At 43.7% G+C, this 121,905-nt stretch overlaps 1 protein-coding gene across 1 annotated transcript; it reads right to left on the bottom strand.

Annotated features, from left to right (window-relative positions):
• Nucleotides 1–7,070: 7,070 nt before the first annotated feature.
• On the bottom strand, nucleotides 7,071–53,847 carry SNRK (SNF related kinase). The gene is made up of 6 exons (XM_072651080.1): nucleotides 53,710–53,847; nucleotides 34,762–35,461; nucleotides 19,800–19,941; nucleotides 16,739–16,951; nucleotides 15,896–16,030; nucleotides 7,071–10,971 (listed from the first exon to the last, which is right to left on the bottom strand). Exons 2-6 carry the CDS (start codon nucleotides 35,348–35,350, stop codon nucleotides 9,792–9,794), a joined length of 2,259 nt encoding a protein of 752 aa, XP_072507181.1. The 5' UTR covers nucleotides 35,351–35,461; nucleotides 53,710–53,847; the 3' UTR covers nucleotides 7,071–9,791.
• Between the last annotated feature and the right edge of the window lie 68,058 nt (nucleotides 53,848–121,905).

Below are 121,905 nucleotides of genomic sequence, written 5' to 3'. Positions count from 1 at the left end.
ATTGGAAAGCCTAAGCAACCAAGATTAAGAGGAAAGAATTTTTGCAACTAGAGTCTGTGATAAAGGCCTCATTTCTAAAATATAGAGAGAACTGAGTCACATTTATAAGAATACAAGTCATTCCCCAATGGATAAATGGTCAAAGGATATGAACAGGCAGTTTTCAGAGGAAGAAATTAAAGCCATCTATAGTCATATAAAAAATGCTCTATATCATTATTGATTAGAGATGCAAATCAAAACAGCTCCGAGGTACCATCGATCAGATTGGCTACATTACAAAACAGGAAGATGATAAATGTTGGAGATGTGGAAGATGTGGGAGAGTTGGAACTCTAATTCATTGTTGGTAGAGCTCTGAGCTGATCCAACCATTCTGGAGAGCAATTTGGAACTATGACCAAAGGGCTACAAAAATATGCATACCCTTTGACCCAGCAGTATTGCTTCTAGGACTGTATCCTAAAGAGATCGTAAAAATGGGAAAGGGTCCCACATGTACAAAAATATTTACAGCAGCTCTCTGTGGTGGCCAAAAACTGGAAATCAAGGGGATGCCCATCAATTGGGGAATGGCTGAACAAGTTGTGATATATGAATGTAATGGAATACTATTGTGCTATAAGAAATGATGAACAGGAAGACTTCAGAGAGGCCTGGAAGGACTTATATGAACTGATGCTGAGTGAAAGGAGCAGAACCAGAAGAGCTTTGTGACATAGCAACAACCACAGTGTGTGAGGAATTTTACTGGTAGACTTAGTCCTTCACAACAATGCAAGGACCTAAAAAATTCCCAATGAACCCTTGAGGCAAAAATGTCACATCCAGGGAAGGAACTATGGAATTGGATCACAGAATGAAGCAGACCATTTTCTCTTGTGTTATGTTTTGTTTTGTGTTATGGTTTCTCCCATTCATTTTAATTCTTCTATGCAATATGACTAAGGTGAAAATATATATTAATAGGAATGTGTAGAACCTTATAAGATTACATGCCATCTCAGGAGGGAGAGGGGAAAAATCTAAGATATATGGAAGTCATTATAGAAAACTGAAAACAAAATAATTTTAAAAAAATAAAAAATAAAAATTCATCTATACTTTTTGCACACAAAAACCATATTTGTGTCATAGAAGGAATTCAGTAGGATTCCTTTATTTTTTCAAATTGTTTATACGATAATAAGATTATTCCTTAAATGTTTGGTAGAATTCAATTTTAAAACTATCTAGTCCTGGGAATTTTTTTTTCAGGGACATTTATAGCTTGTTCATTTTCTTTTTTGTAAGGGTTAAGTATTCTGTTTCTTTTCTGTTAATCTGAGTAGTAAATAATTTTTGTAAATATTTTCCCATTTCACCTAGGTTGTCAGTTTTACTGACATGTAATTGGGTAAAGATAACTCCTAATAATTGCTTCCATTTCAACTTCACTGGTGGTGCATTCATTTTTTAATTTTTTATATTGGTAATTTGGTTTTCTTCTTTTTAAAATAAAATTAACCAATAGTTTATCTGTGTTGTTGTTTCATCCCCCATAAAACCAGCCGCTAGTTTTATTTCTTAGTTCAATGCTTTTTTTTTTTTTTTTACTTTCAGTTTTATTAATCTTTCTTTAGATTTTTCAGGATTTCCATTTTGGTGTTTAATTGGGAATCTTTAATTTGTTCTTTTTCAGTTTTTTAGTTGCATGTCCACTAGGGATCTGATCCCTATTTTATTGCTGTAAATACTTAGAGATATAAAATTTTCTCTAAGTACTACTTTGGTTGCATCTCTCCAATTTTGGTATGTTGTTTCATTGTTGTCATTCTCTTTAATGAAATTATGTTTCTATGATCCACTCATTCTTTAACATAAGATTTAGTTTCCAAATAATTTTTAATCCGTGCTTCCATGACTTTTTTTGTTATTTATTTTTAACACAGTTTATAACAGATAAAGCAATTCAAACTTTTGGTCAGGTGATACTTCTTTTTAAAGCATGTACAATATGGACCACAAAAGAATTTTTTTTTAAAACATTAACCAACTGAGACACAAATAATATTTATGTTGCTAACTTCACAAGCTCTTGACCTAATTGTCGCCACAGTATTACTAAAAATTAAAGGACCCTAACTTAATGTTGTTGGTCTAAAGTCTTGTGCCTGATAGCTTAATTTTAGACAACCTTGGATGTTCCCCTACCAATAATCTATAATTGAATAGATCTGGTATTAAGCTTACAAACCTTTTCACTATAGGAAATTACCACCAAGAGTAAGGACATTGCAGGGATACACTATCTCCCCAACCTCATGTCAGTTCCAGGCAGGATTAGATTATCCACTTGCATTCAGTCAGGCTTAAAGTCTGCCAGGTGTTAGTGGGGAAATTGAGTCAGGAGAATCCCACCTCAGTCCATACTGAACAGCTGCTCTCCCACCCTTCCCTTGAGATCACCTATGCAGTTCATACCAGCATCTCATCAGCTTACTGGCATTCCATGACCTTTTATTGAATGTAATCTTTATTGCATTATGGCCTGAAAGGGTGCATTTCATACTTTTGCTTTCCTGCATTTGGGTGTCAGGTTTCTATGCCCTAATGCATGGTCACTTTTTTATGAAGTTGCTTTGTATAGCTGAGAAAAAGCCACACCCCTTTCTATTCCTGTTCTGTTTTCTCCAGAGGTTTATCATATATAACTTTCCTAAGATTCTATTCATCTCTAGCTTCTTTCTTATTTTATAATTAGATTTATCTAACTCCAAGAGGGGAAAGTTGAGGTTCCCCACAGTATAGTTTTACTGCCTGTTTCCTCTTATAATTAACTTTTCCTTTAAGAATCTGGATGCCATGCCATTTGGTGTATACCTGTTTAGTATTGATATTCATTGTCTATGGAACCTTTTAGCAAAATGTAATTTCCTTGTTTATGTCTCTTAATTAGGTCTGTTTTTGATTTTGCTTTGAGATCATGATTGCCACCCTGGCCTTTTTTACTTCAGCAAAAGCGTTAATAGATTCTGCTCCAGCCCTTTATTTTAACTCTGTGTGTATCTGTTTCTAGTGTGTTTCTTATAAACAACTTATTGTTGGATTCTGCTTTTTTTGTAAATTAAAAGCCAATTAAAAGAATTCTGAGGTACCACCTCACATCTATCAGACTGGCTACTATGACAGAAAAGGGAAATGATAAATGTTGGAGATGTGGAAAATTAGAACACTAATTATTGTTGGTGGAGCCGTGAACAGATTCAGTCATTCTGGAGAGCAGTGCCCAAAGGGCTATAAAACTGTGCATACCCTTGGACCCAGCAGTACCACTACCTGGTCTGTATCCCAAAGAGATCATAAAAAAGTGAAAAGGACTCACATGTACAAAAATATTTATAGCAGCTCTTTTTGTGGTGGCAGAGAACTGGAAATTGAAGGAATCAGTTGGGGAATGGCTGAGCAAGTTGTGATATATGAATGTAATGGAATACTATTGTGCTATAAGAAATGATGAACAGGAAGACTTCAGAGAGACCTGGAAGGACTAATATGAACTGATGCTGAGTGAAAGGAGCAGAACCAGGAGAACATTGTGCAATCATTAGCTATGATAGACTTAGCTCTTCTCAGCAATGCAATGATTCAAGACATCTGAAGACTCGTGATGAAAAATGATGACCACATCCAGAGAAAGAACTGTGCAGTCTGAATGCAGATTGAAGCGGACTATTTTCATTTTTTATAGTTCTTTCTTTCTCATGCTTTTTGCTTTTGCTGAGTCTTTTTTCTTAACATAACTAATGTGGAAATATGTTTAATATGGTTGTACATGTATAACCTGTATCAGATTGTTTGCTTCTTGGGGAGGAGGGAAGGAGAAAAATTTGAAGTGCAAAATCTTACAAAGATGGATATTAAGAACTATCTTTACACTAAATTAGACAAAAAAAATAAAATGCTATTAAATTTTTAAAAAAATTTAAACCTAAATGCAAAATGAGAAAAAAACCCAGCACTGCCATGTACACAGCAGACCATAAGAGAGGATTCAATATAAAACAAATTTCTATTTCATGAAAACCTATGCAATAAATATTATACAGTTACCCAGGTTTTTTTTTGCTTCCTTGTTAGTTTTCTTTTGTTCTCTGCTATGCGCTTTTAACTCCACCCACCCACCCCCAATCTAAAGAAGGCTATAATTGTGGATAGATTTTGATTTCTAATCAATTCTGCTATCTTCTTCCTTTTTATAGCTGGGTCCATCCCATTCATATGTATTACTAACTGCACATTTCCCTCCATCCTGGGTTGTTTTTTCCCATTTTATCCTTTAGTCTGTTTTTATTCTGACCCTCCTCTACGGTCCGTTTTACTTCTGACCGCTGTCTTCCTTTGTCTATCCTCTATCACCATGACCACATTCTTTTCTCAACTTCCTCCCCTCTTCCTCCCCTGATGGGTAAAATAGATGTCTATTTCCAATTGAGTGTGTATATATGTATATTTTCCCCTTTTTGAACCAGTTTAGACAATAAGGTTCAAGCATTGCCCACCCCTTCATCACTGCCCCATCCACTTGAAAAAGCTCTTTTTTGTATACTTCCTTCATGTGAGATAATTTTCCCCATTCTTCCTCTCCCTTCCCCCTTCTGCCAGGGCATCCCTCTTTCTCAGTTATCCATTATTTTTTTACATCATCTCAAGATAACTGACTCACTGCTACACCCTCTGTTTATGTGGAATCCTTTTAACTGCCCTAATAATGATAAAGTTCTTCGGAGTTACATGTATTATCTTTGTAAAGAGGAATGTAAACCGTTTAACTTTGAGACCCTTATGATTTTTCTTTCATGTTTACATTTTCATGCTTTTCTTGAGTCTTGTTTTTGAAAGTAAAATTTTCCATTCATCTCTGGTCTTTTCATTAGGAATGTTTTAATGTTCTCTGTTTCATTAAATATCCATTTTTCCCCTTTGAAGGATTATACTTGGTTTTGCTGGGTAAGGGATTCTTGGTTGTACTCTTAGCTCTTCTGCCTTCCAGAATATCATATTCCAAGCCCTCTCCTCCTTGTGTGATCCTGACTATGGCTCCAGGATATTTGAATGGTTTTTTTTTTTTTTCTGGCTGCTTGAAGTATTTCCTCCTTGACTTTGGAGTTCTGGAATTTAGCTGTAATATTCCTGGGAGTTTTCATTTTGGGATCTTTTTCAGGCAATAAGTCATGGATTCTTTCTATTTTTGGATTACCCTCTGATTTTAGGATATGGAGACAGCTTTCCTTTATACTTTCTTGTACTATGATATCTAAGTTCTTTCTTTGATCATGGCTTTCAGGTAGTCCAGTAATTCATAAATTATCTCTCCTCAATCTATTTTTGAAGTCAATTGTTTTTCCAATGAGATATTTCCTATTTTCTTCTATTTTTTTCCATTCTTTCGACTTTGGTTGTTTCTTAAGTTCTCATGAAGTCATTAGCTTCCACTTGCCCAATTATTTTTAAGGAATTTTTTTCTTCTGTGAACTTTTCTTTCTTTTCCATTTTGCCAATTACATTTTTAACTGTTGTCCTTTCATTATTTTCTTCCTTTACCCTCACTTCCTTACCTAGTTTTTCCTCTACCACTCTTGATTTTGAAAATTGTTTTTTAGCTCTTCCAGGAATTTTGTGGGGCTTCTGTGCAATGTTTTTTCTTTGAGGTTGCTTGTAGCCACTTTGACTTCACTGTCTTCTGAATGTACCTTGATCTTTCCTGTCACTATAGTAGTTTAAGGTTAGGTTCTTTGTTGTTCGCTCATCTTTCCATTCTATTTCTTGAGTTTGAATTAAAGTTCAGCTCTATTCCTGACATGGGATAGAGGGAGGGGCATTATCCCCAGCCTACTTTTTCTGCAATTTTCAGAGAAAGTTCTGGGGTTTGGAAGGATTTTGTTCTTCCAAGGTGGTGCGATCTGAGGAGATTTGTGTTCATTGCTCTCTTCATCTTTGAGGTCCCTGATCCCTTGGGATTGCTTCTCAGGGCTCCTACTCCCTCTTGACTAGAATCTTTTTCGCTGCCCTTGAACTATGACCCAGAGGTGGGTATAGGCAATGAAGTTACCCAACAGTGTTTGGTCCCACATCCAGTGCAAGCACAGGGGTCCCCTGTAATCTCTTTTTGACCAGCTGCCAGGTTCCCTTACCACTTTGGTTTGAGAACTCCCAAAGCTGTTGATGCTTCTGTTACAACCACCTAGTCTCACCATGGCTGTTGGTCCCCATGTACGCTTCTCATAAGCCCACACCTCCATCACAGATCTCTCTTCTCAACCTCCTATGTCATCTTGGGCTGAAGGAATATCATGCACTGACTTTTTGGCTCTGCTGCTCCAAAATTTAAGGCGTTGTTTTAAAGTTGTTTGGAGGGGAATCTTGGGAGTGTTTGGCTGAGTGCTTCTTCTATTCTGCCATCTTGACTTTGCCCCCTGAACCAATGACTTCTTCATGGTCAAATCCAATAGGCTTTTCTCAGTTGTTATCCTTTACTTTTTCAGATAACTTTTTACCACCTCCTCTCTGGGATTTCAAGACATTGTTCTCATTTCTCCTCCCTGTCACATTCTCCCCCCAACCCCACCCCAAAGTCTCCACACCTTGACTGCATCTTGACTTTTTACTCCCCTCTCTGCACCCTTGCTGCACACTGGGATTCCACTCAAGCCCCATCTTCGGGAGCAAAGTCTCTGTTTGGGTCCCTCTCCACTTGTACTCTCCCTATACAGTACAATAAACATACAGGGGGTCTCCCTTGTTAGAATGTGCTCCCTGAGGGCAGAACTTCTTTATACAAATATTAGAACCTAGAATTTTGGAGTAAGATGAGCCCCACCATGATGAGTCACAACTCTGCAGAACCCCAGTGTCCTAGTGTCTGTGCACACTCAGTCAAGTCAGCCTCCCCCCTAAATACAAAGGTACAGAGAGGCACTGCCTGTTTCCTAAGCAAAGACCAATTTGCCTAAGATAGGATGGCAGTGGCAGTTTCAACACAGTGTGGAATACTGTTCTACAAACGGCAGAAATCTGACAAGAGAACACCATTCATGTGCCAAACATCAAGATGTTACTTTATTAGTTGGATTTTTTTCCCATTACTGTCACACATCTGTGAATGTTTACACAATGAAAAAATTCAGACAGCTGGAAGCAACTGACCAGATCAGCTGGTATTCCTGTACCCTCTTAACACATTGCAATTCTTACTTGGTGGGGATATCCTGAATCTGTTCATTTTCAAGGCTCTCTTAAAATTCGGTGTCAAGATTGTCACATCTTTAAATACAGATAGAATTGTTAGAGGTACATAATTATATATACACACATACAGAAAAATACAAGACTAATTGTTTTCACACAATATTTAATTTATACACTACTGTAACTCTTATGCAACTTTTAAAGACGGCTTAAGGGGTACAAGAAACTGTTTAGAGCAAGTACATAGTTTGGTCCAATATTATCTTAATGTAATGGTTATTCTCTCCCTCCCTTTCATGGAACAACATATCAGGACAGACGACAGACACATGCACAGTCATTCACTTGTGAACAAATGGATAAAAGACAACACTCAGACTAACATCTGAACACCCAGAGGTTCCACCAACCATCCACAACTAAGAAGGCTGTCACACAGCTCTGCAGCATAAATGGTCAACACTGCTGTTTCTAAAGTGAGCACCATATATATATATATTCATATATATTTATATACACATCTATATATATATACATCTGAATATAAAAACCATTGGAAACCAAATACATAGGGGTTAGTTAAAAGGTGCCATTCCAAGGCTGTACATAATCACAGGAAAAAAGTATTTACAATACTTGGAAAAGACAGCTGCAACCAAGAGTTTATTGCCAATGCCCTTTTTGAGTAAGCGTCTCTTGCACTCACGCCTCGGTGAGCCCCACAGCTTTATTTCTGGCCCTTGAGAAGATCCCTGCTCAAAAGTTTCAAACACACACGTTCTCTGGCTTCACCCACACATCTATTCTCACAGTTTTGCAATGTAGAAACATCATACTGAATGAGCGCTGCTGCTCTAAGAGCTAGTCTAGGTTTCTAGAAAGGAGAGTAGATGTTTTCAGCCTTGTCTACTTGACTGACTAGAGAGACTGGGAGTTGAGGAACAGAGTCAAATACATGAATCCACAACTAGGAGAGTCGGGGGAAGCCACAGCAACCAGGACCTAACGTGACAATCCCTTCTGCTCTTTGGGGCTCTGCCCACCCCTGCCCCCAAAGCCACAATCTCTGCTTCCAAGACCCCATGCACTGCACACAAAGAGAAGATTCCTGCCCTTTCCAAAGAGGAGAACTGGGAACACGCCAGACCCTACAGAACAAAACCACCACCCAAAGTGGTCTCCATGAGAAAAGTCAAAAGGAAGAACCTTACTATCATTACATCAAGGAGACGGGACTGAAATAGGAAAGTTTCCTGAAATAAAAATATGAAAAGGGATGTTCCCTCTTCTCTTTGTCTTGGTGTGTGTGTCTGTATCTGTATGTGAGTGTGTGTCTATGTGTGTATACATATATATGTGTGTCTATGTGTGTGTGCATGTATGTATACATACATATGTGTGTACACGTGCGCGCACACACACCCCATGTTGGTTTATATGTTCCAACCAGTCAATTTTTATGGCGGACTAAACTCAAGAATATGGAAGATATAAGAAATAGAGAAGACTATACTATTTTCAAACTCCTGCAAAGAGCCAAAGAGGGATCTAAAAAAGTACAATTCTGTCCTAATGCTCCAACCTAAACGTGCGCCCCCAATGAAATCTTTCATTTCTTGCTGAGCTGGCACTTTACGGGCCTATTGACCAAAAATATCTACATTATCTTAGGGAAAACCCTGGGAGAGGCTCAAATTCACCCAATTTATGGGTTTCTGTTCTGTCAGGGACAAATCTAAGACTTCATCGATTATCATCATCATATTAAAAAATGAGATTGTCTGCCTATAACAGTAATGCACGCCTAGGGGCAAGGGGGGGGGAGCTCCCTTGCCAGTCTGGGAGCTCCGTCTCAGCTTTCCAGCTCCAGAGTCCTGACTGGACACAGGCTAGAACTTCAGACACCAGGTGTGCGTAGGTTTCTCTCTGTGACCCAGGAAGGCCAGCACCAGCCTCTGGAGCTCATGTCCCTCAAGGTTCTCAGCATCCTAACATTATTGCTTTGGTTCTAGTTCAGACACAAAGGAGTGCAGGCTACACAGCCCATAGTTCTGATATCACAGAAGGTCACAACAGGAAGGAACATTTTCACGAAGAAACAAAAGCATTTTTCCCTCTAGATTATAAGTGCAGAACAGGAAATTTCTAAGTGCTCCATTTACATGTAAGCTCCAGATACACATTGTAATTTAATCTGGACCTTCCATATTAAAATTATAAATGTAGGAATTACACCATGAAATAAGACTACTCAGCGGGGAAAAAAAAAAGTGTAGCGGCTAGCAGCATGCACAAAGACCATGCATTGTCATCTCACCGAGCACACAAACAAAAATGGGATAGATAACAGCTGCTCAAAAGCCCATGGCAAAGGACTGAGACAACCACAGGAGTACAGTGAGAGAACATGGGGTCGTTCACAGCTCTGAACAGCAAGGAAGGAAGGAAGGAAGGAAGGAGAAAAAAGAGAAGAGAAAGGAAAAAGGAGGGAAAGGGAAAGAAAGGAAGGAGGGAAGGAGAGAGGGAATGGTCGTGGAGCCAGCGCAGAGTGGGAGGAGCCCCCTTCAGATGACATGGCAACAGCTGGCAGGACTCGAGGCGCACAGTAGGCCCTCCTTGGGGCCACGCTGGATGTTAACTGAGATGGTTTTTTCACACAGAGGTAGTTGTAATACACTGTTTTTCAAGTTCTTGCTCTTTACCCGGTCCAGCCCCTCAGCTGGGCCCACCATGCGGTCAGAGAACAATTTGACACGGGGTCCAGTTGGAGCTGGGCCGGCTGAGCCCACGCACATTCTCCAGGCAGATTTCTCCTGGACTCTCACACTGGAAAAGGCCCAGGCACTCTGGGGGTCGAGGATGCAGCCAGCGCTGCCGCGAATCTGCGCACCTAGGCACAGGCTCATGAGCTTGAGGCTCTCTACCAGCTCCCCAGGGCCCGCACACCTCCGTGTGGTGCCCGAGGGGCTGGTGCCACCACCCCCTGCACTGCCCGAGGGGCTGCCCCCACCCTGGCCGCCCCCATCGGGGCTGGCCTTGTCCAGGCCACGGCTGCCGTTGGCCGGCCTGCTCTGGCCGCCACCATCACCCTGGTTGCCCGGCGGCCCTTCACTGCTGTCCCGGCGGTGCCACGAGTAGGTGAAGCCACTGTCCTTGTCCAGCCGCCGTCGGCTCTCGGAGTCATCATCACTTGTCTCTGAGCTGCTGCAGCTTGAGCCACGGCCCTGGCTCTTCCTGCGATGGTAGCGTTTGTGCACGGTGCCTGGGGAGGCAATGTTCATCTTAAGCCTGCTCAGCTTGGGTGGCAGGTTCTCGTCCATGTCAAATTCATCATCCGACTCTCCCTCCTCAAAGATCTGGTTCAGCACCGGTGCGCTCTTGCGGGATGTGAGGCGGTTGGTGACAGATGGCTTTCGACGCAGGACCACCTGGGTGGAGAGGGACGCGGGCTTCTTCTCCTCTTCGTCTTCTTCCTCATCTTCCTCCACGCGGAACAGACACTTGCGCCCACTCGTGGTGGGCTTGAGGCTCACAGACGGAACCACAGACAACGTGGGCCCTGCCAGCTCTGGGAGGTCATCCTTCTTGGCCACTGCATCCCCAAGGGCTTTGTTCCTGTGGCCATTGAGGACATTCTCTGCCGTGCGTGCGGGGGATTGAGGGACAGGCGCATGCGACAGGGGAGATGCTGTGAGGTCGTCTTCCAGGTCCTGGGGGACATCAATTTTCGTGGGCCATGACTGCCTATATTAGAAATGAGAAAGAAAATATTTAGTTAAGTGAAGATGTCCACAAAGTACAGAAACCACTGAGAGCAGCTGACACTTCCGTGGCTCTGGGATCACCCAGCAGCAGGAAGACGGCTCTCAGGGGCAGCACGCTGGCTCAGACTCAGTCATTTTTCATGCTGCCTTTGGAGCCATGGGGAAAGACAAAGATTCTGACCTGATCCAGAATGCCCCATGGAACTGAGCTCCTCCACACAAATGTCTCACACATGTGGCCCTCAAACACTGTCCACAGGACTGGCCCCACTGGCTTTGGTTGTTGCACCTGGTCCATCTATCAGCTCTGGCTGAGAAGGGCCAGGAGGCCCTTAAATATCTGGGTTGGGCCCTGCAGGGTCAGGGGCATGGAGGGTGGGCATGACATGTAGATGCCAAGCCCTTCCCAAATGGGCATGCTATAAGCACCAAGGCCAGAGTGTGGTGGCACAAGCATTAGATTTCAGAGTCAGGAAGATCTGAGTTCAAATCCTGCCTCAGATGCTCATACCCATGTGGCCCTGGCCAAGTTGCTTAACCTTTCTCAGCCTCCTTTTCCTCACCTGTAAAATGGGCATAATGGCCCAAAGGTTAAATCAAAGGAGAGAACATATGCCAAGTGTTTTATAAACCTTGAATCTCTATATGTGTCAACTGTTGTTATCAGCAGACACTAAGACTAAAAAAAGAAGTTCATTTTGAAAGAGGTTCCACTCGAGATAGGCACCAACCAGACACAAGAAATCAAAGACAGAAAAGGCACAAACTTAAGTCCCTCGGTTTGAGCCTTGAGTCCAGCAGGGACCAGTATCATGGGCAAAGCTCGATGCACTCGTCCCCTGCTGCAAGGTTGGTGGGCAGGAGCCTCACCAATACTGGCAACTCCAGCTCTCTAGCACTTAAGGACTAACTGTCATTTTTAATGGCACAGGTGATCTCATATTTAAAACCAGAGAAAGAAATATATTTCTATTTGCATGTGGAAAAGCCTGTTTTCCTAATAATGAAAAACATAACAACCTGTAGTGGTTCAGTCTTAAAATTGGGTTTTGGATTCCCCAGTGAGCATGGAAGGCACTGTACCCCCCCTCCTGGAACCCTTCTGGGTAGATGCTGGATCCTGGCTGTGTTGGGCACATTCAAACTGTGGGCACTTGTAGCAGGAGAATAAGTGAATCTTTGCAAAAAAAGCTGTGCAAAAACAGGTGCTGAAAGTGGTGCAAGTCCCAGGGGGCTTCCCACGCCCCTGGCCAGCCTGGCCTAACATCATCAGAAAGGCCTCCAAACATCCCCATCTGGAAGAACTCAATGACTCCAGCTGTTGCATCTCCTCCTACCTCCAGACCACAGAAACTGGGGTGGGGTGGGGTTTATCAGAGAGAGGGCCTCCCCTCCCTGGGCCCTGCACCCAGTCAGCACTCTTGATGCCTGTTCAATCTAATTCTCCATCCGTTAGGAGACCTAACTCAAAGACTTCATTAAACACCTATGTGTGTGTGTGTCATGCTCACAATACAGGCACACGTGTGTGCATTCATACTCACCGTACACATACACTCAGACGTGCTCACAACAGAGCACACCCACACTCACACACTCCAGGAAGCAGTGTTTGAAGCACGTGATTCTGGTGTTACATAAAAGGAACTTTTTAATAATTCCGAGGACATTCTTTTTCAAATATCTTTCCTGCTCCTCTACTAATGTCCTTTCTTACGATGCCCCTCAACATGGTGCCCACTCAGGCCAGCTCAGCTGGAACAAGGATGACCCTCACCAAGTCACTGCTGATCTCCTCATCTGTAAAATGGGGATAATAATAGCACCTACCTAAAGTGCTCCACCACTTCTGGCTCTGACCTGAAATTAGAAGCTCATCATGGCGAGCTTTATGGTCACTTCATTATAGTCACTGGCCGATGGGTAATGGATGGCTTGGGCACAGCAACAGACAAGCAACACCTTTAAGCCATTTTAGGTCTGCAGAGATTTGAGAAAACACCTACTTTAATGAAATCACAGACCTTGGGACAGAAATAATTGTATATAATGACAATATGGGTAATTCCAAGCCACAAGTATGGTCCCTGACAAGGCTAAGGAGAAGATATGCAGGCAAGCGTAAGGAGAGGAGATGGAGGATATCTGCGAGGAGCTGTAGGCTCCTGTTCTGACTCGGACTCACCCTTCTCTAGCATCCTCTTCTCTGCTTGTTAATATGTAAGAGTTCTGGCCTTGGAAAGTTTCTCTAAAACGATCATCAGTCTAGGGATAAGGACCATCGTGAGCCCAAAAAAGAGAGAACAGCAGTGACTGTGTTAGGACAAAGTATACAGCTGCAGGGTCCTGATCTCGAGAAGAGAAAGATGCCTCCAAGGAGAACATTTAAACACATACAGGCTGCTGTAGCTCCTGTGGGCTCCTAAGCAAAACACAGAAGTCACTGCTGTGACTGACTGGATAAAAACACTGTGATTCATTTACCTCTCTGGTCAGTGGGAAGAACTCCCAAAGAATTTGTATTTAAATTGTTTTGCTAAAGAAGTCTCTGAGGCATCCAAATTCTACCCAAGCACCTTCACCATATGACCTGATTCAATGTATGACCTGATTTAATTTTCTTTTTTTGTCAATGAAATGATGAGACTCTGAATTAGACAAGTTTGACCCTGACCTCTCCAACAGATTCTCATGACGGATGGCTACCTGACTTAAAAGAATGCTAAGCATTCTTCTGAACAGAGAAGAGAAATGGGCCTTAATTTTTCACCCCACAAAATTTCTCTAATATATGAACAAGATCTCTGAAATCACCTCTCCACTCGACTTAAGAATAACTTCTGACCTCAAGAGGCAGCAGAAGCTGTTTTAAACCCTCCTCAATGCTTGCCCAAGAAATGAACTACCAATGGCTCTGGAACATTCATTTTCTCTAGTCCAACACAGACCTCTTTATCACACATCTCTAAACCCTCTGGGCTCGTACCTTTCCCTATTAAGGTAGAGAACACCACCATCTTCCCAGCCCCCCAGGTTCATAAGGCAGGGGTCATTCTGGAATCCTCCCTCTCTCTCACACCCCTTCCCCCACTTCATATCTAGGCTGTTGCCAAAGCCTGCCAATTTCACCTCCGCGGGCCCCCTGGTCAGTCTCACCTCCGGGGCCCCCCCTCCTCAGTCTCACCTCCGCGGCCCCCCTCCTCAGTCTCACCTCCGCGGCCCCCCTCCTCAGTCTCACCTCCGCGACACCCCTCCTCAGTCTCACCTCCGCGGCCCCCCTCCTCAGTCTCACCTCCGCGGCACCCCTCCTCAGTCTCACCTCCGCGGCCCCCCTCCTCAGTCTCACCTCCGCGGCACCCCTCCTCAGTCTCACCTCCGTGGCCCCTCTCAAACATGCCCCCTTCTCTCCTCTGACGTGGTTCCCCCTCACACTTGGATTATTGCAGTAGTCTATAGGTGGGTCTACCTGCCTAAAGTCTCTTCCCACTCCAGCCCATTCTCCTTTCAGCCACTAAAGTGATTTGTTTCCCTGTCTTCCTTTAAGTCATGATTAAAATCCCACCTTCTACAGAAAGCCTTCCCCAATCTCTTAATTCCAGTGACTTCCCTCTCCCAACGATGTCCTTTTATCCTGTATATAGCTTTCTTTGTCTATATTTGCTTGCATGTGGTCACCTCCATTAGAAGGTGAATTCCTTGGCACCTGGCACATAGTAGGTGCTTAACAAATGTTGATAGATTAGGTTGATTTCAATAGCAACCGCAGGTTATGTTGTTTCTTCCTCACTTTCATACCTGGATCACAATCTAGCAGAGCATGTTCTTAATATGATGTTTTTCATTCATTTAGTACACGCTCTATAGTTATAACCTAAAAAAACTAAACACTTCCACAGACCATAGAGCCTTGATTTTTTTCCATTTAAAAAAACATTCTGAACTATACAGATATCAAAAGAAACGAGCATTTAATGTACATTGTGGAACTTCAGAAATGAAAAACTGGAAAAGCACAAAACTGGAAATCCAGATTACTTCAAGCTTGCTTTTCTTCTAAAGTACACATGTATTGATCGCATCCAACACGGAACTTTCCAAACTGCCTTGTTCGTGTGGCCTTCTCACTGAGGGAGAAAGGGAACTTTCCCCTCCTTCTCCTTCTCCCCCACCCCCAAAGCCTTGATCAAATATGAAGCCAGAAAGTGAGGCCTCTTAACTAACAAATCTCACTGAGCAGAGATGGAAATAAAGCCTGCATGTACCCAAGGCAAGGTCTGGAAAATGCTGCCCCTGGAAGCTTGAAGCTTCCACACTACTGCCTGTAACTTGACTAATCACAAAACAAATACTTCTGTGCCACGGAAAGCATGATTTGGTGCGTACATGTGAAAGATCAATGTCTGAAAGAGGCCCTCTGCTTGGAGGCAGTCCCCCGCCTCCACCTCTCTTCTGGGGCCTCCTCGCTATTCTGGTCACCTCCTCAGGGGCTCTGCCACCGAGCCCTTGGAAATATAAAGTATGTGGAAAATGTAGCTAGTGCTCACAGCCTCCCCGACTGGCTGAGGAAACCGTGATGGAATCACTTTCCTGGGTCACAGGGCTGGACCGAAGAAAAGGTGAGAGTGATCTGAGACAGAGGATCCCCCAGTGAGGATCTGCCTCAGTTTCCACATCTATAAAACAGGAATGATAAAAACAGCTCCTTCCCAGGGATCATATACATAAAGTACTTAGCTCAGATCAGTCTGGCACTGGGGTCAGGGTGGGGAGCCTCACTGGGCTTGCCCCACCCCTGCCCAGCAGCGCCAAGAGGGCCCTGCATGGCCGGGGCTGGACCCCAGGTCTCGCTCTGTCCTGACCAGCGGGTGGCAGCAGGCACAGGCCCTCCTTCCCCACCCCGTTACCTGAATTGTGCTTTGATGTTGCTGGGGCTCGCTGACCGCGTCTGTGTCTCCTTCTCCTGTCTCTCTCTCAGGATCCTCTCGGCCAGGAGGAAGTAGGTGGCTGTGATGTGGTTGTACTTATTGGTCTCCAGGGCCCTGCAAGGGGAGGATCAAGAAGCACGGGGTCAGGCGGGGTGTTTGTGAAGAGGAGGCCAGAAGCTGCAGGGGGCAGGGTCATCAAGGAAGATGACCTCCCAAGGGAGGAAGGCAGCCACCCAGCGCCGGGGAAGGCTGGGGTGGCCCCCAAGACCACAGCACTCAGATGAGCCTGCTGCCTAGGGTGCAGCAGAATGAACACTCTTCTTCATTCTAATCCTAGATGTGCAAAAGCAATGAACGCTGCAAATGGAAACAGGCTTTAAGGTCCCAAGAAGCGGCTTGTGAGCTGCTCCTTCAGGGACAGACACAGCTCCGGGAAGGTCAACACGAGGTGTTTGTCCATGCCCGATCATTCGCTCTTTGGAGATCTTTCTTCCTATGCCCCTGCCCACAAAAGGAATCAGAAATTTGCAGCCAAATTTCTACCTGTAATCAGAAGGCGTCACTGCAGACTGATAATTAGTGAATAGGACTCTACCATGAATGTGTGCAGAAAGTAAGAAAGAGAATTATCTAGTACTGTTTTCTATAAAGGAAAACTACTGTACTGTCTAAAAATGAGGCAGATTCCAGTGGACAAGAAGAGCCTAAACCATGACCCATTCAGACCAACACAAAGACCACCATTTTCTCAGCTTTGCTAAAGGGCTAGAGGACTCAGCAGGGAGACCCCCCCCACCCCTGTGTGTGCCCCATTTCACTCACTCAACGATGCTCTCTCGGTCGGCTATGTCACCAAGAACCATGCGCTGAATAATGCCGTTGTGCTCCTCCTCGGAAAGGTTTTTGTACGAAACCAGGGGGATGTTGTACTTTGTGGCTGGGGACGGGTCAACCCCCTGGAGCCAGGGGTGCGTCTCAATCTCCTCCAAGGAAGCTCTTCGCTTTGGGTCCCTCTGCAGCATTCGTGTAATCAGGCTAGAAAAGGACAGGATCACTTAGACTAGATGCCAGCAGGGGGAGGCAGAGGGGACTGGTCTATCAATTCTACCTCGTCCCCAACACAAAGCAGGGGGGGAGTGAGCGGAAGCAGAAACAGAAAGCTAGAACTTATCTGGCACACCCAAACACACCCACACAACAGTCTCTGAAAACCAGCAATTAACTCAACATATCAAAATAATACTAGACTATTTTTTAAAAAATTCTTTCTGGCCACAGTTCCGTTGTGGCTCATTGGCTCATTAAATCCAGTTGGGGCCATCAGCTGAGGAGGATGGACGCATGGGGAACTTGGGCAGCTCCCATTTTAATTTTTGGTTTTACTTCAGAATCGAGTACAAAGCTAAATCTGTACACTGTGCCAAAGATCTGAGATTTCATACTTCCTCTCTGCCAAAGCAGAAAGCCATGGCTCCACATGCCTTCCTGTGGTGGTCTCCTAGGCCAGGCCAGCCCTTGGACAAGGAGCACAGGGTCCCTCCCTGCACCTGTGATCTGAGTGAACCACTTTGATGGTCCACACCTGCTTGAGTCACAAGGAGGGCCCACGATAAAGCTTTTCAGAGCACACAGACTCATGAACAAGGACCCAAAAAGCATCATGGTAAACTTCCCATGGTTTCATAGCAAGAAGAACCTGTTGTGAGATGCTCACAGTATGATAAACACCCAAACTGCAAGGCATGATGGACAAATGGATACAGGCAGGCTGTGCTGTCCTCACCTCAACCCTCTGGACAGACAGTGGGGTGAAAGCAGAGATGTAGGAGAGGTTTCTCCACACTAGCTCAGCCCAGAAGCAGTGCTCTTGATGGCAGCCAGGCCCCAGATCAGCCCACAATAGCCACATTAGAGTACTACTGCACAGGTTCCCAAAGTGGGAGAGATTGCCCCCTGGGGGGCACTGGAATGATCCAGGGGGTGGTAGGAGCCTCAGGTTCCATTGGGGGGTGTTGAATAAAAATAAGGGAACAGTGGAAGCATGAGGAAAGAGAAGATAAGAACATTTTGAAAAACCATTTGTGCATGTTTCATCTGTTGTATAACAGCTAAAGTCATAACGATTACATTATTTTCCAAATAAACACACAAAACGCCAGCTATAACCCAGCAGTGGGCAAGTCCACCACTAGGTCTCAACAAACATGTGCTGGCAGGGAAGTCCAGCATGCACCAGCAGGAAGGTGTGCCTCTAATGACTTGTTTACAATATGATACTACACGGTTACATGAGGCAAAACTGCATCATCAAAATTTCAAGGCAGGAAAAACCCCACAAATTTACAATAAATTATTAAAACTAAGGTGAGTCATTAAAAAAAATTTTATTTTTTGACACAAATTTTAAAAACCATTAAAAGGTTAAAGAAAGTAGATTTCTGGGGGGCAGGGGGGTGCTAAGTAATTTTTTTCTGAAAAGGGGGCAGTAGGCTAAATAAAGTTTAGGAGCATCTGATTTAGAGCCTGTAGGCACAGCCCGCTCGGGCAGAGGGAAGAAAGCAGGGCCTAAAGGACTAGACAGAGCGAAGGCCACTCTGCACGGTCAGAAAATTCCTTCCATTGGGATTCATTTGGCCATGTGGGCATGCCCTCCTTCCCTTCCTAACTTCTGCCTCTTTCCGTATCCCCAGTGCCCAGCACAGGGTCTGGCATACAAGGCTTGGCTTAGTAGAGGTTAACTGATTTGAATGATTTCATTTAGTTGGGGGTGCAGTAGGGAGTTAATCTGCAGTGTGTTGGGGATGCATAGCACATAATCAAAAAAAAAAAGGATCCCACCATTCAACTCCCCTGGTTTTACAGATGAGGAAGTCAGGCTTATGAGGCTCAAGGACGTGTCTGTGGTCACACAGGGAGGAAGAAGGAGCCAGGATTACGACCAGAATTCCAAATCTGATGCTAACTGGAATAATTTACTTCCAAGGACACAGTTTTATAAGACCGTTTCCCCCTCAATGTACAAGATTTTAAGTTCCAAGATGCCCACTAAAAGGAACTTTTAGAACACAACTCATGTTTACCTGGGGGGGTTCCCTGTCACTCCAGTAGGAAGAGAATGAAATATGGAGGTGGACAACAAGCAACCAAGACTACAAGAATAGTTGCACCCTTGGACCTTTGAACTCCTTTGTTGGGAACAAACACAGAAAGTGGCATTAGACCCAAACGCAAGGCTCCTAGCCCATGCTGGCCAGAAAGCCTTCTTTTAAATGCCAGAAATGGAAACAACAGGGAAGGTCTGACGCCCGTGCAGGGGTGACGGTCATTGAATGTTACAGGAGGTGTATGGAGCGATCTGGGGTGGCCCTGAGGGCACGATGCAGGAGTGACCACGTCACATGCCAACCATGGCCTAGAGAGAGGACCCAAGAGGATCCTGGGAGAGGGCGGGCCTGAAGGGATGAACTTTTATGCACTGGAATTCATGTGTTAGATAAGAAGAGTGAAAAGGCCAGGCCCATTACACATAATCATGTTCAATATTTAGTTTGTAATAACCCATTTACATTTTTAAATGAGGCTTCAGTGAGGTTCTCCAAGTCCCAACATTAAGGCTTTGATGAATCATCCAAGAAAAGAAACCTGCCTCAAGAGTTTCCCTAGAATGTGAAGCCCTGGCTGGGCTGGTCCTCTGAACGCCAAGGGCAAAGCTAAGTTTAAGACCCGAACTTAAAATCAAACAGTCACTGCTGGCGGATGCTCTGGCCACACGGGGGACTCCATCCCCCAAGTGCCCACATTGGCCCAGGAGCCCATGATACCCACAGCTGCTGCCCAGCAGTGCATGACTGGCATGTTCACCAACCCCTCTCTTTGCACTTACTCTTTGCACTCTTTGGACACATGGGAAGGCACCGTGTATCTGCAGTCCATGATCATGGTCAAGGTTTCACTGTCATTTGCTTCTTGAAAGGGTGGCTGTCCACACACCAACATGAAAAGGATCACTCCCAAGCTCCACACATCTAGAAATGACAAAGATAGGGTTAAATGGTGAAAACAGGAAAAAGCGATTCATTTGGGGAACTTCTGAAAAGAAATGGAAAACATTTAACATTCCTTTTCAAATATATTAATCAATTTTAAAAACTGAGAGAGGAGAACATAAAATTTAGTAACAATTGCTAAAAACAAATAAAAAACACATTATGATCCAGCCAGAGGTGGAGCAGTGAGGCAGTGGGACTGCTTACATTCACACGGCTGATTTCTATTTCTTTTTACCTAATTCTAATCTGAACAGTGCCAATGTGATATAGGTGACCCTAGGGCACTAATCAGCAGGTGGGGCCTGTAGACCTACCCCAGGTATCCAAGGTCCTCCACACCCATCCTCAAAGCCACACAGTACCCTTTCTCAATCTTCCGGACTCTCCTCTCAACTGGTTGTTTATTAAATACCTACCAGGTGCCAAGCGCTGTGCAAGGCCTAAACACTAAAGGTAGCTGGGAATTTCAAAGGCAAAGGGTGAGAATGGAGGACATCACAGGAGCTAGGGTCAGCCTGTGCAAGAGCTTGGAGATAGGAGATCGCTAGAAAGGACAAGAAAGAAGGCCAGGAAGTTCAGTTGGGGCTACGTGTGCCCCCAAGGCACCAGGTGCCAAAAAGAGGGATTTATACTTTACACCACAAATAACAGAAGTTGGGGAGTGGGAAGTCTCCTCATCCCCTGTGGCCTCTGCCAGCTGCATGTGTCAGGAGAACCAGAGCTGAGAGAAGAAGTAAGGATGGGGAATGGAAGTGAGGAAGAGCAGGGAGCCCTGACCTGGGGAGGTTGGGAGTGGGGCGCTGCAGGAGGAATCTCTGGCCAAGCTCAGGGCAATGTCTGCAGTCTGCGGAGATCCCCTTCATGGAGGAGCCCATGGGCACGCAGAAGGAGGGGCTAAGCCCCATCTTCCTCCTGTCAAGGTCACCCTCTAAAGGCTAAGTAAGGCCACACTAAGTAAGGCCTTTAATGAGCACATGAAGGCTTCTTTCTCAATTCTCTCACTGTCTTGTTTCCTACAATTTAGGACTTTACTGTATTAGAGATGTGTACAAGCCACTGATACTTTTTAATCAGCCAGGATGTCACAGACTTTCCAGCTAGACAGGCCTTCACAAGGTCATCTAGTTTAGCGCTCCCACTTCTCCAGCACCACACAAGGAAGGAAGGAGCAAAGCTAGGATTTGATCTCAGGTCCTTAGACTCCAAATCTAGCACAGTAAATTTACCCCAGACCATGACGCTACAAGGAGCTCCCTGAGCATGGAGGCCTCAGATTCCTTCTGCAACCCACAGTCCCTAGCAAAGGGTCAAGCACACAGGCATTCATCACAAAGAGGCAGATCCAGTCAAGGATGAATCCCTCATCCTGAGGGAGACTGAGGACGGTGGTCACTTGAATAAAAGCTGTCAGCAACTTGCTGATGGCGTCTATACGGCAAGCCCTTGGGTGCACGGGGGTGAGGGGGTGAGGGAGTGGGGGAGGCGTGGCACCAGGCTGCCTAAGGAGGAGTCAACCAAGTGAGAAATAGCACATCAAAGCTTCTGTGACACATGGCTGTGGAGTCAGGCCTGAGTGATCGCAACAACAACTAGGTCCCCAAAAGGAGGGGGGGTGACCTATAGACAAAAAAGAAAAAAGTAAAAAAAAGAAAAAGTTCTAGAAAGAAGGAGAGTGAACATTTGCTCCAGAGAATAAGGAACTGAAAAGCATTTGGGATGAAACTTCCACGTGGTGTTACCTCCTGCCCTTTAAAATTCCATATAAAAGACGCAAATCCCTGGCCGGGCTTTGAGGCTGACCTGGCGCTGGACGGGAGATCGACCTGAGGAGGTCAAATTCAAAAGCAAAGCCCAGGGTGGCCAAGAGAAGTGATCCTGGAGAGAGCAGGGAGCTGAAGGGATGGCAGCTATGACAAGGGAGAAAGTCATCCTGGTAGGACACTGTCCTTTTTGGTCCTTTCCCATTCCTGCCAAATCCAGACCTGCTGGCTCCTGCCTGAAGTGGAGAATTTGGGCAGATGGTCTCAGAGTGAGGACAGAAGCACAGCATGCCAGCAGGAAAGGCTTCTTCATCCCACTGAGGCACTGAGGATCTCAGTGACTTGACTGCTGCTCCTGTGGTTGGGTGGCCAGAGGAACTGCAGCGATTCTTCTGCATGTGAGGGGTGGCAGAGAAGGCGCCTGGGCCTGTGACAGTGATTTCCGAGTTATTTCCCAAAAGTATCACATGAGCTATTCTGATGACAGCTGGTCCACAAGAGGAAATCCTCAGGAGGCTTTGAACTCAGAGCTGGGGTATGATCAGCGTAGCCCACAAGGGGAGGGGCTGCTCTCTCTGTTACAGGGGCAGGACCACAGCATAGTCCCCACTACCCCCAGGGGGTCGGGCCTCTCCTGGGCCCAATTCAATCTTTCCCATCTTGGATCTGGCCTTGTAGGATATGTGAATTCTCCCCCTTCCTCCTCCTCCTTCTTCTCCTCTCCTCCCTCTCTCTCTCTCTCTCTCTCTCCTCTCTCTCTCTCTCCCTCCCTCCCTCCCTCTCCCTCCCTCTCTCTCTCTCCTCTCTCTCTCTCTTTCTCTCCTCTCTCTCTCTCTCCTCTCTCTCTCCTCTCTCTCTCCTCTCTCTCTCTCTCCCTCCCTCCCTCCCTCTCCCTCCCTCTCTCTCTCTCCTCTCTCTCTCTCTTTCTCTCCTCTCTCTCTCTCTCCTCTCTCTCTCCTCTCTCTCTCCTCTCTCTCTCTCTCTCTCTCTCTCTCTCTCCCTCCCTCTCCCTCCCTCTCCCTCTCCCTCTCCCTCTCTCTCTCTCTCTCTCTCTCTCACACACACACACACACACACACACACACACACACACACACACCCTTTTAAGTAAGCAGTCAAGTACAAAGTACTAAGGATTAACGATTTCTACTTAGAGCTTTCAGAAACTACATCTACTCCAGTGAATCCAAATGGAAGCTGGGTCTTTGGAACTTCAGAGTCTACATGGACACTGCAAGCTGTACTTTTCTGAGTTTCTCCTTCTGAAGGAGTTCTCTGACACCTCCTTTAAGAGCAGCCATAACAGCTCTTGGGAACGTGTTTTCTTTTAACTCCAAGATGCCCCAGCACTCACCCAGCAATTGATGCTTGTTCCACGATAAGCCAAAAACGCTTCCACACTCTGTAATGACAGGTGGAGACAGGGTGCTCATTCTCATTTGATGAATTTTAATAAACGTACTTTACTAGGTCAGCGCAGTGTCCTGAGAGCAGAGAATACTCTCCTTTTTATTTTTTGTACTCACAGCATCCATCATAGGAACTTACACACAGCAGGTGCTCACTAAATGCTGGCTGACAGCTGACCTGCAGGAGGCAGCAGGGTAGGGAGTCAGAGATGGTTTCATTCCATCAACAAACACGTATGAGACACCTACTACGGGCCCCACACTGTGGTAAGTGCTAAGGCATGCCAAAAAGAGGCAAAGACAACCCTTCTCATCAAGAAATTTACATTCTGATGCAAGTGACTTCATAGATTCCCATGATCTCATGGAGAGAAAGCTAACAGTAGCTGTGGAGACAGAAGGGAAGAAGTGGGAAAAGGTATGGAGGCCACCCAGGGACAAGGGGCAGAGGCAGAGGCACATCCTGTGGCAGCTGGAGGACTAGAGTGCTGGAAAGGGGCTTCAAACACCAGACAGAGGACTTGGCATTTGATCCCAGGGGTGTGGGACCTGCAGTCTTGAGGTCACATGTGGCCCTCTAGGTCCTCAGGTGAGGCCTTTTGACTGAGTCCATGTTTTTACAAAACCAGTCTATTTATTAAAGGGATTTGTTCTGTGAAGTTTGGGCTCAGTCTAAGGGCCACACTTGAGGACTTAGAGGGCTACATGTGGCCCCTGTGGTCTGCTCAGATGGTACCCGGGTAGTCTGACCCCTCACCTGTAAAACAGCATGTGCTGTAGACTAGGAATTGCCTGAGTCTGTCACTAAACCCTAGAGCTCATAGGGTAAAGCACAGAAATGTTGTAATAGCACTTTCAACCTCCTCTTCTCTCCGGGCTGTCCCCTGCTTCCTCAATTCTCACCATTCCACACTTTCGCCCAGTTACAAGCATTTCTCCATCCACCCACCTTGATGCTCAGCTCTAATAACTGAGCTTCTCTCATTGGTGGAAACAGTGACCACATCCCATAACATCACCTTTCCCCAGGAGCACAAACGATCTTCCCCAACAATGTACCCCCCACTCAGCACATCCTATCAGTCTGAGGTTTCAGGTAAAACAATCTACGGAGGACCCATGGATCTTTCATGTTCTGCTTCTCCCTCATCCTATGAATGCCAAGGGAAGAGGCCACCTTCTAGGTCATTGCATAAAATGAATCAAATTGGTAATGTCTATAATAAAAAAGATAATGCTCTCCCTAAAACTTCTATGGAGACAACAAAACACAGATTGATTTGCACTTGCACACACACACACACAACGAGGTCCGTTTCTACGTCTTCTTCAAGCTCTCAGAGCAGTTTAAACATGCCCACAATAAGTTTGCCACTAGTAATAAGAAATCAAGAGAGAACTGTACAGAAAGGGGAAGAAAAGCAGCCCAAACCACAGCCCATTCAGTCGCCGCTGTTTCCAGCTGATTCAAATAATCTCTGAAAACAGAAAAGTCTGAAAAAATTAAAAATCTTGTAGTTCTACAATTAGTTTGGGAGACACTGCAAACTTCAGCGCCTGATCCAGGGTAGACAAATGGCCCCTGTCTTTGTCATTTGGTGGTTGTCCACCTCACAGGCCTCTGGATTTCCTGCTGGGATGCTTCACCCTTCTACATCAGGGCCCTCTCCCATGGAGTCCAAGAAAAGAAAGAGCCAGCACTGCTGACACAGGGGCCTGGTCCAGGCTGCACGACCTTCTCTCAAGTTAGATGAAGGAGCTGTTAACTGACAATGCTGGTGTTCTCCCAGCACAAGTGATGTTGTTCCCTCCTGGCCAGGATGGCACCAAGGTTGAAAGCATAGGCTAACAGGAAATTCAAAATATTTTCCAAGTAGAGTTTTTAAGCTAATGTTCCAAGTAATGATTACTTCTTGTAATTCCAAGTTGAAAGAATAAGGATCTCATGATAGCCTGGAGGTGACCTGTATTTTTGAAAACTATGCAGCAAAGTACACACTTTGATATAAAACTCAATGTTTCTAACCAAGATGCAAAAGTTCAAGGAACCAACCAAGCAGGTGAGGGGCTATCTGCAGGTCAGTTTGTCCAGGAACTAGACTGGCTTGATTCAAAGAGGTTCAGGCATCAGAGGTAAGGTGGGGAGAGGATGGAGTCTACTTATGGGAAAGGAGGACCCAGCCAACAAAAGAGAGAAGCTTGAATTTAGCTCCTCTAAGTCCTGATGTGCTAACATGAGAGAAATGCTGACCTCCAGAAGAAGAGGTGGCCTTGGCACAGAGGACAGTGCAATGACCCCAAGCTGGGAAACCTCCTAGTCTGGTCCCTTCCCCTCAGGATACCAGGAAACATGGCAGAGAAGGTCCTCCCTTGGCATGAGATATCATAGGTCCTTGTCCTACCCAAAATAGCGTACTATGAACTCATTTAAAGTTAAGATCCAGCCCATGAAAAGCTACTTGGAAGAGGAGATGAAGTTCTGGTGCCAGGTTCAGAAAGTCAGATTTTGAAGACAGGCTACTTGGCCCTTTATCCCTCCAGGTCTCGTTCTATCTTCACAGGATGTATTCACCATGGGAGAAGTGATGCACAGACGTACTTAATAAAAGACACACTGTATTAGAACATAAGTTGATTGTCATCCAATATATAGGGACCACTGTCTCTCTGGAAGATTTCGTAGAATTAGCTCCTACTTCCATCTATGATCACCAGCTGCTAATAGGTGGTCCTCTGCTACTTGAAGAGGACACTCAATCCTTGGATCCCTCAAACATAACTATGATTATATCCAATCACAGACGATCCTGGCTCTGCAGTGTCCATGGGGCAGTCTTCCACAATGCCATAAAAACATAATTTATTTTTCAAACCTAGTATAAGTTGGTTTATTTGCATTAGAGACAGAAATCCAAGCGTCTATGAGCCAACCATGTGTCTTCCCATTAGTCACATTGTCTGGGGGTCTGTCCTGAGCCTCTCATCCACTCCTATTCTCATCAGCAGCTCCCCCGGATTCAGTGACTCCCCAGTCAACAGGTGCAGCTTCCCCTCCTGAGGGGCAGCCACGCCTCCAGCTGAGTGCTGGATATCTCTACTGGACACTCCCCAGGAATCTCCAATTCAAACTCATGCCTCCTTCTTTCTGTGTGAGGCAGCCCCCTTCTAGATACTCGGTTCTCCTCCTCAGTGGAATCATCTTCCCCTCTTCCCTCACCCTCAGGGCCACAGCTTATTAGCTGTACCTCTTTGAAGTGTCTGCATTGGCCCCTTCCTCTCCACTCGGAGGAAGTTGGTGGTACAGTGGATAGAGCGCTGGGCCCAGAGTCAGGAAGACTGAGTTCAAATCCAACTTCGGACACTCCCTAGCTGTGTGACTCTGGGCAAGTCACTTCACTGCTGTCTACCTCAATTTCCTCATCTGTGAGATGGGGATGATAGCACCTCTGTCCCAGGGTTTTAGGGGGGATCCAATGAGAAAATAATTATAAGGCACTCAGCATAGTGCCTGGTGCTTAATAAAGACTTATTTCCTAGCTCCTCCCTCTGCACTCCCCAATCCCTTCTCCACAGAGCAGCCAGTGACATTCCTAGGATGCTGGTCTGGTCACATCCCTGCCCACTCAGAAAGCCTCCGTAGCTCACTGCTGCCTTCAGAAAAGAGTACAGCCATCTCTCTGTTTGGCACACAGAGGCTGCCTTAACCATTCAAAATTATTTGATTAATTTTAACATTCTTTTCTTCTTAAATTTTGAGTTCTAAATTCTCTCCTGTTCTCCTGCCCCTCCTCCATTCACTGAAAAAGCAAACAAAATGATGTCACTTCATTCCACATGTAAAATCATGCAAGACGTTTTTCCATGTTAGCCATTTCACACCCCCTCCCCCAAAATAACCCTTTAACAGCAAGACGAGCTGCGCATCAGTTCTCTCTCATTTTTCATCATGAGTCATCTGGAATTGTTTTGGATCACTGTATTGATCAGAGCAGCTGAGTCTTTCACAGCTGATCATCACAACCACACTGCTCTTACTGAGCTAGGATTAAAACCAGAAATGCGTGTAATCCTTCAGGGGAAAAAATGGACATTCAATGAAACAGAAGACTCTCAACATCCTGGATGAAAAGATCAGAGCTGAAGAGAAAATCTAGAGACTCAAGAGAAGCGTACAAAGGTGAACAGGAAAGGGCAATCCTAAGAGACTTGGTAAATTTAAACTGTTGACATGCCTACACAGAAGATGATTCTTGTAACTCATAAGAACTTTCTCATTATTAGGCAATTAGAAGGGGTATATATAGACAGAGGGCACAGGTATGAGTTGAATATGAAGAGACATTATCTAAAAAGATAAAATTAAGAGATGAGAGAGGAATGTACTGGAAGAAAGGGAAAAGGAGAGGTAGAATGGGGTAAATTATCTCACATAAAAGAGGCATGAAAAAGCTTTTACAGTGGAGGGGAAGGGGAGGGGGTGTGAGTGAACCTAACTCATCAGAATTGGCTCACAGAGGGACTCAGCTGGGTATAAAAATCCATCTTACAGGAAAGTAGGAGGGGCAGGTGATGACAGAAGGGAGGCCAGACTGGGGGAGAGGGTAGTCAGAGGAGGGACAAGGTGAAAGGAGAGAGAGAGCAGAATGGACGGGGGGAGGGGCAGATAGGATGGAGGGAAATTCAGTTAGCAACACTAACTATGAAAACAATTTTGAAGCAAGTTTCTCTGATAAAGGCCTCTTTCCTCAAACATACAGAAAACTGAGTCAAATTTATAAAAATAAGAGCCATTCCCCAATCGATAAATGATCAAAAGATATGAACAGTTTTCACAGTTATCAAGTAATCAAAGCTATCTATAGCCATATCAAAAAAAGCTCTAACTCACTGTAGATTAGAGAAATGCAAATTAAAACAGTTCTGAGGGAATGCCTCATACCTCTTAGATTGGCTAGCAGGACAGAGTATGTGTGTCCTCTAGGAGATGTGTTAGAGGGTACATGGGAAAGATGAGACATGAATGCAACGAATGCACTGCTGGTGGAGTTGTGAACTAGAGCCCAAAGGGCGATAAGACCATGCAGGCCCCTCTGACTTAGCAACCCCACTGCTAGTCTGTATCCCAAAAGGAAAAGAACCTGGTGTTCAAAGACATTTGTATCAAGTCTTTTTTGATAAAAAGAATCGGAAATTGAGGATGCCCATCAGCTGGGGAATGGCTGAACAAACCGCTATGTGCTTATGAGGGAATACTGCGGTGTTATCAGAAATGATGAGCAGGCTTCTCTCACAAAGACTTCCACGAGCTGATGCAAAGGGAAACGTCCTGTGGACAAAGTCACAGCAATGATGCAAGAGGACTTGGCTACTCTCAGCAATGCAAAAATCTAAGACAATTCTGAAGCACTTCGGATCGGAACGCTCTCCATCCCCAGACAAAGAACTGGCGGTGTCTGGATGCAGACAGAAGCAGACATTTTCTTACTTTGTTTTTCTGGAGGATTTTTTTGGTCTGTGTTTCTTTCACAACACGACTAATAAGGAAATGTTTTGCACGACTACACATGTATAACCTATATCGAACTGCTTGCCATCTTAATAGGGGGGTGGGGATGGAGTGGGGAGGGAGGAAGGGAGAGAGTTTAGAATTCAGAGTTTTAAAAACAAATGTTACAAAATTGTTTTCACATGTAACTAAAATAGTAAATAAATTTTAAAAAGGAAAGAAAGAAATGAGGTTGTGAAAGGGCTGCTGGAGATGTTTCCGGAGCCATGACAACCCCAAAGTTACACATGCAACTTCCTTACGTAACCACAGTTTGGTTTCCTTGGCAACCAGGCTCGGTCCCTACATGCCCTGCCCTGAGCCAGTTGGGTGCATGGCTTGTGCCCTCGCACTCATATTTCTGAAAGAGGCCCTGATAGTACCCCCCCACACACACCCCAGGAGCAGAAAGCTTCACTGTTTTAACACTCAGCTGCATGGAGAATGCAAAATATTATAGACGGCTCATTCTGCGGGTCTCCCAGCCAAGGAAGAAGAAGCATCAAACAGCACCAAGGCCAAGTGCAAAAAGAACTGGCTTTTCCTGTTCCATCACTGAAGCGGTGAGCCGATCTGCTGTCAGCTTACAGACCAATTCTGGAATAAACAACCAACCGTAAAATCATTTTGTTTCTTAGCTGTTTAAGGTAATTAAAGTTTTCATTTGGTGAATCTCCTTCCTTTGTTTTCTGCATAACATTGCACAAAATCTGAAAATGTTCCATCCCTGGTCCAGTGATCTGACCTGATACAGGCTGATGCCCCCATGTGTGAGTGAGACTCAGAAGCAGAGTCCTGGAGTATAGAAACACCCGGAGGACAGCTCTCCCAAAGGAAGGCTGCCTCTGGCTGTGCTTCCTACCCAGGATGAGCATGGTGCGGTCATGTTCACTTTCTAACTCTGCTGGGGACACGCAGGGCATGGGGACAGCATCTTTTAAAATAAAGGAGACATGGAAGGAGACTTCTGCAAGAAAGGGGAGAAAGGCTGACTGCCCTCCTGTCTCCAGAGCACACTGGGAGTCAAACAGAATCCCTCAGAAATGGGAGAAACGAATTAAGGACATGAAGGAGCCTGCCAGCTATGCTCATTCACAGGTCATGACTCAGGGCTGTGGTGCAGGCCCTGCCTGGCCCTCCAAATGGTGGCTGGACAGTCACCTGCTGAGGATGCAGCCCACTGACTTCTCCCTGGGCATGGGCAGTGCCAATGGATAAGGCCCTTTCTCTACATCTCAGAGGGGCCTCCCATGGGGAAGGTGTTATTCCCCATGGTGCTGGGATTTCATCAGCGTCGGTATTCCCTACCCTGACACAGACCCAGTCCCTGGGCAACGGCAGAAGGCCTCAGAACTATCCGTAAAAATGTGTTGTCTCCTATATTTCAACAGAATTGACTTCCTTTGTCATCCAAGGCACTGAACAGCAGGATTCTGAGAAGGCTCCATCAGCTACCCCAGAGTGACGTCCCCAGGGGTCCCAGATACGACCCCTGAGACTGAGATTCCTGAAAAATTCTACACCGTGCAGCCAAATGGTAGGTGAACCTCTGAAGCTGGTTGCATCACTCTCACAAGGAGAAGCCCACATTCAGGCTAGACGTGGGCATCAAACGACCTCAGGATCTGGGTACCAACGGTCCCCTGAACAAACCAAGCAGTGGGTACCTGGTAATCTTCAAAGACACATTAGGAAACCCTGAAACACAATGCACACCTATGTGTGAAACGTTTTAAATCCCTAGTTTGCAACTTAAAACCTTTTTAAAAAACATTACAAGACACTGACAACATTAAGACCATTTCAATTCATTGAACTTCAGATATCTGTGAAAAACTGACACCAATACGTTCGTAATTCTTGAGGTCGAAGCAGTTTATAATTTTCAAAATGCTTTCACACACATTATTGCACTTGGTCCAAGTCCCATAAAATTTTTGCCAGTTACAATGAGGCAAATCAAGCAGGGACGTAATGTTATAAATTAATCTATATTCACGTATATGAGATCATAAACATATACAAAATGTGTGCAATTTAGCATGAGCATACTGAAAGTCTTCTTGAAAGATTTACATACTCCCTTATTATGAAATTCCATGATCTCTACTCTTACCTCCCATGAACCCAGATGAACGAAAACTTCAAGCTCCCGTGCTCAAACAAGGGCCGACAACTTTAAAAATGCCCATCAGTCTATTATAACAAACACACACGCAGGCAGTTAGGGGGCATCATAGTGCACAGAGCATTGGGCCTGCAATCAAAAGACTCATCTTCCTGAGTTCAAATCCAGCTTCAGACACTTACCAGCTGTGTGACTCTGGACAAGTCACTTCACCCTGTTTGCCTCAGTTTCCTCATCTGAAAAAATGAGCTGGAGAAGAAAATGACAAACTGCTCCACAAGAAAACCCAAAATGGGGCCATGAAGAGTCAGCCACAACAAAACGTACACGCACGCCCACTTCAAATCTAAAAGCAGCCCATCACATATCTTCCGCAGACCCACCAACAACAGGTTCTGCTCCAGGTCCATCCCTCTTCCCCAAGTGGGCTGGCTGGGTTACAGTTAGGTCACTAGAGTAAGTTCCTTCCTAAAACCGTTTTGTTAACAAGGCAGACTCTCTGGTTCTATCCAGGTCCTTGTTCTATCAAACTACAACGTGCATGACAAGGTCCCTGCCCACAACAGCTGTGCCTGGGATGACAGCACCTGGGAGACAAAGGGCTAAGGATGATTCCACTGGTAGAGGGAGCTCTGGGAGGAGGAAAGTCCCTCCACCAATGCAGCTGTTGCCCCTTCTACAGTTAAGGGTCAGAAAGGTACCCAAGAGCCAGGGACAGGAGAAGCAGGACTTAAACCCAGGATTTCCTGACTCCAAGGATGCAAAGAGAAAACAGTCTCCTGGGAGAGGGAGAGGGAGAGGAAGTGACGAGTTCAAAGATAAGCTTCTCATCTAGTTACAAGAGGGCTAAAGAAGACATGGAGGGTGTGAGATCACAAAGGACAAAGGCCGGGGAGCCAGGCCATGGCATCCCTGAAGTCCTGGCTGGCACAAGAAGGCTCTGTCTTGTCCCAGAGCTCACAGAGAGTAAAGTCATGAACAGAGGTTTTCTTCATTGCTGGAAGAGGGCTGGCCTGCTGGGGAAGGGGAAAAGGGGGCCCAGCAGAAACCCTCCACCACAGGGACCCTGGGAGGCAGAGGGGATGACCTCAGACATACGGCAGAGAGAACAAGCTGCCCCAACTTTGGCGGGGATGGCTGGGGCAAAGCTCTGCTCACCCAGGGCTAGTTGTGACTGAGAAGGCCTCCCAGGTGGGATCAGGATCTGGATCCAGATCCATCCTAGGCCACCCAGGTGAAGGATGTCCTCATCAGGTGAAACCAATAAGGAGGCTGAGAATGATCCAGACCAGAGGAAAGAAGGGCCTGGCATGGGAGTGGGGGTAGCTGGGTGAGGGAAGAGAAGGAGCCCACCACTGGACACAGGGTGGAGGCAGGATTACCTAGACTGGCTAATGATGGGATCTGAGGGCATGGGGCAAAGGTGGGCAGAGAGCCCAGCCCAGGATGGAGAAGAACCCAGAGGTGCCCATGAAAACAGCCAAGTTTGGAGCTCTCAGCGGATCTTCATGTGGAATAAATGAGATTGGGGTGGGGTGTCTACACTAGTGTTCTGCTTTCTTGAGTTGCTTTATTAAAAATTTAATTTATAGGCTTACTTAATTTGCAGGAAGAAGCATAAATAGCCTCTCGCAAATGTCAGATGAGATTGAAGCCTCCTCCCTTCCCCAAGCCCTATCAGCCACAACTTTTCAAGCAGGTGGAACCATGTTCAAAACAAGTCTGGGGTGGGCAAAGGGGGAGTCTGAGCCAGAACCAAAGGATCATTAGTCACTTCTAAAGTCCCTGGGTCTAAGCTGAGCAAGCACCTTCCTCACAGCCATCCTGTGATGGAATGGACCATCATTCTTTCACAGATTTGCACACTCAGAGGCTCAGAGAGGGCCAGAGCCCTGCTCACCATCACACAGCAAGGCTCCAACTCGAGGGACTCCCCTTCATGACCCTATCCCAGGCATTTGCAGGGGGAGGGGTACTCAGGTGGACTTTACCCACTTGCTCCCATGTCCCAAGATGGGGGGAAGTCTTATGGGGCCTACATTTTCATATTTCCCCATTGTTCAAAATAAGCCTATGGCTCTCAGATTCCGTCATGTGGACACTCCCTCCAGTTGAGCAGGTCACACTACACCCCTAAAGTGGACCACTTCCTCCTGATCGTGGCAGTGGAGAAGCCAGACCATCTGCCTCTATCTCTCCCCTGCTCCCAGATCATGCTGCCTGCCTTTCACCTCCCCTGACAATCCTCTGGTCCTGGCTTCCAATCACTCACAATCTGCTTGACCTCAGGCAGATCACTGAATTGCCTTGGGCCTCAGTTTCCTCATCCTGTATGATGAGGAGCTGGGGAGGGCCCAGAGGCAGCCTTGCGCTGCTTGCCATTAGCCTCTGGAAAACAGGGAGAAGCAGAATTCTGGTTGGTTTTTTAGTGAGTCAGTGACATGACGCACACAAAGTTCTTTGTGTGAATTTCCCATAGATTTGTGGGTAGGCATGTTGCCATCATCTTCACTCCCCCAGGAAGCTAAGAGCCCTGAGGACAGGGGCTGTTTGACTCCCTGGCACCAGGCAGGATTTGGCAGACAGCAGGCACTCTGACTTGAAAGATGACAAAGGGGGAAGTGTCCGGCCTTGAGGCCCTTCCACTCTATAAGGGTGTCCATCCATCAGTCTGGAGGAGGCACCTACAGCCAGTGGTCAGAGAGGCCTGGGATCGAGTCTGTATGTCCCTGAATCCAAGACACAGCTCAGATGCATTAGGATCACCAATGTGCATTGCAAGAGGAGAAAGAACAGCTCTGGGGGAAGGGGTCGCCTATTTTATAGTTGAGGAAACTGATGTTGCAGTTCTGTGGCCACAGCCAGGAAGTATGTATAGTGGCTGGATTTGAACCCAGGTCCTCATGCCTCTAGGTGCTATGGCACCCCCCCCCCCCACCTGTCTGAGGAGCTTCCTAAGCCTGTCCCCCATCTGTAAAGCTGACTTCTAGTAGGGGAGGTTGGGGGAAGGGAAATCTCCTGGGAAAGGGGACTGGAGCCTGCCAGATGGCAGTGGGGGCTGTGGGGGGGGGAGGGGTGGGCTTTGAGTACAAGGGATGGGAGAGGGAATGAGCCCCTGGGCAGTAGATAGGTCACCCTTTACCTCTGAGAAGAGCCTCCATTTCTGAAGTCTAGATGACCATTACTAAGGATACTAGGAGAGGTGCATGACCCGACAAGGAGGCTACCGCTGGCGCCACCTCACAGGCCTGGGCAGACTGTGATTGATGGTATTAAAGCAAACAACCCAATACCCCCACCTTCCCAATGAGAAGAATCCAAATGGAGAAGCTTTGTCTGGGCCACTGAAAACAGAGTCAGTGCTTTTCCTGTGGTCTTTTCTGACAAGAGGAACAGGGACCCAAAGCACCCTGGCAGCCCGGCCTCTTCAGGCCGCCTCGATCCCCCCAGTGCCACTGTCACAGGAGAAATGTCCAAGAAGCCAAATGCTCACTGGACCTGCCCTCGAGAAGAGCTGCAGAGCCCCCCACCCCTCGGCCAGGCCTCACATATGTGTGACGGACGCCTCTCACTGAAGGAGGCCCTCAGAAGAGAGCTGAAGCTCCCTCAGACAATAGGGTCAAGGCCAGGGCGACCCCAGCGATGGCTCACGGAATATCTGGAGCCTCTCCCTAATGTGTATCTCAGAAAGACTCATCAACTGAGAGTGAGAGTCTCCTGATACTGACCCTGAGCCACGGTGGCCACCAAACATGGACGTTCAGGTCTGAGGAAACCAGGAATGGTGACACAGGCTTCCTTGGCATAGTCAGGCCAAGCAGGCCTCTTCACCAGTCACCTCCCTCATCTCCCCTTGGGTGACCAGCCTCCCCACACAGCATCCCCTGTCCCATCTCCACACCTGGGCACATGGTACACATGGCAGTGACGGGCAGTGCACAGACCAGGACCTACCTACGGCAGGAGCATCATATTCATCCCCGAGCAGAATTTCAGGAGCGGAGTACGCAAGAGACCCACAACTTGTGGTGAGCTTCTTTCCAGGCTGAAATTTGTTGCTAAAGCCAAAGTCTGTGAGCTTCACAAGTCCTTGTTTTTCAAAAAAGACCACATTCTCAGGCTTCAAGTCTCTGTGGACGACATGGAGCTTGTGGCAGTAAGATATAGCATGAACTATCTGAGCAAAGTACTTCTTGGCGAGGTCTTCATTAAGACCCTCCTCATGTTTCATGATGTAGTCAAACATGTCTCCCCCATCTCCGAGCTCGAGGATAAGGTAAAGCTTGGTCTGAGTGTCAATGACCTCGTACAGGCGCACGATGTTGGGGTGCTGCACCAGTTTCATGCAGCGGACTTCTTGGAAGAGGTGCCCAGTGGCCAGAGTGTCCAGCTTGGTCTTGTCAATGACTTTCACGGCCACTTTTTCACCCGTAAAAACGTGCCTGGCAAGTTTGACCACAGCAAAGTGGCCTCTGCCCAGGGTTTTATCCAGGTCATACAAGCCAGCGATTTTTCCATCATACCCTCTCTTAAAACCAGCCATGCTGTTCCAGGGGAGGAAAGGACGCTCAGAGCGCCTGCTGCTGCCAGGTTTTTCTCATAGAAGACTCTCTGATGAAAAGAAATCGCCCATGTTTGCTGTCCCCAAACACATCTGCAAGACAAGGAGAGAGAAAAATGACTACTGGTAATCCTGTCTGTACTGGGCCATTTGGGACTGGCACTTCTGGACCAACAAGAACCATGCATTCTCATTCTCTACGAATAAAAGCCTTTTAAGACATGAAACAGGAGCATGTTACAAGAATCAATGGCTCAGCTTGACAATACCCTAAATAACCTTGACATACTTCCATCTGCACTGACTCATGAGAATTCAAAAGCCATAGAAAAATTAGACTTTCACTAAGTATTACTTTTTACTATAATTAAAACAAAATGAAGATTAGCAAATTTCAGTGGGCTTTTAAAAGCTAATGTTTTTACAAAGTATACCCTACCCTCTACTATAAATTAAGCCAGGTTTGGCGAAATGATCACTATGTGGCTGGCAACCAAAAACACTGGGTTAGCTTTCCCTCTCACACGCACAGAAGGTATTTTGGGGGAGTTAAGGCAAAATAGTTTTGAAATCTAAGCACAAGCAATATCCTAGGACTTTTACTATAGTCACTTAATTTAGTCAAGAGGACTTTGCAATTGACTTACAGTCATTATACTCATAAATCCAACACGTGGTTTGACTTCATGCCCACATTTCAATACTTCAAAAGACTTAATTGGTGCGGGTTAACAGCTTCACCAATGCTGACTATAACTATCCCACACCTTCCTAGACCACTTCATTCTTTACTGCGGTCAACACAATAATTCATCAACTGTTGATCAACCTGTTCATGAGCATTATGATTTAGCAATGCCCATAAAAGACCTAATTCAAGGACTCATAAGTCTTGTTTTTAAACTAGCAAGGCACCCACATTTGTAAAGAACTGAAACCCATGGGATATGCCAGCAATGTATACAATTTGGATTCCTTTGGTACTCCCCACCACCCCAGATTTAATGTACCTTTCCTGTCATTTCTCCTCTGCCTTCACAAAGATGGTTCTTTCTCATTCCCTTAAAACACAAATCTATACAGTTAGGGAGTGCACTGTATCTTCAGCTCTCAATGTGAACATCAGCCTCTAATGTCATTCACTCAAGAGTTTTCCACAAACTTGGGATGACTGGACTGGCCAGATATAAGCTCCTTGGGAGTAGGGGTCACTCCTGGTTCTTTCTTTATATCCCCTGAGAGAAATATCCACTGTGTCTGCCCATAATACATATCTGTTGAATGAACAAATTTACATCTGATAAATGTAATTTTAAAGGTTAAATGTATTATTGAAGACTTGAGACTTCAGGCTACTCCGATTAATTCCTATTAAATCCTTTTATTCAAAAAAGACTTTTCAAGGATAAAAACTGCTGGGTAATGGTAAACAAATAAACAAATAGTGGGGTCAGAGACCCCTCCTAGCAAGAGACTGCTGCTTCCATGGCCCTGGGCTAAGCCATTCACTCCCACTGGCCCATTTTTTCATCCACCCAGTAGGGAGAGGACCTAGAGGAGGTCCTTCAATGCTAGGAGACTTTCATAAAATCCATAGTAAAAACCAGTGAGAAGCTGTTCCAAGGTAGTCCTGCAAACGAGCAGGCTTGCACATTTATCAGCCCTAACCAGGGGAAATGGAGCAACAGACAGCAAAGCAACTTCACAAAGAATCCCTGACTTGTTAACTTGTCAAGGAAATCTGTGTTTGTTGGGCAGCCCTATGTCTGCGCCTGACAGATGTCAGACTTCTTCACCTAAGGAAGGACAGGAGGCAGTCGGGGAGGAAGGGGTGGACAACGGCCAACGTGGAAGTCAGAAAGAGAATAAGATTCTTCGAAACCCACATTAAATTTGCCCTTTTCCCTGTAAAGGCCTTAGCCTTCGTTTCTCAGCTGCTAGTTTTCATTATTTCCACCTCAGGGAGGTATGAGAGGGAAGGGACAGCCTTTTTGAAACAAAACACTTCATTATCTCCTACTCCATCCCAGCCCGAAGGAAGGGGAGAGGGGGACGGAGAAGTAGCTCAGTTTAGGCCTGCACCTCCTACCAGCCCTTAGCCTGGAAGAGGAGAGTGCGGCAGAACTGAATGACTTTCTAGTTGCTCCAAAGTCAGGTCTTCAAAATACAATTTCCAGTCTTGTTGGAAATACTGCCCATACACCCAAATGCAAACAGGGGGACAGCAGATCCTCAGAGCAAACAAGAGGGCTGGTTATCTGTACTGCATGGCTTTTCTTTTCACTGACACACATACCGATGAGTTGACATATGAAAAAATCCGTCCTAAAACCATATTTATTAGAAGAGCTCCTTTATCCACAGTCAGGCCTATCGATGTGGGGGGAAGTTTTAGGGGTCAGAACTAGTGTGCTCTCAAAAATAAGTGCGAAGAAGGCCATTAAGACAAGAACAATGCACTTCCTTTAAAAACAAAATTGAGTGCAAGGCTGAGCATTTCCAAAGAGAGAGTTTTCAGAAACCAGGTCCACTCGTCCATCCAGCCTCTGCTCCTGTTTCCCCAGGAACACAAAGAGCACTGAGGTCACCGGCTCTTCCCCCAACCCCAACTCAGGAACCCCACAGCAGGAGCACAGCGAGGGCTCTAAGAAGCATCAGATGGATCACCATTCTGGTCACAGAGTGACCCAAGAGGCCTCTACATCCCCAGCAGCCCCTGCTTGAGGTCTGGCCTTTCTTTATGCACAGGACCTGATGCCATAAGCACCCCATCCCTTGTCGCCTGACTGAAGCCACAGCTGTGTGAGCCTGGACAAGTCACGGACCCCTCTGGGAGTCTGGTGAAGCCGATGCTCTGAAGTAACGGAAGCAAAGGAAAAGTTTCAGTTAGATGTCTGCAAAAATAAAGATGAGTTCACAGATTCCCTGAATGTAACCATGGACCGCCTATGCACCTTCAGTTAAGAACCTCTTCTCTAAAGCTATAAATTGCTTAAGAGCCATGGCTCTACAAAGGCAAAGGGAGTTAACAGCCAGAAAGGAAAAAAAGAATCATCGAATATTATGTTCGTAAATCAAAGACAAAAAATGCAGAGAAAGAAAGGTTCCCATTTTCCAGAACACCCTCCCAGGCCACTGTGTCCACAGCAGGGGTTTCCTCCATTACAATGTAGAGCTCCCTAAGAGCAGGCACTGCTGGTTCAGGCAGGGCTAGCACACAACTGGCATTTAATCAGTACTTGCTCCTCCATTCAAAACTGTCCAAGGTCCAAAGCAAAAGTGATAGGATGTGATAATCATGAAGCAAAGTGGAGAACATGGGAAAACGAAACTGTGGGCCACCGTTAGTTTTATTCATATAATAAGGTGCTCATAGCTAAGACTAAACCAACAAGTCTTTAACCAAGCAGTGCCCAGCTCTAAAAATGCATTCTACAAGGTGGTATTCCCAGTATTCATTTAGGTTTTCAGATTTGCTCCTAATTGTCCACTGACTTGGAGACACCTTGCCCTCCCACTATTCTACAAAATGGCCATTTCCCAGGATCCCTCCCTCATCCAGGGATGAGGAGATTCAAATAAAGAAAGAACTGTTAATATATACACATATACATATATATGTATGCGTATGTATATACATATATACATGGATATTAAATGATAAGTTTAATAAACGCTTGTTGACTGAAAAAAGGAAGGCATTAGCAGAAGGTCAGATGGAGGTGACTAAGGAAGTCCTTGGGAAAGCCAGGGAAATGAATATGGAGCTGAGGGAGTTGAACTTTCCCAGGGATGAAGGAACCACCAGCGCAAAAGGCCCAGAGAGAGGAGACAAGAGTATTATTGTGTTTGAGGATAGGCAAGTAGGCCAGAACACAGAGGACCCAAACAGAAGGCTTACATTTGATTCTGGAGGCTACGGGGTAAGGGGGTGACACAGTCAGAGCCGCCCACAAAGCGCCTTCCCGTTGCCTCTGGAGTCACTCTGGCTCTTGGGTAACTGAGCTACACCACTACGCTGTGTCTCCGGGCTCTACAGTATCCCGGCATGCACACTGGGGTTACAAACATGGGGGACCCTCAGAAAGCACTAGGGTCAACATAAAGCAGCTTCCTGATCTAACTGGTGAGATGGAATAGAACACGAGTAGCCGCATCATTTCTGGTTTTAGGGGTACTCCAGAATTTAAAAAAGAGCATTTCAAAAAACTCACAGCAAAGATTGGCCTGATGACGTCATGGCTCCAGGAGAGATAAAAGGCTCCCAAACACAAAACCCAGGGAGTAAGAGGGAGGGATTTAAAGAGTCTCATATGACAGAATCCAGATGGAAAAGCACCTGCACCCAACACAAATGCAAACCAGGCAGTGCAGGGAGGACAGATACCAAAGAATGACCCCAGAAACAAGATCTTGGCACTAAAGCTTGTTTAAAAAAACCGCTGAGGACAAAAAGGAGAGCTTTTTAAGGAATATTTGGTGTGAAAAGACAAACATAAAAAGTGAAATTACCCACCTCCCATCTCATTTCTCTCTGTCAAGGAAAACAATCCTCAAAATGGAAAAGGGAATAACAGACAGGGTTGGGATGGAATCATGGCGGTTCTGTGGTGCTTTGCTTACTTATCTGATCTCCTCTGATCCACACAACAACCTGGGAGGCACTGCTGTTATTACCCTCCTTTCACAGATGAGGAATCTGAGGCAGAGAGAGGTCAAGTGAATTGCCTGGGGCCACACAGCTAGGAAATGTGTGAAACAGGATTCAAACTCGGATCTTCCTAACAGTAAGTCAAGTACTCTTAATCACTGAGCCATCCAGCTGCATCTGAAGGACTAAAGGAGCTCAGAGATGAGATCTGTAAAGAATTCTGGAGAATAGAAAATGCTCCTAAAGAGTGGAGACAAGCAAAAGGTGGTCCAATTCTCAAAAAGCAAGAAAGCATCCTCCTTAAACTATGAGCACGTGTGGTTGGAAGGGATCTTTGGGCCAATGTTCAATGCTGGTTTTGGTTAGGACATCCTTCGTAACAAAGGGCTAAAAGAAGAAGAAGAAAGCCTCCACCAATGGCCAACATAGTGCCCTGACCCCAGGCCTCCTGGCCCTGCCAAGACGGAGGCGGCCTCTCCATCTGCACACCATTTGGCTGGGCCCCCTTCCTTCCTTGGCATGTTCACCTAAGTCCTCAAGTTACGGATGAAGGACTCTGACAAGCTGGAGAGAGTCAGGAGCAGTGACTGAGATGACGTCAAAACTGACATGCGCTGCTCAAGCATCAGGTGAATGGACTGGGGGGAGAGGACATCTGTCTTCAAGTGTGTGGGGGAGCCTGGCCCCAGAAGGCAGAACCAGGAGCCCCAGAAGGTGCAGAGAGGTCCACCTGTAAACACAGGTTGTCTCAATGAGTCATCCCTCCTGGGAAACCTTCAGGCAGAGATCTCATGACCGTTACAGTAGAGGTGCCTTTGGTGTCTGGTTGGACCAAATGACTGCCGAAGCCCCTTTCAAATTTCCAATCCGGTGATTCTGTGATGTTCTCTCTTGGCCCCCTCCTCAGGCCCCAGTCCTGGGGACCTCCATGTCAGTCGAGAGAGGGGCACCCTTCCTCTGAGAGAGGTCTGACATGCCTGACCCTCTGTCCTGACTGTGCCCTGCAGTCCCCCAAAACTGGCATCATCTGCCCCTACAGAACCCTTAAGACTTCTGCCCTCCAGCTGAATTGTATGTATTTTCTCCCCCAACCAGACAGTGAGCTCCTTGAGAGCAGGGACTGCTGGGCTTTATCTATTTGTATGCATGCTGCTTGGCATAAAAGGAGCACAGCAAAATGCTTCTTCATTCATTCCTTCTTATGAGCACATCAGTATCTCACAACATTTATGGACAGCTTGTTTAGCCGTTCTCCAGCTGCAGAGCATCTCTTTATTTCCACTTCTTTGCTACCCACCCACCTCCCACCCCTACACAAACATGTGGGGGTCTATGGGGCCTGTCTCTGTAACTTGGGGATTCCACCCAGCAGTAGAATCTCTGAGGTAAAGGGTACAAGTTTGGAAGTTTCTTCCCATAATTCCAAACAGCATTCAGAAGGGCAGGAACAATTCACAGATTTGCCAACAATGCCCTTGGGTGCTTGCCTTTCCACATAGACATCTCCCCAGCTGGGCATGAGGTGAAAGCACAAGGTAGTCTTCGTAGTGATTCCTAGGCTTCTTTCACATGGCTGTTAAAAGGCATCCCAGTTCTTCTCCAGGCCTCTACTTGTTCACCTCTTAGTTGGGATGGCTTTGGGTCCAAGCCTCTTCTGACAGCTGTCCAATTCTGGCACCCTTCATTCTGTTTCTATGAAAGCTTTTCAATTTGATAGAACCAAAGGCATTTTTCTTTTGTAATCATCTCTATCCCTTGTCTGGATAAGAATTTATCCCCTCCAGAGCCGTGAAAGACACAGCAACTGCTTCTCTTCTGTTTGTTTGTTTGGTTTTTTTAATGATCTGGTCACATCCCAAAGATACTGGTCTGAACCTAATCCTGCCAAGCTGCTTTCCTATTTTCCAAGAAAAACTTGTCATGTAGGGAGTTCTTTTTGTCTGAGGCTTGGTTGAACACTGAGTTATTAAATCCAGTTATTTATGATTCTTCTTTGTCTGCAATCTACTTCATGGATCTACTTCTCTTCTTAAAATTAATACAAATGGCTTGGATGATTACTGCTCTAGAGCAAAGGTTCCCAAAGTGGGTGATAGTGCCCAGTGGGGGGCACTGCAAAGCTCCAGGAAGACAATAGTAGCATCTGGTGCAAGTGGGAGGCATCGAATAAAATAAGGGGGCAGTGGAAGCATAAGGAAAGAAGAGAAGAAAAGTCTGAAAAACTATTCCTACACATTTCATTCATTGTGTAACTGAGTTCAAGTCATAGTGGTTACATTATTTTCCAAATAAACACACCAAATGCAACTTATAACCCATTGACCAGTGGTCCACTGACAGGCAAGAGCGTGGTACATTGTCAGGAAGTCCAGCATCCGTCAGCAGGAATATGTGCAGGGAGTGACTTGTTCACAATACATTACATGATGCAATACTGCATCACCAAAACTTTAAAGTGTGCAAAACCCCCACAAATTGCAATAAATTATTAAATTTAGGATGCACCACTTTTAAAAAGTATATTTTATATATGTATATATATATTTTTTGAAATGACACATTTTTTTTAAACTGTTAAAGGGTTAAAGAAAGTCAGTTTCCAGGGGGGTGGTGAGTAACTTTTTTTTAAAGGGGGCAGTAGGCCAAATAAGCTTGGGAACCTCGGCTTTGAAATACGGTAGGAGGTTTGGAAGTACCATTTCCTCTTCATTCCTGTCTTTTTTCATTACTTGCATATGTTCCTGTATGCATTCTAGATCTTTTTTTCCCTCCAAATGAATCTTGTTACCATGTTGTCTGGTCCTGTAAAGCATGTCTTTGGTGGTGAGGTTAGTGTAGCACTCAATCTGTAAGTTCACTGTAGTACAGTCATCATCATTTTATTACAGTTGCATAGTCTGTCATAAGCATCGACTCTCTCTCCAGTCATTTGTGCTATTTGTTTATTTAAGGAGATTTTATAATTCGATCTATACAAGTACTGAGTGTGCTTTGGTAGACTGACTCCTAGATAATGCATGTGTTTTATAATTTTTATGAGACTGCACTTTCTTGTTATTGCCTCCTAAACTTGTTTTTTTCAATAAAAAAATATTGATTTTTCTGGGTTTTTCTGTCTTAGTCTTTATTGTTTATCTTCTACAACTTCATTTACACTATTATTTCAATATTTTTTTCTCCTCAGTCACGAGGATTTTCTAAGTAAACCATCATGTCATCAGCAAAGGGACAGTTTTATCTCTTCTTTGACTACCGTGATATCCTTCTTTCTCTTGTCCCATTCTGAGCATTTCTAGAACTAAGAAAAATAACACTGGCACAAAGGACCTTTGTTTTACACTTGTATTTACTGGGAAAGTTTCTAATGCTACCCCACCGCACACGCTCACTTCCTTTTACCATATTAAAAAAGATCCTTCCACGTCCATCCTTTGGAGGGTTCTCAGCATCTCCAGCTGGGTAGCATCTGTCACAGCTTTGGTGCTATTGATACAATTTTCAAGAACCCATGAAACATTGCAAGAAATCATGCTAATTTCAAATGCCATCGTGACATCACTGTCCTCATGACATCCTGTCCTGGTACAAAGGTGGCCCTGAGTACAGACAGGCTCTGACAGCAGAGGACAAGCTCTGGCAGGTCCTACCAAGATGAATGGTCCCCTGCATGCTTACTGTCCAAAAACTAGACCAGCAGAGAGTTTCATCACCAAGATGGCTACAAGGAGATGAATTTTTTGGCCACAATAACTGCAGAAGACCATCTACTGAGTTCAACAAGGGTTACAATCTGTATCAATGCTGAGAGTACCAACACCAATAAAATTATGGATTGCTGACACACTCAACTGTATAGAGAATGAGACCTAATATTGCAAATACAAGAGATTTAGGTCTTTAAGATGACTTGAAAATTCAGTATTAGGGAAGAGTGAGAAGAGGTTGCTAAAAAAAATTTTTTTAAAGAAAAGTAACCCTAATGGGAACAAACTCTCCAATGAGTTCAGATTTTAAAAAGGCACTGACCAAAAAAATGGAAGGAAGAGTATACAAAAGAACTTCAAAAGGTCAACACAAATATCATAGCAGGGTATCCAAAGGGCTAGAGCCCATTTACAAGATTCAGGTCTGCCTTTTCCCCTTGTCTTTTCTGGTGGCTCCCAGAGAGAATCAAAGGTTCTGTTGGGGCACTACTCACATTTAAGGCTTTCAGGGGGACAAAGTAGTCTCTGCAGCAACACTGAATGAGTTAAATATTGAAGAGAAATAAGTAGGGAGGAAAGATTCCAGACAAGGGGGATGCATGAATTATACACAGACCTGTCTGGCTCAGGCACAAGGTTCATGTCACTAGTGGAAAGAGGAAGAAAGGCTGGATTTGTAAAGAGAGATGTCAGACTGCAGAGGGAACCCCTGCACCAGGGAAATCATAGGTCTGGTCTCTATCCTTAATCTAAAAATAAGTGAAAATCAAGTCTTCATCATGCTTTTGTCCTCAAATGCTACCTAAACTTTATTATAAAACATTTTATACAATTTCATAATAAGATATCAGTCAAAAGCCATATAAGAGAAGCAGTTTATTTTTTCAAAGCTGATGTATTATTGTCAAAAGTCAGAGGTCTAATTCAATAAACCATCTAGCCTTTAGGCCAAAACACAACAGGGATGTGAGCACGAGGCTACTTAGGAACTTGGGCTCTACAAGGTTTTCCCAAAACAATCTGAAAAGTTCAACCTTCAGGCAACAATTCCAAACTAGTCACTTTTGTTTTGTCTCTTTCCAATTCTGTCTGGTCTTTCTCTTTTCTCATCCATTAACAAGCACTTTTTTTCCCATACAGATACCATCAGCTTCTGAAACCTCCCCTTCCCACCGGAATAGATCTACGTACCGATACAACAATGCCCAAGACAATCCCTGAGAGCATCTTCTGAAAATGACACGATAAAAACTATTCAGATAGTATTATTACTTTCTTTTCTTTTTAAGGAAAAAACTTGTCTCTTAAAATTTCCAGAGTTGTTCTATTTTAGAACCGGAGGAATTTCGTTCTGTAAATGTTAAGCCTTGGCTCTGATGTGGTTTTTGTAGCACCACTAAACCTTCACAGCGATAATGGTCTGAAATCAATCTAGTCTGTCACTTCTTGACACTTACCTAATGCTGCTTTACTCCCTGAAATCTCATCCAAGAAGTTACCTGCCATGGTAATCAGTTAAACAGAAGAAACTCGTTCCTCCTCCTCAGAGTTGCTGCCTAACTTCCACCGCGCTGAGGCATTAAATCCAAGCACTAGCTCATCCGCATGAAGAACAGACCTGGAAAATGTACCAGACTGTGGTAATGGGCTTGGACTTACACAGAAGACGACGTTTCTTAGGTCAGGGACAGAGCTCAGACCTTTGACCTCACTGGCAAAAATCCCCAATGAGGAAACGCCTTCTGCCGAAGAGAAGTGAAGTCCAAGTCAGAGTCCTATGAAGAGGTTCTCATTTCTTTCAGTGAGGTATGTTTCTCTAAGAGTTACTTCAAACCATCATGTCATCATGAGAAAGTCAGTGCTCCCAGACTGACTCCCACCAGCACAGAGGAGTAGAGGGTGCCCGGGCAGAGCTCAGGCTTGCACCACCCTCTCTGGAGCTTCTCCCGATGGGAGCTCACCCTTTCCAAAGCGGCTTTTATTTGGCATTTGCACATCATAATCTCTCTTCTTCATCTCCTTCTTAAAGAAACACTTCACAGGATCAGTGAATATAACGATAAAACACAAGGGCTAGAAACAATGAAGATAACTGAGTTCACAAGTTTGCCAAGCATCTGCTATCCTAGAGCACAGGGTTTGGCACTCAGTGAACAAAGAAGAAAACACCACCAAGCCTGAGTGTAACTGGGCCAGGACTGGGAACAGGCAGAAAAGACCTCTGTACAAATAACTGAGAGAATAAGCAGGCCCGTGATATGTGAAGGAAGGAGAGATGATCGGAGGACCCTGAAGATCCCAAGTGGGTCAAGGTCAAAGACCTGAGAAGCTGTAGCAGCAGCAGCAGTCTCCCCATCCATATCCAATTTCAAGTTCCCTGCTCTTTCCACTACTGCCAGGCATAACAAGCTTCCACGGGAAGGGTTTAGGGAAGGTTTCATGGAAGACCTCCTACCTAACAAGTCCTGAATGGGGGTTAGCAGACAGAGATGGGGGTAGCAGGACGGAGAGGGAAAGTCCATTCTAGGATCTGGAATGCAGAGCCACGCCATGGATAGGATGGTAGGCAAGCCAAGGAATGCCCCAGTCCTTCCAGGGTCTGGCAGGGTGTAGCCTAGGCACATACATCCCAGGGAAGGGAACTATTCCCTTGGGGCACAGCCCCATGTGGTTTGTTCCCTCCCAGTGCAACCTGGAAGGAGAGATCTTGGGCTCCCCTAAATTTCAGAATCTCGGTCTCTGGAGATAAGATATTGTTTCTGAGACAAAAGGGGGAATTCCTGGGTATCATAAACAATCTTCCTAGCAAGGGGCTAAAAGCACAATGGGAGTGGTAAAAAACCTGGACTTTGCCCTGTCCTACCTCCCAGAGTTTCTTGGACAGTTTGTTTAATGGGAAGGCCTAGCACTCACAAATACATTTTCCCTCTGCAGAAGCCCACACTCTCTGAGTAGTACCACAAGGCCAGATGCCTGCATGGGTCTCTGGTGCAAAAGGAGGCCTCATCTACTCAGCCACCATAAAAGTGGAGTCAGGCTATAACATCAAAGCCAGAGGGAGACACCTTGACTAACCTGAAGGGCATGAGGGAGGGTGAGGCTTTGGGGGGGGGGACTTTGATGGAATCTTCCTTGAAGAGTACACACATACTCATCAGATTCAACTCTGTGGCCTGACTGGGAGATGAAACCGCCTAGGGTGGAAATCACCTCTTTGGGCTGGACCTCTAAAAATACATCAGGAACAGGGCCGGCCCATCTGTCCTTTTGGAGCAGCCAACATCGGAGAGAGGAGGCTGAGGGACAAAATGAATATTTTTGATATCACAATATGATGTGATTAAGGAGGATGGCCAATTTCAGATCCTGTCTGTGGAAATCCTGAGTCTAGGGGTCTGGTTTCATCTCTAACGCAATGAATAATAGAGGGGTGGCCTCTAAACCAAGAAGGCCTGGCTCAGGTCAGGTGCTCCTTCTGGCCCAGACTGGCTGGGTGCTCCTGGGCAGATCCCCAATCCCCTCTGCGCTCCTGGGCCTCTTTCTTGGAGGACTCTTCTAGGTCACAGCAGACAGAGGCGTTAACCTGCAGTGGGGATTTTCCTCACCTAGACCAGTGAAGCCATGAGTCCACACCACATCCTAGTTTCTCTCCTTATCACAGTGAATGGCAATAAAAACCATGTCAATCAGAAACTACTCCAGAATTTTCACCGGCCAAAGAGGAGGCAGTACTTTGGGTTGCTAACCTTCCCCATGATGCCAGCATCTCCTCACCATTAAACATACAGGATTTCGGGCTAGTCCTGCACCCTAAGCAACCTGATTTGGACCCAAATAAAGCCTCCTCTATTTGCCAGCTCCTAGAGGGCATGCCAACATCCTGCCTTTCCATGACTAGTTCTATAAGGAGCTTACAGTTCTTTGCATGTAAGTACTCAAATGCTTTTTCCATGCACTGCATATGATCAATTGGACATACACAGAGGTACAGATCTTTGGGATCAAATCTACAAAAAAAATCAGATAAGAGTCCAAAGAAGTCATCCACATGAGAACAATGAATGCCATGGGAAAGGAGTGAGGTTTCTCCTCACCTCCAGTATCAGTGTATTTAAGCACTCATGGCTCTGGTCAAGCCCCATTACTATGTCCATGGCTATTTACCCTGGCATGGCCTTTATCTTTCCTCCCCTTCTCAGCCCAACTCCTGGGGAAAAGCTGTCTACACCTTCACTTCTTCTCTCACTCCTTGTCAGCCCTTTGAAGTCAGGATTCCAATGTCGTCACTGGACTGAAACTGCTCTCCCATGGTCCCCACAATGTCTGACGGTCAGCCACATGTGGTGACCAACCTTTTCTCTGTCCTCATCCATCTCAATCTATCTGCTGTCTCCGGACCCTGTTGGCCATCCACTCCTCTTGTAGATGACTCTCACGCTGGCTTCCCCTGTCATTAGCACCAGGGCCTTCAGGTACTCCCCAAGCCCTGGGCTGGTGGGTCTCTGTCTCTCACCTGTCCTCATGCCATCATGAATCTAACGCTCATCTCTAGCAGATGCCTTGCACATCTCTACATCCAGCCCAGATTTTCACCTGGACTTCAATTCTGCATCAACAACTGCCTACTGGACATGACAAACTGGGTGTCCTGGAGACATCTCAAATTCAATAAGTCCCAAACAACACTCTCATCTCTCCCCACAAACCTTCATGTTTTCAAGTATCGTCCTATTTGAATCCATCCTCTAAGAATAGGTGGAATTGGGAAATGTTGAACAGAAAGACTATAAAAACCCTCTAGAATGGAGATGATGTGAATATGGGCTTTTCCTACAGGGTCTCTTCCATCCAGTTCCATGACCCCCTTGATGCCTCTGCCTCAGATGACAAAAACGTCTTTTCCTCCAAAGCTCACACCAAGGTGTCACCATCCCAAGAACATAAGATTTGGAGTCAAATAGTGCAGATTCCAATCCTGATGCTGGGTTACGTAAGCAAGCCGAGGAATCTCTCTGAGTCTATTTCCCCAAATATACAATGAAGGACTCTGAATCCTGGGAAACCCCAAATGGCAGGGCAGATGTCTTAACAAGTTTCCACAAAAGCACCAGAGGGCTCCCTGGATTCTCCCCAGAAAGGCAGAATAGGAGGTTCACAGGATCAGACTTTAAATTGAAAGGAAATATGCCTTTATTAAGTGCCTACTGAGTGCCAGACTCTGTGCTAAACATCTAACAACTATCACCTCTTCTGACCCTCATGATAACTTTGGAAGGTAAGTGTCATCATCACCCCCATTTTTCAGATGAGGAAACAGACGCAATCAGGTGAAATGACTTGCCCAAAGTCACATAGCTAGGAAGTTCTGGGGCCAAATTGACCCTCAGGTCTTCCTGATTCCAGGCCTGATGCACTACTGACTGCTCTACTTGAAGAGCAGATGGGCCATATAGTCCAACACCCTCATTCCAATGAGGAATAAGGACCTGGGAGATAAAATTATTTGTCAAAGGTAGGATCTGAACCCAGGCCCATGGACAGACCTGGTCTTGGCAGAGGATCAAACTACTCATCACGGGGTGAGGCTCAGTCTTGGAGGAAGAGTGTCCAGGCACTTTTGACTACAGCTTGGCCTCCAGGGGATGATTCTCTAATGGTTTCTATCAGATTCTAGAGAATCTAATGATTCTCTACTTGTCTAATGATGAAAGTGTTATGGATGGGACTCAGACCTCCTACAAACGTTACCTGTTCTCTAAACTTTAAAACCACTTAAAAAAACAAAGATGAGTTTTTTGATTCAAGAAGAAGCAAATGCAAACTATCCCACTCTTTGTCCAATTCAATACTGGGTACAGGTTATCATTCAGAAGCAATGTCTGCCCAGGACAGGCATAGATGGACAGACTCAATTGATTTTCCATCTAAATACAGATCACAGTTAGACCCAGGTGGGACAAGGACTCAATCTGCCCGCCTCGCCCCAACTCCCATCTCTGCCAATGTTTTGTACTCCCACAAACTATGAATGGTTTTTTACACTTTTAAGTACAACAAAACTTTATTTCAAAATGTACATGCCATTCCTTAGCTCTCTGTTATCTTCATCCATGTAGTTTTTCCTGTGTGGATGGTTGGCCAAACTCTTAACCCTTATGGATCTAATTCAGGAGGTGCTGTGCTGTTTGTCCTTCACAAACAGGAGCAGACACCACTGCTCCATGGTGGGGCAAACACCTTTGGCAAGCATATGGCTACCTATAGTAACAATCAGAGGGTCGCTGAATCGCTGTGGCTGAGGCTTGTGCCTTGTTGGAAGGAAAGCTACTTCTATCTGAAATCCAGACCCCTCTTCTCAAGACCAGTATTCTTCCAGCGGGGCTATGAGGTTTCAAATCTTGTAATCCCATGATCCTTGGAAAAATCAAAACCGAGGGTGACCCAAAGAACAGCAGAGAAAAGCATGAGACACAGACTCATGTGGAAAACTGAACACAGCAAGTCCACAGTGACTGGAAAAGACCAGTCAGAGATAGACGATGGTCAGTTCACATAGTGCACGGGCACCCTCAGAAGTTTCAGAGACAGGAAGCCAAATCCCCAGCATGCCAGGTGAACCCCTGGCAGACAGCTCAGGAGACATAGCCAAAAGAGGCAGAGACACCCTGAGGTCGGCCCTGACCATTGCACCAAATGTCCAACAAGTCACAGGGTTCCTGGGGCTCTCTGCATCTATATTCTCTGGCCAATAACCAAGTGAACACACCACTGGAAAGACCAGACAATGGAAATATTTAAAGAATGGAGGAGCCTATTAGGCTGGTGGAGAGGTAGAGGGGAACCTATATGGGAGATTTACATAAAGAATGCCACTGTGTGCACCAATGGAACTGCAAGTCAATTCATCCCATCAATCAGTGGGATTACTTAACAACAACTAGTCATATTTTAACCTATTTTCTTCTCAACAGCCCTGTAAGTTAGTTTGTGGAACAAGTATCATTGTTCCCACTTTACAGATAAGGAAGCTTACATCTGTAGAGGTCACATAGCTGGGACTCAAACGTGGACCCTCCAACGGCCAATCCAATATTATTTCTACTTTAACCCTCAATTTCTATATCTTCTATTACATAGAACCTTTTGAAACTTTAATAACCCTCTTAAAACAAATAAATTTGAGCTAAACTTATACATTCTCTGGTCCCTCTATCTATAATTAAGTATGAAAAATTAGTTGATGTTTTTCCTGTTAAAAGGGTCCACAGAGAAATTTCCAGCGGAAGTTCCACGGTCTGTCACCGACTTGGGCATGGTGGTACCTTTGTCAAAGGCTTTCCTAGAATCCTGATCTCCTTGAGCATCCCCCACTGTAACAATCTAGAAACCCCGTCAAAGAATGAGCTGAAGTTAGTCTGGGATGATGGGTCCTAAGTGACCATTCACAGGCTGGGCACAATCTGAGCTTTCCTCACTCAGCTCCCGCCAACCAAACCATTCCTTTAATAAGACATCATAGAACTCTGCCAGGAATCTGAGTCCAAATCACCAGCAAGAGCAGGTCACTACAGTTCCAAAATTCTGATTTAAAAAAAGAAATGAATGCAATCATGAAGAATTAAAATAGACCAGAAACACATTAAGGAAATGGACAGTTCAATCACCCTACTCTACAGAGGAAGAAACTGAGGCCTACGATGGTTGTGTAACTTGTCAGTGGCAGCCAACATCTAAAGCTGGGATTTCACAAATGAAAGTAAAACCTGGCCACTATTGAGATAAGGGAGGCCAGATTCCAAGGTATAGACTTCCCTCTCCTCCAAAGAAAAGTGCATCTTTTTTTAATGAGAACTGCACACAGTGCAAAGACAATAAATACCAAACAATCCAGGAAACGGTCACTCAGCAATCACACTTGGGACTTCATGGCTCCTGGGAACTCCAGGAGGAGCAAATTCCCTCTTCTAAAGCAGGGCTGTAATTTATATCTCGGAGTGCTGCCTAGAGAACTGAGAGGTCAAGTGATTTGCCCAGTCACACAGAGGCCCAACTTGAACCTAGCTCATTTCTCTGGTGTTGCTAAGCAGGAGAAAAACTTGAAGGCTAGCTTCTGGGCCTGAAGATTTAAAGTAGCAGCTACCCTAAAGCCCAGAAATTCCCAGGTACCCTCCACTATAGTAACTCAGAGTGCCTTCAGGTTGAACAAACCACCTTCCACACAAATCTGTGAGTGGCTATTAGAAACTCTATCTCTCCATTTTACAGATATGAAAAACTGAGGCTCATCCAAGTGGGAAGGCTTGTTAACCATGGCGTATACTCATGGGAATGGCCATTCAAATCTAGGTTCCCTCACTCAGGTAAGTACTTGTGACTCAACATAAATTGGTAAGGACCCAAGGCCTGATATTTTTCTTTTCATAATGTCTTGGCTAAATCTGCTTCTTACTGAGTGACAACCAAAATACTAAGAAAATGCAGTCGGATGAAAAGTCTTTACATGCCCTCACCTGTTCCTAATTCCTGAAATACTAAAACATGAAAATAATTCAAATAAGAACGCTTTTTTCAGCTTTCGGCTGTTTAATGAGCTCTTAAGATTACAACAAGCTCTTACATGGAAGAAACCATGTCTTCCTTGTACCACTGTGTGCCTAGAGAATTGTGGGCATTCAATAATACTGCCGATAAATAACCACCTTTTACCATTTAGTTTCACTTTTAGTTTTTCTTTGTTTGGGTGAAGAGCTCTGATAAACACCTGCAATAAATTCTCTCGGAGGGGAAATCTTTCTTTAAGCTGGGTTCCGGAAGGCATCTCCCCTCTTTAAGGTCCATTTGGAAATCCGGACTAGGAGCCCGGGCACCCCTCAGTTCCAGCTCCTGTCCTTGAGTCTGCCGAGTCCCTCCTGGGAAAGGAGGGCAGGTAACAAATGAAGGGGATCTGGGGGTCGGATGCAGGCGGGATGCCCTCCTGGCTCCCGTGGGTGACCTTGGGCACAGCCCTTCTGGTCGGTGAAATGGGAATGCCAGGCGGGCACTGCCCGGCCGCTCTGCCCAGGGCCCTCCGGGGCCCGCTGGGGGGTTTGTGGTCTTAAAAATCATTCAACTGGTTACATTGTAGCGTAACGAGGTGGCTCCGCAGAAACCCCAGGAAAGGATTTAGGGATTCACGAGGACATTTTAGGGGACAGACACCTGATTTCCCTAATAAAGTTGGGAATCTAGGGATCTGTAAATAACTTATTTTATTTCACGGTATTTGCCAAATTTACTCTTTTTAAAAAATCGGTCCGCGGTTTCCTCCAACGTTATTGGGCTAAAAGGGGTTAAAGGCGTGAGCCCCGAGGCACGGGGGCGCCTGAAGGTGGGGGGCCCTTCGGGGGGGGCCTCTGGGGGGGCAGGGGGGCCCGCCCCGCCGGGGGGAGGGCGGAGGGACGGATACCGCAATCCCGCAGCCTGGGCGCGGGGGGGCCGCAAGGGCACCGCATCCTGGCCATCCTCCGCATCCTCGGGCCCCGTGGGGTCCGGTGGGGGAGGGGAAGGAGCCGCCAAGCGGGCGACCCCGGCCGAAAGGGGGGGCCCCGAAGGACACTCCGCGGGGGGGCAGGACAAGCAGGTCCGTCCTGGGGGGAGGGGGACACAGGACCCCCCAGATCGGGGGGATGCACTGGGGCCTGGGGGGGCGGGTCACTATCGGGGCGGCCAGTGCTGGGGAGGGGCCCTCCAAGGCAGGGGGCGCAGTCGCCGCGGATTTGGGGGGCCCGGGGAATCCTCGCCGCAGCTCCGGCCCCCTCTCCCCCTCAGGCCGAGCCAGGCCGCGCTCGGGGCTCCGGGCTCAGGGTTCGAGGCTCGGGCCCGCTCGCTCCCAGCCAGCCCGGGCCGGGGCCAACTTGGCCGGCGGGGCCCAGCCCGGCGAGCCGGGGGGTTGGGCCCCGCGAAGGCCCCCGCGCCCTCCCCGCGCCCGCCCCGCCGGCCGCCCTTACCTGTCCCGGCGCCCGCAGCCGCCGCGGCTCCAGCACCTCCAACGGCCCCGACGCCCAGATGCCCGCGCGCCCCGCGCCCGCCCCGAGCATAGCACTGAGCAGGCAGCCGGACGGCCGCGGGAGGGGCCGCCCAGGGGAGGGGGCAGGGGAGGAGGGAGGAGGGCGGGAGCGGAGAGCGGGGGAGGGGGAGCCCGGGGGGGCGGGGCAGGGCCGGCCAGCGCCTCTGCGCCTGCGCCGATCGCTCGCGTCACTGTGACGTCAGCATCGGGGCGGGGCTGGGCTCTGGGCACAGAGGAGGGGAGAGGGAGAGAAAGACAGTGACTGGAGGGGCGGGGCTCCTGGGGGGAGGGGGCGGGACTTCTTAAAGCGGAGAGGGCGGGGCTGCGGGAGGGGAAGGGACGGAGACGTAGCCCGAGAGAATAGGAGGGGGAGGGGGAAGAGAAGAGAAGAAAGGGGGAGGGGGGATGCGGGGCGAGCCTGGGGCGCCCCCCCTCCAGCCATGGCGGCCCTGTGCCCCTCAGCCCGCTGCCCCGGGAGCCCCGCGCCTCCCTCCTGGACTGTTCTGAGCAAAATAAAATAAAGAACCGTGTGCCAGCGTGTGTGCCCACATGTGTGGGCACGAAGGCTGGCGTGCCCCCGGGGAACGTCCGGGGGGGACGGGGCAGCCCCCCGTGCCCGCTGGTAGCCGGGCAGGACCCAGCCCTTCTCAGGGCAGCCCCTGCCCAAGGTTGTGCCCGCAGCTGGCAGGACGCTTAGGAAAGACTTATGTGTAGGAGCCTGCCAAAGTCCACTGGGAAAGAGGCCACACGAACTGGCATCGGATTTCTCCATGCCCTCTGCCCCCCCTCCAAAGCCCAGGCAGGGCCCCTCGTTACCCGCCCTGGTCCCTCGTTACCCGCCCTGGTCCCTCGTTACCCATCCTGGCACCTCGTTGCCCGCCCTGGCACGTGGCTTCTCTTTGCCCCCTCGGCGCGTGGCATGTCGGCCAGACCTCCCTAAGGCTCGTCTTTGGACGGGCAGTCTTTTCGTTGACTCCATGGAGATGCCAGTCTTAGACGGACTGGGTGAGGCAGAGGGCCGTGAACTGGGCCTGGGACCGGGCAGGAAGAACCTGGCACTGCGTTGGGGAAGCAGCGCTGGGCTTCAAGGCTCCCCAAGTGTTCCCTGATAGACACAGCTTCTAAAAACACCCATGACTTTGTGGCTTGGGAGCAGCTTCCAGACCCCAAAAATCAAAATGTGGGTTACTCTGTGGCAAGGGAGGGATGTGGGGGGAGCATGTCCTTCCAGGAGGTGATCGCCTGTTATCCATGGTCTAAAGTACGTTTCCAGACCGAGAAGGATCCTAATTTAGCCCAGTGCCCAGTGCTTCAGGAATGACAACTAATTGACCTAACTAAGGAAAGGCGCCTCCTTCCTGTAGGTAGGGAGGCTTAGGATCATGATAACAGGTTTTCAATGACTGATGAATGAATAAAACACCTATGATGTACTGTGCTGGATGCTGGCTATTTTTATATAAGAAGATTAGAGTCTATGGGAAGGAAACAACCTGTAAACATAAGTAAATACCGGATGGCACAAAATCAGTGTGGGGAGAATATGGGCTAGAGGGGCCAGAAGATTAGAAGCCACAAGGGTCAGCATAGGCCTGCAGATATGGTAGTACCTGAGCAGAGCTTGGAGGGGAGATAGGGGTTCTAAGAGGCTGAGTTAAGGAGGGGGAGCACCGTTAGCCGAGACAGACTATGCAAAGACCCAAAAGTCAGGAGACCAAATGGCATGTTCAGGGGGAAATCATTAGGCCGGTCTAGCTGGGGCTGAGTCTGTTGACTTTGCACAAGTATTGCTGCTGTTTTGTTGGGAGGTGGGGTGGGAGTAACAGTATTTACATTGAGATAGAGAAATTAAAAGTAACAAAACTTTTTTTTTAAGTTATGATCTGAGCATATAGGATTGGGCAAGGAAGTGGTGTGGTCAGGAAGCAAGAGTGAAGACCGAAAGAAGGCACTCCCAGGGTCTGTGGGTTCAGCATCAGAAGCCAGGAAATGTTAAAGGCCTAGGGCCTCATCGCGTGGAGCACATCCTCTGGGGCAGAGTGGAGGAGGTAGACAAGAATCAGTCAGGAGGACAGTGAAAAGGGCCCTAAGGCTGAAGTCCTGAGATGAAATCCTACTTCTGAGACTTGGAATTGGGGTTTACCACTCTCTGGGCCTCAGTTTTTTCGCCTGTAAAGTGAGGGGTTTGGATCAGATGGCCTCCAAGGGCCTTCCAACTCTAGAGACAGAACCCTAGGAGCCTGCCTCAATTTGTACATCTTCCTAGGGATGAGGTCAGCAGCACCGCTGAGGGATATAGCAAGTAGCCATTGACCAGTCTGCTTGCTAAGGTCCTCAGCATCTATAAATCTACAGACCTTTGTGGGCCCCAGCTGAGGGTGGGGCAGGGATAATGAAGACATAAAAGGACTGGATGAGAGTGGGAACTGATGCAGCACCCTTTGAATCTGGGGTTACAACATCTAGCCTTCTATTAAAGAGAGGTTCACTATAACCTTGGACATGCCTTAAGGCATTTGAGACAACACACTCTTTAAATACAGTCAAGACTGAGTTGGTCTAGTGCCTGGCCCTCTATACTGCACTGCTGGATTCAGGCCACACTGAGGATTCAAGTTAGCTGAAGCCCTCTCCCTGGTACCACTCTTACCTGGAAGTCACCAAAGAAATCCTCCCATCCTAGAAATTCGAATGCTGTTGCGCAGCATTAATAAGTAAGAACTCCCAACTTTGTTCTGGAAGTCGGTCAGCTGTCTGTTGCTAGACAGCTAAAAAAGTGTATACCCTTTCCCCTGCTCAGGGGAAGGATCACTGCCAGGAACCAACCCTCCAGCTAACTGGGAGGGAAAGGAAGCAATAGACCTAAAAATTTCCCAAGAGAATCCTTGCCTGGCTCTCCTTCACCTTCACAGAGCAAGGCTGTAGTCCTTGAATGAGAAAGGTAACTTTAACCAAAGAAAACAGTTGTCAGGGCGCTCAACATTCTCTTCTATAGAAAGTAAACCAAGAAACCTCTCAAATATTGATGTTTCTACAGTGCAATAAAAGTTCCATGAAAATGCGCTCTGGGTAACTTTGGAGAAGCATATAGAGCCAGTTTAGACTTCAAAGAAGTTTCTATGCACCATCTCTTCTAATACCAGAGAAAATAGAATACTGCTTATGGGGTAACTCATTTACCCACCCCTAATATTTATTAAAGATCAGAATGTGCCCCACTCCATAAATGGAGTAATGGAATCAGCCTATGCCTAGGTAATATTTAAAAATACTTGGTAACAAATTCGTATGTTATTATTCAAGTTTGATTCAAGCCAACACACTCATTAGTTAATGAAAAACTCCTCCTCCCATTGGACTGGAGGTGAGGGGGAGGAGGAGAGGGAGAAGGCATTCTCTAGGATCAAAATCAGTTCCTTTTATGGAACTTTAAGAAACTTTAATTAGATATACATCATTAAACAAAGTGACAAGATGAAACGCGCAGGCTTGTTTATTGAAAAGAAATCAGGAGATGGCAAAATGCAATCAAGATCCAAAATGTAATCAGGTCCATGGAGGAATTATAATAGGTAAGGCTATTAGATTTGGAATCTTAAAGACTTGAGTTCAAGTCACTGAGGCATAAGATGGCAGTAGGGTAAACCTGAACAAGTACTTTCTCTGTGTATCTCTGTATTCTCAACTGTAAAATGGGCAGATAATAGCACCTACTTCCCAGGATTGTTGAGCGGATCAAAAGATGTAATATGTAAAGTGCATTAGGAACCTCAAAGCCTTAAATGCCAGCTGCTAGTATTGCTGTAATGTGCTTCAAGGAAACAATATGCTCAGAAATAGGATGGGAGATCATCTTGGGGATCACCTGGCAGTATTCTCTTTTTTTCCAATATATTTATTTTTAGTTTTCAACATTCACTTCCATAGAGGTTTTAAATTTTCTCCTCCTCCCTGCCGCATCTTTCCCCAAGAAGGCTTGCAATCTGATACGGACTCTACATGTACATTCCTATCAAACACATTTTCACATTAGTCTTGTTGCATAGAAGAATTATAATGAAGTGGAGAAACCATGAGAGAGAAAAAACAAAACAAAATAAAACAAAATGTGTTTCACTCTGCATTCCGACTCCACAGTCCTTTCTCTGGGTGTAGATGGCATTTTCTGTCATGAGTCCTTTGGAATTGTTTTAGGTCCTTGCGTTGCTGAGAAGGGCTAAGTCCATCAAAATTAGTCATCACACTCTCTGGCTGTTACTGTGTATAATGTTCTCCTGGTTCTGCTCACTTCACTCAGCATCAATTCCCATAAGTCTTTCCAGGATTTTCTGAAGTCTGCGTGTTCAGCATTTCTTATAGCACAATAGTATTCCATAACACTCATACACCACTACTTGTTAACCATTCCCCAATTGATGGGAGTGCCCTCAATTTCCAGTTCTTGGCCACCACATGTTTCACCTTTCCCCATTTTTATTATCTCCTTGGGATACAGCTCTTGAAGTGATATTGCTGGGTCTAAGGGCATGTACATTTTTATAGCCCTTTGGGCATAGTTCCAAATTGCTCTCCAAAATGGTTGGATCAGCTCACAGCTCCACCAACAACGAACAAAGTTCCAACTTTTTCACATTTTCTCTAACATTTATCATTTTCCTGTTTTGTCATGTTAGCCAATCTACAGTATTCTCTTAATGCAATTTCCCCATTATACATTTAATCAATTAGAATATGTTTCATTTCACCTATAGAGAGGTATATTTTTTTCAAAGTCTCTGTCTTGTCTCAACAGAACAAAAGCAAGACGTCAAAGAAGCCGTGCTGACCAATTGGAGTTGTAAAATGAGTTTAGAGAATAAACCTTTAACCAGCTTTCAGTACAGTGCCTGTCCCATAGTAGGTACTCACTCAATAAATGCTTGTTGACTTGACCAAACCCAGCTCCACATTTAGGAGCTCATTGGTGCCTACAACTCTGGTATAGCTAAGAGATTCCATAGTGCCTACTTAAGTAATTATAAATTTCCTTGATTTCAATTCAACAAATTCATTGAGCACTTACTAAGCCCCTATTATTTGCAAAATACTTTTCTTTCCTCTCATATAAGAATTATAGATATAGAGTTATGCTTCCCCCCTCCTGCCCTTCAAAAATCTAGGGCAGAGGTTCTTTATCTGGGGTGTGTAACCTTGTTTGCTTAATATTTTGATCACCATATTTCAGTATAATTGGTTTCCTTTGTAATGCTATGTATTTTAACTTATGCCTTTAGAAAACATAATTTTGAAAAAGGGTCCCTGGGCTTCACCAGGCTGGGCCAAAGGGGTCCTGAACATAGAAAAGGTGAAGACCCTCTACTCTTGTCAGTGAGTAAAAGAGACAGCTCTGACATCTGTCAGTAGAGAAGAGAGCCATCTATGGAAGAAAAACAGCCTCTTAAAAGCAGATGAGAATTTCTCCTCTCCTCCCTCCACTTCCCTCTCCACCCCCTCACTGACCATAGCTACTTATAGCAGAGCTACTCACAGGGAGGTCCCCACAGGGAGCAGGCCAAGTAGCCAAGGCTAGAAATATCTCCAAAAAGTAGAAATTCTAAGAGAACTGAATCATGCAGAGGAAAAGCCAAGGAACCCAGCTGAGCAACTTGTCCAGTAGAGACCCTGAGCCTAAAGGAAACAACATGAGGAAATGACCAGAAGGGAAAGACTTCAGAGAGCTGCAATGTTCTGCCCACACATGGGGAGGGAAAGAGAAGGCAAATACAAATACACATTTCTGTAGCACCTACTATGTGCTGGCTACTGTGCTAAGTACTTTATAGATATTATCTCATTTGATCCTCACAACAATTCTGTGAGGTAGGTACTGTTATAAAACCCGTTTTATAATTGAGGGAACTGAGGCAAACTGAGGTTAAATGACTTGCCCAGAGTGACACAGGTGGTAAGTGTCTGAAACCAGATTTGAACGCTTTTCTTCCTGACTCTTGGCCAAGAGCTCTACCTACTACACCACCACTGCACAGATAACACACGGAAGGCACTGGAGTTTTTGGTCTCCAGCCTCTAACAGGTTCACTCTTGATCTGGTCAGACAGGCAGACAGGAGTTAATAATCAGCTTTATTCTACTCTAGTCTTCTCAAATGGTTGCTCCTATGGCAATCCCTTCTTTCAGGGGCTGGAGAGAAGGCGGGCCATCTACCCCTACCTCTTGATGGGGTCAGTAGAGACAGGCACCCTTGTGCATTCCCCTAAATCCCCTCAAGCCTCAGTGGAGGCCAGTTGAGGAACACACACATTCTCCTTATGGGTTCCTCATGGTTTTTCCCCATTAATTTCCCCCATGGATTTTCCCCCTTCACTGACCAGTGCCCACTTGCTCTTATAGGGCAACAGACGAAGAAGGCATCTTGCCAACATTAAGCTCACAGATTAACAAGCGAAGTAAATATAAATTATGCCACTCCCATCTCTTAAGGGCAGCCTGTCACTATGATTCTAAGAACTACTACCTAGAATCCTTGGAATTATTTTGGGAGTTATTATCTAACATCTGAACATTGCCATGGCTATGGATCCTGAAAAACTAAACTCTAAAAGGATAACAAAATCCTCCTTATATACAAGCACCTAGCTGCCATCTGTGCTCCTGGATTAGTGTACTCTCTCTATGTGCCTACTCTTTCCACCGATGCTTTGTAGGAGAGTACACTCCAGGTTCATGGCTAGGGGAAAGGAGTGGGAAGGAAGAGGCAGGAAATGTTGTTACTAATGTCCTCCTGTATTATGTCAGTAAAAACTTTGGCTTTGAGCTGGCTGTAGCTACTAGCTGACTAGTGAAGATAAGTAAAAACTCCAGTGGGGGATCACCAGCTATTGTTTTCAAAAGTCCAGACGCTTAGTAAGTATCTATGCAGTACCTTCACAAACTTTGAATTTGAGGGTGGTAGCCTACTTATAAGTGGGTAGCAGAGATGAATGCTAGAAACTCACTGATGAACACCTACATGCATATAATATGTACAAATCTGTAATACATATATGTGTATACAATATACATTTTATATGTATATGTATATATAAACCTATATGTATATGTTTGAGGAAGGAGAAAGAACAAAGAACTAGGGGGAACCAATAAAGGTTTCACATATGAGCTATAACCAGTAATTTTTATATCTTGGGAATGAGCACAGAACATATCCTCAATTCATTTAGGAGGAAGATATGCAGTAGAGAAAGCCCTGGAACACATACAGCATCAGATACTTACCAGCTGTGTGACCTTGGACAAGTCAATTGACCTCTGTATAGCTCAATTTCTTCAACTGTAAAATGGGGATAATAATTGTATCTACCTCCCATGGTTGTGAGAGTCAAAGGAGATCCTATCTGTAAAGCACTTAGCTTAGTGCCTAGAACATACCAGGGGTTTAATAAATGCTTGCTGACTTGACTTGAAAATATTCCTGGTTCAGTTTACTTCAGTCTGCATCTGTTCATAAAAGTCTTCCAAGTTTTCTCTAAAAGTATCTCTTTCATCATAATCTATTATATTAATATACTGTAATTTGTTCAGACATTTCTTAACGTTTGTTGAATAAAAGGGAATTAAAGGCAGAGGAGAAGTACTGCATGATATACAGTTGATGCAAACTAAAAATGAAACTTGGACTAATGTCCATAAAGACAGAAAAACAACACATTTAATTTGAGTCTCATTTGTAGTTCTTTTGGAAAGGACATTTCTTAGGATAAGTTGAGACAGTGTGTTAGAGTGGAAAGAAATAGACTTGAGAATCAGAAAGTTGAGAGGTTTCTATGCTCTTTCCCCATATGAGAGGCATTGTAGAGTAGCTGTTAAGAAGACTTGAATTTGAATTCCACCTCCAACTCTTACTAGAAGTGTGACCCTGTACAAATCAATTAACCACTTTTGTGATCCTTGGTTTCATTATCTGTAAAATTAAGGGAACTGGATTGAATGACCTTGGAGGTCCAATTCTGCTTTAAGTCTATGATTCAATGACAATGATGCCTTCCTTTTGGGGAGACATGCGTCCAGTGCTTTTCTCCTGTAACTCAAAGACATAATAGTGAGTTTAAGCAGGTAAAGAAATTCCTTAATAGAACACTTAATGAGTTTTATTTTTGGCTGTGTTGCCAGGAGAAGACTTTCTCCAGATATCTTTGCTTGTTAGTTTATCAAAAAAATCCCCAATTTTTCTTTGCACCTCCCCCAAAACCAACAAAAAACCCTTAACCCCCAAATAACTGAATTATATGCAAAACCCACTTGGGACTTTCTAAATGAAATCTATAATATAATAAATAAGAGATATAAAGAGATTCAGGAATACAAGTAAACTTCCCTACAGAGAAGATGCTTGGGATAATCATCTTTTGGTCTCATGACAGTTCAACTTTGCAAATACTTTTACATTTCAGTGGATTGTAGGATAATAATGGTAGATCTAGGGGTGAAGGTGAATGTCCTCAGAGGCCTAAGCTAGTCTAACCTCCTCATTTTATAGGTGGAGAAACCAAGGACCAAGCAATTTAAACCCAAAGATTCTGACTCATTTGTCTCTCTCCATTGATGTGGTATGAGCTTCAACCATCCAGACCTGTTTATCATGCATCGTTCTCAGCCATGTTCTCATATAAATCCACCATGATGGATCAACCCAATTTGTTAATGGCATTCCTCTAATTATTGAAATTTGGTAGATATACCTGTGTAGCACTCAGGTTGTTCATCGGCCATCTGTTCTCTGTCTCTTTCTTTATGACCAGCCCTCCTCACTCTTTACTCATAAAATCCCTCAAGGTAATCCATGCCACTGCTTGTGTATAGGTCATCACTGGGAAAATGCTACACAATGCTTGTACTGACCACCCACATCCCCACCTCCATTTGGGCCTCTGTAAGCATCACTTCTTCAAATATCCTGGTATTCCAATATTCATGACCACACTGCACCATTGGAAGAATGTTCATGTTAAAAATTAGTCCCTTGTGCTGGGAGACATTTTTAAATCACTGAAAACACCAACTTGTTCTCTTTCTCCTATTTGATTATGAACCTAATTTGTTGTCCATATGACATGCCAATCCTAGATATATGGATTGTGAACCAACCCAATGAACCAGCCACTCAACTGCATGCTATGATTTGGAGAGTAGCCCTTTCTTGGCCATTTAGTTTTTCCTATAAGGATTGAGGGCTTGGGTTCAGATGCCACCTAGGATTACCTGTTTGGCCTTAGGCAAATCACCTCATCTTTCTGGCTCTCACTTTATTTGTGAGGTAAGAGGGTTGAACTAGCTAATCTAGCTAATCTCTGCTACCAGATAATCTATGCTGCTTTGATCCTATGACCCGAAAGCAGGCCAAACACACTTGAGTTATAATGAAAGTCTTGCGGATATTGTGCACCATAATGTCTTGAGAGTTGATCCAATCGGTCCATTATCAACTGTAAGCCAGAGGACCAATAGAATGTGGACTCTGTGCAGGATATTTTCCATGACAGTAGCATACTCCCTTGGGAAGAGGATATATTTTCCAGTTTTATACTTCCTTTGATGGTCATTGAACAGAGGACAATCTCTGTGGTTTCATTTATCAAAGAATCTTGAAACTCCTTGTTGGAAGAGAGCCTTCAAGGTTCAATTTTTGTTCTATTGATTCAAATGCTTTTAAGAGTAATAGTAATAAGATCTTAATAAATACGTGTTGGATTTGACTTGGACTCATAGGTGTAGAGGTGGCAAATGGAATAAAGTGGGTACAGCATTCATAGTGGATACGCTTGGAATCTGGAAATCTTCATAAAAATTCTGGCTTTGGAGCAGCACACAGGACTTTGTGAATACTTCAACCAATACTGTGGTATCATGAGGTGGGCACTCCTTTCACTGATAGAGAACATAGCCCTTCTACAAAGCCTTAGCAGAAGGTCTTTGAGAGGTGCTGTCTCTGAAAATTCTGTACCCTGTAGCCTTCCTGATGACGAGCATGTCTGACTTAGCTGGGCTGGCTCTTGGGTATAGCCCATCCTCAATGTCTCCCTTGCTCTGAAGAACTTGCCAGAACCTCATGGCATAGCCTCACAGGAGCCAAGGTCATCTCTACACTATGACGGGAAATAAGACTTTTATCCAGAGAAAGAACTGATAAAAGTATGTATAGAATAATTTTACATGTGTATCTATATCTACATATATCTACACACACATACATATGCCTATTTGTGTCTCTAGCCATCTTTGGAGGGGGGAAGGAAGAAAAAAAGGAAAAAGAAAAAAATAATTTGCATGATAACTTTATTATATATTTGAAAGGAATAGCGAATTGTACATAAAAGATTTGTAGTTTCTTGGATGATTATCTTATTTTATTATACTGTCATGGAAATGCTTGTTTAATTCCATAAATTAAAAATAAATAAATAGAATTTTTAAAAAAGACTTTTATGAAGGATTCACATACAAAAAAAATGTGAAATCGAAGGGGGAGTGGGGAACCGTATAATTCTCCCCCAAGCACCAACTTTAAATTCTTCTTAAAGAGGTGCCAAGGGAATATCTGTGGTCCTAGGTGCCAGACCACTACACTTCCTACAGATTACCCAAGGGCAAGGTTTTTAGGTTGAAGCAGCTGTCTACTTGAATGAGAATGTCCAGCCTTTCAGTTTCTTGGTATAATTAGGAAGCTACCTAGTTCTACCAATTTTGGTCTGGGTGTTCTATAGGAGATGAGATCTAGCACCTTTAATCTCTAGGTTCCAGGTGCTAATGCCAGAATCTTATTTCCAAAATACACTTAAAATGCATAATGGAAAATTAAAAGTATAATGCATACATATATTATAATAATACTAATATGTTAATAATATAAATAGAACATGTATAGTAAGTAACTAAGTGGAAAAGTGCATGGTCTGGTGGGCATTCTATATCATATATGTAATAAGAAGTATTACAGAAGTTCAGATATCGAAGGAATGAGACTCGACTCCTTTCAGTTAGAATAACTCTTCTATGCTGTCTGACATTCAAATAATTCAGGTGCTGAATTAGCCTGTGGTTTTATACAAAACCCATGACCTGGTTTCTTCTTCTGATAACATCACTCCATCTCACCCAAAGGCTTTCAATGATCCCTCACATCTAATAGGATGTGAGCCTTTGGATGGGTCTGTTGATTTAGTAGAGATGACTAGTCCTCTTTATCCCTCAGTCATATCTCTGATTGTTGAACTGACCCCAGGGAAGTGCGCTCACCTGACCAAGATAGTTACATTAAAGTGGGATGGAGTGACTGATTGATTCCATGGACCCTCTACCTTTGCATGAGGAAGTTTGAGGCATAGGTCCCATCTTTAAATAGCTTATAGTCTAAACCTAAGGTCGGGAGAACTAAATACAGGTAGGTTCTAATTAGTGCAAATAGTGAATTCCCTCCTGAAGTGGTCACATGTGTTCTGATTTGCACTATTCAAAGTTATAATTATGTAAAATATGGTGATTAGTTCCACCCCAACGAAAATATGTGGTGTGAATTCAAGAGATTCATTATTCATGCTAACTAAAGCCCAGTTGTAGAACATAGCCTCAAAATGCCAAAGTCAAAGGAACAGTACAGAGTTGGTATGATAGGGAAGAGAGTAGATTACTATGAAAGAGGTAGTCTTTGAGCCTGAACTTGAAAGAGAAGTTCTTGAACATGAATGGGATAAGCAGAGTCAGTAATAGCAATATTTTGATGTAGAGCAAGTGGGTGTGGGGGATCACCTGCAGTGCAGTCTTGTGGAGAAAGAGTGAGTCTATAGACCCAGCAGGGTAAGGACTGACCTCCTCTGGGGAGAAAAGGTGATCGTGGCATGGGGGAGGAGGGGGGGAAGAGTCTAGTTAGTGAACCCTAGGAAATTCAAGTTACTATGGTGGAACAAATGGCCAGTTAGGAGGTGGGGGTGAAAGTGGGGGAAGTGTATTGGTATTGCCGGAGGTGGGGGAAACATAGGGGCCCACAGGAAGATAGTGTCAGTACCCTCTAATCTGACTGCCCTGGAGCAAAGCCCAGACTACCCGCTCTAGTTACAACTCTGGGGAGAACCAGAGATTCAGAGGCAAGAATGTGCATGATGTATTCAGGGCACACTGAGTTGGCCAATTTGGTCAGAGGGAGAGTTTGTTTATGGAATTTGTGGTAGATAAATTTGGAAAAGTAGATTAGGACCAGATTACCAACCTTAAATGCCAAGCTAAGGAGTTGGAACTCTCCTGAAGGCAGTAGAGAGACTAAAGATTTTGGAATAGGAATCCAAGAGGAGAAGCCACTGAAGATGATGTGCCTGGTGAGGGGTAACTGTATCCAGGGAGATTAGCCCTGTAGGATCCAGGCAGGGAATGATGGCGGCTGGCCATCTCGGGGCAATGGCAGAGAGAATGAAGTCTGGGGGGTCCAAGAGCTAGTGGAAAGGAAGCAGCTTGTCTGAGCAAAGAAAACAGTCTTTGACAGCTACCTCCTTTCTCTCTCTCCTCAGGCAAAAACTCTCACCCTCAGAGAGCCCTGAACGACAGGGGCCCTCTCCAGTGTCTGGTTTATAGTTGGCCAGCAGCAAAGGGACCCTTTCTGGAGGCTGTTTTTTTTTTTTTTTAAGTGACGATTATCCAATGACCTGGCCCCTGCTCCCTGTCTGCTTCAGGAGAATTTTTGTATTAATAATTTCCTAATGTTCTTTACACACCCAGGCGGCAGGCTCTCAGCTCTACTCCCAAACTGAGCTGCTTAAAGTGTCACACTCAGGAGCTCTTGGGGTGGACCTTTTCAGCTCCACCCACTCCCCAGGGGAAAAAAATCAGATGACTGATTTATGGTCCCTGCCTATGGCCTATGCTCCAGCCCCAACCCACAGGCCAGATCACGGGTGAGGGGGGAGCATCATGTTCTCCTTTTCAGAATCCCATCCTCTGTCCATGAACACAGCCTCTCCCAACATCTCTGCCAGCTTAGGCTTCTCTTTGGTCTCTCTGGTTCCATTCTTGCTTTCTCCATCTAACTCCCATCACAGTTATCAAGCCGAGTCATAAATCTGACTTTTTTTCTTCTTTGATCAAGAATTTTCAGTGTCTTCCTTTTAAAGCCCTGAGGATAAAGCATAAAATCTTCACTAAATTTGCCAAGTCTTCATAGTATGACTCTAGTTTACCTTTCCAAGTCCACTGACCCCCTAGCCCAGACCATCAACCTCACCCTCTCTCCTTTTATCTTCAGTGCTTAGAGTGGAAACTCCTAGAGGTTAGGGACTTTGCTTGTATCTGCATCCCTTGCTTAGCACCCAATGCCTGGTTTGTATTTGGTGCTTTTTCACATTTTATTCCCTTTCATCTTGTAATGCCAATGAGAGTTAAAGATCTTCCCCACCCATTGATGGGCCTGCCCATCAAGCTTGATTAAGGGAGGTCCACACCTTTTCTTAATTTCTAATGAGGCACTGGTTCTCAAGGGTTTTGATGTTCTGGCTCTGAAAAGTGAATAAATACTCTGAGGTGAGGTTTTACCTGGGGGCTTACTCGTTGAAAGTGTTTGTTTGGCCAGAGAGACTCTGGACAACCTCTGAGGAGCTTCCCCCACTTTGAAAACCCAGATGTTGCTGCTTCTCTCTCTGGCAACTATGTCTGTATGTCATGGTCAGACAGTTGGATCTGTCTGTTGATCTGTGATGTATTTCTAGCTTATGCTCAGACAGTTGGAAGCCATGTCTGTTGATCTTTATTTCTCTGTATCTTCTCTGAAATTCAGGTTGCTGACTTTTCCCCTGAACTAAGTGAATGATGCTTGATTAAAGTAATTGTTGACCCCTCAAAAGTTGTCTCTCTTTTTAGAAAAGGTAGAAAAGCAGGCTCTCCTGTGTTTGATATACACCTATTCTATCTTCCAGTCAAACTGTTCTGAGCTTGCCCTCCCTGCATTTGTACGGTCCAGTTCCCATTCCTGAAATGCAGTCTCTTTTCATCTTCACTTAGAATCCTTTAAGGCTCAGCCTCAAGTACCACCACCCTAGTTGTGTGACCCTGGTTAAGTCACTTGACCTCTGTCTGACTCAGTTTCTTCATCTGTAAAATGGGAATAATAGTAGCATCTAATAACATCTACCTCCCAGGGCTGTTGTGAGGACAAATGAGATAATATTTGTAAAGCCTAGTGCATAGTATGTGCTCTATAAATGTTAGCTCTTATTATTTTATTATTATAAATGCTTTCTCTATAGTCAATCATCCTATATTGGCTTATCTGTTCATATACCGTATCTCTCAGTTAAGTACAAAAAGTCCCTTTAAAAATTTTAATTTATTTTTCTTTTTGCCAAAACTGTGATTTCATCAGTTTGATATCCCGTGGAGGGAATTTTTTTGCCAACACAAAACATCACCTGCTTTGCATTTATTATACTAAAGTTTCTCCTGGGGGCACTCAGAGGTTAATTGGCTTCCCTGAGATCACAGAACCAGAATGTGTCAAAAGTGGGACCAGCATCCAGTCTCCATCACTCAGACTGGTTCTCCATCCACTAACACTTCATAAGTGTCTGTTGAATAGAAATGAGTAGCCCAAACCCTGCTTTGGTACCATTGTGAGAGCCCTCGGCTTGGAAGGTTGGGCTTTCCTGAGGGGTATCTGAGCTCCCAAGTGGTGGTTGTTGTGTTTGTCCTTCATTCTCGAAGAGGATCATGACATCAGGATGATGACATGACTTGCAGTTGACTTTAACTTGAGTGAGGGAGGGCTGTGCAAGGTCACTAGCCTCACTTTCTCCTCCAGAACCATTTGGGTCCAGGGGCCAGACTGGAGATGGCACAGGATGCAATGGGAAACCCTGGCCATTTTAGGCTAAGGTCTTATCAGATTCTCACTGAGTGAGATACACCCATTCAATGATCTTGCACACTTAAATGATGAGGCACAGCTACCTAGAACATAGCCACTCCTTTGTCCTCTCTCTGATATAATCTGCTGATATTCTACCGGGGCCTGACTAATTCACACAAAAAGCCATGTCTTTTCTAGGCTTGGTCTCCTGAGTTCCACCACTAAGTATCAGGCTCTGTCTTCCAGACTCTGAAAAGGCTGATATCTGGGAGACGGCCTTCATTCCTTTCACCTTGGCTGGAAAACCCTTTGTTCTCCTCCCATATGTATATATACATGTGTGCATGTATGTGTACATGTAGACATGCAGTACACATGCATGCTCACACATGATTGTACATGTGTATGTATGTACACGTGTACGTACATGCATATATTTGTGTGTATATGTGCTTACATATATATGCATATGTGTATGCATTTATAACTGTATATGAATGTGGTATAGCGGTGTATTTATGTGTTTATATGTATAGTTACATGTATGTGTACATGTGTGTACAGGTGTATTTCTGTATATATGTGTGTATGTACACACACACACATACTAGATACAAGGGTATGTTGGTGGAATATTGGTTTCCACAGCAGCTCGGATTACTTAAGGAGCAGATAACAGAGTGAAGAGGTGTTGATGTGTTAAAGTAGGCAAAAAAGTGTTATCCCTTTACAAGTGTGAAAAGTTTCCCTAGCTCAATTGGAAGGCAGTTTGGCAGTGGCTCAGCAAAGGGTGGTCATACTGTTGATGGCCTTTAAAAAGCTCAGCTTGCCACTCCAAAAGCATTGAGACCAAGGAGCAGCTTTGTGAAGTCTAGGAGAGTGAGGTTGGAAGGAAGGGGATTTTCTTGCCTCCCTTTAAAAGTTGGGGGGTGGGGGTGGGCCTTACAACTTCTTACCTAATGAGAGACATATTCTGAATGCTGAGCAAAGAGAGACACAGACACAGATACTGAACCAGAGGCTGGCAGAACATAGTTTCAATGGTCTCTGGAAGACGAGAAGAGAGTCAACAGAGAATTCAAGGGAGAATTTGCCCAGGAAGTTGGGAGCTGAGCTGCACAGAGAAGTGCAGGGCAGGGGGGTGGGGGGAAAGGGGGCAGTCAGGGGCACTGAACAAAGAAACCTTAAGGCATAAATCATTATGGAGATTAGGTGAGATTTCATGGGAGGTGCTTAATAAATGTTAGTTGATCAAAAAAAATTAAGTGATACCTGCGTTGCCTACCTCATAGGGTTAAGATCACGTGAGATGGTATATGAAGGGTATTGATAAAGCTGAAAACAATGGTTCAAAACTCAAATAGAAAGAAATTCACGTGGGCTGCAAATCTACTTAGAAAATCACAAATGAACAATATCTGCGTTGCATTGCTTTTTAATGTATTTTGTTGAATATTTCTCAATTACATTTTAATCTGATTGGGACCACACTTGCTGGTCACATATTTGGCATCTCTGCCTTAAAGTCTTCTATAAATATTGGTAACGGTTGGTAAATGAGATCATTGGTGCAAGCCCCTTCAGGGTATAAATGGTTTGAAAGCATCTTGTCTTTATACTCCTAGCATTCAGCGCACTAGGCTTTTTGGATTGAATTGAATAGTACAGCACCATCCTTCCATCTAGTTTTTGTGTGTGTGTATTTTAAAATCACCAAATACTTCAACATAAAACATTAGTTTAATATTAGTTATTCTATTGATTATTTAATTAAAACATTCAAGTTGTTTTCAATAATTTAACAGCAAGCATTTATTAAGCATCTGTTATGTTTGGGGGACTATGCTAGGCACCAGAATGACCAAGACAAAAGGAAAACAGCCTCTGCCCTCAAGAAACTTACAAGCTCATGAGGAAGACTACCCCCATGTATGTGGGTGTGTGCAAAGGATGGAAGGTCATCATGGAGGGAAAGACCATAGTGCGGAGGGTCTAGGAGGAGTCCCGTGCACAAGGAGGCATTTCAGTTGAATTCTGGAGGAAACAGACAGTTCCCAGAGTGAGGAGGTGAGGATAAAGATCGCTTCAGAAATGGGTGCATGGAGATGGGATGTGGAGTATCATTGTATCAGTAAGCACCCCAACATACATGGGGAGGGCTGCTATCACAGGTTCTTAGATCTGCATTCATAAAAGGAAAGCAACTTTCAAGGGGTTAATAATCACTTTAACCAAGCACATATATCATTCACCTAGTTCAAGTGAGTCAACACCCTGAACTTCAAAGAAAATACAGAGAAATTAAAAGTCAACAGACATGGCTTCCTCTGCCTGAATTCAACAGACAGTTGAACCTCAACTGTCTGACTATAGTTACCAGAGAGGAAAGCATGACATCTGAGTTCTCAAAGCCAGGGGCTCTTTAGCAGCTTCCCAAAGTCCTCATCTGGCCAAACAAGCACACTTCCAGTCAGTAAGCCTCAAAGTGATCAACAGACATGGCTTCCTCTGCCTGATCATAATTCAACAGATAGGTACAGCTGTCCAACCATAGTTACCAGAGAGGGAAGCATGACATCTGAGTTCTCAAAGCCAGGGGCTCTTTAGTGGCTTCCCAAAGTCCTCCTCTGGCACCAAAACTTATTACAAAAACTAAGCTCCGAAGTAAAACCTCAACTCAGAATATTTATGCCTTTTTTAGAGCCAGAGGGCATGACCCTCTGACCCAGTGGCTCAGTGGGACCCTCCTACAAAAGATCTCCCCTAATCAAGTTTCCCACAATGGGCAGGCCCATCAATGGGTGGGAAAGATCTTCTTTAATCACATTACTCAATCAGAGCCACTTTTAGTAAAACAATGACAACAGAAGATCCTAATTTGAAATCATGCATAAAAAACAGCAAGAAAACCAGTTTCATTAGACTATATGGTACATGAAGGAGAGTAATGTATAACAAGGAAAGGTAGGGTGGGTCAAGGTTGGAAAGAGCTTTAAAGGGCAAACATAAGAATTCATATTTGATCCTGGAGGCAACAGGAAGCCACTGGAGATCCCTGAGTAGACGGTGACATGGTTAGACCCAAGATTTAGGGAAATCACTTTGTGGGCTATGGGGAGAGATTAGAGCCAGAGACTAATTCAGAAGCCATTATGATAGTTCAGGATCAAAGTGACAAGAGTCTGGATCAGGACAGTGCTGTGGGAGTGGAGAAAGGAGCATATGCCAGCAATGTCATAGAGATGAGATGTGGCAGGAGATTGAACATGGAAGGTGAAGGAAAGTAAGTAAGGGATGATACTGAGGCTGTAAATCTGGGTTACTTGAAGGAGAAAAAGGACCATTCAGAAGAGAAGTAGGTTTGAGTGGAAAGATCAGAAGTCCAGATGATTATAGATTGAGTTTGAGAAGCTGGGGCAATGTCCAACTTGAAGCATCCAAAAAGCTGTTATTGTAGGTGATGAAAGGCTAGAGCTTAGAAAAGAGACCGGAACCAGTATGCAGAACTGGGAATCATCTGAATAGGGATGAAAATTAAACTAATGGGAGCTGATGAAGTCATCAAGTAAGACACCATAGAAAGAAAAAAGAGGACCCCCGAGAAAGGCTTCAGATATACTCTCTACTTTCTATTATTTCTGCTCTCATGATCAAAGGAGAATAAATTTTTGGAAGGGCTTAGCACAGCAGCTGGCACACAGTAGGCACTTCATAGATAATAATTCCCTTCTCTTCAATGTAAGTACCTATTCAACTTTCATTTACATATTCTCAAAAGAAACGATGGACTCTGCATCTCTCTGAACATTGCCTCATCTCAATAGTTATTATTGTTAGTGAATAGTAATATTATTTTAATGTATCTTTATATGTATTTGATATAAATTATTAAATAATAATTATCGTGATGAGGTAACATTCATGATGATGCTGAGGTCATCATTTCTTTTGAGATATATTTTGTCCTGAATTGTTCCGATCTCTGTCTTAATTCTTCACTTCACTCTGCATGAATAAACGCAGTTTGGGGATAATTCCAGAATTTCTTAGAAGGAACAGTCCTAAATACAGCATAAAATACAGAGCACCATCTTTCTAAAATATGAATGCAGGTAATTACTGAAAGATAGCAGCCCCACTCTTTAGCACCCAGTGCTTCACATCCTCACACCTGACTTTTCCTATCAGCCTAAGAAGTCACATTTCTACAGCTCCCTAAGGTTTATGATATGCTTTTCCCACAGCCACCCTGTGAGGGAGATAGTGCAAATATTATCATCTTCATTTTAGTAATGGTGGAGTAAACTGAGTCTCAGAGAGCTTAAATGGCCCGCCCATGGCCTTATGACTAGGAAGTGTTAAAGACAGGATTCAGACGCAGGCTTCCTGACTCCAATTTCTGTGTATGTGTTTTTAAATTCAATTTATTTTATTTTCAGTTTTGAATTCTCTCCTTTCTCCAATTCATTGAGAAGACAAGAAAAATTAAGCCCATTACAAATATAGGTAGTCATGAAAAATAAATTCCCACATTAACCTTGTCCAAAAAAAAAGAAAGTTAAAGAAAAGCAAAGAAAATGTGCTTCAGTCTGCATTTTGAGTTCATCAGCTCTCTGTCTGGGCATGGAGAGCAGGCTTTGAGTCCTTTGGAACTGTGGTAGATCAGTTACTAAGTCTTTCACTACTGATTATTCTTGAAATATTGCTTTTATTGTAGAAATTGTTCTGATTCTGCTTACTTACTTCACATCAGTACATACAAGTCTTCTCAGATTTTCTGAAACCATCACCTCATCATTTCTTACAGCACAATATATTCCATCACAACCATATGTTGCCAACTTGTTCAGCTATTTCCCAATGATGGACATCACAGTTCTTAATTCTTTGCCACCACAAAAAGAGCTGCTACAAATATTTTTGTCCATATGGGTTCTTTCCCATTTTCTTTCATCTCTTTGGGGGCACAAACCTACTACTGATGGGTCAAAGAGTATGCAATAGCTTTTTGAACAGTTCTACATTGCTTTCCAGTAAGGTTGGACTAGTACACAGTCCCGTCAACAATGCATCAATGTACCTGTTTTTTGGACAGCTTCTCCAACACTTGTCATTTTTCTTTTTGTCATCTTAGGCAATCTGATGAGTGTGAGGTAGTATTTTAGAGTTCTTTTAATTGCATTTATTTGTTAGTGATTTATAATTTTTTTATTTAACTATTTATAGCTTGGATTTCTTCTTCCAAAAGCTGCTTAGTCTTACCTTTAGCTATTTGTCAATTGGATGAAGGCTTTCAATGTTATAAATTGGACTCAGTTCCCTATGTATCTTAGGAATGAAACCTTTACCAGCTGTTAAGATCCCTTTCCCCTAGTTTTCTGCTTTTCTTCTAATTTTAGCTGTATTGGTTTTGTTGGTGCAAAAAATTGAATTTTATATAATTAAAATTATCCATTTTGCATCCTGCGAATCTCTCCTTCTCTTGTTTGGCCATGAACTCTTCCCTTATCCATAGGTTTGACAGATAATTTCTTCCATGCTCCACTAATTTGCTTAGGATATCATCCTTTATGTCTAAATCATGTACCTATTTTGAGATTATCTTGGTAAATGGTGTGAGATGTTGGTCTATAACCAGTTTTTGCCAGTGATTCCAAATTGTATGTTCCTTCCATCACTGCAAGGTAATTTTGTTAATACCCTGTATTTTTATATTAGCTATTTCCTGACATACTTCTCTCCTCTCTGTACTCTCAGAACTTCAAAGGAAAACCATTGAGCACAACTAAATAGGGACCACGTCTAGCATTATAAACAACCCCTACACCCTGCATCTTTCTTCCAGTAGGAGGGAAGTGTATTTCATCCCTGTGTGTTTGGGACCAGGATTGGTTGAGTCAAACAACTGCACTAGCTTCCTAGGGAAAAGATGAATTTGATTCTTTCCTTGTGCCCATAAAGATAACGTTATCTGAAAAAAAAATTTTGAGGAAAATGTTACCATTCCTGGATACCATAGTATTGCGGCTGAGTGTTCCAGGTCTATGGAGTGTAGAAGGAGTTCTGCTGGGAAAGCAAATGGAGAAACTGGCAGGGTCCAAAGAGCTCCCAGAATTCTCTGCTCAGGTTGTTTGTGGGAGAGTGAAGGAGGGGACAGTGAGAGCCCCTCATCCCACCCTGGTCCAAGAAGTTTCTTTGCATCTATTTAATATTTACCTGTCTACATATGTGTTGTTTCCTTGATGGACATGTTGTCTTTCTATCTCCAGGGCCTAGCTCAGTGCCTGTACCCTATTAGGCACCTAAAAATATTGTTAAATTGGGGAATGAACAAAGGAGCCTCCTCCAAGTGGGAGCAGCTCCAGATGTGCTCACCACACATTGAAAATCTCTGGATTTAAAGAAAAAAGTTATCTTGGTGCTTTATCTGAACACTGGTCAGTCACGAATTTCTGTTCTGTCCTCGCTCCCTCTGAAAGAGGCACAAGTGTTAACATTTTTCTGGCTCGTCCTAAGTTTTCTTTTCATAAACTGACAGAGCAGAACATTTTATGTTGAAATGCAATCTCCTTCAGGAATTTCTTCCCAAGAATTAGATAAATCATTAATGATGGGCCTTCCATTTTTAGAACCACAGAATCTCTGAGAATTGTCAGTGGCCAACCATACCTAAGGAAATATCTTCTCTACAATGAACAAGTGGTCATCCAGTTTTTTCCGGTAAGAGACAGGTGGGGCAGCTAAGTGGGGCAGTGGACAGAGCACCAGTGCAGGAGTCAGCAGGACCTGAGTTCAAATTTCACCTCAGACACTTGATACTCACTAGCTGTATGACCTTGGACAAGTCACTTAACCCCAATTGTCTCATCCTGGGGCATCTCCAGTCATCCTGATGAATATCTGGTCACTGGATTCAGATGGCTGTGGAGGAGAAGTGAGGCTGGTGACCTGCACAGCCCTCCCTCACTCAAAACAAAGTGAAGTACAAGTCATGTCATCATTTCTCTGATGGCATGGTCTTCTTCGACATTGAAGGACGAACACACACACACACACACACATACACATAAGAGACAGATAGTGACTAGAATTTTGGGGGTGGTGTCAAAAAGAAAAAAGGATTCAAATCCTGCTTCAGATACTTAATGGCTGGGTGACCATGGGCAAGTCACTTAACTGCTATGTGTCTCAGTTTCCTCATTTGTAAAAGGAAGATGTTGGAACCGATGGCATCTGAGATCTCTTCCAACTCTACACTTATAATCCTAGGATAAAACACTCAGTCAACAAACATTTGTTAACCATTTATGATGGGCCAGGCACTATGCTAAGTGCTGGGAATATGTTGTTGTTTAGTTTCAGTTGTATCTGACTCTTTGTGACCCCTCTTGGAGTTTTCTTGGCAAAGATACTGGAGTGGTTCGCCATTTTATTCTCCAGCTCATTTGACAGAGGAGAAGACTGAGGCTAACAGGTAAGGGAGTTTTCCAGGGTCACATAGCTAGTAAGTTTCTGAGGCCAGACTTGAACTCAGGAAGTCTTCCTGACTCCAGGCCCAGCTCTATCCACTGAGCCACCTAACAAGGGAATATGAATATAGCCAACAAAGACAGTTTTTGCCCTTATATTCTAAGGGGAAAGATAACACACAGGCTGAAAGGAAGTGGGTATGGGAGGGGGAAGGAGAAGGTAAAGCCTAGTGGGGAATGAAGAAATGGTTGACCTGGGGAGCCCTCTAAAGAGATGGGTTCAAGGAGGAATCCTCCCTCCAACCAGAGGGAAGAGAATTCTTCAGTGTCTCTTGGACCCATGCGCCATTTTCAATCGATAGCCAACCTTATTACATCTACCTCCATAATATCTCTTGCACCTGCTCACTTCTGTCTACTCACACAGTCACCATCTTGGTACAGGCCATTCTCACTTCTCACTTGGACTAACTGGAGTTCCCCTTCCCAATCTGTTCTTCACAGAGCTGCCCAAGGGATTTTCCTAAAGTCCACACCTGACTATGTCACTTCCTTACTCACTAATCTCTAGTGGCTCCTTACTGACTCTAGGATTGGATGTTATTTCATATGTATTTCATCCTTTTTATTTTCTATTTTTGTGAAAGTTTTATAATACATATAATTATTAGTACTGTAATACATGCACATAATTTCTAAATAAGTAAATATTCATACATTGGAGGTTCATGCTCAATCTTTCTTCCCTTGATGGCTTGTACAATAAAAAATTTGGAAAACAATGTACTTGAGGACTTTCACTAAGTGGCCAGAGATAACTCACTTTTGCTAAAATGAAAGTCTTTTCCAAAGACTGAATTTTTAGTGGCAGTCACGGAGCAAAACTGAGGAATAATGAATAGAGAACTTGTATGTTGCAATAATAATTATTACAATTATAGCACTATATTTAGCTATAATGCTATAATAGCGTTTATATAGTGTGTTAAGATTTACAAAGCACTTGCATATCTCATTTTATTCTCACAATAATCCTAGGAGTTAGGTGCTATTATTATCCCCATTTTACAAATGAGGAAACTGCGTTTGAGGAAGATTAAGTGATTTGCCCAAGGACGCACAGCTAATAAGTGTCTGAGAATGGTACAAATCTAGAGAAAGGTCTCTAGGGTATCAGATACAGCCTTTATAAAAACTTTTGGGAACACACGGTCAGGAATTGCCCAAGGTGAGAACATGGATGGCTTGGGAACACAGAGGGATCACCAGCATTGGAGAGATTCCAAATCCATCATTCTGTTTTATCCACTGTTCTCAGTCTCCTAAGTCATCAGAAGCCAGGCAGCCAAAAAGGTTTGACTAATTACAAATGGAAAGCTTCGGTGCCTATTTTCCTATAGTGTCCAGGTGTGTAAATGGAATACTGAGACATCAGCATATCACGGCTCCGACCATTAACAACAACAGGCTGATCCATTGCTGAATTGAAATTTGCCTATAACGAAAAACAGCGGATGGGTTATATATAGATTGAGGCTGTGGAGGTAGTTAGTGCATAGAACTCTGGACTTGGAGTCAGGAAGACCTGGATTCAAATCCAGCCTCAGACCTATATTAGCTTTGTGACCCTGGGCATCACCTAACCTTTTGGTGCCTCAGTTTCCTCATCTGTAAAATGAGAACAGTAATATCTGTAACAACTCCCTCATCTTGCTTTTGAGACTGAAATGAGATAATAGACAAACCTTAGGATGGTACATAACTGTTGGTGATTTTTATTATTTCCAGATGATGACACCATCCCCTTCCCCCAAAAAGCTTTAATACAACTTCTTCTTGTAAGAAGCAGCTTTATCATTTAATCTCCATATTCATAAATGAGACATTTGAATGAAGGACTACCTTGTGCCCTGTCATTACCATGCAGACGCAATCCAAACCCTAAGTTTGGATTTGTGCTTCTTGTGTGTGTGTGGAGGCAGTGGGGTTAAGTGACTTGCCCAGGGTCACACAGCTAGTATCAAGTGACCAAGGTCCTCCTAACTCCAGGGCTGGTGCTTTCTCCACTTGACACCTAGCTACCTCAGGTTTGTGTTTTTTTAAAAGAAAAACAAAACAACTGAATTCAATTCGATAAGAATTTATTGAGGTCCTACTATGTTCCAGGAACAGAGAAATGAAACAGTCCCTGCCTTCAGAGAGCTAATATTCTATTGCAGGAGGGGAAGCCTGTACAGATAGCTAAATACAACATGCACATATATGTTTTATATTTGCTTATCTGTATATGCTTCCCTCACATATAACATATATATATGTATATATATATATGTGGGTGGGTGGGTTTATGTGTATATACATAGGTATATTATATAGATGCAATTTTTAAAATGCATATACACATACAAATACATATATACTACACTATATCTCTATCTCTTCACTCACATACATACATATTACAAAGTCGTTTCAAGGGGCTGCTGTGGAGAGCTCTGTCTGAATCATGAACAGATACTTGAAGAAGTTGACGCTGAGCTTGATCCTTGACAAAGGTTAGGAATTCTAAGTGAAGGGGAAAGGGGGTGTGTGTGAGGGGAGAGGGGAGGGGGAGGACAGTCTGTGCTGAATGCTACGTCCAGGAAATGCTAAGTAGACCAGATTAGCTTGAATGTGGAGTGTCCAGGGGAATCACATCACGTAAACTCATTCTGTAAGGGGAGGCTGGGGCCTCATTAGGAAGGGTTTTAAATGCCAAATAAAGGAGTTTGCATTTAATCCCAGAGGTGACAGAGAACTCACAAAACAAACATCAAGGATGCAACTTGCTTCCTTCATCCCTTGAATTGGCTGTAATTAGAAAGCTTTTGTCAAGAGAAACCAGAGATGTAGCAGAAAAATTAGCGGAGTAGACTTGCAGTCCTGAGACATGCATCAGAATACTCTCTGACCCTTAATTTGTTGTGTGACTTTGGGCAAGCCATTTAACTTCTCTGAGGCTCATTTGACTCATCCACAAAATCTGTAATGTCCCTTTACTATCTTCCTCACAGGGCTGTTAAGAGGAAAGCATTCTATCAATGTAAGTAGTTATTTTTATTTTAATAATCCATCCTCTTTCCTTCTAGGATCACCTAAAGCCTGATGATCACTTTCTTTGAGGGGGAATAACTCTTATAACAAATGCCTAATGATCAAAGTGATTGTCACATGCATCAGCAGCCTTCTTAGTATCATTCTCTGCCACCACATGGAGCCCGCCCATCTCCAACTTCAGCCCACACTGGAATTCCCATTTAACCAGCATCATTAAGCACCCACTGAGTTAGGAATACAGGGTTTAAAAACAAAAACAAAACCCACCCACCCAGTCTCTTCCCTTGAGGAGTCAATGATCTCATCGCCAAGCTTTACGTTCTAAGGTATGAGGGCCCCCCGATCTGGGGCTGCAGAGCTTTTCATGGAGCTGGATGTATGCTGTGGCCTTAGCCTATGAGGTCTTAGCCCCATTATATGTGTAGCTCACCCCACACTTCATAGCACACCATTGAACAAAGGCTGGGGTTGTTGTAACAAACATACAGTGTTTTTATTTGACTAGCTTCTCATGTAAAAGAGGATTATCAAAGCAGTCCTTGGCTAAGTCCAATCATCTTGGGGAGATTTTCTTTGATTTATTCTCCTAACCTTCTTTGCAATTTTCTTTATTTATTATATCAACTTGTTCATCTTGTTCATTTGTGATTCTCCCAGGTCAAGGACTCTAGAGACCTAGAGCATCATGGGCCTGTGGTCTTTTTCCTCCCCTTCCTTGACCTGAGGGCTTTCATCAGTTTCTGGGTAACTTAGGGAGATTCCCTGATGCTGAGTGTGCTCCACAGAAATGTGTCATTTCCATGCCAATTCTTTGCCTCTTCATGGCCCCCAAACACTAGCAGGAACTGCACAGTTGTGTTAGAGAACCAGTCAGGGCATCTCCAGCAGGCTGCCTGAACATCCACCATTAGGCTTTGTTCAGAGGGGAGATTCCTATCTGGATTCCGATTCAGGGGCTTGAGATTGAATCCAGACTCTGGTGCCCACCTTTGTGACCTTAGGCAAGTCACCTCTCTAGATCTCAGTTTCCTCACTTTTTTTTTTTTTTATTAATTTTTTTATTTTTTTTAATGTTTAACAATCACTGCCATACAATTGCGATTTTATCCCTCCCCACCCACCCCCCACTACCTCCCTCCCTCCCCACGACTGCATACAATTCTGTATAGATTCTACATATACTTTCCTATTGAGTATATTTTCACTATCGTCATGCTATGTAGTCAGACTAAGATAAATGAAAGAATCCGTATAACAAATCAGAACATGATACACAAACAGATACACATACACAAACATGATCTGCTACATTATGTGAGTGACTTCCATATTTCTCTCTCTGAGTGTGGAAGGCTTTTTGCCTTGAGGTCCACCATTGGGATTTTTTTTTTTTTCAGAAGTTCTTGTGTTATTACAAAAATCTAAGTCTACCAGAAAAAACTCTCACACACTGTGGTTGTTGCTGTGCATAAAGTTCTCCTGGTTCTGCTCCTTTCACTCAGCATCAGGTCATATAAGTCCTTCAAGGCCTCTCTGAAGTCTTCTTGTTCATCATTTCTTATGGCACAATAGTACTCCATTACATTCATATACCATAATTTATTCAGCCATTCCCCAATTGATGGACATCCCCTTGACTTCCAGTTTTTGGCAACTACATAGAGTGCTGCTATAAATATTTTTGTACATGTGGGACCCTTTCCCATTTTTATGATCTCTTGGGGATATAGTCCTAGTAGCGATATTGCTGGGTCAAAGGGTATGCACATTTTTGTAGCCCTTTGGGCATAGTTCCAAATTGCTCTCCAGAATGGTTGGATGCGCTCACAGCTCCACCAACAATGAATTAGTGTTCCAACTCTCCCACATCCTCTCCAGCATTTATCATTTTCTTGTTCTGTCATGTTTGCCAATCTTATAGGTGTGATGTGGTACCTCAGAGTTGTTTTGATTTGCATCTCTCTAACCAATAGTGATTTAGAGCATTTTTTCATATGATTATAGATAGCTTTAATTTCTTCCTCTGAAAATTGCCTGTTCATATCCTTTGACCATTTATCAATTGGGGAGTGACTTGTATGATTATACATTTGGGTCAGTTCTCTATATATTCTAGAAATGAGGCCTTTATCCCCGAGCTTAGCTGTAAAAATTTTTTCCCAATTTACTACATCCCTCCGGATTTTGGTTGCATTGGGTTTGGTTGTGCAAAAACTTCTCAGTTTAATGTACTCAAAGTTATCCATTTTGCATTTCATAATGCATTCTATCTCTTCTTTAGTAAAGAATTCTTCCCTTCTCCATAGATCTGATAAATACACTATTCCTTGCTTCTCCAGTTTATTCATGGTATCAATCTTTATACCTAAATCATGTACCCATTTGGACTTTATTCTTGTGTACGGTGTCAGGTATGGGTCTATGCCTAATTTCCGCCACACTGTTATCCAGTTTTCCCAGCAATTTTTGTCAAACAATGAGTTCTTATCCCAGAAGCTGGGGTCCTTGGGTTTATCAAACAGAAGGTTGCTATATTCCTTGCCTACTGCATCTTGAGTGCCAAGTCTATTCCACTTGTCTACCTCTCTGTTTCTTAACCAATACCAAGTGGTTTTGATAATTGCTGCTTTATAGTACAGTTTAAGGTCTGGTAGCGCTAGGCCACCTTCCCAAGCATTTCTTTTCATTAGTCCCTTTGATATTCTGGACCTTTTGTTTTTCCAAATGAATTTTGATATTATTTTATCCAGCTCTAGAAAGTAATTGTCTGATAGTTTAATTGGTATGGCACTAAATAAGTATATTAATTTGGGTAGAATTGTCATTTTTATTATATTAGCACGGCCTACCCATGAGCAACTAATGTTTTTCCACTTACTTAAATCTGACTTTATTTGTGCAAAAAGTGTCTTGTAATTGTGTTCATATAGTCCCTGGGTTTGTTTTGGCAGGTAGACTCCTAAGTATTTTATACTGTCTACCCTAACTTTAAATGGGATTTCTCTTTCTATCTCTTGCTGTTGAACTTTGTTGCTAATATATAGGAATGCAGAGGATTTGTGTGGGTTTATTTTGTACCCTGCAACTTTGCCAAAGTTGTTTATTAATTCAAGTAATTTTTTACTTGAATCTCTGGGATTCTCTAGGTAAATCATCATATCATCTGCAAAGAGTGATAACTTAGTTTCTTCTTTGGCTATTCTAATTCCTTGAATATCTTTATCTTGTCTAATTGCTACAGCTAACATTTCTAGTACCATATTGAATAATAGTGGTGATAATGGACAACCTTGTTTCACCCCTGATCTTATTGGGAATGCATCTAGCTTATCCCCATTGCATATAATGCTTGCTGAAGGTTTTAGATAGATACTGCTTATTATTTTATGGAAAGTTCCCTTTATTCCTACGTTCTCCAATGTTTTTAGTAGGAATGGATGTTGTATTTTGTCAAAAGCTTTTTCTGCATCTATTGAGATAATCATGTGGTTTTTGTTAGCTTTGTTGTTGATGTGGTCGATAATGCTAATAGTTTTCCTAATATTGAACCAGCCCTGTAGTCCTGGTATGAATCCTACCTGATCATAATGTATTAATCTCGTGATTAGATGCTGTATTCGTTTTGCTAAAATCTTATTTAAAATTTTTGCATCTATATTCATTAGGGAAATTGGTCTATAATTTTCTTTCTCTGTTTTGTCTCTTCCTGGTTTGGGTATCAAAACCATATTTGTATCATAGAAAGAATTTGGGAGGACTCCTTCTTCCCCAATTTTCAAGAATAGTGTATGTAGTATTGGAATTAACTGTTCTTTAAATGTTTGATAGAATTCACTTGTGAATCCATCTGGCCCTGGAGATTTTTTCCTAGGGAGTTCATTGATGGCTTGTTCAATTTCTTTTTCTGAGATGGGGTTGTTTAAGTATTCAACTTCCTCTTCTGTTAATCTGGGCAATTTGTATTTTTTAAAATATTCATCCATCTCGTTTAGATTATCGAATTTGTGGGCATAAAGTTGGGCAAAGTAGTTTCTAATTATTGTTTTAATTTCCTCCTCATTGGAGGTGAGTTCACCCCTTTCATTTTTAATGTTAGTAATTTGGTTTTCTTCTTTCTTTTTTTTGATCAGATTAACCAAAGGTTTATCAATTTTATTAGTTTTTTCATAAAACCAACTATTGGTTTTATTTATTAATTCAATAGTTTTCTTTATTTCAATTTTATTAATCTCTCCTTTGGTTTTCAGTATTTCTAATTTGGTATTTACTTGGGGATTTTCAATTTGTTCTTTTTCTAGCTTTTTCAACTGCAAGCCTAAGTCATTGATCTCCTCTTTCTCTATTTTATTTATGTAAGCATTCAGAGATATAAAACTTCCCCTAATAACTGCTTTTGCAGTGTCCCATAAGTTTTGGTACGTTGTCTCACTATTGTCATTCTCTTGAATGAAGTTGTTGATTGTTTCTATGATTTCTTCTTTAACCCAATCCTTCTTTAGAATTAGATTATTTAGTTTCCAATTGATTTTTGGTTTCTCTTTCCATGGCCTTTTATTACATGTAATTTTTAATGCATTATGATCTGAAAAGGATGCATTGATTATCTCTACCTTTCTGCACTGGATTGTGAGATTTTTATGTCCTAGTACATGGTCAATTTTTGTAAATGTTCCATGTACCGCTGAGAAAAAGGTATATTCCTTTCTATTCCCATTTAATTTTCTCCAAAGATCTATCATATCTACCTTATCCAGAGTTTTATTTACCTCCTTAACCTCTTTCTTGTTTATTTTAAGGTTGGATTTATCTAGTTCAGAGAGGGGGAGGTTGAGGTCCCCCACTAGTATAGTTTTGCTATCAATTTCTTCCTTCAACTCCCCCAACCTCTCCTCTAAGAATCTGGATGCTATACCACTTGGAGCATACATGTTTAGTAATGATATTGCTTCATTGTCTATGGTGCCTTTTAGTAGGATATAGTTTCCATCCTTATCCCTTTTGATTAGATCTATTTCTGCTTTTGCTTTGTCTGAGATTAGGATTGCTACTCCTGCCTTTCTTACATGAGCTGAAGCACAATATATTCTGCTCCATCCTTTGACCTTTATCCTATGTGTATCCCCCCGTTTCAAATGTGTTTCTTGTAAGCAGCATATTGTTGGATTATGGCTTTTAATCCATTCTGCTATCCGTCTCCGTTTTATGGGAGAGTTCATCCCATTCACATTCACAGTTATGATTACAATCTGTGTATTTCCCTCCACCCTCTTTCCCACCATTTGTGCTTTTAACTCTCCCATCTCCCTTCCCCTCCTCAATAGTATTCACTTTTCTCCCCCTCCTCCTGCAGCCTTCCCCTCCTTCTTTTAGCCCCCCTCCCTTTTAGTCCCCTTTACTCTTATTGCTTCTTTCCTCCCTTTTAGCCACCCTCCGCTTTCTTCCCCCTTCCCCTCCTACTACCTATAGAGCTAGTTAGGATTATCTGCTTAAGGTTATTGTTCCCTCCTTTGAACAAATCAGATGAGAGTACCTCTCAAACAATGCTCATCTCCCTCCCCTCCTTCCCTCTACTATGGTTTTGTACTTCTTCCTGTGATATAATTTGCCATTTTCTGCTTCCCCCTTTCCACACCTCCTATTACATTCCCTTCTCATACTTAAATCATATTTTTGCCATGACATCATTTACTTTATGCCCGTTCCCTCTACATATATCCCTTTTATCATAATAGCTGCACAGTTCTCAAGATTAACAGGTAGCATCTTCCCTTACAGGGAGGTAAACAGATTGCCCTAATTGAGTTGCAAGTTTTTGTTTTTGTTTTTTCCCCTCTGTTTACCTTTTTATGATTCTCTGGAGACCTGCATTTGAAGATCAAATTGTCTATTGAGTTCTGGTGTTTTGGTCAGGAAGCTCTGGAAATCCCTTATTTCGTTGAATGACTTTCTCCTTGCCTGAAATGTTATGCTGAACTTTGCTGGGTAGTTGATCCTCGGTTGGAGTCCCAACTCCTTTGCCTTACGGAATATTGGGTTCCAATTCTTTCGATCTTTTAATGTAGAAGCTGCAAGGTCCTGTGTGATCCTGACTGTGTGACCTTGATATTTAAATTGTTTCTTTCTGGCTGCTTGTAGTAGTTTCTCCTTCACTTGATAGCTCTGGAATTTGGCAACTATATTTCTTGGGGTTTTGAGTTTGGGATCCCTTTCCGGTGGGGAACGGTGGATTCTTTCGATGACTATTTTGCCCTCTGAGTCCAGTACTTCTGGGCAGTTTTCCTTGATGATTTCCTGGAAGATATTGTCCAGACTCTTTTCTTCATCATGGGTTTCTGGCAGGCCAATAATTCTTAGATTTTCTCTCCTGGATCTATTTTCCAGGTCAGTTGTTTTTCCAATTAAATATTTTAGATTTTCTTCCATCTTTTCATTCTTTAGATTTTGTTTGACTGACTCTTGTTGCCTCATTGAGTCATTAGTTTCTACTTGCCCAATTCTAATCTTGATCGTATTGTTTTCTTCAGTTAGCTTTCGCATCTCCTTTTCCATCTGGCCAATTTTTCCCTTTAAGGAGCTATTTTCTCCATTTAATTTTTGTACTTCTTTTTCCATTCGACCAATTTTCCCAGTCAGGTTTTGGGTTTCCTTTTCCATCTGATCAATTTTCCCTATTAGGTTTTGAGTTTCCTTTTCCGTTTGATTAACTCTTCCTTTTAGGGAATTATTCTCTCCAGTTAATTTTTGAACTTCCTTTTCCATTTCTTCAATTTTCTTTTTCAGATTGATGTTCTCATCAGTGAATTCTTTTTTTATGGTTTTAAAATCATTGGCCAGTTTTTCTTTTATATCCTTCTTCAGACGTTCCAGGTAATCTAGTTGTGCTTGCGAGAAATTCATAGTCCCATCTGAGGTTTCAGATGGAAGTACAGTCTCAGCTCTGACCTCTTTGGTGTTTGTGTTTTGGTCCTTATCCCCATAGAAAGATTCTATGGTTTTTTCACTTTTCGTCTGCTTTTTCCGATTCATGATGTTGGCTGAGTGTTGTAGCTTTTGGTTCTTTCAGTCAGAAGATACAGATCTTTTAAGTTGAGTTGATGTTTGTCTAGGCTAAAAGCAGGCTTTTTTTTTTGTTGTTGTTGTTGTTTCCCAGATCAACCCTGGGTTTAGCTTGATAGGTGTGTGGGAGGTGTGGTCTGGTCTCAGGATATCTCCTCAGCTGGCCTGAGGCAAAGGCAAGGTCCAGGGGGATGGTGATCTCAGCTTCCCTATTGTCTTCCCTTTTCCCCTGGAGGGCTGGGGCACGCCTAGAGGCTAATGCGTGTTCCCGCCCCTCCTGGGGCTCGTCTCCCGGGCTGAGGCTTGCTTGGGTCTCAGTGCGAATTTTTCTCTGCCCTGGGTCGTCTGTCCCTCCAGATAGCCTCCACCACGGTAGGAAGAATTCCCCTTTGCCACCTCTCCAGCCTCTGGTGTTACGAGACCACTCGCCCCTTTCTGCTGCTCCCACTGATCCAGGATCAATCTGGGGAAGAATTTTATGGTTCCCTCACGGTCATCGGGGGGGAGGGGAGAGCACTTACTGATCACTCCGGCATCCCAGCTTCTGGATGTTCAAGTAGTGACCCACTGAAGTCCCGTCTTTAGGCTGAAGATTTCAAAGGCTGTGGCGCTGATATCGTTGGCTCGGCCTGGCTTATCTCCTGCTCCGCTGGTCTCGCCCGCCACTCTCGGGCCCCTCGGGTCGCCTCCGCCAGTTTCCTCACTTTTAAGTGAGAGGAGTTGAACTTGGACTCTCCCTGATCTCCTTTCTGCTCTAAATCTATCAACTTGGGAAATTTACCTCTCTGGTCCACAGAATCTTCCTTTGTAAACATGAAGGTTGACAAGAAAACAATGCCGCTAATGTCCGCCACAATGACTGCTTTCAGATGAGTGTAATGGCAAATCTGGATTCCATAAGATTGATATGAAATGTATTTTCTTCCTCATGAAGAGTATCCTATATGCTGTGAAATAGAGTTCATGTGTCAGTTAATTTTGCTTAACTATTTTTTTCCTCCCTCCCTCCCTCCCTCCTTCCTTCCTTCCTTCCTTCCTTCCTTCCTTCCTTCCTTCCTTCCTTCCTTCCTTCCTTCCTTCCTTTTTCTTTCTTTCTATTTCTTTCTTTCTTTCTTACACTGCTTTGGATTGTGAGAGGTTATTATCAGGAAAAGACCATGAAAACAAAAAGGCATCTTAGGATCCTACAGAAGGCCTATAGCTAGATGTGTTTCTTTCCACAACTGTGCAATTCCTGATAGTTCTGGGGGCCATGAAGAGGCAAAGAATCGGCATGGGAATGACACATTTCTGGGGAGCACACTCAGCATCAGGGAATCTCCCTAAGTTACCCAGAAACTGATGAAAGCCCTCAGGTCAAGGAAGGGGAGGAAAAAGACCACAGGCCCATGATGCTCTAGGTCTCTAGAGTCCTTGACCTGGGAGAATCACAAATGAGCAAGATGAACAAAGCTCAAAAGCTATCTCATCCAACCTCCTCATTGTACAGGTGAGGAAACTGATGTCCAAGGAAGTTGGGTGATAGGTCCAAGGTCTCTCTCTCTCTCACAAACACACACACACACACACACACACACACACACACACACACACACACACACACACGGTGTAAGTGAGAGGATTTGAACCTGAACCTCAACCACCCCCAAACTCCACCCCCTTTCTAAATGGCTTAATATTATCCTTTCTATTTGAGATGATGACATTGATGGGGATCCCTCCCTGCACAGACACCTCCCAACGGAGGCTAGAATGATGGATCTGAAACAGGCTGCCCTTTCCAAGTCAGGCGCATGTCAAGATTCTCCTTTGGGTTGGAACCACAGCTGTCCATGCAGGGAGGCCTGCAGCTGCCTGGGAATCTGCCTCCCAGGCCCTGAGTTGGGGCCCCTGCTCTGGACAACTCCTGGCTGCTGAATGCGGCCTGCCAGGCTGGTTTGTTCACTGCAGTTACTTCCCAGCAGCCCTCAGCTCCAGGGCATCATTATCAACTGGGTTTCACCAGTTGCTCCAGGTGGGGCTCAGTGCTGGGAAATGTTCTGCCCTGTGAAACCCTTTTTCCACACTGCCTTTTGTGAGCAAGCAGGCACAATCTACTTGGCTTTTCCTTCCTTCCTTCCTTCCTTCCTTCCTTCCTTCCTTCCTTCCTTCCTTCCTTCCTTCCTTCCTTCCTCCCTCCCTTCCTTCCTTTCTTTTTCTCTTTCTTTTTCTTTCCTTCTTTTTCTCTTTCTTTCTTTCTAAAATAATTTATTGATGTTCCTTTTTTTTGCACAACTGTTCCATCTCAACAACTCTACCTCCTCCCAGTAGAATACAATCTTGTAATCAAGTACATTTGAACAAAACAAACCAACACGTTGACTATGTCAGAAAACATGTGCCTCATTTCACACCTACTGGTCTCTGGGGCCGCCATCTCTGTCACGATGGACCATCACAGATCAGAGTTACAAAGTCTCCTATGGTTTTTTTTTATTTTTTACAATGTTGTTATCTGCGTGTGAATCCTTTTTCTGGTTCTGTCTGCTTTACTCTTCATCAGCTCACAGAATTTCTTCCAAGTCCCTCTGAATTCTTTGTATTCTTGGCAAACTCTCCACATGTAAAACCTGACTTGCCTCCATGGGCATGCCTACCACACAAGCAATAGCATTCTCTCCCTGTGGAAAGCATGCCCTATGGAACTGGTGCTGGATTCTTATCTCACCTACTTCCTATCCCAGGAATGGCAGTATTTTTTGTATCTCCCCTACAGTGACTCCGCTGCAGAACAACCTAGGGCTGTTACTATTCTTTCAGCTAGGCTAAGATATTTTAATATGGATTTTCCTTCCCAATACTGTAATAAATTTCATAACATACTCAACAGAAACAAACAAACAGGCCTAGGAATCTACAGAAGGTAGTATGATTTGGGAGTCTCATTCCACCTGGAGGTCAAGATCTCCAGCTTTGCAGTTTTCCCAGGACAGCCTTGATTGAGAGGTGAATATCTCAGCTACCATCTGATAGAGATGGGCTTCCCCTGGGCAGCTTGTTGAGATGTTTAGTCTCAAGATCTGAATGAAAACCAGCTTTGAGAATGAAAACCTTCTCAGCCTAGGAAAATGATTTAGCCTCCTAAGCAACAGACTCCCTGGAGGACTCACTTCTAGCAGAAGGTAGTGTCTGTAGGGGACATGGGAGAGTTGATATTGTCACTAATTCCCTTGGTGGTTTTTCACTCTCTTGACAAACCTTCATCACATTTGTTTCCAAAACTTTCTCTATCACATTCTCCACCATTTTGAAAGTGCTTTATTGGTGCTTTAAATTTTTTGATGCCCCATCACTTCCAAATGCCTTTTACCCTAACACACATCTACAAACAGTTCAACAAAGACAACCAACCAGCACACTTGCCATGTCTGATGGCAGAAGTCTCATTACACACCTGTAGGCCACCACCTCTCTTATAAGAAGCCAAGAGGAGGGAGGTGTGTTGACATGAAACATGAAAAGCATTTTTTAAAACTTTAAATTAATAGGAAAATTCAATTATTATCATCATCCTCTGGGACCTAGCATGGCCATTTCGATAAATCAGTGTTTGGCATCATTTTTGTTTCCATCACTGTAGGTACTGGTGTGGTAGGAAAATGATTCCATCTCTCAGCCTGAGTTTCTTCACCTATAAAATAGGGGCTTGTTTACCTGAGTTTTTACAAGAATTAAAAGGATTAATGCATTAATGCAATTTACATGATTTACATGACAACTTTATCATATATTTAAATAAATTTACATGGTAACATATATTTTAAAAGAATAACAAGTTGTACATAATAGATATGCAGTTTCATGTGCAGTCATGTCTTTTTTTATACTATGTTATAGAAATGCTTGCTTTATTCAACAAATTAAAAATTAAAAACAGAATTAATGCATGTAAAGTGTTAGTAGGACTTATCTACCTGGGTTGTTGTATATGCATGTACATAAACATATTTACATATAGATGCTCTACCTGGTTCCCAGAAGTCTAATCTTTGGGTTTACTCAGATTAGGTTTCATGTTGAGAAGGCTACCCACCAATCGCTCCTTGGTTTGTGCCCCTCCTGATGTATCTTCTTTTATACCACAGCAGATCCGATGGAACATGACTCCAAAGCAAAAGGCATTTAATAAAACAGGAGACTGAGGCAGTCACAAGGAATCCAATCCTATTAAATGCTCTTAGCACCCATTCCCAAAGGACTCCTACCCTGTTGTGTCTCCCAGAAGCATTTGCTTCAGCAACCCAGGAATCACAAGAGAGGGAGACATGAAATCACTCATGGAGCCATGCTGGGGAAATTTGCTGCACTCGCATTCACAAGGGGTGAAAAGTTGTCTTTCTGAATCGATTCAAGATTGATTATTGTGTCATTCTGGCCAACACTTGTCCTTGGGTTGTGACACAGAGCTTTCAAGTGATTTCTCAAACTAGGTCAAAAGCTGCTCTTTCTTTGGCATGTATTAAGCCCGTGGATTTGCAAATAGCTTGTTTAATTCCTACCCCTCATTTTCAACGGACCCTTTCTGCCTTGTCTCTGCTTTAAATCTTTATATTGACTTCCGCAAGGGCCACCTGTTGCCAGCTCTCAGTCCTATTATGCACCAGCTCTACCCAGGCCTTGAAGAGAATTATGATTTTATAAGCCAGGCTAACCTGCAGAGACTCAGACTTCATTCTATGTGACAGTTAACAGATCACAGAGACATCATCCCTTGCCCTAATTGGACACAATGGTGCTGCTCTCCACTATAGCGTTAGTATTTGCTGAAATGGCTGTCCTCCATTCTACTTGAATTATTCTGTGTTTACAGAACCTTGGTTTGCTGTACCTAGACCAGCTCATGAAGGGATGCCCGGTGGAATGGGTGCTGGGTTTGGACTCAAAGAACCTGAGTTCAAATCCTTCCTTGTTTGAAAAAATCATTTTATCTCGCTTGGCCTCAGTTTCCTCCTCTGTAAGAATGAATAAGAATAAGAATTGGATGAAGTCACCTCTAAGGCCCTTTTCAATTGTAGATTTCTCTGATACCTCTCAGATGGGTACTGTTTTCTGCTGATCATAGATAGAGGACTATCCTTAGTATAAGGAAGGAAACTGAACCTGAGTTCAAATTTGGCCTCTGAAACCCACTACCTGTATGACCTTGGATGATTCACTTAATTTCTCGTTGCCCCAGACAACTCTCCGAGAATCTGAGCTGCAAATTAGGTGCTGACCTGCTTTGGTAGAAGAAATTTCCTTCTGGGGATCTCTCTCAATAAATGAAATGACAAGTTTGGAGGTGGGAATCCATGTATATCTAATCTCAACCTCACTGAATAGCCTTTCAGAACAGTTCAAAGCAGATTACTTGCTGCTTTTCTCCACCCTTTCCCAGAGCCATAGACTTTGATACTGACGACTTAAGTGCCAAATCATTCAGCTTCTAAGCCTCAGTTTCCCCTTCTGTAAAATGAGGTGGACTAAAAGACCTTTGAGGTCCCTTCCAGCTCTGAACATGTGATTCTAATTTATCCGACTTATGAAATCCATTCCCCTCTCTCTCCTTGTTTTGAAATGTAGCAAGTACAATTTGTGTTGGTGACTCAGCAGAGACTGAAAAAATATAAATAATCTTACAGGTATTTGAGTTTTCATGAGCACTTTGTCATGCTCAAATCTGACTTCTTTGAGATGCCACCTAGTTTCTTCCAGTTCCTGAATCTGGGCTAGTAGCATTGGCTCTGCTTAAAATCATGTATCATTGATCAAGCTTTGGGATGGGAATGGGGGTGAGCCACCCCTTTCTTGTCAGAGCTATAGTTAAACATGCTTTCAATGGGGTGAGACACCATTGAGATGGGAAGGGTTTGATGGGGTAGGGGTCTGTTCTGATTCCACCATGGACGATGTTGCAGGAAGGTGGAATGTCTCCCAGCCAGCTGACCTCACTTCCTACAGGGTGAGGGAGGGAAGCTTATAGTGTCTCCCTAGAGAGTCACCACACCAATAGAGCCCTTGGGGACCTTAGGGTAATTGTGACGTACAAGGTGGTGATTGTGGCCCGAAGAGAACTGAGTGCAGTAAGGAGATGACAGTGGTGCCAGATTCCACCATTGTAGGTGTGTGCTCCTCTCTGAGGAGAACTCATTCCTCCCTGTATGTTCACACCCTGGGACAATACCTCATTTGCTTCATACTCTGTGCCTACTTATTGTGAAAAAGAGGGTGGAAGCATGTGGTATGTTGGAAAGAGCCCCAGAGCCAGACAATCCCCCTCTGATGGTTATTACTTGTGAGAACTTGAGTGTGGTGTGTAATCTCCCTACGCCTCAGTTTCCTCATCTGTAAGATAGGCTTAGATAGATGGCCTCTGAGGTCCCTTTCATCTCTAAATCTGTGATCCTAGAGGTGTTTCTTTTCTTTTCCTTTTTTATCCATTGCATGAACAAACTAGTGCTCTGAGAACGTTTATAGACATAGAAGCAGGATACACCACTAAGCGCAGCATTCCTGGCCTTGAATTGGCCTCTTCTCTCTCCAGTTGCTACACCCCCAGAATTCCATGCCCTATGCTCCTGGAGAGGCCGGCCAAGTTGTGGTCTCTCGCCTTGCTGTTCTCTCTGGCCTGCTTAATTGCTGACAGACTTTCTGTTCTCCTCAGGGGTAGCTTTAGAAACCATGCCAATGGAGCTAGCTTCATGTTCCGGGGCATTTGCCTTCAGTGGTGCCAGATTCATTCTTGACCCTAATTATATCAACTCTGTTTCAATCATTTCACAGTGGATGAATCATGACGATGCCTAATTAGCTGCTTGACCTTCCCTCCCCCCCCTGCCCCCCCCACTCCTCTCCCTAGCAAAATCTTGATTAGGAAGTATTCACGAATCCTAAAACAGATCATATATTTCTTCCTGTGCTATTGTATTCTCAGTGTTCCAGAGGAGAGGCCAAAACCTGTTCCTACTGCCAAAATTCTATTGAAATGGGTAGAGATGGATTGTGGGTCTGAATTTTAAACTGTGTATTTTCAACATTTGGCTAACTCTCCCTCCAAACTTTGGATCTCTTTATTTCTCTTTTTCTCCATCTTTCTCCCTCTCTCCTTCTCTCTTTCTCTCTGTATAGTTCTGTCTCTCCCCCCTCTTTTTTTTCTCCCCACTTCTCTCTCCTTTCTCTCCCCATTTGTTCTTTTGTTTCTTTCTGTCTCTTCCCTTTTCTCCCCTTTTTGTCTGTTCCTATTTCTGTCTCCCCCTCTCTATTACTCTCTCTGTTCTCTTTCTCTCCTCTGCTTCTCCCCTTCCTACATCTCTCTGCCTTTCTCCCTTTCTCTACCTTTCTTTCTCTTTCATTGCACTCTCCTCTCCCCTTCTCTGTTTGTGTTTCCTGACCCCCCATCCCATCTCTCTAGCTAGCTGTCTCTGTCTCTCACACACACAGACACACAGACACAGACACACACACACACACACACACACACACACACACACACACACACACACACACACACACACACACACTCCATTCAGCTGTGGACCAATCATTTCTAATCCCTGTTCCCGGACCACAGCCCTCCCACTCAGTCTTTTCCATTTCTGAACCAGAAAAGTTTTGTTAAGGATCTGTTCCCTTTCAAAGGACATTGGCACTTGAGTCTTCCAGCCAGTAATTGTTTTCTTTGACAATGTTCCAGAGAGATGTTTCCTGACTAGTTGTTTATTGTGAGACACACAAGCCTCAGCCTGCTTCCTTTCCCTCGTTCTTTCATGCACACCAAGCTTCTCCAAAACCCTGGCTATTCATCTTGGCCATCATCATCATCATCATCATCATCATTATTTCATTATTAGTAATTGTTATTATTACTAAGATTCTACTTGCAACATATTACCAGGGAAGAATTACCTGGCAGGAGTGGGATCTGGTAATCATCTGAGGGATATAGGACCCAAAGGGAGGTGCACTGACTAATCATGCAGCAAGCATAAGCCCTAACTGATGGGCAGCCAGCATGCTTCACTGGTATCCAGACAACATCGAGAGATTTAGAGGAAGGCTCTAAGAATACTGGGTGGACCCCCTGTGGGAGATTTACTAGAGGCCATAGAGGAGAGTCCCACTGGGGAGGACCAGGTGTGGATGGGCTACTTGCCAAATATAAGACCTCCCTTGAAGTCCAAGTGGCAGAGGAGAAAACTGTCCTGTGTTTGCAATATTCCAATCCAAATCTCATTGACCCAATCCTCCACAAACACTAACTGAATGCCTCTGGGAACGTAGTCATGAAGAAGGCTCTATGCAGTTTGCCTGGTTTCCTTAGACATGGCACCTACCTACCTTTGATGGGCTTTTAATAGACTCTAATCCAGGACTTGACTGGCTCAAAGACTAAGTCCTCAGGCCACCAATGACTCCTCTCTGAGGCCTACATTCAACAAGAAATTATTAAGCATTTTCTATGTGCAAAGCAAAACATATCCCTCTCCCCTCTAATATTTTAACCAGAGGTTCCTGGCCTCACTGGCCCCCATCAAACATTCACGCAGGATCTACTTGGAAGACAAAGGCTGAAATGTTGCCAGAAAGGCTACACGTAGACTCTCTCGGAGCCCTGCGGAAGCAGGAAGGGGAATGCTAGAGACAAAGATTGTTGCTGTGACTTTTCCAGAGCCCTTTAAAATACATTTTTTTTTAAAAAAAATGGATTTTTCTTCTAAAAGTAGAACACAACAGTATCCTTCCAAGAGGCGTGTTATTAGACTTGCACGTCATGGGTTTGAACCATCACAAAAGGGAAGGAAGGAAGGAAAGCCAGTAAAAGAAAAGCCAGTGAAAAATAAACGTCTTCCGTTTTGAGACCAGCAGGAATCAACACTGCAGTAATTTACAGCAGACAGTATGAGCCTAAAACCATCTACCCAAAGAACGAGAAAACCCTCAGGTTTTTTAGCCCAACAGCCTTATGGGTCTGTTCTGGGACAAGCTGAGGCTTTTCTGCTTTCTGTAGAAAGATGGTGTGTTTGGTGTGCCGGGGCAGATTGGTTAGGGATGAGAGATCAAGGATGGCCAAGAATTGGAGGGGCAGCTTAGGGGAGTGGCAAGATTCCCAAACGTGTAGTTGAAAGACCTGAATTCAAATCCCAGTTCTTTGACTCACTCGCTCTGTGACTATGGGCAAGCCTCTTCTAGTCTCTCCAGGAAGTATTTATTAATACTTCATATATGCTAGACACTAAAGGTATGGGGCCAAAGCCAAAAATGTTGATGGTCTCTACTCTCAAGGATCTTCCACTGGAAGGGTGGTGAGACAACGTGTAAGCGAGTGTGCTCAAATACCTCAGTGGGTCAGTGGGCTCATCCCTGTGGGCATTCTCTCCAATGGTACCAGTCACAACCTATCCTAAGAGCCTGCTCATCTTATGTGACTCTTGTCCATGTCTATCTGTTCCTTTGACACAGTCTACACAACAGACTTCTGATGTCTTGAAGATGTTAATGAAGCCAACAGGTTGTCCCTTCCCCTTACTGTATACTGATGCGGGTCACTCTCTTTTGAAATCACCTTTTTGAAATGACTTTTGACCTGCTTACACCTTTCACCTCCCCCCCACTATTGTGGGGCAGTCTTCCCATATTTGTTACTCAGTTGTGTCAGACTCTTTATGACCCCATTTGGGGTTTTCTTGGCAAAGATCCTAGAGCGGTTTGCTGTTTCCTTCATCAGCTTATTTTACAGATGAGAAAACTGAGGTAAACAGGGTTAAGTGACTTGCCCAGGGTCACACAGGTAGGAAGTGTCCAAGGCAACATTTGCACTCAGGGAGATGAGTTTTCTTGACTCCAGGCCCAGCACTCTATCCAATGCACCACCTAGCAGTTCTACTCTGAATTAATCAATCAACCAATGTTAGGTGCCTGTGCTGTGCTAAGTGCTGTATCAGGTCATACAAGACTTTTTAAACAATATCTTTTATGGAGGGCAAAAGCTCTAACAACTCAGGGATCACAAATGATTTCCCACAGGAGCTGACACCTGAGCAAGGCTAGGGATTCTGAGGACAGTGTGCATTCCAGATATGTTGATGAATGCACTCACAAAGGCATGGACTCAGGATGGAATATCCTCTTTAGAGATTCCATCTCTGATCATTTAGTGGATGTGATTAGATGGCCTCTATAAAGCTCTTTCCAATTGCAAACCTCTAATTTATCAACTATCCTGGACAAGAAGAGGATAGAAGACTGAGACCTAAAAAACTGAAGGGAAAAAGACAGTGGATGACCTCCAGGGGCTTGAATCTTGTACAGGAGACAGCCAAGGAGATCTGCGAGTGAGTAAGACTAATTAACTGGTTGGCAAGAAGTCCTAGGTCCAAATCTTTATTGCAAAACAATGTTTAGAGAACAGAACTCAGTACAGAGCAGGACTAGTCCTAATTAGTTCAAACAAGCCTATTGTAAGGGAGTGGGGGGGTGGGGACTCTGGGGAAGATTCCAGGGGATCGGGGCCCACATCCTTTTCCAAACTGACTCAGGAACTAGATGCAGTTCTGCCCTTTTGGAGGCATCTTGTTGATTCTAGCAGAGTGTAAGTTCCCTGAAAGCAGACTCTGTCTCACTTTTGTATTTTCCCATTGGTGTCCCTGGATCCTAAAACAGCATCTGGTACATAATTAATGGTTTTTAGTTGATTGAATGATGCTACATAAAAAGCAGCAAATATTCCCACCTAAAGGATCAAAACTGAAATTTCTCATGGGTAAGGCCAACAGATCAATCAGTCAAAAAGCATTTATGAAATGCTTACTGTGTGCCTGGCACTGTGATCTGTAACAAGTCTTTTTTCTTATTAAGATGAAAGAATGAATGCTGGAAGGGACGTCTGAAATAATTTTCAACCTTGCCCTCATTTTACATATAGGTAAACTGAAGCTAAGAGAGAAGTGACTTACTCAAGGTCACAGATCTGGTTAGAAGCAAAGCCCAGAATCCAAACCTATAACCAAGTCTTAATATATCACCAATAGCTTGAGAGTATCCAAGCCAATATGGCAGCTTTAGAGGACTTTTGGGAACAGCCTCACTTTCTTGTTGAGGTTTAATAATAACTAGTACAGACAGGACCCATCCATGCTTAGAATTCTTTCTTTAGAAGCGTCTTTGACTTGAGCAAGTCTGTATGGAAAATGTCCCAGCATGAAAACATCTAAGGAGGTTATTCCCAGCCCTTGATGGATGACTCATGAGGGCCAGCCTAACATGTCAGCGGAGTAGGCATTTCCCTACATGGTTGGCTTTCAAAGGCACCCCCTGCCAATGAGTGTCTGGTTCCAAGATGGTACCTGATATTCTCATCTTATTAGATCCTTTGGGTTAGGGTGCTGAAGACCTCTGCAAATAAAATTTACCTAGAGTGAATAAAACATGAAGCCACATCAGCAAATCAGCTCAATCACTGACTCTTTCTGTTGCTGCTTTTCAACGGTATCTGACTCTTTGTGATGCCATGGACCATATTGTCGACGGAGTTTTCTTGACAAAGATGCCAGAATGGTTTGCTATTTCCTTCTCTAGTGTGTCCCTATTTTACAGATGAGGAAACTGAGACAAACAGGATGAAGTGACTTGCCCAGGGTCACACAGTTAGGAAGTGTCTGAGGCTGGATTTGAACTCAGGTCTTCCTGACTCCAGGCCCACTGAGTGACTCCACTGAGTCATTTAGTTGCTTCTGAGTCTCTCTTATGGCCTCAAACATAAAACAACCAATAAGTTAGAGTCATTTAGCACTTTCAGGTTTACAAAGGACTTTCCATACATTTTCTTATTTGATCCTCACAACAATCTGGTGAAGTGGGTACTTTGAGTCTAATTAATCCTTGATTACAGATAAGGAAACTGAGTCTCAGAGAGTACACATGACTTGGCCACATAGTCACCCAGTGAGCAAGAGGCAGAGTGAGGTCCAATCAAAATATTCCAGCCCTAAGTCCAATGATGCATAAAGGAAGTCAGTATTATAGGCTTTCAGATTACGAATTGGATGATGATACTGGTGTCTGCATAATGCTCCCAGCTTTGCAGAGTACTCCATCTTTATTGTAGCATTGTACAGTGGAAAGAGCCTTGGTTCTAGAGCCAGAGGACCTGGGTTCAAATCCTGCTTCTGATATTTATCTGAATGACCTTGCACATGGTGCTTAAATTCTGTGGACTTTAATTGCCTCATTTGTAATATGTGGTGCTTGGACTGGACCATTTCTGAGGCCTTTTCAGGTCTAGATTTCTGATCCTATGGATGACTGTGAGCAAGCCACTTCTCCTTCATGGCTTGGGGGGGATGGTCTCTTAAGGCTTTAGAACTCTGGTCTTCTGTGATAATCTCATTTGACATTCACTGCAGCCCCTATAAGGTAGGTACTATTGGGATAAACATCAATATTTCCAAACAGGGAAAATGGAGCACAGATGATTTCATAAGACCAACAAATTAGAGGTGGGATGAACCTTAGACCTCATCAGGTTTGACCTCCTCATTTTGCAGATGAGAAAAATGTGGTTTAAAGGGATGAAGAAATTTGCTCCAAGACTCTCCCACCTTCAGATGGAGCATTCTTTTCATCATTCCTTGCAGAGGCAGAGAGACATCACAAAGACCTCTGAACATGGGAAGACATCCTTTGGGGAACTCTCATGGTAGAGGAACTTGGGGAGAAGTATATAAAAAGGGAAAAAAGTGGAGAGAATGCTAAAGAAAGGATGAAGAAGCATAGTATGCCTACAAATAACTTTTGCCCACTTCAAAATGTTGCCGAGGACTAGCTCTGTCTGGCTATTTCTTGGTGCATTAGAAAATCTTCCAAGCATGGATTTTAATTTGCTAGTTTTTAAAAAAGCAAGCCCAGGTGAAACAGGTGTTTGCTCCTTTTTGGAGGGAGGGTAGGCGAGGTGTGATGCTGCTCCCCAGAGCTGGGGATGGTCATGGTAAGATGGGCAAGCAAACAAAGAACTTAAAAATAAGGCAGTTGGATGCAGTCAACACAGGCTGGCATAGCTCCATCAGCCAGCAGAACTTGTCATGCATATGTTGTGGAGGTGGAGTCTTGGATGCCGCTATGGTCTCCTTTCTGCAATCCAAACAGCTTCCTAGAGATGGCCAAAACACGGAAACCTCTGGAAATGGCAGTGCCAATAGTCTGCTGCCCAATGATAATAATGGACTTGGCTGGGACAGATGGATTAGTTCACCCAGGGAAATGCGAGCTGAGACGTGCCCACCCTGACTCGTGGTCCCAGAGGCAAGCTTGCTGTCAAAGCCACGGGATTTATGGAGGTGTCTTTTGGCACCAGCAGAAGGAGCTGGAACAGGGATGTGTCTCATTGGTTAGTATACAATAACTCCAAATACAGTGGGCCCAGGTGTGAATGCCATGGAATTCCACAGTCAGGGAAAACTATTTCTGGTTCTGAGAAAGAACATGTGTGTGCCAAGTGATCACAGTCTTCCACTGGATGATCTCTGAGCTGGATCTTCTCTAGGAGGATTCAGCCTGGACGAAATTCTTCAGGGTCTATTTGTGGGAGGGCTCTTGGTGACGCCGATCCTACCATTGCTCTAGAGCACAAGACCTGGACTGCTGGGAGGCCGTTGATGATCACAGGCAGAAGAACCCAGTGGGCAGCTCCGATACCAGATGCCACCTTTCAAGTGTTGTACAAACTGAAATCACAGTTTTATAATCATAGCTCACATGCATACAGCACTTCAAGGTTTGCCAAGCAAGTACTGGCATTAGCTTCCTTTATCCTCAGGACAACCCTGTGAGGGAGGTACTATTATTATTCTCATTTAACAAGTGGGTAAACTGAGGCTTAGAAAGGTTAAGTGACTTCTCCAGGGTCCCATGGCTAGTCAGACCCCAAAGCCAGGTTCATTTATCCCTTTTTTACAGATAGGGAAACTGAGGTCCAGCTATCTTTAAATGACTTGCCCAGGGTTCACAGAGTTAATCTGAAGCAGGGCTCAAACCCAGACCTTCCTGGTTCTAAGTCTAGCACTCTGTTTTTCCCTTCACCTATGACTGGATCTATCTAATACCAGCTGAAAAGTTAGATGCATAGTCCCTGAAAGTGAGAGACAAGGGATGTTAGAAGAAAGGAAAGAAGGTGGAATATGGGAAATATGGGAAATTACCCCTCTGGTCAATATTTTTTCCTCATCGATTAACTGGTGGTTTGACAGAATTGGCCTGATGGACTGCCTGCTTCAGCTTTGCAATGAGACAGTTGTTGATCCATTCAGAATTGCTCCATGGACACTGCACATGTTTTTTTTTATCTGATAGAGGTCGAAAAAAAAATAACCCTACCATTTCAGAAGGATGTACATATTTCCTTGATAAATGAATGAAGCAGAGGGGCTGATTCTCAGCTGTTTTGAGTGTTGGCATCTTGCAGACTTCGATGCATCCATGACCTCTCCAGGGGTAGGTGTCCCTGCCCAGTGGTTTAACTCTCATCCAGTTTATACTTTCTCTCTGGTACTATTCCTGGCATTTTTTTCTTCTGTACCTATGATATCTTCTGTGTAGGGAATCCCAGAGTGAAAACTCTTCACTGATGTAGACAAGCAATTTATCTAGAGAATATACTTACATCTAAAGTTGGAAAGGACCTTGGAGGGCATCTAATCCAACCACCTCGTTTTAGAGAGGAGGAAAGAGTTCTGCAGAGGTAAAGAAACTTGTCCAAAGTCACGTGGGCGGTGCCTGTTGAATACCCATTCTATCATACCATGATGGCTCCCAGAGCCACAGTCTTTTTCATTGGCATCCTTTTCATGTATCTCCCCATGTGGCCAGTCAAGCATCATTTTTTAAAAATCAATTTTTTCTGTTGCCTTAATCTTTATTTTTTAAAATTTATTTTATTTATGGAATAAAATAAGCATTTCTCTAACACAATATAATATTCTATTTCTAACACAGAACAATAAAAAGATAATTGCACATGAAGTCTGTATGCTTCTTTCTTTCCCTCTTATTCAGTTGGTGGATGACCAGTGCCTAGCACAGTGGGCAGCCTAAGGTTGAAAGGTCACACAATGGAGGTTCCAGTTTTGAACCTGGTCCTCTGATTACAGAGCTAGGCACTTCCATGGTGATGCGCTCAGCTCATGGCAGCTCTCTCTTCTGGCAGGCCCTGCCAGCAAAAGGATAATCACTCGAATCTCCTATCACGCTGTAATAGCACCAAGCTATGATGGACTGTCTACCCAGGAGCTATTGGCCTCTGAGCTGGGAGGCTCCTCACCTGCTTGGCTGTATGGTGATGTGTCTGGAGGCCGTCACCACTGTTTTGGCAGGTGAGGTCCATCCCAGCCAGGATCTAGTCTCTTCACGTCCCTCCTCATCACACTCTCTACCTTGCAGCCAAACTGGCGCGCCACCTGATGTTCCTAAGCATTCTGTTCTGCCTCCTATCTCCACAGCTTTGTCCAGGTTGTCCTGAAGGCCTGAATATTCTCCCTCATCCGCTCTGACTATTGGAATCCCTAGCTCTGTTCAATGCTCAGATCAAACATCTGTCTTAATTCCTTTGATTCCTGGCACTCTCTCTTCCTGAAATGCCTTGATTTATGGTGTGTAAATTTCTCTGGGAACATATTGCCTTTCCTAGCCCCGAAGCAGCATGAAAACACCTTTAGGCTGGGACCTGTTTTGTCTCCTTGTCTCCTGAGCCTCCCACGAAGGAGAAGGAGCTTAGCAGGCTCTTGCTGGATGAAGGAAGGCCACAGCCTCCTGGTTAGAATGTTTTCTAGCAAAGACGACAGAGTGCTTTAAAGTTTATGGAACGTTTTGCACACGTGTTCTCACTGGATTCTTACCCCAAAGGAACACAGATCTAAGGATCTGGGGGAGGGGGAGCTGTCTCATCTAAATTGTCCTGGAAGAAGAGGCTGGATCTCCTGTGACACACACACACAGACACACACAGACACACACACATGCCCATGTGTGCATATACACACGCACACACACAGACACTCACACACACTCACATACACACACACCCCTTTCTGACGTGGGGTTAGCGGTATTATGTCCGTCCCTGGAGGAACACAGGAACAGAGAGGAAGAGGGGCTCAGAGGCCACCAAATCCAACCCCCTCCTTTTAGGCCCAGAGAACAGCAAAGACTGGTTCAAGGTAACACTTGTGAGGAGATGGACAACAAAGCCTGCCAGCATGGAGGCTTCCACCCCTTAATCTCCCAGCTGTGGGAGGGTTCCTCCACAGGCAGGCCAGTTACTCAGCTGCCCTCTGGGCCATAGGAAGCTGACAGGCTCACTCAGAGGGTCCAAGAGTCACCAAAGCTCACTGTAGGTAACGTAGAAATGAATTTTTGCTTTAAAAAAATTAGAAAGATGAGAAGATGTGAGACACAGTAAAAGGAGAACTGAATTTGGAGTCTGAAGACCTAGGTTGGACCCAGAGCTCTGCTCCATATGACCTGTGTGACCTTGGGCCCACCTGAGCCTGTTTCATCCTCTGGTACTGAATGACAGGTGAAGTCCCTTCCCAGGCTGAGCTCACTCCACCTCTCTGTGCCTCGTTTTCCTCATCTGTGAGGTCCTTTTCTGAGCTCTCGATGGGCGGTGATCTTGTGGAGCTGCCTGGAAGGAGTCAAAGCAAAGACAGAGCCTCCAGGGCTGGCCCCAAATGCCGTTAGCAGGAGCCTCCAAACACATAGAAAGCCTCCTCTTCATTACACAGGGGCCCCCAGGGAAGCAGACAGGAAGTGGGAGCTTCAGAGAAGACCGAGTTTCCACGAATCTCCCACGAGGTTCTAATGAGAATTAAAAAGCCCAAACCAAAGCTCACCTCACAGTCCTCTGGGTGTGGCAGGTGACAAGTCCTCTTTGCACTTCTTTTCCCTTTTAGGGGCAGCTCAGAGACACAAAGCTGCATCTCCTCCTCCCTCCCAGGTTGAGAGTGGCAGTCAAAGGAGGTCACACTTGTAAAGTCCTCTAGAAATGCCAGTTACTGTTCTTAAATCTGGCTCGCTGGACTTGGAGTCAGGAAGGCCTGAGTTCAAATCCTGCCTCAGATATCAGCTGAGCGAGCTGGGGTGAGTCACTTAACCACTGCCTGCCTCAGTTTCCTTAACTGTTAAAAATAGTCTTAGCAACAACACCTTCTTCCCAGGGTTCTTGGGAGGATCAAATGAAAGAAAGCGTATGAAGTACTCAGCTAGATGTAATGCGCTGCATAAACCCTAGCTATTATTATCCCCATTTATTACCTTTCTCTTCTTGCCTTATCCTTTCAAGCCATAAGTTACCTGGCAATTTTCAACCAATAGATTGTCACTTTAGAACATCCTGGGGGCCACTGGGCGCAAAGGAGCAACATTCCTTGAAGCAGCTAGAGTTTCTTTTTGGTAATCTGAGGTTGCATGGTGGTGGTTTACACATGGAATTAATCCAGCCCAGTTCGTGGGGTCCCATGGATGCCATGACTGAGGGGTGGTGGTGGTGGTGGTGATTAAGAGTCTCCAGAAACATAAAGGGCTGTTGCAGAGGTGTGGAGCATCATTCTCAGTGGAGGCAGAGAAAGAAAGGGTGGGCTTCTTTAATGCAAATTTCTTATGGCATCACAGGGAGACCTGGAGCCAGAAGTTTTGGGCTTGAATCTCATTTCTGCCATATGCTACCTGTATGACCTTAAGCAAGGCTTTGTCTCTCTTCTTGCCTCCATTTTTTTATCTGTCAAATGAGGAGACTGGACAAGGTGGCATATGAGGTGCCTTCCAGCCCTGACTTGATGATCCTGATAGCTTGGAGAATTTAATATGAGGCCACGCATTGCCTAACTCCAATCCTGCAATTGTCCAGGAGGCTTGTAAAATGCTGGGCTGGGTTGTTGGCTTGCTTCTGGTGCTGACATAGGCATGCTGGGACGATGTCTTACTCACCCTCGCTTTTCCTAGTCTCTGCTTGTTATCACACTCACTGTTTCAGAAGGGAATCAGGAGACACAGAGAAAGGTCAGGAAGAAAATCGCATTCCAAATATAGTGGCTGTACTTTCCTAAAAAAACCAGAGCTGTTGGCTGTTAAGAGACAACAGTGGAGGCCAACAGAGGGATTTTTTTCTTCACTCAATTATCACTTGGTTGCTTATAGGACCGCTCTATTCTCTTTCAAAGAGCCCTGAGGAGGTGTTAGGAAGCTTGATGATTAAATCTCCAAGTTGGGGAAAGAGGCTGAGAAGCATCTCTTAATGGGGACAAGTGACCCCAAAGCCTATAATACTGTCCCTAATCCCAGCATTAGATACGGAGCACCTCCCTCCCAAGCTTGCTGAGACCATATTTGTAAAGTGTTACATAAATGTTAGTTATTGTTATTTATCATCATCATTATCGTGATGATTATACCTGGAGGCAGAGAACCTGGGATCCAAACACTAGCCATGCCCTATACTACCTGGATGACCTTAGGCAAAGCCCCTCAATGTCACTTGGGACTTAGTTTCCTCAGATGCTTAGAAATCAGATGCTTTCTTAAGTTCTCTTCCAGCTCTGGGTTTGTGAATCAAGAGATCAGGAAAGGTTTCATATTTGTATACCTGGCACCTGGCACCATTTTTGTTTTTGGAGAGGACCTGTGATGTCATTAGGGTAGGAAGAACCTTCCTTTCCCATGTGAGCTACAGACTAGAATGTACAATTTTGAGAGAATCACAGAGCCTTACAGTAGGAAGCACCCTATGGGGCCAACTCATAACAAGAACCTCCAGTATAATACAGACAACATTTAGCCTTTACTGGTAGAACTCCAGTGATGAGGAACCCATGGCCTCCCCGGGAAGCCCTCCATTCTATTTTGGAATAGCTCTCATTCTAGGGCAAGGGTGGGGAATCTGCAGCTTCCAGGCCATGTGTAACCCTCTAGGTCCTCAAGTATAGCCCTTTGACAGATCCAGTTCAGACTAAATCCATCAAAGGGCCTCATTTGAGGACCTAGAGGGCTACACATGGCCTAGAGGCCGTGGATTCCCCACTTCTGTTCTAGGGCATTCCTTCGTACATGGCAGCTACAACTGTGCCACCACAACTTCCAACCACTTCTTTGCACACGATTCCCTCATCTATATATCCATCACCTGCTGAATCACTGCTGCTTTCTGGGCATGACCAACTGGATATCCAGCAAGCACCTGAAACTCAACACGGGAAAAGTTAAACTCGTATTTTTGCCCATATACCTAATCTCCAAGACCTTCCTTCTATTGAGAGCACTACAGTCTTTCCAGTCTCAGAGTCCTTGCCTCCTCCCTCTCAGTCATGCACTGCGATCTTTAATCATCTTCCAAGTCTCCTTAACAACAATGTCTTGACCCTCACTCACCAATCTCAGGCCTTCAATATTTTCTCACCTGAACTATATGAAAAATCTCTTAACCGGTCTTCTGGCTTCCAGTTTCTAAGCTTCCACTACACTAACAAAAGGATATTCCTAAACCTATTCCTTCTTCATTCCCTTATTTCTGGCTCTCACTGAATTTCCCACATGTTACAAGAGTCCATAGAGTATCAAAGCTTTAACAACAAACGCCCTATGATTTCATTTTTAAGAATTCAAAAAAAAAATCCTCAAGGGTCTTATTAGGTTTGAGATGTAAACGGGAAATGATTTTTTTTAATTAGGAAAATTTTTTTCCTAGGAAAAATTTTTTTATTAGAAAAACATGGATATGACCACATCATCTCCTACTGAAAAATCTTCAGTGACCCCATATTTCCACTATGATAAAATATAAAGGCCTCAGCCTGGCATTCGGAGTCTTATTATCTGACCCTCACTTGCCTATTCAGTCTTTTTTCTCCCTGCATTGACCTGCACACACTTTCTGTTTTGGTCAAATTGACTCCCTAGGTTTTTCCTTGTACTCAACCCCAGGTTACCAGTAGTACACTGAGTAGGGATGGAGCTACCCACCTATAGGGCAGTGATTCTAGAAAGCAAGTTCACTATAGTCTCCTACCCAGGTGGGGACCTGCTTACCTATTCTTTCCTCCTGAAACACCAACCACCTGCCTGGGAGTTTGCCTACATACAAGACACCTGCCAGTTTGGTGTCTGACAAGATGTGACATATCCCTTCCCATCCTTAATACTTAATTACTTGGGCTAAATACCATGTTTTGGAAAACTTTGCAGTGATTGTGGAATTGAGGAATCTTTTGAAATAAATCAGCCTTCCCAAACCTGCCCCAGCATAGAAGAAAGTTCTCTCTATGTAGCTATAGGTCCACAGAGACCATCAACAAGAAAGCTTATTGATGCTAGTTCACATAGAAGGAAGACTTCATATCAGAGCACCGACTCATTCTCTGCCTTCCAGGCACACACACACACACATCAGGCAGAGACAACTCTCAGTCTCTATTGACCTAAGCCAGATGCAATCCATGACCTAGATATGAAATGATTTTTATCTCATTCCCAATCCTCTGAGCCATCTGGCCCTAGCTAAACAGGATACTCACACAATGGCAGTGCCCATCAGGCAACAGCTCTAAGTGACATCTTCCTAATAAAAAAAATTACTTCCTTTTTGCATCTCAAACCTAATAAGGCCCTTGAGGAATTTTTTTTTGCATTTTAAAAAATGAAATCATAAGAGGTTTGTTTTTAAAGCTTTGGCACCCTATGGATTGTATTGTAACATGTAGGCAACTTAGAGAGAGTCAGAAATAAGAGAATGAAGAACAATTTTTATTTTTTCCATTCAATCTTATATTATTTTCAGTTCCAGATTCCCCCCCTGCCCTGCCGCCTGCTTTCCCACCCATTGAGAAGACACATATGAAGTCATGTAAAACAAATTTCCACATTAACCATGTGCTGGAGGGAAAACAAGAAAAACAAAGGAAAGAGAAAAAAAATTAGGCTTCAATCTGCACTCTTGAACCCAACCGTTCTCTATCTGGATGTGGATAGCATTTTCCATTGTGCATCTGCTTTGAATTGCTCTGGAGCTATGTACTGATCAGAGTAGCTAATCTTTCAAGGTTGATTGTCTTTATAATATTGCTATTACCACGTATACTGTTCTCCTGGCTCTGTTCACTTCACTTTGCATCAGTTCATAGAAATCTTTCCAGGTTTTTCTGAAAGCACCTCCTTTATCCTTTCTTATAGCATGATAGAATTCCATCACAGTCATATACCATAGTTTGTTCAGCTGTTCCCCAGTTGATGGACATCCCCTCAATTTCTGATTTTTCTTTTTACCACTACAAAAGAGCTGCTCTACCTAAGGGTATATGTACATACGGGGCCTTTTCCTTTTTCTTTGATTTCTATGATGTATAGACCTAGTTGCAATAATCCTGAGTCCAAGGGTGTGCAGTGTTTTATAGCTTTTCAAAAAAAGTTTCACAAGTCCAACAGTGCATCAGTGTACCTATTTTCCCACATCCCCTCCTGCATCTGTTATTTTCATTTTCTGTAATCTTTGATGGTCTGATGGGTGAGAGATGGCAACTCAGAATTGATTTCATTTGCATTCCTCTAATTATTAGTGATTTAGAGCATTTTTTTTTTTCACATAACTATTGACAGCTTGCGGTAACTAGGTGGATAGAATGCCAGCCTGAAATCAGGAAGATTCCTCTTCCTGAGTTCAAATCTGGCCTCAGATGCTGACTAGCTGTGTGACCCTGGGCAAGCCACTTAGCCCTGTTTGCTTTAGTTTCCTCATCTGTAAAATTAGCTGGAGAAGAAAATGACAAACAGTATCTGTGTCCAGTATCTTTATCAGGAAAACCCCAAATGAGGTCCTGAAATGTAAGACACGAATGAAATGACTGAACAACAATGACATTGATACTTTGGATTTCTTCATCTGAAAACTGCCTGTTCATATCCCTGACCATTATCAGTTGGGGAATGGCTCTTGTTCTAATATATTTGACTCATTTCCCTGTATTTTTGAGAAATTAGACCTTAGGAAAATTTGTTGTAAAGATTGTCCCCCTCAGTTTCCTGCTTTTCCTCCTAATTTTAGATGCTTTTGTTTTGTTTGCACAAAAACTTTTTAATTTTATCTAGTCAGAATTATCAGTTTCTATCTCCCATCAACCACTCTATCTCTTGTTTGATCATAGACTCTTCCCCTATCCATAGATCTGACTGGTAATCTCTTTCATGTTCCACTAAAATGTTTACATCACATTTTATGTCTAAATCATGTTCCCATTTTGAGCTTATCTTGATATGTGCTGTGAGATGTTGGCCTATGTTCAATTTCTACTAAACTACTTGGTTCTTTCCCCAACAGTTTTTCTCAGATAATGAGTTTTTGCCCAACTAACTTGGATCTTTGGGTTTATTAAATGTTAAGTTACTGTGCTCATTTGCTTCTGTATCCTGTGTACTTTATTGCATTGATCAACTACCTACTTATCCAATATCAGATTATTATGATTACCGTTTTGTAGGATAGTTTGAAATCTGATACTGCTAGACTGTATTCTTCATTTTAAAAAATTGATTTCCTTGATATTCTTGACCTTGTATTCCTCCAAATGATTTTGTTGTTACATTTTTCTAGCTTTATGAAAAAATTCCTTGGTAGTTGGATGGGTATGTCACTAAATAAGTAAATTAATTTAGATGATAATGTCATTCTTATTATATTGGCTCAGCCTACCCATGAAATATTGTTGCAATTATTTAAATCTGCCTTTATTAGTGTAAAAAATGTTTTGTAATTGTTCATATAGTTCTTCTGTGAGTCTTGGCAGGTAGACTTTCAAGTATTTTAGGCTGTCTGTAGTTATTTTAAATGGAATTTCTCTATCTCTTCCTGCTGTGTTTTGCTGGTAATATGCAGAAATGCTCATAATTTGTGTGAGTTTATTTTATATCCTGCTACTTTTCTGAAGTTGTCATTTGGATTAATTTTTTAGTTGACTCTCAAGGGTTTTCTAAGTAAACCATCATATGAGCTGCAAAAAATGTCATAGTTTTTCCCCTCTTCCTTCCCTATGCTTATTCCTTTCTAATTTTATTGTTATAGCTAATATTTCTAGAGCAATAATGAAAAATAATGCTGATAATGAACGTTCTTGTTTTGCCCCCGATCTTTTGACTATAGCAAGCAGGTGACTGTTGTTGGTTCTTCCACCCCATCCCCTACCAAATTCCTAGGATTTACACAGATTTTCCTACTGTCTTTTTTTTCTTGACTATTATTATTGTTGTTGATGATGACGATGATGTCATTGTTATTTTCATCCCAGGAAAAAGATTCTGGATTATGAAAAACGCTGGGCAAAAATAAAAATGAAAATTAGTGAAACAAGAAAGAGACATTCTAAACAGGCCCAGTTTTAGAAGGAGAAATTGGAAGGCCTGTGAAGAATGGTTGAGGTGGTTCTCAGGCAAATCCTACCAAACTTTCAAAGGCTAAAGAATTCCTTGATTCTAGAGACTGTTTCTAAACGTAAGGATCACGGGCTCCCCAATTCCTTCTAGGCAACAAACAGAATTTTGACCTCTAAGCCAGACAAATGTAAGTCTGAGAAAGAAAATCGTTAGGCCAATAGCATTCATAGGAGTCAAGGTTAAGAGTGTTAAATAAAATATAAACAGAATATGTCCAAGAACATTAAAATATTTATTATGGCCAGGTGAGATATAGAAATAGAATGTCAGGGTGGTTTAATATCAGGAAAACAATCACTAATAAACTAATAATAATGTCAACAAGAGAAAAAATAAAGACTATAAGATTATGTTATTAGATGCAGAGAAAGCTTTGGATAGAGATGAATAGGCCTGCCACTAAATGTCAATAATAAGAATGGCATTATTAATATTCTGCTTCCTCAGAAGTGGACTTCAAAACACTATGTAAATGCCTTTATTATTATTACCTCATAAGTAAACTTAATATCGCCATATAAATGTCAATTCCTACTCTCAGTCTTATCCTAGAGGGTATAATCCATTCACCCATTAGAATCTATGAACACATCAGCAAGAATCAGTCTAAAGAAATCTGAAGATTGTCCCTCTGCAAAGGAGCGACCATGGCGTTATGATGGTGGGACCTAAGACAGAGAAATTTTGAAGGAGTGAGAAGTGGGGAAGTCCAGAGCATGGAGGACTGCCCAGGAAGAGTAGATATGGGTGAAGTGCAAGAGGGCCACACCCTAGACAGTGGGAGCAGGAGAGTGGCAGGAGGGCAGGAGAAAGGGCAGTATTTGTCTTGCTTGCATTCTCATATGGCTGGTCTTGTCCTCTCTATCACGCAGAGAGAAGATGGTCATTGCTGTAGAGAACAACTCACATTTATATATCATGTTATGGCTTCCCAAGAGTTCCTCATGACTACCCTGTGAAATAGGGTACATTCCCATTTCACAGACAACAAAACTGTGGCTTAGTGAAGATGGTGATTTAATAATAGCTAGCATTTAGAGACCTTTTTTTTATTTTTGTTTTGAAATTTATTTTAAACTTAAGTACAAAATAAGGAAAAAAACAGACTGCACACAGCAGAACATGACAAAATTCAATATAAAGCAATAAATTTCCATTTCACGAAAACCTATATAATAAATACTATACATTGTTTTCAAAGCTGTCTGGGTTTTCTTTGCTTTCTTGTAGGTTGTTTTTTGTTCTCTGCTGTTCACTTTTTAATTTATTTTTCCCCTCCCCTGCCAATAAGGCTGTAATTAAGCATGGAGATAGATAGATGTATAGATACATACATATACCTAGATATCGACAAACATACACATATACTTATACATATATAAGACCATACTTTGCTTATTTCCACCTGTCATCCATTTCTCCAAAGGTGGATAGCATTTTCCTTCTTATGTCCAAGTCTTTCCATGTTTTTCTAAGTTAACCAGCTCATCATTTCCTACACCACAGCAATATTCCAACTCAATCCAATTCTATCTGAGAGATTGTCTATGAAATTTTGCCCCAATTTTCAGCATTCCTTTTATTCTTGGCTATATAGATTTTATTTATACAAGAACATTTTAACTTAAAATAACCAAAATTATCCATTTTATACTTCAACAATGCTCTCACCTTATACTATGGTTAAAGATCTGATATTCCTGGATTTACTTCTTTATCTCTTTTCCTCCCTGGTTTCTTTGAAGTTCCTGACCTTTTTTCTTCCAAATGAACTTTGTTATTTTTTTCTCAGTAAGATAATTTTTTAATAACTTAATTGGGATGAAATTACATAGATACATTAGTTAAGTGAAATTCTCCATTTTTTATTATGTTGGCTTTACCTAGCCATGAACAATAAATATTACTTCAGTTACTTAGTTCTAACTTTGTATAAAAAGTGTTTTATGTTTATATTTTGTTTATCTTGGCAGGTGTACTCTCAGGTATTTTATACTGTCTAGTTATTTTAAGTGATCTAAAACAATATTGAATAATATGGCTGACACACAGTGTAGTTTCCCTATTTTTCTCTTTTAATTAAACCTATTTTAGTTTTAACTTTCTCTGAAATCATGATTACTACCTCTTATTTTTTATATAATAAATTCTACTCCTGACCTTCATTTTACATTTGTTTGTATTTCTCATCTTTGTAGCATTTCCTGAAAGCAACTTATTGCTGAATTCAAATTTTTAATCTGCTCTGTTTCCATTTTATGGGTAAATTTATCCCATTCACATTTTAAGCTGTAATTACTTGTTACATAGTTTTCTCCTTCCTATTTTTCCTTACTATCCTTCTCACCTTGTGCCTGTCCCTTAGAGCTTTTAAAAAATATCATCCCATTTGATCCTCATACAACAGGGGGACACAGGTGTTATTATCACTCCCTTTTTATAGATTAGGAAACTGAGGCTGAGGAAGGTTAAACGACTTATCCAGGGCCACATGGCTAGTAAGTGTCTGAGGTAGGATTTGAACTCAGGTTTTTCTGTCTCTGAGTCTACCTGTTATTGCTTTTATTAAAGATTTGCCAGTACTGTGCTAAGGTCTGGGAATGCAAAGAAGGAATAGATCAGTGAGATTTGGAGTCTTTGAAATACTGATGGATTGAAGAAACATACATGTGTTCATACCATGGCTACATTGCTGTTGTTGTATTTGTCTTATATTTTCGAAGGGAGATGATGACATGACTTGCAGTTGACTTTGATTTGAGTGCGGTAGGGCTGGGCAAGGTCACCAGCCTCATTTTCTCCTGCTGAGCCAACTAGGTCCAGTGACCAGACATCCATGAGGACAACTGGAAATGGCTCAGGGTGCTGTGGGAGACAGTGGCCCTTTTGGGCTAAGGCCATTTCAGGTACTCGTTTAGAGTGAGGTAACACCCATTGACTGAATAGGTCTCTTTAAGAAGTGAGTCAAGGGATGGCCCCTTTAATTAGAAAAAGAAAAAAAATCAAGCTGGAAGGGGAAAAACCTCAGGGCTGCAGTTCCAAAGAGAAATAGCTACCACTGACATTCCCTCGAGATTCATTCTAAGCCAGGAGGGCCCCAAATATAGCCACTTCTTAAAGAGGCTTATTCACTGAATAGGTGATCCTTCACTCTAAATGAGAACCTGAAAAGGCCTTAGCCTAAAAGGTCCAGGGTCTCCTAAGGCATCCAGGGCCATCTCCAGTCATCCTGATGAATATCTGGCAACTGGACCCAGATGGCTCAGGAGGAGAAAGTGAGGCTGGTGACCTTGCATAGCTCTCCCTTACTCAAATCAAAGTCAACTACAAGTCATGTCATCATCTCCCTGGTATCATGGTCCTCTTCAAAAACAAAGGACAAAAACAACCTCTGAGTAGTTCAAACTGCCTGAATGGGGACCCAGTTAGCTGGGTAACTCAACTCGTTCTCTCCCTCACCCTCTGCTTCTCCCTTTTCTTCTCCTCCTCTCCAAAGGAAGGTAAATTTTGATGGCCAGAAGCTGCCCAGTAAACTTGAGGTTTACTGACTAGATTTCTTTCTTTCTTTCTCTTTCTTTCTTTCTTTTTCTTTCTTTCTTTCTTTCTCTCTTTCTTTCTTTCTTTCTTTCTTTCTTTCTTTCTTTCTTTCTTTCTTTCTTTCTTTCTTTCTTTCTCTCTCTCTCTCTCTCTCTCTCTCTCTCTCTCTCTCTCTCTCTCTCTCTCTCTCTCTCTCTCTCTGTCTCTCTCTCTCTCTGTCTCCCTCTCTCTGTCTCTCTCTCTCTGTCTCTCCTTTCACTCAAACTTAACCTACCTCATTCTGAAACTCATACATTGGACCACCATGGGTCCCTGTCCAAGTTTTACTTAATATCTGTATTTTGGGCCCTCCTGGCTTAGAGTGAATGTCAAGGGTAACTGTTTTTCTTTGGAACAGCAACTCTGAGGGTCTTTCCCTTCCAGCTTGATTTTTCTATGGTTACATATTGAGAAGACAACTCCATATACAAGCTAAAAAAAATTGAGCTTGGTATCTTGTTTCCATTATACTCAGCTCCAGGGGTTTTGAGGTTTGTTTAGAAGAGGCAGACAATTTTGTAAATACCCCTTTCTTTTGGCCAAATTGCCAAAGGCCTTTGAGCATGGGCTTTAATAAAACTTCAGTTATTATTATGCATGTGGGCTGAGTGGGTCATTAGCCAGTTTCTAGTGCCATGATGAAAACCAAACACATTTCACTAATGCCAGATAATGATACTGTGAAGCAGGAACTGCAATGGATTTAACAGAGTTAAATCACAGTGTCTTCTGCCACCTCAGCCTCTATGCAGGAGTTGTTTCCCCAATTGTAAGAGGTACATAATGCTAGTGAATTATCTCTCCTGTCTCACATGACTCTTTAGAGAATCAAGAACCTGATGTCCATGAAATATTTTTGGTTCTTTGGGAGAAAGACCAATATGTTTCTTTGTCATGTTTTACCAATGGGAAAGATTTTTATAGCGTGGGAGGAATTTAAACAATAACAGTCTCTTGGCAGCTCCCATATTTTTTATTGTTGTTCAGATCACCCTTTTTGGTGTAATGCCCTTGAAGAAGGAAGGATTGGGAAGAGAAACAGGTGCAGGAAGTCAAGTATGTGATTGAACCCTGGTTTGACTCTGAGAGCAGCTGTTGTCACCACATTGTCCAGAAGCACATGGGAAAAATGATCTCTGTCAAACCCATTAGCTATTCTGAAAGAGGTCAGCATTATACCCAAGGGATGGAGCTCCCTTGCTGATTGCTTTTTTCAGTGACCTCTGTAAGGGATTTGTTTTCCTAGTGTTCTCTTCTGGTATCGATTTTGGTCTCATAACCTGTGGTGACTTAAGGATGGACTGGAAGCTAAGGAAAGGAAAAGCCGAGTGACAGGAATCATATGAGGAATCATATAGGAGACCCTTAAATACAGTTTGCCAGAGCCAGTGGATCTTTGTGTTTGTGGAAACTAAGTGAATTATGTATAAAATATTTTAAAATATCATCCTCCTTCCTTTAAAAAAGTTAATCAGCTGAGCAACTGTAATTAGGACTTTCCATTATATAGAGTTTCATAGTTAATATCACTCTTCATTACCAAGAATATTTTTGTTTCTGGCTCTAAATGTGTTTCCTGAGCCTTAATTTTATTCCGGTTGACCAGGGATATTTCTCTCTGGCTTTTTCCTGTAACATACTATGTCCTCTCTGGCTGTCCAGACAGGAGAGGAGAGGAGAGGAGAGGAGAGGAGAGGAAGAGAGAGAGAATAGATAGACAAAACTGGATAGACAGATGAAGATGGATAGGTAGATAATAGATATCTGGATGATTTTATTTTCTCCAGGATCAAATATAAAATCTTTTGGTATTTAAAACATTTCACGATCTGACCATTCTTCCCTTCCCAGGTAACTACCTACCTCCCTACACTTTACTTCCCTCCAGAAACTTTATATTCCAACTCTATTAGCTGACTTGCTGTCCTTTGAACTTGACATTACATCTCCGCTCTCCATACCTTTGTACTGGCTGGCTCCCATGCCTGGAATGCTCTCTCTCATGACCTCTGCTTCTCAAAATCCCTGACCCCCTTCCAAACTCAGCTCCAATGCTACCTTCTCCAGAAGTCCTTCAGAGACTAGAGCCTTTGCCACTTAAGTTACTTTCTGTCTACTCTGCATGTATACCATGTCACTTGAATGTTTCCATGTGCATATTATCCCCAACCATAACAGATAATCTCCAGGAGGGAGCAGTTTTCACTCCTCCTATTGCTTACAATGGAATCTAGCAGAGAGCAGGAACTGAATAAATACCTGCTGCTTATGTGGATGTACTTATATATGTGTATGTGCATGTATGGATGTGTTGCTGCCTTCAGCCTGAGATGGAGGTACTGAGAAAACTGGGACTGGTCGGAAATGGGGTGGAGTTGGAAGATCACCGCAAAATCATAAATGAATAGTGGGAGAGGTTGGTCAACAAGTCAGTCAACAAACATTTATGAAACACCTACTATGCGCCAGGCACTGTGCTAAATACAGGAAGGGATTGTGACCACTGAACAGAGGAGCAGATAGTGAAATGAGGGGATAGAGGAAAGGGTGGATGAAAGAGATAACATTTCCCTACTCAGAAAGCTTTCCCAGGTTTGACCCAAAGCCTATTTTCTCTAAATATGTTTCCTGAAACTTGAACAATGCCATTTCTCTGAACTTCAGTTTGCTCATCTGCAAAATGAGATTAATAACACCCCTAGCAACAAGCCCAGAGGATCATGATGAAGTGCAAATAAGGTAACATCTGGAAAGCACTTTCAAACCTTAAGGTGCTTTATCAAGCTGCTCTGAGATCTACTGCTTTTCCCTGGGACCTCAGCAAGGGACGGAGTCTCTTTGTTTTTATTTCTTATCAGTGTTTTAGTAGGAAAAGGAAAGGCAGCCTTGTGGCTAGAACTCTGGACTTGGAGTCAATGATCTCGCGTCTGACATTTGTCTCACTGAGGGACCCTGGGCAAGTCACTTACTTAACTTGTCATGTGTCTCAGGCAATTCCCAGGACACTTGCATTTGCTCATGGACAGCCTGTCCTTAGGGGAGGGAGCTCCTTGCACTGATCAGAATCACAGACCTTATTTTAGGGGGATGAACTTTGCTGTTGTCTTTGGATGCCTCTTTACTATTCGTTCCAGATGTATTGGGGTCTGGATCTCAGGCTGAAGGTGTATCTCTCTCTCTCTCTCTCTATCTCTCTCTCTCTCTCTCTCTCTCTCTCTCTCTCTCTCTCTCTCTCTCTCTCTCTCTCCTCCTTTCCTCTTCCCTGTGTGTGTGTGTGTGTGTGTGTGTGTGTGTGTGTGTGTGTGTGTGTGTGTGTGTGTGTACTCTTCTCCTTCCAGGGATATTCTTAAAAATGAATAGTTTAGAAGATCGGGCCTGGTCTTTATAGATATTAAACCTTTTCAATGACTTAGCCGTGCAACCTGATCACAGAAACAGCAGCCTTTGAAGGCGTTTGGCCACTGAGCAGAGGTTACTGATGGGATTACCAACCCCTTCCCTCCCACATCCTCACTCAATTCCCTTCCAAGCTCAGGGCACATTGTAGGGCCAGTAGATGACCTCCTTCTCTTCTCTCAGCCTAGCTTCTTACACTACACAGGTCCCAATGCTGCCCACGCCCTTCCCTCCTTTCCTTAGACCAAGTTCTGGCTGAGGCAGTTAGCCAACAGTGTGGGGACAAGCACTGCTGTTCTCAAGTGTAGTTCATTGTTGAGCTCTGCCTCCCCCCTTCCTCCCACCCCCACCTTTGGATCCCTCAGCAGTCAAAGGTACTTGGAAAGAGGAAGTCTCCCATGAGATCATCTCCCATGAGGCCGTTCTTGCATTTGACATGCCAGCAACGTCACCATTGAGGTGACTAACTCTACCCCTGCAAAAGCATTAGTAATAACGCTAATTAGTAGTCATCTCGTGTTTTACAGCCATTAGTCAGCTGAAGAGTGCAAAGCCTTGGGAGGAAGGTAAACTGGAATTATCGGTCCATTTTGGCAGCAAGTAGAATCAAGGCCCAGCAACGGAACTGACTCACCATGGTGGCGAGTCCAGTTGGTAGTTAAGGGAATTCCAGGTCCTTGGTGCCCAAAGAGCTTTCTGATCAAATTTAGGATCCTGGGATCGTGGATTTGGATCTGGAAAGAACCTTAAAAGTCATCAAGTCCACCCTCCTTCATTTTATAGGTCAGGAAAAAGACCAAGAAAGACAAAGAAACTTCTAAGTAGGAGATGTGAGATTTGAACCCAAATTCATTGAGGAAAGACCATTCTGACTACGCACATGGGCTGGAGGAGAGAGCTCTAGGCTTGACACACAAAGCCCAGAGGTCAAATTCTGAGTAATTCCTCCATTATTCAGACATCAGAAGCAAAAGTCTGTGTTTTTGGTGTGGTTCACTATGGGCCTGGTCACCAGTTAAGGTTGATCAACTGCTCACCTGAGTTTATGAAGCTTAGCAGGAGCCCAGCATGTAGTCAGCGCTTAATACATGCTTGATGAATGAGGCTTCAAAGCCTAGGCAGAGATTTAATCGGAGCCTTCTTCTGCTGATCTGAAAGTACTCCCCAGTCTCTAGTCCTAAGAACAAAGGTGGGGACCAAGTTGCTGAAGAGGTTCAGGGCTCCTCTCTCACCTGAGGACATTGCCAGGCATGTCTGGGATCGGGGTGATGAGGCTGTGCTTCAGGGGCACCTTCTGGGTCATCAGCAGGAAGATTCTGTCACCTGTCCACTTCCTTGTGACCTCTCTTCAGCAGCCAAAACTGCTGGGCTGTAACTCAGGATCTCAGTGCCCATCCAACCCTCTACCTGGCGGAACTGGGTTCAGTACTTCCAGATCATGACTGACAGGAAAAAGACCAAGAAAGACAAAGAAACTTCTAAGTAGGAGATGCCACCAATTCACATGTGTAGAAACCCATTCATCATGAACTCATTTAGAGGGAAAAAATAGAGATGCAGCCTGGTGGTACAAGGGGCAGCTAGGTGGCACAGTGGATAGAGTAACAGCCCTGGAGGCAGGAGGACCTGAGTTCAAATCCAACATCAGACTCTTACTATCTATGTGAGCCTGGACAAGTCACTTCACCCTGTTTACTTCAGTTTCCTCATCTGTAAAATGAGCTGGAGAAGGAAACAGCAAAGCGCTCCAGTATCTCTGTCAAGAAAACCCCAAATGGTGTCACCAAGAGTTGAACATGACTGAAACTACTCAACCATAACAACTGGTGGTCCTGTGAATAAATTGCTGGGCACGGAGTCCAGAAGACCTGCATTACAATTCTGCCTCAGACACTTGTGAGCCATGTGACCCCACGCAACCTGTACTTGGTCCATTTTACTCATCTGTAAAATGGGAACAATAATAGTTCTTACTTCCCAGGTCGCTGTGGGGATCAAATGAGATGATATTTACAAAGCTCTTTGCAAATCTTAACGTGCTGTATAAAAGCTAGCTATTATTATTATTAAACAAACTTGCTTTTTTAGCCAATATACTTGAATGTCTTCAGCCGAGTGTTGGTTTTCAGTTATCGCCTTTTTAAAATGATTTATACCTTTTTTTACATTATTTTTACATTACGTTATTTTACATTACATTTTACATTATTTTATTTTCAACATATCTTGCCTCTCTCTTACCCAGAAAATCATTTCTAGTCAAAAGAAATTTAAAAAGGGGTAGGGGGGAAAGCATCTCAGCCCCAAAATAGCCGGTACCTTAAATGAATCTGACAGTGTATGCAGTCATCCACACACAGAGGCTCCAAAGGGGAGAGGCAGCATGGCAAAGTGAGTATGGGCTCTGGAGTCAGAGGACCTGGGTTCAAGTTCAGCTTTTGACCTCTGCTACCTGTGTGAAGTCAGGCAAATCACTTACATTCCCCAGGTCTCAGTTTCCTCATTTTGGGCTACATGGCCTCCAAGGTCCTCACTTATAGGTGTATTTTCTCCTCTGTTTTCTGGGCCAAGTTTGATCAAAATTCCTTGTTGTTATAGTGTCTTCCTAAATCCATTTCCACTGTGCTTAGGTTTTTACCAAGAATGTTCCTCAGCCAGTGCTGTAAGGGAGGTAATGGGTTATTACCTCTCATTTTACAGATGAGGAAATGGAGGCAGTGAGGTGGCTCCATGAGATGCATCCATGTGAGTGTCCTGAGACTCAAATCTATAAAAAAGACTGGATTTGGAGCCAGAGGGCCAGGGTTCAAGGGTTGACTCTGTTACTTACTTACTACCTGACTGACCTTGGGAAAATCACAACCTCCCTGAGCTTCCATTTTCTCATCTGTGAGATGAAGAGATTGGAGAAGGCGATCTCTGAGGTCCCTCCTGTTCTCAGTTCTATGTCACTCTAGTTTCTTCTCTGAAACCTGCTTGCTGCCTACGTGACCCCTCCAAACTCCCAAAAGAAAAAAGCCTATAAAATCGATCAGGGATTGGGGATTTTGAGCATTTGCTTATTCAAAAGATGAAATAGTTCAGACTTGTTTTAGTTGAGAGGTACAAGTGTGGAGGTTTAGGAGTGCTGGGACCCAAAATAGAGACTCTTAAGGAATATAAGCATTTGCAAGTGCACCAGATTAAATTTGAGGACTTCCATGGAAACAAGATGTAGGGATGTAAGAGTGGCCAAGTAGTCCCCAGTGATTGGAGGAGGGGTGGAGGGAGGATCTTAATGGGAGTGGCCAGTAGGCTCGAATGACTAGAGGTCAGAGGCCTGGAACCAAGAGAACAGGTTTTAGATAGGATCAAGGGCTGGAAGTAGCCACAGCTAGTTCTGGCAACGCATGCATCAACCTCATTGTCAATGTGTACATCCCTGGAAAGTACACTAATAAAGTAAGTGAACTTATCCACAACATTCAAAACTTCTCCATTTGTTGTAACTGATGGTTCCACGTATGGATGGTGTGGTGGTGGCTGATGGGGCACCTGTGGTTTTTTCGTGTTAATTATTAGGCCAAAATGAGCACAGGCAGTAGAGAATTGATCCATACTTTGTTGCTTCTCAGCTTCAGAGGCTGCATTGAGCATATAATCATCTGCAGACGGAAAATCATGCACCAACACTCCCTCCACTTTGGTCTTGGCTTGTAGCCTTTTCAAATTGTACATCAGTACAATAGTTGACCCTGATGCCATGTTCATCCTCGTTGAAAGCATTTAACAAGGCTGAAAACATCATGCTAAAAAGCATGGGAGCAAACACACAGTCCTGTTTCACTCCACTGGTGACTGGGAAGGCACAAGAGCATTGTCCATTATCCAGAACCTGGACAAACATGCCATCATGAAATTGATGTACAATATTGATGAACTTCTCTGGGCAACCAAATTTTGACATAATTTTCCATAAACCTTCATGACTAACAGTGTCAAAGGCCTTGGTCAGATCCACAAACATTGTGTACAGACCTCTGTTCTGCTCCTGGCATTTCTTCAGGAGTTGTCAGGCAGCAAACACCATATCAACTGTGACTCAGCCCTTTCTGAAGCCACTGACTCTCAGGTATATGACCATCTTCCAGGTGAAGATCAGTCCATTAAGGAGGACTCTAGCAAGAATTTTGCCAACATTAGCTAAGAAAGAGAGCTCCCTGTGATTGTTGCAAGACAAGCTACTCCCTTTAACTTTATAGAGATGGAGGCATCCTTGAACTCCTGGGGGATAACCTCTTCTTACCATATAACCTGGAAAATTTCAATCAGCTTTTGCGTGAGCAATGGTCCCCCTACCTTCTAAATCTCAGCTGGAACAGAATCAGCACCAGATGCTTTGCCACCTGAAAGGAGCCTAATGGCCCTCAAAACCTCTTCTTCAGTTGGAAGTTCAGCTAAGGAGGGATTGACTTCAACCTGAGGTAAAGGGTCACTGGTCAACCTGTAGCAAACAGACAATGAAGGCCTGGGCTAGATTAAGGGTAACGGAGAATTGAGGGATAATGAAAGCCACACTGAGGGGATTATAACCTCAGGGGAATGCCAGATTAAGTGGGAAGATTGTAGGAGAGACCAAGGGGGTTTCCAGAGCCTGTACCCCATCACAAGGACTTTCAGGCAGCCTGGTTGGTTGTTGTGTTTTGTTCTTGAAAAGGACCAAAATGACATCAGTATGCTAGAATCAAGTTTCAGTGTGTCTGGCTGTGGCCAAGATGACCACATGTTCAGGCAACCTGGCTGGGGAGCAAATATAACATTCCTTATTTCTCTTTTCCTGAAAAAACCAAACCAAACCCAACAATGGATTAATTTTGCTTTGGCAAAGGAGACAAACACACAGTTCACCAACAAAACACCTGCAAAGCCCATTAGCTGAAAATGTTCAATAAAACAGGATGAAAGAGTGATTGGGACCATTTATCCATGAAGTCTCCTACATTTGTAGCTTAATATTTATTAAAAGAAGGAAAGGGCCACGTTTTCCCTTCAGTAAGCCAGCACCAATGGTCATCTATTGTTTTGGTTGTGAATTCTGTTGTTATTTAGTTAACAAATGAAAAGTATTTGGTAAAGATTTACTATGTGGCAGGCACTGTACTAAACAGTGAGGATACAAATACAAAATCGTCCCTGCCCTTAGGGAGGC

Source organism: Notamacropus eugenii, chromosome 3 (assembly GCF_028372415.1).
Source record: "Notamacropus eugenii isolate mMacEug1 chromosome 3, mMacEug1.pri_v2, whole genome shotgun sequence".
NCBI lineage: Eukaryota > Metazoa > Chordata > Mammalia > Diprotodontia > Macropodidae > Notamacropus > Notamacropus eugenii.
The sequence above is the reverse complement of the archived record's forward strand: the minus strand, read 5'-3'. Positions and strand labels throughout refer to the sequence as shown.

What these genes read in the sequence shown, in the direction of transcription:
- SNRK (XM_072651080.1), bottom strand. Translation starts at nt 35,350, where the DNA reads ATGGCTGGTTTTAAGAGAGGGTATGATGGAAAAATCGCTGGCTTGTAT. An exon ending in GACCGAGAGAGCATCGTTGA is followed by an intron (nt 16,031 to 16,738) that starts GTGAGTGAAATG and finishes CTCCCCTTGCAG; the next exon opens with GGCCCTGGAGACCAATAAGT. An exon ending in AACATCAAAGCACAATTCAG is followed by an intron (nt 10,972 to 15,895) that starts GTAACGGGGTGG and finishes TTTCTAATATAG; the next exon opens with GCAGTCATGGCCCACGAAAA.